This window comes from Macrotis lagotis, chromosome 1, assembly GCF_037893015.1.
Source record: "Macrotis lagotis isolate mMagLag1 chromosome 1, bilby.v1.9.chrom.fasta, whole genome shotgun sequence".
NCBI lineage: Eukaryota > Metazoa > Chordata > Mammalia > Peramelemorphia > Peramelidae > Macrotis > Macrotis lagotis.
This window is the reverse complement of record NC_133658.1, coordinates 132,510,681-132,635,042: the sequence shown is the minus strand read 5'-3', so window position 1 is coordinate 132,635,042 and position 124,362 is coordinate 132,510,681. Positions and strand designations below refer to the sequence as shown.

The following is a 124,362-nucleotide window of genomic DNA, read 5'->3' as shown; positions in this document are numbered from 1 at the left end:
CAATTCTTTGCCACCACAAACAGGGCTGCTATAAATATTTTTGTACAAGCAATGTTTTTACCCCTTTTCCTCATCTCTTCAGGGTATAGACCCAGTAGTGGTATTGCTGGGTCAAAGGGTATGCACATTTTTGTTGCCCTTTGGGCATAGTTCCAAATAGCTCTCCAGAAGGGTTGGATGAGTTCACAGCTCCACCAACAGTGCAATAGTGTCCCAGATTTCCCACATCCCTTCCAACAATGATCATTATCCTTCCTGGTCATACTGGCCAATCTGAGAGGTGTGAGGTGGTACCTCAGAGAAGCTTTAATTTGCATTTCTCTAATAATTAATGATTTAGAGCATTTTTTCATATGGCTATGGATTGCTTTGGTCTCTTCATCTGTAAATTGCCTTTGCATATCCTTTGACCATTTGTCAATTGGGGAATGGCTTTTTGTTTTAAAAATATGACTCAATTCTCTGTATATTTTAGAAATGAGTCCTTTGTCAGAATCATTAGTTGTAAAGATTGTTTCCCAATTTACTACTTTTCTTTTGATCTTGATTACATTGGTTTTATCTGTGCAAAAGCTTTTTAATTTAATGTAATTGAAATCATCTAATTGGTTTTTAGTGATGTTCTCCAACTCTTCCTCAGTCATAAACTGTACCCCTTTCCATAGATCTGACACGTAGACTAGTCCTTGATCTTCTAATTTGCTTATAGTATTGTTTTTTATGTCTATGTCCTGTAACCATTTGGATCTTATCTTGGTAAAGGGTGTGAGGTGTTGGTCTAATCTAAGTTTCTTTCATACTAACTTCCAATTATCCCAGCAGTTTTTATCAAAGAGGGAGTTTTTATCCCAGTGGCCGGACTCTTTGGGTTTATCAAACAGCAGATTACTATAATCCTCTCCTGCTTTTACACCTAGTCTATTCCACTGGTCCACCACTCTATTTCTTAGCCAATACCAAACAGTTTTGATGACTGATGCTTTATAATATAATTTTAGATTGGGTAGTACTAAGCCACCTTCATTCACATTTTTTTTTCATTAAGCTCCTGGCAATTCTTGACTTTTTAGGAAATGGGTTCATTATGACATGAACTGATTCAATTTATGTTTCTCAGCACTATACACACTATATACTAAACCAGCAAGTGATTAATCAATGCTTGCCAAATTGAATTTGAATGATGGAATCAAAACAAAATGTAAGTGGAAGGACAGTAAGGCATACATAGTTTTTAATTAAATATTTTATTTATTTATTTTTCCAATTACATGCAATGGTAGTTTTCAACAATTTTTTTGTAGTTTTGAGTTTTATATTTTCTCTCTCCCTTCACTCCCCCCTCCCCTTGTCAGAAAGCAATCTAATAATAGGCTCTACATGTATTATCTTGCTAAACATTATTCATGTTGTGAAAGAAGAATCAAATCCAAATGGAAGAAAATAAATTAGAGAGAAAAAACTATATAATACATGACAACTTTCAAAAACTGAAGATAATAAGCTTTGGTCAGCATTTAAACTCCACAGTTCCTTCTCTGGATATAGATGGTATTTTCCATCACAAGTCTTGTATTGTCTTTGATTACTGTGCTGCAGAATGAACACAGTTGATCATCACCCAATGTTGCTGTTAGTATGTATAATGATCTTCTGTTGCTGTTTACTTCACTCAGTATCAGTTCATGCAAGTCTTTCCAGGCTATTTTGTAGTCCTATCCCTCATGATTTCTTATAGAACAATAATAGAGTTCCATCCTATCATCATTCATTTACCATAATTTGTTCAGCCATTCCCCAGTTGATGGTCATCCCCTCAATTTTCAAATCTTTGCCTCTATAAAAAGAACTGCTATAAATATTTTGGTGCATGTGGATTTTTACCCTTTTTCATGATCTCTTTGCAATACAGGCCTTAGAAGTGGTATTGCTGGATCAAAGGGTGTGTGGCACCTACAGTTAATCAGAAGGATACTAGATTTGCAGACTCCTGCTTCTGACACTCTTGAAAGAATTTCAGCTAATCATTTTGCTTCTGAGGCTTGGTTTCTTCATCAGTAAAGTGGGAATGATGGTCCTTGCACTATCTTATTGAAATGCATATCCTTTTCACTTACAGAATAGAACACTAAGGTCACACAGTTAATGTGAGGCATTGGATTGTTGTAATCAGGTACTTTATAGAGCTCAAGACACTATTATATATGAAGGTATGGGCAGCTAGATGGCACAGTGGATAGAACACTGGATTTTGATTCAGGAGGACAGGAGTTCGAATCCTGGCCTCATATACTTACCAGATGGCTCTGGAGGAGAAAGTGAAGTTGGTGACTTAGCACAGCATCCCCCTCACTCAAATACAATTAATGTTCTTGTCATGACATCACCTTCCTGATGTCATGGTCTCCTTCAAAAATGAAGGACAAACATTATATATGTAGGTAAGAGATAGGAACTGGACCAGCAATTATATAGTTATAGGGAGATCCTAGATGAAGGATTCCTTTCTACCAGTGAGTACAGGGAAATCTGTGTAATTTATGGTCTTAGAGAGCTGCCTGGAACTTGAGGTTGTGTCTTTTTGCTGAAGGTCTTCCAGCTAAAATGGCAGAGACAGGACTTAAGCCAGCCTTCCTGGCTCTAACACCAGATTTTTGTTCACCTCACCATACTGCTTCACAGAAAAATGTAAATTATTGTGATAGTCCACATAGAAAAAAAATCATTCACAGTTAGCAGTAATATACAACTGCTAATCTCATGGTTATTTATGATCTCATTGTGAGTTGAGGGGAATGGGAGAAAGGTTTATAGCATTAATGTTTTAAAGCTCTAGCCCTACCACTGGAACTTTAGTGAGTAATTTTGCTTAGTTGGCTTCTGGTTTTTGAAAGAAGAGGAAAGGAAAAAAGAAGCAGAGTCACTTATTGCTCTCTTAACTGATTCAACCAAAGGTCTTGGAATGTCTTATGTGGACCTTTGACCTTTAATCTTGCTTTCTTGCTGATGAAAGAACTTTCAAGTTCTTTCTCTGTCTTTAGGGGGCTTAAGTAAGGTCAGTCTTTCATTTACTTGTGAGCCTGAATTCCTGTTATTTTCAGCTTTGCAGAACAATGTGTTTCTATTGGGTGCTTCAAGAGACTACAACTGAGTAAGACTGTGTGTGGTTTCTTTCTATTTGGATTTCTCCTCCTTGTGTTGCCTTCTCTTGGATTTGTAGCCAGCTTCTTTAGGTTACAGCCTTTTTCTGTTGACCCTGTATTGTCTTTATAGTGCCAACTTTATAAAAAAGGCCATGACTTTATTGAGATGGTTCTCCTGACACCAATCTAATAACAGGCAAATAGGGGGAGAGTGAGTATATAAAGTTTTAAATGCTTTTTGTAGAAAAGAATGAAATACTTACTAGTGATCACTGTGCTAATTACTGGGAATACAAATACAAAAGGGAGATAGATTTTACTCTTGTGAGTTGTATTCAAGTAGAAGAAAGTTTCATATACAAGTACAATATTGACAATTTAAAAAATCAATAATAACTAATATTAAAAAGTTTTGGTACATGAGGGGATAAGCTTCATTTAGCTGTGAAACTTTGATGTCATACTGTATTCATTCTCTGATGGTACCAGATAAATGAAACATAACCCATGTAGACCCAGATGCTAAAGGCATTTGGCTTTATCTTGATGTTCCACCATATACATTTTCCATATCAATGTTACACTGTTTTAATCATTTAATAATATAGCTAGTATTGGTTGCCTGATATAATGGTTGTATACTGGCACATCCTGAAGTTCTTGCTCTTATATTAATTTTTTTGGTTTGTATTTAAAAGTTCTGTGTCTGTCCTTTGGTTAGGACTTCATTGGAGGTCAGTGGGTTTTGCAGTTGGTGGGCTCTTGGTTATTTGAGGGGCTAGGTTGGCATGGATTCCTTGTCTTCCATGGGGTGGTTGGTCAATGTGGATCCAAGTTGCAGCATTTCATCAAGGTGAAAATTCAGAAGCAATGCTTTCAGTAGTTGGTTCACCAGATGACTGAACTATACTGGGAAAAGTGCATGGACAAACCTGGGCCCAAGTTGGACAGTTGAGCTGAAACTTGTTTTGTGAACAATGTGGAGTGGTTTATTGACACAAGACAGTTCATCCTGTACTTCAAACTTCACTGAAAGCTAGTCGGACTGATCCTTCAGTAGAACTCTCTCTACCATTTTCACCCCCCCCCCCAAAAAAACCTTTAAGTTCAAGAAAAGAAGTACTGTCATGGGTTGATTATTGAAAAAAAAGACTGGGGATATTGACATAACTTTTATCCCAACCTTTGGGATGTTTTATTATCAGAATAATCAATGAACAGTTTTGTGAGTTTGGAGTTGTATTTTGTTTTGTTTTGAAATACTAGTTTTGTGAAAATTGTAGCCAGTTCCATGACAGCCTATTGGATACACTCAAACTGTACACATGGATGTGTTCTTAACATTTCATTGACTTCTTTGTGGGCATTCAAACTGGGACCATATAGGTAGGTAGACTCTCTCATTTGTACCTGTTAAATTCAAATCATGGGGGGGTCTCACTTTCTTGATATATATATATATATATATATATATATATGTATATGTATATATATACATGTATATATATGCATATACATATATATATATATCTTAATCTTTTACTGAGACTTATTTAAATACCTATATTCAATAGGTCTCAGTGGACAATGCTGAAAGGCTAGAGGCCTTTGGACACAGAAAACTCTAGTTTAATTATCTAATGAACATAATTTTTGCCTCCCTCTTGGCAATCTCAAAATGAGAATAATTTGCCCTGAGTTTTAGGGTATTAAGTGTCTGAAAGATGTGTCTGAATTAATGGTTGAAGTTTAAACTAGCCACCACTCCAGCAAGTCACAGTTTCAGGTAGGGTGTATACTTAATAGATTGATTCATTGTTCTTTGTTGCAAATCTGAAATAAAAACTTTTGCCTCAGATTAAAAAAAAAGACTTCATTGGAGGTATAATGTCAGTCATATTTTTATGCATGCTATGTTTGTTATTCCATCATTTCAGTCATGTCCAAACCTCATTTGGGATTTTCTTGGCAAAGATATTGGAGTGGTTTGCCAATTTCTTTCTCCAGCACATTTTACAGATGAGGAAATTCAGGCAAACAGCATTAAGTGACTTGTCCAGTGTCACATACTTAGTATGTATCTGAGGTCACATTTGAACTCAGGTTTTCCTGAATCCAGGTTCCATGCACTATCCACTGAGCCACCTATATGTTCTTTTATGCATGTAGGCAGATGATAATAATAGTGCACTATTCTCTAGTTCTTTGAAGTTTATTTTATGCTTTACCCACAATCCTGTAAGTTTGACAATGCAGGAATTGCTATCTTCTTTTTTAGAGAAAGGGAAACTGAGAGTTAGGGGGTGATGAGGTTAGGTATCTGATAGGTTCAAATTCTGTATTCATCCCACATAACCTAAGTCTTGTGACTTCAAACCTAGAACTCTTTTTACTGTGCCAGTGCTGCCTCTCATTTGAGGTTGTATATCTTCTGGTTTTTTTCTTTCTCATATTAAGAGACATCTTATCATGTAAGCAGAGTAGATAGAATTCTAGAACTGGGAGTCAGGATAACTTGAACTTGAGATACTAAACTGTTTGACCCTGGGCAAGGCCCTTCAGTTGGTTCAGTTTCCATTTGCTCTTCTGTAAGTAGGATAATAGAACCTACCTCTCAGGGTTATGATAAGAATCAAATGAGATAAAATAATTAACATGCTTTATAATTATCAAAGTGCTATTTAAATAGTAGCCATTTTATTGCTATAATTATCTTAATATTATTTTTTATAATTATAACATGGCAAGCATATTGTAATAGTATTTTTCCCACTCATTAAATATTTGATAAATATTGAACTTGAAGACCTAGTCATCTTTCCATATTTGGCAGCTGATAGGATCATAGGCACTGACATGATAGCACCTTTCTTTGTATCAATAGCGTTTAGCCCCTCTAAACACATAACACATAATGTTTGCTTATTGCTATTTGAAGTGTTTTCTTGTAGAAAAGACATTCAATATGTTCTGCTTGTCTCTAGAGATTGGAAATGGCAGCCATAAATTACATTTAATCATAAGACTTGACCTTGCATCTGGAAGTAATGTGTTTGCCTTCAATAGATACTTTCTAGCAAAGGCTGGCTGACCATTTGTTAGGTGTGTTGTCTTTACCTGATTCTTCAAATGTAATCAACAGTATTTTTGGTGATTTTTTCATTTGCTTACCATACTCAGAGCTTTCTGGTTGTTTTATTGAGGTAAAACAAATCATGATGTCTAGGTGTTAAACTTTAGTATAGTCTATAAGACTTTAACTTTCCTTAGTTTGTTATTATGAATCATATTTTTCTAGACATTTTTATTCATTTCTCTCTCCTTACCCATGCACTGAAGTTTAAAAAAATCAAAATATATGTTTACTTAATTTGGAAGTTTTATCCATTTCTATATAGAATTTCTCAACTTTTTCCATCTACTGCAATAGATGTGGGCACACTTCCTGCAATTATTTTTATGGTGTCCTTTTTGCTGATGCTTATCATAATAAGCATTACAATATGAGATGAACAAATATCTTAAGAAATGATGTTTCTTGCTTCTGTGGGATGAATAATAATATCTACTCTACCCATTTTCTCTCCAATGAGGGTCTGTGAGTCCTCAATCTATTTAGTTGAAGTTTTCTTTTAGCTTCTGGTCTTGGTTATGGAAAATGTCAAAATTGATACAATTCATTTCCACCAGGAGTATTTCTGTTTGTTGGTTATCATTTCAGGATTTTACACTTTACTAACAACTAAATTAGTTTGGAATACAACCTAAAAACCATGTGATTCTTTGTAGTTTTATTCCCACTTCTAACATTTTAAAAACATTTTGTCACCTTAGCAGAAGTGGAAGGGGGCTCCATGCGAGAAAGAATAATTTTGTATTTTTCTTTGCTTATAGATTTCAGTAGCCAAAATTCAGCAAATGATCATTTTACTTACTCATTCAGTCATCAAATATTTATTAAGCACCTAATGTGCTTAACAGGTTCTGGGTAAAGGATAAAACAAACCTTTTTTCAAAATGAGATTATAATCCAATAGGTACTGAACCCCTACATACTTTGCAAAGCTAGTCCAAGAAAGAAATCAGTTTGTTTTAGGAACCTACTCTCACTTTTATGCCACAATGAGGCATTGGTATAGAACTTAGAGTTGTAATGGTATCTGAGTTAATTTGTGTATTTTTATTTGATTCAGTTTTTATGTTTACCCTTGGAATTTACTGATCACAAAAGTTAACAACTTGGCTTTTATTTTCATCTGAATCAGATCTATGATTCCTGATTTCATAAAACTTAGAGTCCTTTCTGACTCATGTAGTCGATAAAAAAGCTACTAGGGTCAGGGGCTCAGTTTTTATCTTCATATAGGTCTTCATATTGGTTCATAGTATCTAGGAAGCTCTTTGATATCATTTATTCCAACCTCATATTTTACAGAGGAGGACTTAAAGGCCTAAAGTGGTGAAACATTCTCTTAAGGTGACCCATATATTAAATATAGGTGGGATTTGATTCTAGGTCCTTTGACTTTAACTTTTTTCCTACTATTCCAAGATGCTGGTTAATTTCTGTGAACTAATACTGCTAGATTTTCACAAGATTACTGGTAGCACCTTTCACTAAGAAGTTATGTATCACAAAAGAAATGTATTTGAAGAGAATGGGATCCCCTTTCCTGAAATGGCAACTCAGATTACTTATTTACTTGATAATAGGACATTAAGATGGAAGAACCTGTATTAGTCTTAGCTAGCTATTCAATCTGTTACAGAATTCTGCACGGGGGAAGGAGATTAGTGCCAACAGGCTGGTATATGGTCACTTGCAGTGGACAAGAGGAGCCCTTGGGTCAGATATTAACTAAAGGGAGCAAAGGAAGGAAGGAAGCCAAAAGGACCAGAGATGAGAGATGTTGTGCTTTATATTTTTATGCCTCCCTGAGATGTAAGGTTGGGAGAAAACTGGCTTCCTGCTCACATGAAAGAACCTTAGTAATAAACTGAAGCTATTCTTTCCAAATAAGGACGGCAACTAGACTGCTACAGATGGCTATTTCCACAGCAATAGAAACATATAGACCACCCAGGAAGCCTGAAAGAAGCTACTTGAGAAGGTAGCCATTTAAAATACAATTATGGAGCTGAAAGAGCCTTTTAGACATAGAATACTGGAGCTGAGATACCATCAAACATAACCCTTTCATTTTATAGGCGAGGCACTTGTAACCAAGAGAGATTAAGTGATTTGTTGAAGGTCAAGCAGTTGGAGTCAGAACCAGGTCTGGACTTCCAGACCAGGATTATTTCCCACTCTGCCATGTTAAAGTTAAGGAGGATGGATAATAGACAATACAAAAGTGGTCAAATGGAACCCCCCAAACCAAACTGAAGCAAGGATTAAGTAAAATGATGTAGTACATACAGCACTGTAAGAATGATTAAAATATAGGACAATTATTAGGTATAGGTCAGGCAGATATTGTGCTATAGGAGTATTAGAGAGATTTTCTTTAATAGAGGAATGTCTCTGTTGAAGAAACAGTTATGCTGCTGTTTCACCATTTGGAATAGTCAGTCACCCAAGAGCCTCAGGGGAAATTGTATTGAAAATTTTGTTCCTTTTTAGATTTTAGGATATGACGAGAAGGGCAGAGGAAAGTGTCCTAAAATAAGAACAGTGATGATAATATATATTTAGTAATTTTAAGTGGTGATTTTTCTTATGGAGAAATCAAAATAAGTCACCTGTGCTATTTCCATTCTCCACTCTCTAAGTTACTGCCTGCCCCGTAAATTTGCTTTTAAAAGGCAGATTGACAGAATGAATATTCCTGGGCTTGAAATTAGGAAGATTTAAAAAAATTATTTAAGGCAATGGGATTAAGTGACTTGCCCAAGGTCACACAACCAGGCAATTATTAAATGTCTGAGGCCAAATTTGAACTCAGGTCCTCCTGACTCCAGGGCCAGTGCTCTATCCACTGTGCCACCTAGCTGCCCCCTGTACCATTTAGCTGCCCCCAAATTAGGAAGATTTTTTTGACCAAATCCCACTCAAGGAACTCATCTGCAAAATGAAGATAGTCCCTATAGTACCTATTTCTTGGCAGTGTTGTGAACTTAAATGAAATAATGAGTGGAAAGTATTGAGGTTTAAGGCAAAGCCGATAAATGCTGTCATCATTATAAATTTCATGAGTCAGAGATTATATCTTAGCTAAACATCTTTAGAGACCACAACAGTGCTTTGCACACAGTAAGTATAAAAGGCATGTTTATAAAAAAGAATTACATTTAATTTTTTCAAGTCATTTATAGAACTAGTATATGAAAGGACCTTAGAAGCCAACTAATTTAACTCATTCATTCTTCATGTGGAAACTGGAAGGTTGAGTTGTTCCGGATGATACAAGTAAGTAAAGATCAGAGGTAGGGTTTAAACCCAAGTCCTTCACCTCTCTGAGCCAGTCCACTCTCTGGGGATATTTTGAGCATTAGTATTGTGCTTATTATTTCTGAACACCAGGAATTCTGTTTGCTTAGAATTTATTTAAGAAGCTAGAGTGAATCCATTTTTAAACTTGGTATTTAAGACTGCATGGTTATAATTATTTGGCAGATTTTTAATCAAACTCCATGGCAGATTTATAAACAAACTGGTGGGGTTAGCAGCTTTGCCTCCTGTTTCCAATCTATTCAGTGTTCCTTTCTCCAAAAGGACAGCTTTTCCTGGTGAAAAAGCCCTTATAGGAGAAGATTGATTGTTCATTGGCCTCTTCCTAATCCCTCCCTAAATATTTACAGTGCAGAGGAGACAAGTAGTTTCCCTCCTGTGGTGGGTTTCCACTATCAACTTCTGATCTACAAAGAGAGCTCCTTAATGGTCGGCATTTCCCCTCCCCCATTGTTGTTTTATGGCTCCCATATTGGATGGTGAACTCTTTTAAGAGAATTTTACCCTGACAGCCCCACCTTCTTCAAGGACAGAAATAGGTGGTGGGTTGGCTGTTTGATGGCAGATGTGGCTTTCAGCTACAGCCCATGTAAATGATTGGTAGCGCCCTTGGCCTTGCTGTTCTGTGTCATATTCTTGAATCTTTTTAAACACTTAGGGTCAGATTCAAATTCAACCTGCTCTGGAAGAGGCTTCCTACTTATTGTCACAGATGACATAATACTATTCTTATGAAATATTCAATTTAGACAGTATTGAATAAATAGATGTTCATTCTATCATACTGCAGTGGAATAATGTAGTAGAAACCACTTAGACTTTGAGTCTGAAGACCAGGCTTTCATCTGAGACCTGATGCTTGCTGTGCAAGTCGTTTACTTTTCCAAAGATTCAGGTTCTTCATTTGTAAAATGGAACTTTTGATACTTGTACATCTTATCTCATAAGTGCTTGCTTGGTAAACTTAAAAGTGCTATTATCACAATATTAGAGCTTCTTTCTTCCTTTGGTGATTTTGTGGTAGCTGTTTTGTAAAGAATAAAGTACTATTTAAATGTTGAGCTTCTATCATTATTATTATTGAAAATAATATTAAATATATTTGTATGATAACAATAAATCATAGAGTGCTTGAAGATTTGCAAAGGGACTCACATCTTATTTGCTATGATCCTCACATCAACACTGTGAGACTGGTGCTGTTTTGATGCCTATTTTCAGATAAGAAAACTTAAGCTGAGAGAGGTGAAATAATTTGCTCAGAGTCATAATACTGGTAAGTTGTCTAAAGCTGGATTTGAACTTGTACCTTCCAGACGCTAAGTCAAGTGCTTTGGTTTTCAGCTGTAGCCTATGTAAGTGATTGGTAGCACCCTTGACCTGGCTGTTCTTGGTCATAGTCTTGAATCTTTTGCAAACTTGGGGTCAGATTCAAATTCAACCAATTCTTGAGGAGGCTTCCAAGATACCATCATCTGAATTCTTGAAATAATAGAGTATTTTGGAATAAAAAAGAATACTTGTTCTTTGCATTCCATTAAGATTTCCTATAAACAGATCAATTTGATTTTCTTTCTGATAGCTGAATATTAGTGCAGAGGAAGTAGGATCCTGAAAGTTCCACTTATCCTGGACATCATTATCCTATGAAAATGTCAATATTTTTTAATTAAGTAGTATCTTTAGTAAATTTTAAAGACATGGTATCAGGAAAATTTAAGCATTACTTAAGGGAGATGCATCCAGGCTTTCAGTAACGTTTAATAATGGTAACATTTTTATTTCTTCATCTTTCTCATGAAGAATGGAAATGTCTTTTTTGAGTGCAACTGGTTATTTTTTTTATAAACATCAACTAGACTTCTGAGACCAGTTTAAAAGTAGAGCTTATGTAGATAGCCATATTGTTCTTCTTTCTCAAGTCATAATGACCTTTACAAACTTTTCCTGCAAAGAATGTGATAAAAACAGTTTACTTTCTGTGTCCTTTATTTCCACTGTCTCTTTGACTCAAAGGACCTTCTGCCCATAAAAACTGGACAGACCACAGATGAAGCAAGTTTTTGAGGAAGGTCTTGTTTAGGCACAGTGAATTTAAACAAGGAAATTGAGTAGACCAAAAAGCCAAATGAAAAAAAATCTGGACTTGGAATGTTTTTGAGAATAGATCAAAGGCTACTGAGGCTAGCATAAAATTTAGACTACGGAATTTTGGAGCTGGTATTGAACTGAGGACATGAGTCCTAAACTGGGATCTGAGCTATTGTCTAGTCTAGGGGTTTTTTTCTATGTCATTGACTCCTTTGGCAATCTAGTGAACCTATTGCCCCCTTCTTAGAAAAAAATAAATTCATAACATAAAATTTTATCAAAATATAATTAAGAAAATATATTTTAAAATTCTAGGTTACTGATGCCAGGTTAAGAACCTCTGATCTAGATTGCTCTTCTTAGAGGGGCATGCCATCTACTTATTTCATTTTATTATATTTTTCTCTTTGTCTCTTTCAAGAGTATATATATATATATATATATATATATATATATATATATATATATATATATAGTGAAATCTTCCCTTTTTTGTTTTCTGCCAAAAAAAACCCAATTTGTTTTTTTAATTCCTGAAGTTCCATAAGGTCAATTTGGAATTTGGAGACTGTATCTGTCCAGTACAAATAGGAAATGGAAATATGGCCATGGCAGATTATTAATTTAAATAATATAGTGATTTGAATGGGATAAAGGCACCTAACTTGGATTCTTTCTTTCTTCCTCAATTCTAACTTACAAATTATTTTTGAAAATTAGAACAGCAAAAATTTCATTTTTATATGCCAAGTTTGCCTCTTTCCTACCTCCTTTACTAAAATCAAACATCTTCTTTTCTGTTTTAATCAGTAGATGTGCTTTCTTCCAATCCCTTTACCAAAATTAGTTAATGGGATTTAGAACTTAAAAGATCTTAGTTTAATTATCCCATTTTATAAATGAGTTAACTGAGGTCCTGGAAGATGAAAGGACTTGGCCTAGGTCACCTTCATTGTAAGTAGCAAATTTAGGATTCAAACATAGTTCTGTTTTCTTCTTTATTGCATTTATATTTCTTTTATTCTCTCACTTTCTGAACTTTTATTTGCTTCAATTATTCTTATTCTTTCCTTAGATCTCTTACTCTATCTGAGGGAAAAAAAACTTTCCAAAAATATTTGCATGGCCAAGCAAAACAAACTCCCATATTGACCATGCCTCATTGAATTCATCACCTCTCTCTCAGGAAGTGGCTAGCATGATATTCACAGCTGGCCATTGAATAAATCAGAATTGCTAAATCTTTCAAATTTTGTTATATTGTGGTTTATAAATTGTTCTGGTTCTGATTACTAGATTCTATATCAGTTCATAAAACTCTTTACAGGTTTCTCTGAAAATATATTTTTGTCTCTTATGATACAATAATATTTAATTTGCAATTTGGTCCTAATTTGGGTGAATAATTATTCCTGTGAATTGGTTGTATTATTTGAATTTGCCCTGCATATATGTACACACACACACACACACACACATGGTCATAATTTGCTCATCCATTCCACAACTGATGGGCACTCCATTAGTTTTCAGGTACAGACTGTGAAGATATAAATTACTATTATTATTTTTTTTAGTTTTTTTTGAAGGCAAATGGGTTTAAGTGGCTTGCCCAAGGCCACACAGGTAATTATTAAGTGTCTGAGGCCAGATTTGAACTCAGGTACTCCTGACTCCAGGGCCAGTGCTCTAGCCATTGTGCAACCTAGCCGCCCCCTATAAATTATTTTTTATACATATGGATTCTTTCTTTACTCTCTTTAAAAAAAGTCATTTTTTTCTTTAAGTCTAGACTAGTCTTCTTTCCACTATCATTGATAGCTATGGTATACCCATAACTTATAAAAGTATGTGGGTAGAATACTTTTTCTTCCTTTTTTTCAAGTGTTCTTTTGAGAAACAATGAACTTAAATCATGCAGTACAGAGTAGATGTTTGATAAATGTTTGAGTTGATTATAGATCTGAAAGCATTTTGGGAAAAAGCACCAAAAATGGATTTTCATGACTTCCAATCAATGATATGATGGGCTAAAGGGGCTTTTTAGAGATTCAATAAATTATTTCATCTATTCAAAGTACTTTGAAAGAAAAAAAAATCTTTACAGTTGGACAACCAAATTCATGGCTTTTCATGTTATTTTTTTTCTAGGTTTCTCTGGGAATTGTGTTGGCTGTGGAAAGAAAGGATTCTGTTACTTCACTGAATTTTCCAATCACATCAATCTTAAATTGACCACCCAGCCGAAGAAACAGAAACACTTAAAGTATTATCTGGTTCGGAATGCTCACGGGACTCTCATGAAAGGCCCTTTAATCTGCTGGAGGGGCTCCGGTTAGTTAGCCCAGTTGGCTTGGCAGGATTTTGCCTTTCACTAACTTTGAGGGGGGTCTGAGTTAATGGCAAAAGGGTCTACTTAAGTAAACAAAGAGCCCCGAGGTCCAGAGGATGGCCTTTATAGTGTGTTTAAATTTTGAGATACTAGAACAATTTGGTGATAATTGTTTCTTATTAGAGATGACCACTTTGCAATAGAAGAATTTAACCCAGCTTTAAAATTAGAGTAGAAGTGATGTTAGAGATCATCTCACTTAATTTTTTCAATTTATAAATGAAAATTTGCTTGAAAATCACCTGGAGAGTAGAGAACAGGATTTTAAACCACAGCCAACTGCAGATTTCTCTTTTTTACTTTGGGAGAGAAAATAAACAGTTATTAAGTGTCTACTGCATACACACCAGATACTGTGTGTAAACTATTATTTCATTGTATCCTGTCAACAATGTTTTTGCCTTTAAAAAAAAATTCCCAGTGATTAGAATAGTGCTTGGCAGGTAGTAGGCACTTACCAAATTTAAAGCCACTATAAAGGCCGTACTCTCAGATTGTTTACTCAAGTAGACCCTTTTGCCATTGATGGCTGTCTTAAGGCAGGAACTGAAGAATAATTTCCTATGATCCTCTGTCCCTTTCTTCCAAATGTCTAGTTCCCTTATCATAGTGACAGTATGGCCTTTACTTTCATTAGGGAATTTAAAAACAAACAGTGGAGTTTAAGGGCTAAGATTTTTTTTTTTTTTGCTGGTTATTGGTGAGAGCTTTGTGCAAGGGGTGGTAATGAAGTTGGTCTGTAAATAGTGGGTGGGAATCTAGTAGGTGAAGTGTTGGAGATGGAAAGTAGTCCATACATAGTAAATTAAGTGAGTAAAGACATGACTGTGATAAGGTATGCACTCTTCTGTCTCCATTTCCCACTTTTCTCCCCTTACCGTGGTACTTGCCAGTGGGACCAATATCATACTGCCATTTTCTCTAGTTAATAACATTCATTGTTTAATCTGATGTGACTGACAGACGACCAGGCAAACTTTCACCTCCCCCAAAGGATAATGTCATTTTTGCTTTCATGCTAACTTTTTTTCAGTTGAGCTCCGGAGCCGGCAGTTGTCCTCAAGCACTTGTTCCAGTTCACTGTTCCAGGCTCCAGAGAGTTCAGCCCCTCCAGCTGCCTTCACAAGTGAGCCAGTTCTAGTAGCAAATCCAAATGTTCCTATGGGAACTCAACTGACAGGTAAATGATTGTAGAGAATCATTTAGAGTTGTTAAATCATTTCTATACATGCATTATTGCTTACAGGATGAAGTTACTTGTATTTTTCTTCTCTGAAAGAATATTAATTGAAAAGCAATAATCTGATTTATATAGCATAGAATTTTGATTCTAGATACATTGCCAGTCTTCATTTCAATAACAACTAGGTAGGAAAAAAATTAGAATCTTTTGATTCTAAGAAGGGGAGAAAGGCAGTATAATCTAGGCCATAAGAATACTAATTTAAATTCAAATTCACAGTCTACTATTTAATATCTGAATGACTTCAGGTTTTCTAAGTGACTTGAGGGCATCATTTATCCTTTTTGGGACTTAGTTTCCTTATCTGTAAAATAATTGAACTAGAATTAGACTAGAAAGCTTTTGAAGTTTCTTCTAGCTTTCAAGTTTTGATCCTATATGATTTTTACTTATTTTATTTTATTTAAATTTTATAAAATTTATAAAATTTAAGTTTTTCTCCAAAAATTGTATATGTATAAATTTCCATACATATTCTAACAGGTACAAACTGAGTCGACCTACAAGTCTGAAGGTCATGTGAAACCACTTTATTAATTTTATATATTTTTATATTTATATATATTATATATATATTTATATATTTTCATGAAGTTTAGGAAGAGGATAGGACTAACTGCTGGAAAAAACCTATGGAATATAGTGGATTTGAGCTTCAGACATAGAGCTAGCATGCCAACTAGAATTGGAGCAAACCATAAATTCTGTTTGGGTTGGGGTAGGGGAAAAGGTATACACATATTTGTCCAGAATTCCTTTCTGTTTTCAGCCCTGAACCTGTAGGATAGAGATTGTTAACTATTTTCTGCAATAAATGAAGGTATTTACTTTGGGCAAGTCATTTAAATATTCCTTTGCCTCAGTTTCCTCATCTTTAAAATGGAAAATGGAAAAAAATGGGAAAATGGAAAAAAAATAATAATATGTACTATCCAGGGTTGCTGTGAGGTTTAAATGAGGTAAATTGTAAAGCACTTTGCAAACTTTAAAATGCTGTATGAATGCTAGCTATTATTACTACTACTACTTTTATTATCCTCTTTGGTAATTTGGTAAAAACTAAGGATCTCTTCTCAGTGTAATAATTTTAAAGTGTGGAAAAATACATAGGATCATAAAGGAAACAAATATAGTGAAAATAACTGTCAAAACATTAAAAAGAAACAAATTCACAGATACCAGGGTATTAATTCCTTGCTCTAGGATATTCACCTGCTATTGGGAATATAGTAAAAGGAAATATTTTTGACTTGTTTATTTTTTCCTGCCATGAGTTACTGTAAGAAAACTAACAGAAAGTTGACTGTCTCCCTTCCTTCTCAGAAGGTCTGAGCCAACTTCTCCCCCTTGTGACCAAGTTGAGGAAAGGGAAAAGATAAACACAAACACCACAAGAAATAAAAAGTTACTCACTTTCTTCATTAGAGATGTTAAGAATCATGCTGATGGTATTTGTGATTTCCAACCTGTTCGGATGGAGAATTATCATAAACAATGCAATTGGCAGGAAAGCTTACAGGCTTATATTCTTTTATGATCTTTAGACATTCCTTTCTTATCTGTTGAAAAGATTATAATGGGGGTATCCCCAGTAAATGAGCAACATCAAATGACTGTCAAATACCTAGAGGGTGGTGTGTGATATCTTTTGTAGCTGAGTGACAAACCAAATCTCCTAGGCTAATTTTGCTGAGGGTGTTTGGGGGACACTATACTCCCTACCATTCTCTCACTGGGATAGTTGCTATATTTGAAAGCATCTTGGGGCACTTTGTGAGCCATTACATTTTAGTATGAACTTCAATTGGTATCACAAGTCCTTAGAGTTGAATTAGGACTTCATTTGACTAGAGGGTGACTCAGAGTAAGTCCTTGTTCTCAAGTTAAGCACTTCTCAAGTTAAATTGTACAAACTTCAAATCTCTTGGATAGTTCAATGAATCTGAATAAACTCAAATCATCTAGGTAGTTAGTGCCTCGATCCTTTCTCTGTGTAGGGGTGTGATAAGAGTAGATCAAGATAGATGCAACTATTAGCAGTCCCTTGCAAGTCCTAAATTGGTTCTCATCTGTATTCTTAATAGACAGTAGGGAATCGACCTGGAATTGTGGAGTGCAAGTTCCCCATAGTGGTTTCGAAAGACCTTCAGACTTGTAGGTCGACTCAGTTTGTACCTGTTGGAATATGTATGGAAATTTATACATATCCTCTCAGAAGAGCTGAAATATTAGTTTCTGCACTCTAACCTCAAGGGTTTGAGCAATGAACAATTTAAACAGTAAAGTGGAAAAATAGCTATAGATCCAATATAGTGGGCTTCTCTCTCTTTTTGGTTTCAGGCACTACATCTGATCATCCTCTTCAGATGTCAACAATGAGTCCAGCTGTTTTCAATGGGAAAGATTCACCCAAGCATCAACAGTTAGTCAAAAACAATTTGTCAGTCCCAACAAGACCCTCGGTATTAGGTAGCTTCACATTTCTCTATCTACCCACATAACAGGTCATTTATTGCCTCATGTTCTTTTGGAGTAGAATCTGATCTTGAGAGCCAATATTGGTGGAACTGATAAATGTTTCTTTTTAAAAAGATTTTCTGTTTTAAATTACAGCAAATCTACAGGTATTTACTGAGGGTGATATATTATGGGGCAAAGGCAGAATGATACGGCTTTCAGAGCACTACATTGGGAGGTATTGGATCATAGATCTTGAGTTGGATAAATCCTCAGAGAAAATTGAATTCAAACACCTCATTTTACAGTTGGGGAAATAGAGCCTCAGGGAGATGAAGGCCATTCAAGTAGTAAACATCAAAGCTGGGATTTGAATTGGGTGCTTTATTCATTGTGGCCAAAATGAATTTAGTGAAGTTGCTTCCTCAATCTGTGCCTCAGTTTCCTTTGAGCAGTATAGTTAAAGGACCCTTCTCAGTCAGGAATACCTGGTCTCAAGTCTTCCTGCTAAAACATAGTAGCTGTATGACCTAGGATCAAGTCATTTAAACTTTTAATGATTAGACAACTCTGGAAGATCATAAGCTCAGCTGAGCTGAGTTTACAGTCTCCCTCTGTGGAAGAAGCTTTCTCCCATTGATGAAATTGCAGGGGTGTGTGTGTGTGTGTGTGTGTGTGTATGTGTGTGTGCATTTATGTATGTACCTGCTTCACATAGCATGTGATGGGGATTAAATGAGAAAATATACCTGTTTGATTTTATTATCATTGTGTTTGTGATATGATGCAGCCCCTGTCTAACAGGATGCTGCCTTTTAAAATATGATCTTATTGAAAGGAAAAAAATAAATACAGTTCTTCTTCCAGCTTTACTTCACCCTCTTTGCCATGGATTTTACAATTCTGTCAGTTGGATTGAGACCAAGGTTATCAAGGCACTCTTAGCTAATGTAATCTTTCTTCTACATCTTGACTGATGAAAAGTTCCATAATTTCCCCTTTCTGGAGACTGAGGAGCCAGCAATTTCTTGATAGGCTTGAATGTCAGAATATATCTAATAAAATGAAATTTTAAAGGAGTGGGTTAAAAAATACTAACCTTCATATGTGCAAGATGGAGGAGTAGCTAGATTGCTACTGAATGACTGTAAATGCAGTGTGAATTAATAGTATGATGTAGCATCCGGAAAAGTTAATGAGAACCTAGGCTACATCAGCAGAATCTTAGGGTACATAGGATTAAGGAAGAGATGATCCCATTTTACTTTGGCCTGATCAATGAGAGCTGTCCCCAAATGAGATGATCTGCCTCAGGAAATAATGAGTTCTCTATCACTAGTATTCATAAAGTAAAAGCTGGATGATTGCTTGTTTAGATATGTTTACAGAGGAGTAGGACCCTGGATGTTGTTTGAGATGACTTCCAATTTTGAGAATTTGAGTTAGAGGGCTAGATTTGGAGTTAGGAAGAACTAAGTTCAAATCCTGTCGCAGATGCTTCCTTACCTGTATGACCCTAAGCAAGCCATGAAATCTCTCAAGCTCATTTTCCTTAATTGTAAAATGAGGATAATGCTAGCAGTTGTGTCAAGGGTTATGCTACCTATTATGTATACAAAGTATATACTGGCTAACTTGCTCCTGATGCTTTGAACAATTCATTAGTTTCTCTCCTTTACAAATGTCCTACAAATCTCATTGGGACATGGAGGTGATTCTAGTTGGTGAAGGCTGTAACAGTGGAGTAAAAACTCTGGCAGATTATATGAAGTTGGTAAGATCTGGCTACTGATTATTTCTTTGAGGACCCACTTAGTTAAATATGGAGAAAATAATCATCAGTTGTATGATTGCTCTATGATGAATTCTATGGCACTGGCAACCTACTGTTTGAGGAATGAACATTGAGGAATCAGAGATTCCATCTCTTATGGATTTCCTCTTGGAAGCATTATCTGATGGGAAACACCAGTGAAGAGGTACTGCCACCCTGTGGTGAAAACTGGTTGAGTATAAATTTATGAGCTAGTTCCATCTGTCTCTAGGAAAAGTTCAAAACATCAAAGTCTCTAGACACATTTATAAAATGAATGGGATAGTTTTAAAAACATGTGGGAAGGAGATTTAAAAAATCATGGCATTTCTTGTGATATGAAAATATATCAGATCTTAAGATTCAAATTAAAGTCATTTATGTGAAGCCAAACATCTCCTGAGCCTTCCATCAGAGCAGTTTGTAATGCTAGCAGTTCCAAATGTTTGATTGCTTGTTCAAGGTCAGCTAGCAGGAAAATAATACTAAATAAGACAAAACAAACAAAAAATAAAAAAAAAGTCATGGAAATGCTGAAAAAAAATTTGATTGACTTGTTTCAGGTACTAATGTTGTTAAATCTAAATGTCTTTTAGGCACTTTAACCAACTCGGGCCCTCCCAAGAAACGTCACAAAGGGTGGTCCCCAGAATCTCCATCAATTATTGATCCTTGTTATATACAGACAAGTGCACACAGAATGAAAACTGGTAACAGCAGGGTGATTTTACAACAGTGGCTTTGGGCTGGATGAAGGGAGGGAAGGAAGAGAACTCTATGTAGTATTTTACTAGATTGGGTCAAACAGGTACATTCCCTAAATGGAATTTTCATCAGACCTCATATTTTTAATAATAGGTTTGCTCATGGGAAACGAGTCACTTAATATTAAAAAAATTTCTGTAAAATTATTTAAATAATTCATAAATTATAATTGTTATATAATAATATAATCACATATAATGTGATTGTTATATAATCGATGAATTATGGATTTATAGATTATAATTATTAGTTTATGAATAATTTATAAATTCTTAATTTATGCAAAATTTTGATCTCCCTGCAGGCAAAAAGACTACAGAATAAGTATGTTTTATATAATTACACATTGATTCATTAATTATATTAATCCCATATTAAAATACATATAAGTTAATTGGAATTAAAAGTGATTGTAAGCTACACAAATTTCTATTTTGCATTTATGGAGGGAGTTTACACATTGGGAGTTCTCCATATTCATGAAATTAGTGCAGTTGTTAATGCAGTGGATAGAACACTAACCCTGGAGTCAGGAGGACCTGAGTTCAAAATTGTTCTCAGACACTTTTAGCTCAGACCTGGGCAAATCACTTAACCCTGATTGCCTCCCCACTATCCAAACTTCATTCATGAAATCACAGGTTTTGATACCATCCTCATCACCAGATGATGATAATTTAGGTAGAATATTAGTCTGAGAGTCAGGAGATGAAGGTTTGAGTTCTGACTGTAACACTGTGGGAAAATCACTTTAACTATCTCAACTTCAGTTTTAAAAATATTTATTTATTATCCTGTGATTTAGAAAATGAGCATACTAATGCTTGTTCTTTTAACCTCCCCTGTTAAGGAAAAACCCTTTTTAAACACTGAAAGTGTTTTTGTTTTGTTTTTTAAACCCTTATGCCAAGAGACTAAACAAAAGTTGACTTTTGTGTATATATCTGTATCTAGCTTATGTTATCTATGTCTGACTCACTAAATTAATAAGAGACTGATTTCAGATGGCTAAAAGAGTCAAGGTTTGATATGTGTGTTGGTGTTCTTATCTTTTGTTTTTGAGTGTGTTTAATCCTTTCATTTTGGTGACTGCATTCCTAGACAGTGCAGCAGTGTCCTGTCTGCCCCAGGCAGGTTTGGTGGGACCAGCTACAATCTCATCTCCTGTGGTAGCTGCTGGAGAACCTGTTTCTGTTCCTGATAACTTACTGAAAATATGCAAGGCTAAGCCTGTTATATTTAAAGGTAAATACATCAGCAGACTCACTTGGGGAACTGGTTTAAAGAGAAATGAATGTGTTCTTACAGTTACAAAACAATAGAATGTCAGAACTGTAGTTCACTACAAGGTAAGTATGAATCAACAATATTGAAGAACAGTATGATATGATTCTGAAGAAAATTAATGATATCTCAGAATGTATGAAAAGCATTAGTAGAAGGATAAAGTCCAAAACAGGAAATGATAGCACCACTGTACTATTTCTAATCCAACACACAAACACAGTTGTCAAACTTTGCTTTTTCTACCCTAGGACACCTCTCATACTTAATCCCTTCTCTCTGTTAACATGCTCACTTCCATGTCTCTTAGACTGTTCCAAAAGTTGTGTTGTTGGTCTCCCTGCATCCAGTCTTGCCACTTTTCAAGTCATTCTCCATATAGTAACCACTTGGGGGAATTAGGAAAAATTTCCAAATCTTGAAAGGAAGGGGAGATGTTGGAGGTTGAGGTGAGAACTTCATGTAGTACAGGCAGGAGGCATCAAGTACAAAGACAAAAAAAATGATAGAATATTAGTATAGGGAACAGTATATACTATTCCTGGAGCATGGGTCTGAACATGTCATTCTCCTATTCAATAAATTCAATAAAAATTACTCCTTATTCCTTTTATGACCAAGTATAAACTCTTCTACTACCTTTCTACCCTACCTTTCCAGCCTCAATATTCCATACTTTTCTTCTCTAATTCTATGATACAAACTGCTTTTCTTATCACTTTAACCTATATTAAAAAGTTAAATAGGTAAAGCACATGAGAAACATTGGATGTTATGATGTTGGGAGTCCAAGGTATTATCTATAGGACATAGTAGATGATTCCCTAGGGAAGAGGAGAAAATTTGGGGAGGCAGAGGAACATTTCAGCTAATAAATTCTAAACCTAGTACTTGGAACATATTATGTATATAATAAAAGCTTACTGATCAATTAGTACTCTAAGGCAAGTTTTATCCTCAATACTATCACTTATTTCCATCCTGAAAAGATATTCCTCAGGAGTTACTTTTTTGCCAATAGGCATATAGTTCCTTTAGTGCTAAGCTCTTGGTAGCCAGAATTAACTTGGATGTTATCAGTTATTTCTCTAGAGGAGATTTCTGACTTGGGAGGGGGTCAGATGATGGAAATAGATAACTTCTGGGAGCCTGGTATTACTGATTTTGGTTTGTTACCCAAAGAATTCCTTACCAGGGAAAACAAATCTCTTTTTCCTCAATTCCAGAAGGCATTAATGGAAACTGTTTAATTTTAGCCTGTGGAGTCATCTGACCCTGTTTAGCAGTATTCTAAGATTCCTCTGAGATTATATTCATTTTAAGAAGAACATAGAAAATAATTGAAGTGAAAAATTATCCAATTCTTGCCCTAAGGGAGTCTCTCTTTTCTTTGATAATTTATCACACCTTCTTTCTTAGAAGTGAAAGACAAAGGCTTAGAATTAATTTAGCCCAGGTTGAAAAACCAGGTTGGAATTCATCAGAGTAGAAGGATGAAATAGAATTCAGGACCAAGATTGTCAACCTGAATCAGACAGTCAATCTTGGTGTTAGTAATCTTCTTTATTTGGTAGTCCCTTTGCTCCATGCCCAGACTTCAAGACATGATCCAGGAGAGAGTCAGTCCTCTTTGTGTACACAATTAGTCAGGCAGGGATGAAGAACCTGAATCTCAGGGGAGGTAATAAATTTTTTTTTGATCTGATGAAGATGAATAAGAACCAAGGAGACCCAGATCGATAAATTCCTATTCTGGAAAAGCTAGGCAATCAGTTTAGACAATAGAAGTGTTATTTAAATTTTGCATCACACCCTATGTTAAATGCAATGATGCTAAATAAAAGTTGAGCTGCAGAAATGTTCCTTTGGCGATTTTTAATCTAGCTTTCAGGATAAAACTTAATCATATATATATATATATATATATATATATATATATATATATATATGTATGAAAAATTAGATACTGAACACATTAGATGTTATAGGGTTGTATATGTTTATAATTACAAATGACTGATCTAGACAATTGCTATGTGATCTTGAACTAGTTACTTTACCTCTCTCAGTATGTTTCCTATAAAATAGGCACAGATTAGGGTGAGATTATATTATCTGTAGGGTCAAATTGTCATAGAAGCATTAAACTCTTAGGGAGTCAAAAGTCAGTTCCTGCTCTTAAGAAGCTCACTGTCTTATGGGGGGGGGACAACATGCAAATGATTATATCTGAGTAAAATACATTTAGGAGAAATTGAAGATCTTTAATGGAGGGAAAATAAATACTGACAAAATTTTGCCTACTATTTTCTAGGCAGTGTTTTGAAAGGGATCAGGAAAGGTTTTTTGCAGATGATGGATTTCAGGTGACTCTTGAAGTAAACCAAAGTCCCTTTCTACTTTGGACATCCTATGATTCCCAAGTCCTGCAGAGATTTGGAGAAGAGAAAATTAACTTCTTTTGAATTGTGACTTCAGGAAGAAAGTGGAATTTGATATCGACTTCTTTTAAATGCTTTCAACTTTCAACTCTTAGAAATCAGGGGTATTTTATATAAGGGTGTATGTGAAAAAAGATTTTGTACAATGTATGATCAATGATCATGCTTCTTTTCTAGGTCATGGAAACTTCCCTTACCTTTGTGGCAACCTTAGCGATGTCATAGTAAGCTCCCTTTTGTATACTTGCTACCAGAATTCTCAGTCCATATCTCGAGCTTATGAACAATATGGTGCCTCCACAATACAGCCCATATCAGAGGAAATGCAGCTTTTACTGACAGTTTATTATCTTGTTCAGCTTGGTGAGTATCCTTTTTTTTTTTTAGGCTTGGATGGGCTTACTCTAAGCATGATAATGATAAATAATCATGTGATATAATGGGATTGTTGCAAATTAATGATGATAGTTTGATGTGAGAAATATATATTTTAAAAGTATTTATAAAAGTTTTTAGGGGGCAGCTAGGTGGTGCAGTGGATAGAGCACCTGTCCTAGAGTTAGAATACTTGAATTCATTCAAATCCGACCTCAGACACTTAATTACCTAGCTGAGTGGCCTTGGGCAAGCCACTTAACCCCATTTGCCTTGCAAAAACCTAAAAAATAAAAGGTTTTAGGACATTATGAAGTCATTACACCTATTTTTTTGCTATAGAATATGGAAAAATATAGCAATGAGTAAAATTAAATGATATAGAATTAAGTAAAACTGATTTAACTTTGCATTTAGTTCAAGTGTTTGAATACTCCTTTTTTCCTCATTTAAAGATGATGTTGTCTGAATTTATTTTCAGTTTGATTAAAGATTATTCTAGATGTTTGTACAATGTATTTTTTTTTTTTGCAAGGGAATGGGGTTAAAGTGACTTGCCCAAAGTCACATAGCTAGGTAATTATTAAGTGTCTGAGGTCCTCCTGACTCCAGGGCCAGTGCTCTATCCACTGCGCCACCTAACTGCTCCTTGTGTGATATATTGAAAGCATCTTCTTAATAGAATTGTAATACATGGTCTTCTCCCAGGCTTTCTGTTCATGTAGCTTCAAGGTCTTGCATTCTACATTTTTTTCAAGTGACTAAGACACCCAACTAGCTAGGATTCCAAAAGACCAGTCTGAAAGTGATAGGGGAGAAAAAGAATGATGCTTTCTGAGGGAGAAAATTTGGACATCATTGTGATGAAAATCTAATCAACAATTCTCTGGATGGTTTAGGTACACTCATTAAATATCTGTCCCTAATTTCAATGATCTGTTCCTTTAACACTGGAGAAATGGAGGAGGAGATATTTTCTTTACTCATGTAGCTTGTCTTCCCGGGTTCTGGGTAGATCCCAGCTAAAACCTGAGTACTTGCTCATCTGGTGAGTTTTTTCCCCTTACTTCTATATGATATAGATATTTGCTAAGCTCAGTATTTAGATTTCTTCTGTAGTTATCACTTGCTTAGAGTAGATACCTGATACTTGTAGAGTGATAATAGCTAGTACTTGTATATTAAGTGCTTTACAGATATTAGTCACTTTATCCTCAAAACAACCCTGGGAAATTGATGCTGTTATTATCACTATTTTTATAGATAAGGAAAGGAAACTGAGACAGACAGAGATTAAAGGACTTGCTCAGAGTCACAGTTAGTAAATGTCTGAGGAAGGATTTGAACTTGGATAAGGAGATAGAAAATCACTGTTGTGTTGCAAGAACCCCCCCCCCCCCAATAGTAGGACTCCTATTGAAAAATGATTGAACTTCCTGGATTCTATACACTGTACCATCTAGCTGATCTTTGTAAGAAAACATTTATGTATAATTTAGCATGGTGTTAAGAAAAGAACACTAGATTTGAATCCAGAAAGTCTGGGTGTGACAACTGAGTCTGCTGCTAACTACCAGGGTGGTTACTAACTATATAAGTGATTAACAAGTCACTTAACCTCTCTGGGATTCAGTTTTCTCATCTGTCAAACAAGAAGATTTGGCTAAATGACTTCTTAGATCCCTTTCTCTAAGTCTTCAAGACTTAGTATTTGCTTTATAAAATTAGTCTTTGTTCTTACAAAATATCTGTGCATTTTTTAAACTTTAAAGTTTAAGTATAAACTCCTAATATGAATTTTTGTAATTTATATATCTATTCAATATATGAAAAATTATTTGGTGGACATTTTCCACCAAAATAAAACTCATTATTTAAAACAAAGTATTCACTTTTCTTTATTTTGGTACTTTTAGTCTTCAGTGGATCAATCATGTCAGGAAAGCAGATATGCATTTTTATTCTCTTCAAAATAAACACTTGTAATAAATTACAAGTCAGCCTTTTAAAAAAAAACCAAACTTTTTATTTTTTAGCTTCAGACCAGGTTCCTCTGATTGAAGATCTGGAGCAGATATTTATGCGTTCCTGGAGGGAGTCCCACTTGACAGAGATCCGCCAGTATCAACAAGCAACGCCACAGCCCTTCCCTCAAGTTCCTAGTCACATTGCCCCTGTAACATCAGCCCAACTTCCATGGTTGGCTGGCTTGGCTGCAAGTTCTTGCAATGACAGTGTGCATATCATTGAATGTAGTTATTCCTTGGCTGAGGGACTTTCAGAGATGTTCAAGTTGCTGATCGAAGGGAAACTTGTGAAAACGAATTATGTTGTTATTATATGTGCATGTAGGAATACATCTATTGACTCTTGCATTGCAGTTACAGGTGAGTCTCATTTTCCCCTTCCTTTTTTTCTCTGCAGTCTGTTTCCTAGAAGGCTTTCCCTTCTCTTTTTTGCCTGTTGAAGTTTGACCAATATTTTAAAGCTCAGTGTAAACACCTCCTCCATGAAAATCTTCTTTATTGAGTGTTTTGGTTTTATTACCTTAATAAACTATAAACATCATTAAGTCAGGGAGTGCTATAAACATTTAGAACATATAGGTTTAGCATAGTCCCTGACTTGATAGTTACAACCTATTAATGTAATAAGACTTACATTTATGGACACAGACACTTATTTGTGTCTAATAGTAGTTATCTCTTATGCAGGGGGGTAGGGAAGAAAGAAAAAAAGGGAAAAAAGAAATTTGACTTATAACTTTATTATATTTAAAAGGAATAGTAAGTTGTATGTAGATTTGAAGTTTCCTAAATCAGTATTTTTATTATATACTACATTTTGGAATTGCTTGTCTTATTAAATATTAAATTAAAAATGAAATAAAGTCAGGGACTATGTGTTATTCACATTCTGTATTTCTCTAGAGCATTATAGATTTTAAATTTATGTATAGTTTAATGTTGTTACTTTTATCTATCCATGTAAATAATGCTCTATTTTGCCTATATTTGATCTTTGATTTTCTGTCTTTGGTATAGGCACAGGAGTTGATCATGTCAAAGTAGTAGGAATGCAGAATTCTTCAAACATCTTTTTAAATGGTAAAACATAAGATGAAGAGAGATATATTAGTGAAAAGCTTCTAGAATTTTTTGGGTTGGCAGGGTCACAGAAGTAAAAATAAGTCAGAGACTTTAGAATTGAAAGGTAAATTAGAATATCATTTTATTGATGATAAAGCCATATGATAAGACTCATATGGTTTAAGTAAAATGTCTTTTCTTGTTTGCCTGTTGAGTCTCTAACCTATATTTTAATGTTTAACATCAATGCTAGCTGGTCTCCATTTTTTGTTAATCAGGAATTAAGAGATTTTCCCAAAGACACAAAGGTAATAAAGAATAGAATCAGGATGTCTTTAAACTCCAAATCTAGAACTTATCTATTACTTTACATACTACCAATTCACAGGATGACTAGTCAAGGCTGGTGGAGTTTTGATCTTAGATAAATCTTAATAGGGAGTAATCTGAGAGTAAAGTTTAGAAAAATATTCACACCCTATGACCCCTAACTTCTACTGTTAAGCTTTGATAAAACTATATATATGGACTGGACCTGTTGTTTCATTTTATTGGATACTCTTGGATGAATTCCTACTTGATTTTTTTTACCTTCTCTACAATATGTAATTTTAAAAATTTGCTTGATTAGAATTAGTTTTAGAGTAATATAGAATAGAAAATGAATGGAGTATAGTGGCTAGAGGGACAGTTTTGGGTCAAGAAGTCTAGGGTTCTCTAGGCCTCTGATATATGCTTTGCTGTGTGACCATGTCACTTAAATTTTTTTAAATTCTAAATTATAGAAGGGTTACTGGTCTATATGAGTGGAGGGAATTTCAATTCAATACAAAATGTATTTTTATAGAGGCTACTTTGTGCTAGACAGTGTGCTAGATGAGGTGATTAAAAACAAAAATGGAAACCATCCCTGCCCTTAAGGAACTTGCTTATTATCCCTTATCTTCCTTATTTCACAGAGAAATAAATAAAAAAACAATTTCAGGTGGGAGTGCTAGCAACTTGTGGAAGGATCAAAAAATTAAATTTTGATTTAATTACAATTAATTCAAGTAGAATTGAAGCTTGAATAGAGCTAAGAATTCCAAGAGGTGGAAGTGAGAGTAGCATTTCAGGCTTGGTGAAAAACCTTGTGTAAAAATGGGACATGGAAAGTTGTTTTTGGAAATGGCAAGTTGGATACTTTGTTAAAATCTAGAATGTGTGAAGAAAAAAGTAATTTGAAATCCAGAAAATAGGTTGGAGCAATAAGATTAAAATATAAAACAATGGATTTTTAACTGGTATGTCTAAAATCTTATTGAAATTTTAAGCTATACCTGAATTAAGACTTTTGGTGATTCTGAGAATTGTTCTAGAAGCAACAGGGAGCCACTGAAGCTTTTGGAATAGGAGAAGGACATAGTTAGATCTGTGTTTAGGATTATCAATTAGGGAGTTGTTTGGAGAGAAGACAGAATGGAGGAAACCTCTATGATAGTGGTCCAGGTAAGAGATGAGGATGGCCTGTGAATGAAAGGAGAGGAGAGGATAGATGGGAATGATGGTTCCAGAGGTAAGAGTTATCAAGATGAGACAACTGATTAAGTTTATAGGGTGAAGGGGGGTGAGGAGTGAAACTTTGAGAGTGGAAACATATTGGTGTCCTCAACAGAAATAGGGAAGTTAGAGAGAGAAATGTCCATATCAAGAACTCCCTTGAGCTCACAAGTATGGATTCCAATTCCCCCCATTAAAAAATTAGAATCAGTTTGCAATTCTCCCATGGGAGGGGGTAGAAGAGAAAGGGAGAGAAGAAATAGAATCTGGAACTCAAAACTTTAAAAAAAATGTTTAAAAATTGCTTTAACATATAATTGAGGAAAAATAAAATATTATAAAATTAGATGGATTGATAATATCCTTTTCATGGCACTTTCTACATATATTGGTATAGGGTAGGTATTTTCTAATAATTGCTCTAAACCATGATTGTCCAAGCAAGATAAAAAAGAAATTGTTGTTTTCTTTTGAAAAATTCTTTTTCGGTTTTTGCAAGGCAAATGGGGTTAATTGGCTTTCCCAAGGCCATACAACTAGGTAATTATTAAGTGTCTAAGGCTGAATTTGAACTCCTGACTCCAGGGCCAGTGCTCTATCCACTGCGCCACCTAGCTGCCCCATGAGCCACCTAGCCTCCCTGAAAAATTCTTGACTAGATTTTACTGGGCTAATGTAGTTAAAACCTTTTGAGGATGGAAAGGATATAAGAAAGTGAGAGTTCTATATACAGGGGTCCAAAGAACTATAAATAGAGCCCTAGATTACTGGAGTTAGAACAAACTTCTGACAGGAAAAACATCAGAACTGGAAGAAATACATTAGATAAAATTGTCAGAGCTATGACAGGGCTTTTTTATTTTTCCTGTATTGTGAACCCCTTTAGCAGTTTGGGGCAGTTTAGAGACATCTATGAACCTCTTCTCAGAATAATTTTTAAATGCATAAAATAAAATTTGTAGGACTGTGAATTATATTGAAATACAATTATTAGCATATTAAAAAAAATAAGTTCCTTCACCCTAGATTAAGGATCCTGGTTTTAGGTTACCTAGTCCAAACTTAAAAATTTTTTTTGAAACAGCTCATTAATTCAGAATTCTTCATTAGATAGTTGAAAAAAACTTTTGTCACCTTAAGCATCTTCATTTTAGGCTTATGCAAATTGTATTCCAAATAACAATAATGATAGCTAATATTTATACAAAACTTATTATGAACCGGCACTGTGGAAATATACTGAATTGCACTATTTTATAGGAAAATATCAGGCCCGGATTCTCTCTGAAAGCCTCTTGAGCCCAGCAGAATATCAGAAAGAAGTAAATTTCGAGCTTGTGACTGGAAAAGTGGAATCTTTAGGCGCCTTTTTTAGCACTCTTTGTCCAGGTAAGAAGTAATGGGATTTATTATCAACTCCACAAATCTGTGTGATAGAAGGAAACAAACAAAAAAGGAAAAACCAGAAATATATATTTGATTCTTCCTAGATGTTTTATGGAGAAAGATATAATGGAATGGAAATTTTTGACCTGTTAAAAAGCTTTTTCTTATGTCTGGGGCATTGTATTTTGACCCACGTATTTTATTTTGTGCTGACCTATGTTCTGTCCATTGTATGATAAAGTAGTTCTTGATGGCTGGCTGTTTTGACTCTGAATATAGGACTCATAGAGCTTTATTATGTCTACTCACAAAAGATTTTGAACATGCTTCTATTTCTCTTCTCTATATCTGGTAGAGGGTGACATTGATATTTTGCTGGACAAGTTTTATCAAGAAAACCAAAGCCACATTTCCTCTTCACTTAATACATCAGCAAATAAACCAGCAGTCCTGGATGCCAGTGGGACACCTTTGTGTACAAGTAAGTAACAAGAGTCAGCTTGGATGATTTTGAATTTGAAGGTAGCTTTGGATTTGTCCTCTGACTGTTAAGACTTCAATCATAAGAGCCTTTAATTATTTGCATCAACAGAAGACCCTGCCTTCTGGCTTCCTCAACAAGGAATTAACAAAGAGGTCTATTTATCTCAGTGGGCTAGATTTTTCTTACTTATCTTTGAGTTGCCTTCTGTCTTCTAACAGAAACTCATTCTATTATTTACTCTCCAGGTCTTGGGAGAGATAAGATTTTATACTTTTCATCCTCTTTTTTTCTCACTGTAACTGTGTCCGTAGTTTGCTTAAATTCTCAAATGGGATAGCACCCTTGAGTTTTCTTTGCGTGCCCAAAGAGGAAGGTGACCAGAATGAGAAGCAGCAGGAATATAATATAGGAACTTTCAATTGGACATTTCTCAGTAATAAAGAAAAGGGTTTTCTCTATATGATCTAATTGTTAAGGTCCTTTCCAGATATTTGCCTTAGGAAATCTCTTCTGTGACAATGATTTTTTTCCTTTAATTTCAGGCAATAGGATTAAGTGACTTGCCCAAGGTCACCCAGCTAGGCAATTATTAAGTATCTGAGGGTAGATTTGAACTCAGGTGCACCTGACTCCAGGGCCAGTGCTCTATCCACTGTGCTACCTAGCTGCCCCCTTATGATGATCTTTTGAAAGAAGAAGGGGTATGTAGTTTAGAGTAAAAAAAGTTTTGGGTGATAAAGTATTTTCTTTGACTTGAAAAATCTGAAAGACTATCATCTAGAAGAAAATAGTTACTCAATCAAATAATTTCTTTTTATTTATTAATTGATGTTTTATATACATTTTAACTTTTATTATTCTGAATGTGACAGATTCCAGATCATATGAGTATTTCCAACTACAAAGATCAGAAAATGAAAATTTTACATAAAACTACTAATCTCTATTATGTAGCATTGAAAAAAAGATCTCTAATACATTCATTATATTGAACCCAAAGCTGTCCTGTTTATGTGTTTTCCCCCCTTAATTTTCTTCTCTTCTATTCAGCTAGATGACGGAGTGGATAGATCTCTGGGACTGTTGTCAGAAAGAACTGAGTTCAAATTTGACTTCAGATACTTATTAGTTGTGTGATCCTGGACACTTTGTTTGCTTCAATTTCCTCAATGTTAAGGGAGGATAAAAAATAACATCTACTTCCCAGGGTTGTTATGAGGATAGTTAAAAAGTGCTTCACCCAGTGCCTAGTACACTTAAATTCCTTCCTTCTTTCTCATTCTGTATACTTTAAAAATACTGCATTGATGCTCTTAATTTTTTTTTATCACTTACAGTTACTCTTACCTCCACTGTCTCTTTTTTTAGTTTTTTTTTTGCAAGGCAAATGGGGTTAAGTGACTTGTCCAAGGCCACACAGCTAGGTAATTGGATTTGAACCCAGGTACTCCTGACTCCAAGGCCGGTGCTTTATCTACTATGCCACTTAGCCGCCCCGCCTCCACTGTCTCTTAATAATTCCACATTTCCAGTGTAGTCAGTAAGTATAGATAAACAGAACAAATCCACATATACACAGGCCATATCCAAACATGCCAGTCTCAATCCTCCCCTCCAGTCTATTGCCTCTCTGTCAAGGCAGGAGTAGGGGGACATGTTTCACAATTGGTCCTCTAGAATTAGTGACTGATTGCATTGAGCAATGCAAGAACATCTTTAAGACTTTAAAAGTTTCAATAAATCAAATTTTATTTAATTTTAATCACAGCAGGATTAATAGGTGGATGTTAGAGGAAAGCAGATTTTGACTCATAAAGAATTTCCCCCCAAATTAAAAGCTGTCCAAAAACAGAATAGGTCACTTCTTGGAGTATTAAGTTTCTTGTTACTGGAGGTATTCAAGTAGAGACTAGGTAGCCCATTTGTTGGGATTGTCATAAAGCTGATTCTTTTATTGGGTTGGGAGTTTGAATAGGGATCCCTTGCATTCCTTTCCACTTTTAAGATTCTGAGATGGTAGACTGGAGAAAACTTGCTTCACTGGCTTCACTCCCTTTCTCATGGCAGAAGATAAGCAGAATGATACTAATCCAAACTATTTAGGCATATGTGGTTTTATGAAGATTAAGAGAAAAACAGCCTAATCTGAAATATAACCTCATTGAAGTTGCTGAGAGAGTATCAACCAGAAGAATGATGGGTAATCATGGCCCAAAGATTTGCATTTCAGTATTTGCTGGAATTAAATATATATTAATTATATGTGTAGATGTACAAAATGCTTGTGTACCTGTGTATGTGCATATAGATAAATGCATGTGTGTATAGAAAAATGTATGTATATTATATATCGATTTGTATACATATATATGTATATTTATGTGTGTATATATATATACATATATATATATGTATATACATACATATGTTAAAGGACTATCTGGTACTATCCATATCAGAAGGATGAGACTTTGTAAAGGAGGGAGAAGCTCTGGGGAGGTGATGCAGAACGGGCATCATTTAAATCTAGATTCCTGAGCAAGTGGAATAGGAGTCTGTCAGTGGTCAAGCTTAAGAGTTCATTGGTGTCAGTAAATCCAAAGGACTCAGCAGGAGTCATGAAACTGAGACCAGAGCAGTGGTCAAGGAGGAGGGAGAAGGTGGATGAGTATCAGCGTTCCATTAGTTACACTCCTGGAGAAAACAGGGTGACACACTGCTTAAAGGCTCTCTCCTCTGGTGCTTCTGTTGGAGACAGACTTCTTTCATGGTGTAGGCATGCCAGCAGTGCCCGATTCTTTCTCAGTTGTACTGGTACCACTATGGGTTCAAAAATTATACCATTAAAGGAATCATACTAGGTTTTCTATTGGAACCATCCTATGGAATAATAAAGTCTCAGTCAGATTTGAAGGAATGATTGTGTCAGTCCAATTTCACCCATTTTAATGATTAGAATTATTTCTCTCAGTATTTCAAACCCTTCACATCCCATTCTTTCCTACAAGTTCATCTGTTCAAAGAGTCTATATAAAGGAAAGACCCAGGATCTGGGACCCAGACTTAGTTCTGCCATTTTCTAATAATATGCTATTAAACAAGTCACAATCTTCTTGGGTATCAGTTTCCTCATCTGTAAATGGAAATGATGATACTTATACCACCTACCTCTTAAGTTTATTGTATGGAAAATAATTTGCAAATCAACCACACAGAAGGCTAAATAAATGTAACCAATTATCATCACTTCTCAGGGATATTGTAGAATAACCACCAATGTCCCCTCCAACCTGGAGGTTTTATGATTCCTGAAAACTGAAAAGGGATTGTTCTGACTCATTGGAATGCTGTTGGTGGAATACTTTCTATTTTGTGTCATGGGATTTTGTGTCATGGATTCCTTTGTCAATCTAACGAAATCTATGGATTTCTCAGGATGAGGTTTTTAAATGTATAAATAAAATAGATAATTACAGAGGAAGGAAGCAAATTCTGTCAAAATAATAACAACATAAGTTCACACATCCCTTGATTTAGGTGCTAGAGAAAAACGTTGTTTTATTAATGTATGTATGTATATGTACATATATATGTATATATACATATGCATATATATGTATATGTGTATATATATGTATATGTGTATATATATATGTATATATACATATATATATATATATATATATTATTTTGGGACCAATCCTATTATTTCATCAGTGCAGGTAGCTGAAATTTCCTCTACCAATAAAACTTGACAGCTGCTCTGCAATTTGTACCCTTTGGAAATTGTTTTATAAATAATGCTTGATATATTCTACTGAGATTCTACTCTGATGCCCCATCAAAAGATGGATATATATTTAGTTTGCGAGTGCTCACTGGAGCACAGACTTTGGTAGGCCTCACCAAGCTGGACACAGTTTGCAGATGGACCCTGTGGAATGCAATCTGCATTCCCATAACCAAGTTGACCTTAGAGTGATGTGTTTTTTTGTACCATCTGTTCTCAAAGACTTAAAGTTCTCTGCATGGTAGCAGAGATGAAATTCTAGCTCTTTCCCGTGTGTGTGTGTTGCATATTTATTGGTAGTTTTTTGTATACATTAGCATTATGTTTTGAACCTCTTGAGCTGACAGGAGTTGGGAGGACATTGCCTTCAACTTGAGATGAGCAGAAAATTTCTGTTAAAAAGGAAATTTTATAACATTCCTGACAAATGATCATTCAGTCTTTGCTTTGAATACTGTCATTGATGGGGCAATCTCATTCTAGCGGCAGCTTTAATTCTTTCTTATATGAAACTAAAACCAGGCTTTCTATAAATTCTAATCTCTCAGTAGCTTTGTGAAGTTACAAGTTTAGAATGCAGGTTCAGTCTGGGACAGAGTAGGACTGGGCTTGGAGCCATGATATCCTGATTCCAAGCCTGTAATTCTTTCCATTACAAACCCCATTTCCTCTCAGTAGGGAATGATTCTTCTTTCAGCATCATGACTTAGAAGTCCCTTTGAAATAATATGTGGCAGTTCAGGCCCCAGGCTTGCCAGGAAACACAGGTGTTCCTTTGAAGTATCTCTCTCATCTATTCTCTAAGTATTACTCAAGTCATGCTCTTAATTCCTTGGCCTAAACTAATGGGAAAAAAAAAACCACTCTATTGCCCTTCCTGCTTCCATTCTTTTCCCTCTTTAATTTGTCTTAACACATATGCCTGAGCTCCCTCTCTGCTCTTGTTATAGATGTCCTTACTCAAAAACCACCAGTTGGCTCCCTCTTATAAACAGAATTAAGTACAAACTCTTTAGGTTGCTATCTAAGCCCTTCTGCAACCAGGCCTTGTGGAGGCCAGATTTATAGTGCTATTTCTCCTCTATGTCCTCATTCCTTTCCTTCTATGTTGTAGCCAACTAAATTATTAATGATTTTCTAATCATGCTCTGCCTCTTTCCACCACTGCATTTATGCAATCCATTCTCCAGTCTTTATTCATCATTTTCTTTTTTTAATTAAAGATTTTATTTATTTTGAGTGTTACAATTTTCCCCCATCTTACTCCCCCCCCCCCACAGAAAGCAATTTGTCAGTCTTTACATTGTTTCTATGTTGTACATTGATCCAAATTGAGTGTGTATTCATCTTTTTCAGACAAAGGGTTTTTCTTTCTTCTAGGCTCTCTTCTTCCCTGAATATCCCCTTGCTAGACATAATCCCTCCTTTCTTGATTTTTATCTTAACTCTTTGCTTGGTCTCCCCCTATTCACTTCTATTTAAACTTCTTTTAGCTATTCAAGACAGTACCTTAATTCCTCAGTTAGATTGTAAACTCCTTGAGAGCAGGGTATGGTCTATATGTACCCTTGTATTCAATGTATCATGTAGAGAAGCAAGTGTTTGATAAATGTTTGTCAGCTTGAACTGACTTGGAATGATTTAAACAGAATTGCCTTGATTCCCAGGCTATGGTCTTGAACGGCATCAGATTCGTCCCTTGCAGTTAGCCGTGGCCCAGAAGCTCCTGTCTCATGTGTGTTCCATTGCTGATTCCAGCACTCAGAATCTGGATCTAGGCTCCTTTGAAAAAGTGGATTTTCTAATCTGTGTACCACCCTCGGAAGTGACCTATCAACAGACCTTATTTCACCTCTGGCATTCAGGTATATGGTTGGCACTTGTTGGAGATGTTGAATTTTTCTATTCCATTTTATCTTTTCAGATTACATAAGAATTCAGTGTGAAGATATGAGTTTGAGTCTTGTTGATCTGACCCAGGCAGAGTTACTAAAATTCACTGGGTATTTTTATTACTCCATCTTATTTCATCCTCTCTTGGAACTGTAAATGTTTTTTTTTTTTTTTTTTAATTTCTCATTCAGTCATTAGAAACTTGTAGCTTACAGCTTCTATTGGGTAATGACAGGATAAATGAACAAATGGATTTAGAACTTAAAGAAATTTTAGAGATCTTCTTGACTAGCATTTCTTAATCTTTTTGGTTTCAGGACCCTTTTACATTCTTAAAAATCGTTGAGGACAATTCCCCCCCCCCCCCCCCCCCCCCCCGCCCAGAACTTTTGTTTGTGTGGGTTCTATCTATAAACATTTATTACCTCACTGTGAACTATAAAATAGCTTTGACTTCATGGACCCCTAAAATGGTTTTGGGGACCCATAATGGGTTTCTACAACATCATTTGAGAACTACAGATCTAATACAACTCCCACATTTTGCTGTTGACTAACCTAAAGCCTAGAAAGATGATTGGAGTTAATCAAAGTCAAACAGGTAGTATGGAATGAAACCTGATCCCTAGACTATGAATTTCCTTTTGGACTCCCTAATACAGTTTTATTTTCTTCTAGGAGTTTTACTAGAACTTGGCTTGGAAAAGGAGCATGTGACTAAGCAGAGAGTAGAGCAGTATGTAGTGAAGTTGGATGCAGAGGCTCAGACCAAATTTAAGGTTTTTCTGCAAAACTCTCTTCAAAATCCTCACACACTGTTTGTCCTAATCCATGATCATGCACATTGGGATCTTGTGAGGTAAGATGGGCTAGTTTTCTAGTGGGATTGAAGTTTTCTTTCTTGAAAATTATATGTGGGATTTCATTGAAGTAGGGGATATAGTTGCTAAAATAGATGATCATGGTTTTAATAATTATTATTTTTATTTTATTTATTTTAGGTTCTTAAAATTTTTTTTGCAAGGAAATGGGGTTAAGTGGCTTGCCCAAGGCCACACAATTATTAAGTGACTGAGGTCGGATTTGAACTCAGGTACTCCTGACTCCATGACCAGTACTCTATCTACTGTGCAACCTAGCTACCCTTAAAAAATTATTTTTAATGTATTTTATACACCACTTTGCAATTTTGCAAGAAGTTTTTCCTTCAATAATCATTTCGATTTTAATGAGGAGACAACTGAGTCTTCTAGAGGTGACTTTCCAAAGATGAGAGCTTAGATTTGAATCTAGATGCCTTTGAATAAGTCCAACATTCTTTACTATACTTTCCAAGAAAATTCATAAGTAAGAGAAGCTGTGAGATGTGGTCATTTCAATATGGGCCTAGGCCCATATTACTACTTCCTAACTGTGTGTCTTGGGCAAATAACTTAATTTCTCTTTGCTTCAGGTTTCTCATCTGCAAAATGGTAATTTTAATTTATGGCTTGCCTACCTCTTTAATGTTTTGTGAGGCTAAAATGAGGAAATAGATATGAGAACATAGTGAAAATGATAATGTACTAAACAGATGATGAGCATACTTTTTAAGGAAAAATAGAGTAACTGTTCCTATGCTATAGCTATAAATCATTTATATAACACCTTAAGGTTTGCAAAGCACTTTTTTGCATATATGTCATAATTTTCTATTTAATAAAACAAACAAAGCAAAAACTTTTTTTGTGTAGTAGGTCATTGCTTAAAGTTCAACTGAATTGTTTAAATTAAAAAAAATTAGTTGGTTTTGTCAGGTACCTGTTTTATAGTATTTTACTACTAATTAGGCATTATTATTTCTAACTCCCAACAATGCCTATCTAGGTGGTAATATAAGGATTTTATAGATGAGTGGCAGAAGCCCTGCTGGGGTTAAATGACTTGCACATGGTCCCACAGTTAGTAACTGGCAAAGCTATGGCTAGAAGATAGAAATCTTGACTTGTGGTCTACAACTCTCCACTAGAGGGTATTGTAACATCTCAAAAGATTGTGGTCACTTTTTCTTCTTTTCTTCCTTCTGTTCTTTTCCTTCCTTCCTTCCTTCCTTCCTTCCTTCCTTCCTTCCTTCCTTCCTTCCTTCCTTCCTTCCTGTCCACTACAAAAATCTGTTTTTCATTTTTTTTTGCAAGACAATGGTGTTAAGTGACTTTCCAAAAAGAACACACAGCTACGCAAGTATTAAGTATCTAAGATCAAATTTGAACTCAGGTCCTCTTGAATCCAGGGCTGGTTCTCTATACACTGTGCCACCTAGATGCCCCCTGGGTTTTCCTTGATATGAGCATTCAATCCACTCCACAGTTGTAGGATTGAAATAGTCACTGGTCCTGTGATTTCTTTGGTATAGGAAATTTCCAGGTCAAGAAACTCCCTCTATCATATTGAAAACTATCTTTGCATGTAATTGGAAAAAAATAAAATAAAATAACATAAAGAATCAAAAAGAAGAAACTCTATCAATGCAGACTGTAGCTTTCTCTGTAATTTATTGTCTTAAAGAGCGACTGAGAAGTTAATTGATTTACTTAGGCTCATTGAGAATATGTTCCAGAGGCAAGATGTTGAACAGTTCTTCCTGGATTTGTGCCCAGTTCTCTACGTACCACAATATCATGGGTCATCCATTTGTCATGTCCCCTCAAAACAAATCAAAGCATCTGTTGGGCAGTGATCTGACAATAAACCTTTCTGTATTCAGATAGCTTTTTTTTTTGATGGATGAGAGACATGTCTCTAGGCTCATATTTGGAACATTCTTGCTTTCTATGACTTGCCAAAGTTCACACTCCATCTAGTGTAGTTTTTGGAACCTAGTGCTGCTTCTGGGCTGCCTCCAGATGTCAGAAGAGTGCTTTGATAGAGCATCTGTTTTTATAATGCTAGGTCAAGTTGGAGATAACATTTTGGATTTCCCTCTGTCTGTGGTAGATTGACCTCTGATTTGATGCATGTCTAGAGTATTGGAGTATGAACACAGAAGAGAGAACTTGTGGCTATGATTGATGAATCTCTCAGAACTGACTCACCTTGGATAATTCATTTAAAGTGTATGGTATATGTGAAATTGACCCTCTTCAAAGGGTTCAATTGAAAAATCTGTGATATTCATTTGATAGTACATTATCTAATCATTTTCCTATGTTTATGAAATTTTTTAATTCAATTTGTGTGAAGGATACTCTTACTCCTTCACTAAGATTTTTTTTATCATTTTCTGTAGATATCTGTTTTGAAATATAAAAAAAAATCTGTACATCTGTGAACACCAAATGTCACTCTGATGGGGGAATTTATAGTTTATAATCTCATTGAATTCTCAGTCCAATACGGAAAATAAAGCCTATGTATTTGAACTTCTTAATTTAATGGGAGAGATAGAGACCTTGCCTTCAGAGACTGTCAGAAACTGTCCCTGATTGTTGCATTGATGAAATGAGCAAGTCCATCAAGGTTGGTCCTCACCCCCATGTTGCCGTTAGGGTGTACAATGTTCTTCTGGTTCTGCTCATCTCTCTCAGCATCAGTTTATGCAAATCCTTCCAGGTTTCTCTGAATTCTCATTCCCTCCTGGTTTCTAATAGAACAATAGTGCTCCATAACATAATACATATACCATGATTTGTTCAGCTATTCCCCAATTGATGGACATTCACTCAATTTCCAATTCTTGGCCACTACAAATAGAGCTGCTATGAAAATTTTTGTGCAAGTGATGTTTTTTTCCTTTTTCATGATCTCTTCAGGGTATAGACCCAGTAATGGTATTGCTGGATCAAAGGGTATGCACATTTTTATTGCCTTTTGGGCATAATTCCAAATCGCTCTCCAGAAAGGTTGGATGTAACTATGCCCTTTTCTTTCTTTCTTTTTTTTTTAGGTTTTTGTAAGGCAAATGGGGTTAAGTGGTTGCCCAAGGCCACAGAGATAGGTAATTATTAAGTGTCTGAGGCTAGATTTGAACTCAGGTACTCCTGACTCCAGGGCTGGTGCTCTATCCACTGTGCCACCTAGCCACCCCCCACTGCACCACTTAGCTGCCCTATGCCCTTTTGAAAAAGGGGGAACAATTTTGAGGCAGAGAGAACCTCTTAGATTGTTGACTATGGAACAAGGTTTTAATTTTGCCTCAATTTAGGTAAAATTTTGCTACTCCTGGCTTTTGGAGTACTTTTTGGAGAAGATTTTGAGAAAGTGAGTAGAATGTGAGAATAATAGGAAAAGTCTTACTATATTTTTTGAGTGAGCAAGTATCTTGCCATTTTTCTTTGGTAATATTGAAAATGTCACTTTTGGTTTTTCCTTTCTCCCTTTCCTCTTCTTCTCAATACCAGCAGTGCTGTTCATAACCTCTATCCTCAAACCGAGCCATCGTTAGGACTCGTCGATCGACTACTCAACTGCAGAGAGGTGAAGGAAGCACCCAACATTGTGACCCTCCATGTGACCTCCTTCCCATATGCTTTACAGACGCAGCACACCCTGATCAGTCCTTACAATGAGATCCACTGGCCTGCTTCCTACAGTAATGTAAGACATACATTTCTGGGGTAATTTTATGTCTCCTAAAGTATTTATAGTAGAGTCTGTAGAAATTATATAGAAGGATATCAATTAACCAGAACACTTCAGGAGTGGCATGGCAATGGTAGTGGTGATAAAATCGGTTTCACTTTTCATTTATTAATTCATTCATTCAATCCATTTTTTTTTTTGGGTGGAAGTATGGTATAGAATCCAGAACACTAGTTTTAGATTCAGAAGACCTGGGTTCAAATCTCCATTCTACTTATTTACTATTTCTGAAATATTAAAGAAATTGCTCAATATTTTGGGGCTTAATTTTCCTGTAAAGCGAGGGATCAGCTTAGGAGTTAGAGTTCTTTCTAATTGTTAACATTTTTGATAATACTTTAAGCAAAGCATGATATTAGATTCAGAGGGGTATACATAGTATCTGGTCTCAGGGAGATTCAAGTCCAATAGAACTTATCTTCCAATGTGTCTTTTTCAACTTTTTGAAAATATTACTAAAATATTTCTTTTTTTATCATAGTAAGTTGAATCTAGAAGAGTTGATTAAGTAAATATCTGATGATATAGTGTCTTGCCATGGCCTTAGGTCATCTTTTTTTTTTTTTTTTTTTGCAAGGCAAATGGGGTTAAGTGGCTTGCCCAAGACTACACAGCTAGGTAATTATTAAGTGTCTGAGAACACATTTGACCCAGGTACTCCTGACTCTAGGGCTGGTGCTTTATCTACTGCTCCACCTAGCTTCCCCTAACAGATTTGAATTATTCAACTCTGTTTTTTGCAAGGCAAATGGGGTCAAGTGGCTTGCCCCAAGGCCACACAGCTAGGTAATTGTTTAGTGTCTGAGACCGGATTTGAACCCAGGTACTCCTGACTCCAGGGCTGGTGCTTTATCTACTGCACCACCTAGCTGCCCCTCCTTAGGTCATCTTGATACTTAGTTCTCTATTTTTAGGAACATAGTTAGAAGATGTAGGAGATTGAAAAACTATAATAATAAGATTAACTCCCATTTCTATTTTATATTATAGTTTGCAAAGTATTTTATATTCATTGTCTCATCTGAGTATTACAGTAATGCTATTGTTTGATATTATTACTCTATAATTTTGTAGGTGGGGACATTAACGATCAAAAAAGTTAAGTTACTTGTTCAGCATTTATACAACTAATACATGTGTGAGTGGGAATTCAAATTCAAGCTTCTTGAATCCAAGGCCAAAATGGTTATGTAATTAATGACATGATTGTTGATCTTCTAAAAATTTTGTAGCCTTGGTATCAGCCTAGTTATTTATCATCATCTGCATTCTTTTCATTAAAAAAGAATATAGAAACATTTTTGATTACTTAGCATCTCTGATTGAATTCTGGAAAATAGGTTTTTATTGCAATACTATATATTTTGGTAAAATTATAATATGATTTATTTTTGGGATTGATATTGAATTGAGTAGAATTGCTTAGAACATGTTAGCAGCTCTATAAAGAAATTTCTTGACCAAAATTTAAATTTCTTTTTAAAATTAATTTTCTTTCTTCATTTGAGAAGTTTTTATTTTCTCTTTGTTCCTCCTTTCTAATCCACTTGGGAAAAAAAGAAAATCTTTTGTGACAAACATAAAGCAAAAAAATTCCCACATTGACAATATGTAATATATATATATATATATATATATATATATAGAATCCATCACATTTCTGCATTATTGGACTGCTGGAATTATAATGAACTTAGATTTCATGTAGTTGATTGAAATATTTCTAAAACCAATTTAAACTTATTTAAGTAAAATGAATGGTTGTGGAAAGGCCTTTCTTAAAACAAATTGTATGTTAAAAAATAAATAAATATTTTTGGAGGAGTCTGTTGATGCTGATGAATACAAAAGAACAGGAATAACATTAATTTGTCATTTAGGGTGTGCAGTCTTAGGAATATGGTATGAAAATATTGTCTCAGTACAGAACTGTTTGTTAATTCACTTCTCATCATAAAATCTTGTACTTTTCTCATGTAGTTGGTTTTCTCATATGGTTCTCATTTTTACTCTTTCCTGCTACAGCACTGCTAGAAAATCCTCTTGCATTTCCCTTATTTTTCCTGTCATACTCTGCATTTTCTGTCCTCCATGGCATCCTTATTCTCTATACTCAGGTATGGGGAACATCTGGCTCATGAACTGCACAAGGCATAAATCATTTGGTCAGGTGCTTCCATGGCAACTGTAGACAGGACCCAAAATTCAATAAATCTAGGAGGTTTTTTAGGGTGAATTAATTAAATGTTTGACTAAATATAGTAGATGAATGATGTTTTAAATATCTAAATGACCCTTGACAAAAGAGGATCCCTACCCCTGATCTATATCATAGCCATTCTATAAAAGTCTTAATATGATTGAACCTAGCACACTGGCCTTATACTCCATTTGAATTTCTCCTTGATTTCATGTTTATTGCAGAAATGAGATAATGAAGTTGTTTATTGAGAACTCAATTTGATATTCATTGGACAAATATCCAAACTTATCAATAATTTTATGACAAATGGTAGTCCGGTTAAAATCCATTGTCTCCAGGAGTGATCTGATTCAATTACTAATGATTTGGTTTGTTTCAGGGAATGGACTTATATCAGGAAAACAAAAAATACTTTGGACTCTCAGAATTTATTGAATCTACTCTTTCTGGACACAGCCTTCCTTTGCTCCGATATGATAGCTCTTTTGAAGCAATGGTCATGGCATTAGGAAAAAGGTATTTTTTTAAAAAAAAACTTGGATGGTAATTAAAAGTTGTATAAATGATATTAAGAACCATATCTAACAATTACTATTTTGTAATAAGTCAAATGGGCTCTCTCCCTCACTGGAAGAGTGCAAGCTAATGTTGGGCAAATACTTTAAAAAATATTATAAAGAATATTCATTCTTTGGGGAAGGATTTTGATTAAAAGACTTCTGAAGAATGAGGCAGCCTTCAATAATGTAAAGAACATTGACTTTTGAAGATGTGTTTTTTAAGCTAGTCTTTCTTATATCCTACCTGTTTGACTTTGGTAAAGTTACTCAATCCCTGAACCTCATTTTTTATAAATGACTCAGACATTCACAAATAGCTACTATGTATGTATGGCATTATTCTAGAAAAAAACATGCAACAAAATATGTAACAGTTGTGGCATGAAAGGAATTTATATTCTTCTATTTCACTTCAGAACTGTGACTTTATTGTTATTGGGAACTCCTCGAATGAAAATTTCCTACATTGATGTAACTTAGAAATGCATAAGGAACTAACAGTCTTAAGAAGTAACTTGGGCACTGGGATATTAAGTGATTTACCCATGTTCACACAGTTAGTTTGTGTTAGAGGCATGACTTGTAACCAGGACTTTCTGACCCCAGAGATGACTCGCTATTCACTTGGCAAAACTTCCTCTCAAGTAATTAAATACAAAGCAAAAAAAGAATAAAAAAGCAATTTCAAAGTTGTAAGAGTTTTAATAATTGGGAGATAGAAAAGATCAAGAAGATGATATGTATGAGCTGGCAACTAAACTGTGCTTTGAAGGAAGTTAAGAATTTGAGAATGTAGAGATCAAGAGGAAGTAGTACATTTCAGGTATCAAGATCTACTGATGCAGAGTCATGAAGTTGAGATATAGGATGACATGTAGGGAAAAATTAGCTGGAGAAATTGACTGGAATAGAAAGTATTTGAAGGGGAATAATGTAAAATAATTTTAGAAAGGTAAGTGGGAGGTTGACTGTGGATGGATTTAAATACCAGGCTTCTAAAAAAGCAATAAATAAATAGAAGTTTCTGAGTCAGGAGATAATTTGATCCAATTTGTGATACATATTGGGTATTAAACAAAATGTTCTTAAAAGTCTTTTCCATTTCTAAATCTTATGCTGCTATGTTGCTCCCAATTCTAAAAGTCTGTGATTTAATATAAAAAGCCAAAGAAAAAATTTGAATATGTTATTTATTAATTTCTTAGAACATTTAATTTAGTTGTTTTATTGTAGATATTACTTGTGTGGATGTTAAAGGAACTTCCTGGTTATATATTATGATGGTTGCATGACATTGAAGCCTCAAAACTTTGTTACTTGAAATATTCACTGTATTTATAACATTCACATTTTTTTATTATTTAAAAATTATGTATCTGACACATTAACATTTCCTTTAAAAAGGACTAAATGAGGATTGCATCCATCAATCTATAGACTTTAACATAAATTAATCCATGTATATATATATATATATATATATATATATATATATATACATACTTACTCATGTGATTTAACATTTTATCTGTAACATTTATCTGCTTGTCTTTATCCTTTGAATTTTTTCTGCTCCCATTTTTGGACTTTTACTTTTAATGTTTCATTGACACTTTTTCCTTTCTATCTTTCTTTTTTAGTGTTACTATCATTAGCCTCACCTCCTGCTTTTCTTTATTTTAATAACTCCTCTCTCCTCAAAAAAAGCTCATCTTTGTAACAAATAAGTATAGTCAAGCAAGATAAATTTCACACTGACTATGTCTGAAAATATGGACCTCATCCATTACCTCTTTACCAAGACATGGGAGGTATGATTCACTTTGAATCTTCTAGAATTGTGTTGGTCATTATATTTTTCATAGTTCATAAATCTTTCACAGTTATTTTCTTTTATAGTGAACAAACATTTATTAAGACCTTCTATTTGTAAAGATATCTTCTTAGGACTTATTGAGAAAAGAATATAAATCAATACACAGTCACAGACTGGGTTAGTTTTTGCTAACCTAGTACGAGATAAAGGCATGAACACCCACACATAATGAGTATACCATAGAGCATATTTAGTGGCAGCTATGTGATATAGTGATAGAGCACTGGAGTCAGAAATATTTACTTTCAAATCTTGTTTTGGACACTTCCCAGTTGTGTGACCCTGAGCAAGTCACTTAATTTCTGTGTGCCTCAGTTCCTTCAATTGTAAAATGAAGATAACAATAATACCTACTTCCTAGGGGAATAAATAAGGACATATTTGTCAACCATTTAGTAGAATGACTAGCTCATAGTAAGTACTAAATTAATTCCTGGTTCCTTCCTTCATTCTTTAGTGCATAAGAGGAGTATAAAATATTGCTATGGTTTTTATAGAATCACAAAACATTGGTACTAGAAGGAATCTTAGAGAAATTCAGAACCCATTCTTCATTTTAGAGAAGAACACTCAGAATCCTGAAGTGAAGTGATTTGCCCAAGGTCCTAAGGCTAAGTGAGTGGCAGTACCAAGAGTCTTCGATTAAGTCATTTCTTTGAGATTGAGAGAAAGATCTTTTCTGACTGGGGAAGGTCAGAGAAAATTACACACAGGAATTAGCTTTGTAGATTGATCTAAAAGGATATGAAGGATTTCAGAAGCCAGAGGTAGAGAGGTTGGGGGTAGGGTGAGGAATCATTTCAGACTTTGGGTGCAATTTAAGTAAAGATATAGGATAGTATTTTGTGAACAGTCAGTGTGTGTTTCTTTATAACCTTGTATCTAAGAACTTTTCCAGAGACCAGAATGATGTTTTATGATTGTAGGGATAAGTAAGACATGATTGTAGGGATAAGAAGGGAGTTTTAGTTCAAGAGGCAATATGATGGAAGGGAAAGACCACTGGACTTGGATCCAGGAAACTTGAGTTTGAATCATGCTTTGACCTTGTTTTATCTGGGTGATCATGGATAAGTCACTTAATCTCTCAATTTTATTTTCTTCATAAAAATAGGAATAACAGTGCTAATTACTTTACAGTAGGGGTTTTTAAATCTTTTTGGGTCATGGCCTACTTTGGCCATGTTCTGGTGAACCTTTTCTTAACAACTCTTAAAAAAATTGAAAGAAATGCTGAATTTAAGTTGGAGATTAATAAAATAAAGATGTATTGTTTCCCCTATTTAACTTCACAGATCCTCTGAGATCATCCATGGATTTCAGATTAAGAATTTTCTCCTTACAGAATTATGTAGAAAACATTATGTAAACTTGAAAGTGATATATAAATATAGGTTGTTAATAATAAGAACAAAAATAGGATTATAGGTAGTTTTGGAGCTTGTAGAGTGAGAGAGATAGAATAATCCAATATATGTTGACAAAGATATACAGGAGAACCAGTTAGTCATTCTACTTTCAGCTTTCCAGATAATGAATAGTAGGGAGAAATTCATGAATGCCCTCCTTTGGTTAATATTTATTTAGAATTTGGGGTGAATTATTTATAGAGGAGAAAGGAATAGTAATGGTTCTCTTCTTGAAAATTCAGTACCAGTTCCCACCTTACTTCTTCTGTCCTCCATTTCCAATCAGGACTGGCTGTAAAGAATGGAACCTTTGCTGTAATTTAGAGCTAGAAAGCTCTCTCATTTCAACATTGACTGAGTCAAATCCATAATCCTAAAGAAATTCTCACTTTAGCATAGTCAACCAATGACTGGCCAGTCTCTGACTGGTCTTCCAGTGAAGAAGACTTGTCACCCCCCAGGGTAGCCCATACTTCTTTTAAACAGTTCTCCTTAAGATATTTTTCTTAATATCAAGTTTAAATTTTACTATTTGCAACTTTCACCCATTACTCCTGCCAGATCCAAACAGAATAGTTCTAATTATTTTTCTATCTGTCAATGACCTTTCAAATACAGTATGAGTTCCTTCTGAATCTTCTTCTCTTTTGGGGGATTAAATATTAGTTTGCCTTTCCTTGTTCTATTTGCTGTTCAGTTATTTTAGTCAAGTTTGACTCTCTGTGATCCTATTTTAGGATCTTCTTGGCAAAGATACTGAAGTGATTTTCTGTTTTCTTCTCTAGCCCATTTTAATGAATGGAGATGAAGAATGGAGACACAATAAGGTTGAGTGACTTACCTAGGATCATACAGCAAAAAATTATCTGAGATTGGATTTAAACTCATGAAAATGAATCTTCCTGATTCTAAGCCCAGTGATCTATCCACTGTACCACCTAGCTACCTTCTTAGTCTATAGAGATGGAAATAGAAAGCTAGAGATGAAAAGTGAATTCATAAGCAACTATTTAATGGGGCAACTAAATTGCACAGTCTCTGGAATTCTGAGTCTGGAATCAGGAATACTTGAGTTCAAATCTGACCTCAGATACTTATTAATATATATATATGTGACCCTGTGAAAGTCATTTAACTCATTTGTCTCAGGTTCTTCACCTATAAAATGGGATAACAGTACCTACCTCCTAAGATTGTTGTGAAGATCAAGAAAATAATAATACTTTTTTCCTTTCTTATTTTCTTTTCTTTTTCAAATACATGCAAAGGTAGTTTTGAACATTCATACATTTGCAATTTATGAATTCCACATTTTTCTACCACCTTCCCTTCCTTTTCCTCTCCCCAAGGCAGTGAACACTCTGGTAAAAGTTGTACATGTACAGAGATAGTAGTAATTAAAAATCATTTAGTAGAATATCCAACACATAGTAAGGGCTATATAAATGTTGGTAGTTGATACTGCTGCTATTGCTGCTGCTGCTGCTGATAAACTCAGAAATTTTGACTTTCTAGACTGCTATAAGATATTACTTTGTTATCAGATCCCTGATCATAAGGTCCTAGCTATAGAGCTGGAGTGGACCTCAAAAGCCATATAGTTTACCCTCTTCATTTGACAGATAAGAAAACTGAGACCTTTAAGGAGTCTTAGTAACTTGCTATATTTATGTGAGAAGTAAATGTTAGTGATAAGATCTGAACCTGGGTCATTTGTTTTCCACTATTTGTCATTGAGAAGAGGGTAAGGCTTTATAGTTGAATTTACTAAGTGTTAATTTTCTAGAATTACTTTATTAAAATAATTTTGTTTATTAATGTTATGGTCACACAATGCTATCAATTCAACAAACATTTTTTATCTTTGCTGAGGAATGACTGAGAAATGCTGAGTAATAGCTAAGAAGAGCTCTGTGATGTCCTTGGTTATAATGAGTACATCTATTATACATGGGCTTTTCACAATTTTGATAGTTTTTGACATTTCTAAGGTTGCCATGTTAGATTATGAATCATAAAAGTCCTTTTAAAGCACCCACTCTGAGCACTCTAGAAATACTAACTGCTATATCCTTTTTAAAGATCAGGGCCTTTTAGCTTCACAGGTAAACAAGATCATCATGTCCTTAATCTTTATTAAAGCTCACAGAGTGAATGAATCTCTGAAGTCATTAAAAAAGCCTCTTCTTTCAGGGTAACCTCAATCTTATTCAGAGGATCATAGATTTTAGAACTTGAAAGGACTTTGAAGAACATTTAGTCCAACTACCTCAGTTAAAAAGTAGAATTGAGGCTCAAATGACTTGCCCATGGTTCATGGGTATTAAGATTCTGGCATTGAATGGGGGTCATTTGACTTCAAATCCACTGCTCTTTTTTACTATGCTATATTGCCTTAATATCCAATCTTAAGTTGTTAGGTTATTCATGCCTTCTCTTGCTCTGAAAGAAAACACATTTTTAAGTACCTACTATGTACACTTTACAACTATTGATCCTCAGTGCAACCTTAGGTCTGAGTAATGGTAAATGCTTTTATGAGCCCCATTTTTCATTTGATGAAATAAGTAGTTAAGTGACTTTCCCAGGGTTACACAGCTAGCAATTATCTCTAGCTAGATTTGAATTCAGGTCTTCCTGTCTCCAGTTCTAGCATTCTTGTCTGTTTAACCTAACTTTCTCATGAAGGAAATGTTCTGAGGTGTTGGTGATTTAATACTTATTCATGTGTATTTGGTTGAACAAAGATATCTGCTGTCTCTTTGTTCATGTTAAATCACAGGCATGAGTCCTGAAATGCTCAAAATTAATAGGGTTAAAGGGAAAGAAAAAAACTTACTTGGGAAGATAAGAATAAAGTTCATGTCTTCAGATCTGTTGCAGAAGCAAACCAGAGTTCAAAGCAAAAAGTAAGAAGCAGTGCAGGGATAGGGATGAATAAAGGAATTTGTAGCAGTAGTCAAAACCAAGAGAGTCTTCAGGGAATTGGGGAGAACACTGAAAGGGAGAGGTAGTCTTGGTGAAACTAGTTCTGTCTCCCATAACTTCTTCCTAAGACATCATTCTGTAATTCTTTTGGTGACTGAACCATGTCCCTTCTTTGTTCCATAGAGCTGGTCTTGCTATAGTCTAGGCTGCTCATAGATAAATGAATGAATGAATGAATGGTAACATTTGCCATTGACCTAATGCTTTATAGTTTGTAAAGCACGTTGTGATCATCTCTGATTCTCATGCCTTTAGGGTAGTCAAGGCTATCACAAACATACTGATGAACATCAGTGAGGTTATGGTTGTGTTGGCAGACTGCTTTCATTTTGCTTTGCTTCTCCCTTCAATAAACATGGATAAAGGAAAGGGAGGTTTTTTCCCCTCCTTTCCTCCCTTTGACTAAAATATGTATATTTCATAGCCATAAGGAAACTGGAAAGGAGGAATCATTTATAAAAATTGCTCAAGAAATGTTTATTAGCTCCTGTAGGAAAATACAAAGTTAAAATAAGACCCAGTCCTTTCTCTTATGGAATATAAAGTCTAACTGGTGTAGTGCCTTAGAATAGGTGAGATTACCTGGTTCAAGCCTTTCATCTTTTCATTTTATATATTCCCCTACAAAGGGGAAATGAAACATTTTGACTGAAGTCATGGCAACTTGACCAAATTATTCAATAAACATTTTAATCAACAGAAATTTGTTTTGCATCTGTTCTACATAAAGTCTATTACTGTATAACAGAGAGACTAATATATTTGATATATGTACAAATATTTGTAATATAAAGGGGGAAATTGGAAAGGTTCAGCTAAAGTGTCAGAGCTGAGAGTAGGACCTGAATTTTCCAGTCACGTGTCCTTTTAATGTCATCTTACTTTCTTCTCTGGAGTCTTTGGAAGCTCCCCTTAAATAGGAAAAGTATTTTCTGTGCTTTTTTTTTCTCTATGAGGCAATTGGGGTAAAGTGACTTGCCCAGGGTCACATAGCTAGTAAGTGTCATAGTATTTTCAAACAGAGAATGAATAAAAGTAGGACATAGTATGGTCTCTAGTAAGCTGTTGTTGCCCGCAGCCCTACTATATTGCTTGTTTTGCTGGTGTATCAGAAATAGATACCAAAGTACAACTTGAGTCCAGGATGGTTAGACTATAAATCATAGATGTAATTCTATAAGAGAAACTGAGTCCAAATTTGTAGCAGTATTTTAATTTTAGGATTGTCTGCCATTAGGTCCAATCTAGATTCTAGAAAGCATAAAACTATCACATCCAACCCCCATGTAGTGGACAGTTCCCCCTTGTAAAGAACACGATGAGGATTGATGCTGAGAAGCGGGGAAAACAACTGTTGGAAAGCAGTCAGGAGATATTATCATCATTATCATTACTATTGTCATCATCATTTACACAGTGGGTTTATGCATATTCCTATAGTCCACTTAAGCTTTTGTGTAGAGTTGTGTGTGGATGTGTCTTGCTTTCAAGAAGCCTCATGTGGGTATATCTCATGTACATTTTTCCTCTCTGTTCAACATCAGACTACTGTGACCCTAACATGCTGAATGGCTAGGCAAGGTTCAGAAGTCCTCAGAAGGAAAGAGCCATCACTGACCACCTCTTTGGTGATCAATGTGTAAGTCTCCTAGCAGTGTACAGTGTGATCCAGGGCACAAGACACACCAGTACAAAGGAGAACAAAGGCACATAGAAAAAGAAACTCAAATCAAGCTTCAAGGTTTCACCACAGTAATGATTCTCTACTTTCTCCTTTTAAAGTACATATCTCAACCATCATAGCATAATGAGCCACCAACTCTGACTCGTGCTTTTAGCTATGACTTGTAGATAGTCTCGGAATGAAACACAGACTCTTGTCAGGGCCTTGGGCAGCAGTTTTTGCCTTCTTATTCTACAGATAGAATTATCTTGTTTTCCTGATGTGTGAATATTCCTCTATCTCAGAACTGCGTTAAATGAGTTACAGATTTGTTAGTAAAATCATTGCTGAGGATGGGCATGGATTTGTGGTACCTTAAACCTCTCTGCTTCTCAAGTCACTGTTCTCTTCCTGTCTTCAGATTTCCCAGATTGCACAGTGCAGTGATAAGGACATTTGTCCTTGTGCAACATTATTCTGCGGCAATGATGGCTGTCAGTGGTCTGTCGCAGATGAAGAACTATACATCTGTGGAAACTTTGGAGATCACCCAGAACCTCATCAACTCCTCTAAGCAGTGTTCCTGTGGTCATGGGCTCATGGTTGTGCTCCGTATTCCTTGCATTCCCCTGGCTGCTGTAGCTTATGAACGGCTCTATCACGTGAGAGAGAGACTTGCCCTAGAAGATCACTTTGAGATCATCTTGGGAAATCCCAATTCTGCCATCACTATTGGGAAACACTTTGTGGAACAACTAAAGGTAAGTCAATGATAGTTTCCTTTCCTACCTTCCTTCCTTGAGGAGATATGTGTGGATGATGAAAGATCCTTGGTGTTGGTCCCTAACACACTATCTCATCCCCGTCCTTTTATCTCATGTACACATGGTTTTCTGCAATTTTGATGAGAATTCTCTTTGTCTTGAGCCATCTTTGGGATAGTCAACATGAAACTAAGGAAACAGCATGAGATTTGTTTGGAAGATCAGGGATCACACTGTGGTTCTGCTCCTTGTGTGTCCTCGGACAACAAACCCTCTTTCTCTTTTTGATCCTTAGTTATCTTCTTGGTACAATGAAATTTTTGGACTATATTATATCTAAAGTCCTTAACTATTCTAAATCTATGAACCATTTTCATGTTCCTATGATACAAAACTTCCATAAAGGGAGGGTAGATGCTCAGAGAAAGATTGTGTTCCACTTAAGAGATATAAGAGCTCTTAGGATCCATCTTGTAAAAGCAGTTCATGATAAAGAATGTATTAATGCAGTATGTATTTTTTATTTATTTCTCTTCATACATACATAAAGGAAACTGTATTGAAATGTAAACTCTCTGAAGTAGGGATGGTTTTTACTTCTGTCGCTTCAAAACCAAGCACACTTTACATTGCTGTTGCTCAGGTGGGGCCAACTTTTCATCACTCTGTGGACCATATTGCCCATGGGGTTTTTCTGACAAAAAATACTGGAGTGGTTGTCTATTTCCTTCTCTAGTGGATAAAGGCAAATAGAGGTTAAGTGACGTGCTCAGGATCACACAGATAGTAAGTGTCTGTGGCTGCATTTGAATTTGGGTCTTCCTGACCCCAGGTCCAGCACTCTATTCACTGAGCCATCGAATTACTACAATGTACATAGCAGGTACTATTAATAAACATTTATTAAAATGTTTATTTATTAAATGAATGAATTTATTCTCACCCACCTCTAGCTACTCATAGTCAAACCCTCTCATTTTCCAAATGAAACTGGGAAACAGAGAGGAGTCCATGAAAATGCTTTCTTTGGTGAATATTTGGGCGGAACTTGGGGTGTAGGTTAAGGGACAAGAACTCATATATGTTTCCAGAATAGGAAAGGGGAGCCCCCTCTGACTCTCAACACAAACCCTGGAAGAGGGAAGCAGTCTTCATGATGTTGGCATGGAATGCTCCATTTATTTTGATTAACCAAAGGCGAGAATTCTGTGTCTCTTATATGAGAATACATATTGCTCCAGAAAAGTTAAGGTTATCAGTGGACTAGAATTATTTAGATTTACCCTGAAGTATCCTCATCTGTCAGGGAGTAGCAGGGTCATAGGCAAAGCCCTAATGTTAATCTTTGAAAAATATGCCAAAAATAAGAATGTAGCAAAAATAAAATTGAAGTTAGTGGTCAAAGGAATTGGTGAAGCATTAAAGCAAACTCCTTAATTTTTTACTTACTTCAGTAATTCAAGTGTCCTTGATTTTCTACATGGGGAATCTCCCCAAATTAGTGAAAGTCATAATCTATAAGTGTTTATAGATTAATTGGTTTATTTGTGCAATTGTACCTCCTTTCATATGTTTCTCCCTACGAATTCCAGTCTCTAATAACTTCCATGTCTTATCATTTTTGTTAATAATAATAATATATTAAATATTTATAAAATACTTTAGGGTCTGGAAAGCACTTCACAGATGTTATCTCATTTGTTCTTTACTATATAGCCTTGAGGTAGATGCTATTGTTATCCCTATTTACAGATGAAAAAATTGAGGCTGGGAGAATTCAAATGAATTGCCCTGAGACACAAGCTAGATTTAGGTAGATGATTTCATGAGCTTCTATGGTTGTAAAAAGTTCATCACTTGGTGGTCAGTCTTCTGGTGATGAATTTCTTTGTATTTTGCTAGACTTGGTATGCTGTAAAGAGGCATAAGATAAGGATTTGAGTACAAGTTGATGTACCTTCCTTCTTTCCTTCCTTCCTTCCTTCCTTCCTTCCTTCCTTCCTTCCTTCCTTCCTTCCTTCCTTCCTTCCTTCCTTCCATCTATAGCTATGTATATATGCAAATGTATACCTAGATATGTATAGATATATATATTTTAGAAAATGTTGAACCCAGCCCAAGCATAAATCCCTGGAGAATTTAGTTTGATTCCTTCTACATCAGCTTGGCCTATACCTCCAATGAATCCACTAACAATATACGTATCCATGTGTATCAATATAGCAACGGATTCTGCAAGATACAGTAAATAGTAGAGCCCAGCTAGCCTTAGATTCCAGAAGGACCATGTTGAATTCCTTTCTTCCTCTCACCATATTAGCTTTGTGCTCTTAAGTAATTCATTTAACAACTCAGTATCTTAGATGATTTCTCTAATATGTTGTGTCTAAAACATTGACATATTTTGTTTCATTGGTATAAACTGTCTAAAACATTTCCAAATTGAAATTCTTTTGTCCAGTGAATTCCTGACTTTAGTATTTCCCTTTCCCTCTTCCCTCAAAAAAGAAAAAACCACATAAGACAATAAAATCACAAGACATCCAGGGTAAGATACATATATAATTGTAGGCACTCCAGGATTCCTTAAAATATTTTATTAGATTCTAGCATTTTTATTAGGTTCAATCTAAATTCATTTAACTTTGTATTTGTAGGTGACTGCCAATTTGAATGACTTTAGTTTTCATGGGTAGAATTATTTACACAGATGTTTTTTTATGAAGAAAAATGTAAAATTCAAATTTGGGGATTGAAAAATAAAAAAATGAAGTATATATTTTAAATGTGTAGCAAGAATTATCTTATTACACTAGGATTAGATACATCTGTTCTTTACAGTCATTTTTAAAGTTTAATAACTGTATTGTGCATACTTCTGAATGAACTTGAAATTTCATGTAGATTAAAACCTGCTAAGGAAGGAAATCTAAAGATATGGTAGAAAAGATTTTTGTGAAGGAAGCCAGTGTGGTAGATACTTTTAAAATAATAAGCAGATTCTAACAATTAGTAAATAACTTTCCAGTAATGAAAGTAAAGCATTTTGGGTTATGTAGTTTTCATATTATTACAATCAAAAGACAAATTCATCTGGAGACTTTTCCCCTGGAATTAGTCCCAAGCACAGCTTCATTTCATAGGCCTTTGTATAAAGGATAGAATGATAAAGTAGATAATATCATCAATCTAATATTTTGAAACTACAGATGAACCAGAAGTTTAACATAGTTTCATTTAAATCAGCAAATACTTATTGGTGGAAAGAAGATTATATTTGGGGTTAATGGTCCTGGGTTCAAATTCTGATTGTGCCATTTACTCCTTGTATAACTATCGGCAAGTCAATTAACCAGTTTGGTCTCATTTTCTTCATTTGTAAAATGGGTATATTAAGCTTTATTTTGGGTTATTTTGGGATCTGTGCTTATAACTTTAAATCACTATAGAAATATAGGTTATTATAATCAGTTCAAGGCATTAACAACTGACTTTTTCTTCTGTGACAGATATGGCAGAAAATTGAAGATGCGGAATGGAGGCCTCAGACTTACCTTGAGTTAGAGGGGCTGCCTTGCATATTAATATTTAGTGGAATGGATCCTCATGGAGAATCCTTGCCAAGGTAAGAACATGAGTACCACCTATTAAATCGTAATGTCTTACATTTATTTGGTTTTTATAATTATAAAATGCTGTTCTATATAGTATCTGCCCTAGAGATAATAGTATTGTAAAATGGTTAAGGCATTGGACTTGGGAGGTGGAAAGATCTGAGTTTAATCCTGCTTCAGACTGTCAGCTGTATAGCTTTGGTAGAGAAACTTAAATCCCTTTAAGCCTTTTTTCTCCTCTTTAAAAAGAATATTTGGACAATGACTTCTAATGTCCACTTTAGTCCTAAATCTATGCTTGGATGACTTCTTTTGATTCTAAAATCAAACAACCGTTTTATGTGGATACCACAGATATTGTCATCCCCATTTTATAGATGATGAAACTAAGACTCATGAAGGTCAAGCAACTTGCCCAAAGTCACGCTGATAGAAAGTTGATAGGGTAATAATAATCATGATGATAATAATAATAATAATAATAACTACAACAACAACAATAATGATAACAATAATAGTGATGACTTATATAATACCTACTGTGTCCCAGGTACTGTGATAAGTGATCTGTTCTCCCCATTTTACAGATAAGTAGAATGAGGCAAACAAGTTTAAGTGACTTACTTAGGATCACACAGTTAATAAGTATCTGAAGTCAGGTTTGAACTCAGTGTTTCCTGATTTCAGACCTGATACTCTATCTTGGTAAGTTTGTGGTTTTCTTTTTCTTAAAATTAAATGGGGAAGTATAATGTATTGGTAACAGGTATCACATTTAGAGTCAGAAGAGCTTGAGGTGGTTATGATGTGGTGCAGCAGATAAAACACTGGGCCCGAAGTCAAAAATATCACATTCAAATTATGCCTCAGATATTTACTAGTTGTGTGGCCCTAGATAAGTCACTTATCCTCTGCCTGCCTCAGTTTCTTCACCTGTAAAATTAGGATAATAACAGCATCTATCTTACGGGATTGTTGTGAATGAGTTGTGAGTTAATATTTGTAAAACTCTTATTAAGTTTTTAAATTTATTTGTTAGTAACTATGTATTAAGTATTAATAAGATCTAGGCTTTACCACTTCTTTATTCTCTCTTGCTTTGAAAATCAGTACAAGATCTCCATCTCTAGACCTGTGGGTACCTCTCCAGTTCTCAGTGTACTTTCAGATGTTTCGAATATTGACTTAGCAATTACACTTTTCAGTTGTTTCAGTCAATACTTGGAGACATAGGTCAGTTGGTCAAATGATTTGGTTTCCCCATATTCTCTTACTATCATTGCCTGGAGCACCTACCATCTCTGTATTCTCCATTTTTGTTCTGTCCTTCTACTTCAGTGTTCATTCGTTTTGGTAGAAAAGACAGAAACAACATAAGAAATGAGCTATTCTGCTGTTTGTCCTACCAGTTGTCATCATCATCCCTTCTACTCTAAAGTGGTCTTGCCTCCTGTTTCCTTTGATATAACTTTCCCCCTTAACTTTAAACACCAGCCTCATATCATTCCAAGCAACTTTGGTTTTCATCCTTTTCTCTCATTACGTGTGTGTGTGTGTGTGTGTTTCTGTGTTTCTATATGTATTTCTGAAGTCTAAGTTGCTGAGTTCTCTGGAGGTGTATGTTGGTTTCTTCAGACAATTCCTATTTATATTCTTCATTATATTTATTTTTTGTTAAGAAGCTCTTATATCTCTGCTTTCCTATTCTTATACTTTGAATTTTGTAAATTCATTTGGTTGAATTCTGTCCATTGTTCTAGCCTATAGATAGCTTTTGGAAACCTGACTCTGTCATACTTGTGCATTGTTCTAGCCATCCCTTTCAGCTCTGCCTCTTCTGCAGATTGATGATCGTTCCATTTGGACCTTTATCTCACTCATATTAAATAATAAGGCAACATTGAGTCAAGGATATCACTTCCTTAAGAGTAGGGGGTCATGCCTTGTTCTGTATTGTACCTCCCATAGCACCTATCATAGTTGTGGACATACAATTATTATTGCTATGTTCTTGAAGAGGACCATGACATCAGGGAGATGATGCCATGACTTGCAGTTGAATTGGATTTAAGGGAGGGAGCACTGTACAAAGTCACCAACCTCACTCCTCTCTCCTCTGGAACCATCTGGGTCCAGAGACAAGATATAGTTCAGGATGATTAGAGATGGCCCTGGATGCAGTGGGAGAACTTGTTTTTAAGTTGAACTCTTTCCCCAGTCTTAGTTTGTCAGAATCATTGCCCATTCATAGAGTAGAGGCTCAGTGAAGAAATGCTGATGGGTTGATTTTTTTTGTGACCAAAAGCATATATGATTATATATTATTCCTGTTTACCTTCTCTCTATTCCTTTTGGTGGTCTACCCAGAACCCAACATTTTGGGGAAAGTATTTCAAGTGATGGTGGGTAATAGTTGGGAACAACCAGAGCCATTTGTCTCATTCTCTTATCTGTTCTTAGGTCTTTAAGATACTGTGACCTGCGTTTAATAAACTCATCCTCCTTGGTGAGAACAACCTTAGAACAAGAGCTTGGCTTGGCAGCCTATTTTGTGAGTTCTGAAGTCCCCATGGAGAAAGTGACTGTAGGTGAGGTCTTGGAAAGTGACCCGGAGAAGCTGAGCAGTACAGATAATGAAGATGAAGAGATAGTGACTGAAGGTGTGTGGGCATGTATGTAGTGAGTGATTATGGCAGGTCTTTCAATCTGAAGTTTGACTTCTTTTCAAATGAATGTCTTAATAAAGTGGTCATCTTTGCAAGTTATTTTTGTACACATTGTAAAATGGAGTACCGAAGGTGCTTTTAATGTAGTTCATGATGTACCACTGATGGTGTGAACAGTTCAAATTCTGCTTTGTTTTGACCTAGTTCCACAACCTGTCTTTGCCCACCATTTTAGGCTTATTTTTGTATTGGTCCCTGATAGATATTCTCTATTGTATCCCAACTGCATTGCTGGCCATGCCCTAAATTTACCCTGTGTTTTTCAACTTCTTTGTCTGTATACAACTTCCCTTTGCATGGATCTTCTTCTGTTCTATTCTTCTCCTATGAACATCCAACCAGTTCCAATCAAGTGTCACTTCCTCCTTCATTACTCCAGTGGTATCTGAGTTGTTTAAACACTTCAAGCATGCTTCTTTGTTGGTAGTGTCCCCCATTAAGTGATTATATTATATTATTGAGAACAGTGCTCACACAAAGAGGTATTTGATAACTTTGTGGGGGAATTGAAATGCTAGGGAGAAAACTATCTAATATAACCCATACTTGTTTATTAGGTAAAAAATAACATCAATTCCTGTTTTGTTTTGGAGATTTAGAAGATTGGATCAATTCTGGAAAGGCTCTAAAATCCTACCTTTTATTTAAAGAATAAAGTGAAAAAATAAAAATCATTAGAGCACCAAGTAAATTGGTCATGTTTTAGCAGTGAGTCTAACAAAGAAAAGGAATTTACTGTACAGAAGGGCAAATTTCATTTGAATTTTCTGTGTGTGTTTTTTAAATAGGTTCTGTGTCTGAGAAGAGAAGCCCTGTCAAAAGGGAGAGATCCTGTTCCCATGATTCTGTATCTTCATCTCTCTCCTCAAAAACTTCAAGTAAGAATTTTTAAATAGAAAAAAGATCATAGCATTAGATTTTTTTTTAAATAACAGAGGTACAGGGGCAGCTAGGTGGAGTAGTGGATAAAGCACCAGCCCTGGAGTCAGGAGTAGCTGGGTTCAAATCCAGTCTCAGACACTTAATAATTACCTAGCTGTGTGGCCTTGGGGAAGCCATTTAACCCCCTTTGCCTTGCCAAAAGAAAAATAAAATAACAGAGGTACTCAAGAACTCATGACATAGTGCAGTGTGATGAGATCAGTGAGTTTGGAGTCACAGAATACAAGTTTAAAGTCTTCCTTTGTCATCTTCTAATCTCTAAGGCTTTATTTTCTTCAATAGTAGATAGAAAGATAGATTATTTTTAAGATTCATGAAGCTCTAAATCTACAAGTGATCCATATTTTGAATTATGATCATTTTCTTTTTTTGATTATCATTTTAAGGGGTTGGCATTACTATCACTTTAAAAGAAAAATATTTAAAATAATGATAGCTAACATTTATATAGTGCTTGATTTGTGTCAGCTACTATACTAAATGATTTATACTTATTGTTTCACTTAGATAATCACAGAAACTGTAGTTGGTAAGTGCTTCTATTATTACCATTTTACAGATGAAGAAACTGAGGACAAAAGGTTAAGAGACTTACCAGGGGCACATAGTGTCTAAAGCTGGATTTGAACTCAGATCTTCCTGATTCTAGGCCTAAGGTTTTAATCTCTATGTCATCTAGTTGCCCGCCATGAAACTATATCTGCTTTTCTCACCAACTAAATCTCTCACTACCAAGAATATTTAGGTGGGTCCTGAAATCTTGAATAATTCCTGTTTAATATGATTTTGGTAGCTCTTTTCATTGTCTCTTGTTTTGGATATTCATGAACGCTAGAATAGCTTAGTTTCTTTGACTTTCATGCTATATAACGATTTATATTGAGCCTATAGTCCATTAATCCCTGCCCACCCCAACAGTTTTCTTTAAAAATTATGTTGTGTCTCAATTAAACTTTGTAGCTACTGTATTATTGAGAACAATGTTTCAAGGTGAGAAAAATGTTTCAAGGGATTACCCTCCCCTTCTTCATCTCCTTGAATTGTCCTGAAATTTCCTTCAACACTCAGCCCAAGAACCACCTTCTAATAAAGCCTTGCCTGATCCTCCAAACTATTAGTATTTTTCTGCCAGATACCAGCTTTAAATATATCTATATCTCAACATAAATACTTATATGTGTATGTAATTATATACATACAAATACACACTTGCACACACACAAACATACAAATGCACACATATATGTAAGTTTCTTGAAGGGAAAGATTATTTCATTCTTTTATATACCTAGAGATGGTCAAATGATAAGTGCTTGTTCATTGATCTCTCTGTTTCAATTTTCCATTGAGGAAAAAGAAACTCAACATGTGATTAGTAGCTACAATGACAGAGTTTGTTAGTACAAATGCTGGCCTGAAACACAGTCTTTCTTTTCAGGTATGGCCTTTTGCAATGAATCATCTCCACCACTAATGGCAGTAGGCGAGAGGTCCAGATCCCCGCATCCTTCTCTCAACAGTGCAATGGAAGAAGGTGCAGCTACCTGTGAGAAGCAGAGACAGAAAGTAAGTCAAGGTGCTCAGACTACTACCAGCAGGCACTGCCTTGGGCCAGGAGAACAAGATTTGTGCCCGAATCCAAAACCCAACCTTAAAAGTGTTCAGGTTTCAGTCACCTCCTCATCTTCACCATATTCTTCTTCTTCCTCTTCTTCCTCTTCTGCACCGACTTCAAATGCTTTCATCTTGCAGAACTCCCAGTGCTCCATGACCAAAGGATTGAAGCAACCCCCTGTAGTTTTCCTGCCCAAGTTGGTGTATGACATGGTTACTTCCACAGACAGCAGTGGCCTTCCTAAGGCATCTTCCCTCCTGCCTTACCATTCAGTCATGTGGGCCAGTTCTTTCCGTCCTCTCTTGAGTAAGATGATGACCTGCACAGAACAGTCTCTCTATTACCGCCAGTGGACTGTCCCCAAACCCAGTCACATGGACTACAATAATAGAAATGATGGCAGAATGGACAATTTTCACCCCAGGAGACTGCTATTAAGTGGTCCCCCTCAGGTATGTCATCACAAACTTAGGACATGTTTTGTGTTTTTGATCTTGGCTCTTTCTTATTCTTATATGGCAGTAAATACTTAGGTCAATAAAATAAATTAGTTTTTAGGATTTAAAAAAAACTATTTATCCTGGTTAGATCATATGATTAATCAGTAAGCAAACATTTATTATGCATTTAATTTGGCCAGGAACTGTGATTAGTTATGAACTTGGTAATTATGGGTCATCAGTAATAAAAGGCAAAAATATGATCCCTGATCTCTAAAAGATCATATTCTGCTAGGGGAGGATAACATGGAAAAAATTGTTCATATAAGATTTATACAGTGTAATCTTTAAGGTAATCTCCAAGGGACTGCACTAAGTCACTGTGTGAAATGAAAAAATGGTGGGATCTTACAAAAAATATCTTTATGATATGTTGAATCATTTAATTGGGGTTGCTTCTAAGGAGAATTTTATGTGTACTGGGTTGGAAGCATTGCTCTTGGCATAAAGGTACTGGACTAAACCCATCTAAGAGAAGAGGCTGGTTAATGTGGTGGTGGTGGTTTGACTTGTCTGACATGTGTCACCTCCTGTCTGTCCTTGAGGAAGTCTTGCTACTTTAACTAGAATGGTTTATTTATTAGCTATGTGAACGTGAGTAAATCACTTTCCCTTTTCAAGTCTTAATTTCTTCATGTTGAAAATGAATTTTTGCAACTAAGTGCTCTCTCTAAAATCTCCCCTACTTTATGATCCTCTGATTTAGTATATATCTTGCAACGGGCAAATGGGTATCATAATCTTAGATGAAGTGACTTGATAAGTTGCACAGAGCACCTGTGTAGTGATTCATGACCTAAGTAAGTCTTTTGACTCCTAAGGCATGACTCTTTCCATGATACTCTGCTTTACAAAAGTATTAGGAGACAAAACTACGACTATTCTTCTGTTTTTCTTTTTTTAGCATTCTTTTTGCTTCAGCAAGAGTGATTATATAATTGATAAAATAGGTATATATCAGTTTACCATATTGATAAGAAAAGGATTTTCATTTATCTTTTATTACTAGACACTCTGGTCTTCCTTAATTGTCCAATGTTTTATTATTAAATATTTTCTACAAATGTAATCGATCAAAACATTTATTTTTATTCCCCCCTACAAATTTATTATTTTCCTTTTTCTAATTACATGCAAAGGTAGTTTTCAACATTCATTCTTTTGCAAACTTTTGAGTTCCACATTTGTTCAACATATTTAATATGGTCCAGGCTTATTTTTTCTTTTCTTTAATACTCAATGATGGAAATTGTATGGTATCTCCAAGGAAGTGAAGTTCATGGAAAAATGGGAAGAATTCTGTATCAGCAGACTTGAGACCTCAATGCTAATCCCAGTTCTCCCCCCTTTGAGCCTTGTTTCCCTTCCACTAGAAAATGAGGGGAATTGGATTAAATTATCTCTAAGTGCTCTTCCAGTTATAATATAGTTTGATTCTATGAAAGTCCTTTTTGTTTCAAAATGAATATGCCATTCTTCTGACTGGGACAGTAGCCACAAACTATCTGAAGTATTTTTCTTTGTCAACAGTACTAGGGGAAAGCCAGGAAAGTTATGATTTATATATATATATATATATATATATATATATATATATACATATACATATATATGTATATATATGTATATATGTATATATACATATATATAATATCTAACATTCATGACACTGATTCTCTTCATTGAACATTTGACTTAAAGAAATTAAACCTGTTTATAGCTTTGTAATCTTATTTTTTTTTTGTTAATCTACAATTCACCAAAATTTTTAAGGACCTTTTAATATGCAGGACACTCATTCAGTCACTGGGGCTAGAGAGACAAATACTGAAATAGTCTTACCCTCAAGGAGCTTCTGTTCTACTGGGGATTTACACCATGGACAAAGATCAGAAAATAATAGCTGAAGTGCTACCTAGCATTTTAAGGTTAGCAAAGTATTACACATGCACCCATATATAAATATGTGCACACATGCATATATGTATGTATGTAAATGCAGTTAAGTGTTGTAGTATCTAGAATGACAAATCTGAAGATAAAAAGACTCTTCTTCCTGAGTTCAGATTTGACTCAGACACCTACTAGCTATATGACCCTGGGCAAGTCACTTAACTCTGTTTGCCTCAGTTTCCTGGTGAAAGAAATGGCAAAACACTCCATTTGTTATACAACCCCCCAAATGGGGTCACCAAGAATTTTACATTACTAAACTTACTGAACAAATCTTTATGTGTACACACACATACACATATGTGCATACATGTGTATATATACAAACATATGTACATATAAAATTGAATCTTCACAACAATTCTGAGAGGTAGGTGCTATTCTTATTCCCATCCTATTCCCATATGAGGAAACTGAGTCTGGAAAGGCTAAAGGACTTGCCCAGAGTGACACTACTAGTAATTAATGAGATGTTCTACTTTTCCATCTAGCTGTAAAATATAAACAAAACAGTTCAAAGTTATTTCTAAATACAAGTTAATATGATATCAAAGAAGTTGATAACAAACAGAATTGGTCAGTTTTTTTTTCTGAAAGCCCATTCTTCTTGACCTCCCCTCTCTCCATTCCCCACTATTTGAAAGAATAATATTTGAAAATTCACATTCTTTTCTAACTTTATTCATTTAAGACCAAGTTACTTTGACCTTTTTTTGTTTTTTGACATATATAAATGCATACATCCTAAGAAAAGGCTAAGAAGTTTGTCTCACTTCCTAGTGATTAATGTTCTCTGCCATCTATCGTTTTCTAGGAATGTAATCTTACTCACTTTTCATTTTCTATCTCATCTATAAATACAGAAAATGCTACACAGAAAGTATATTGCTCCATTTAGACTCATTTAATAATCACTTTTATTTTGATGAGTCCTGAAGCAAAGAGACACTATTCAGTTGATTTGCAGCCACACACATATTGATGTCTCCTCACCATGCCAGCTGTCGCAAAGACTTAGTTAAAGCTGATTCCAATTTAATATAATGCCTTAAAATTCCTCTCCTAAGGCTTTTCATGTGCTCTTTGAAATATTTTCAGAAACCCATTTGTGATGGGGAAAGCTCTCTCAGATGGTCACTTATAAAGGGAATGTAATGCATACATACATACATATATATGTTTAAGATTCCTCATCCCTTTGTATACAAGCTGCTTGAGTTCATAGACTGGGATATTCCTTATAGGTGAAACAAGAGAATATCTCAGGTTCTCAGGCTCCCAGGCAGTCGATTTAGAGAAACCTTCACCTAATTCTAATCTTGGTTTTTTTCTCTCCATAATCAGCTGACCAGCATCTCACCTCTTTTGTCAATGGTGTTGCGATGATGGCATCAGGAGCAGTATGTTGGTCAGAATTTTGTGAAAGCCTTTTTCAGCGTTAATGCCAACACAGTATCTGGCACCTATGAAAAGTCTAATAAATACTTGTTAGTATTTATTAGTACATGACCTTTGTGGATTCTAAGAACATGTGAAAGAATTCACTTGTTTTGTCCCTATGGTATCAAGGAGAATTAAAGGGAAAATTTTCTCTTAAAAAGTGGAAGAAATTTTTAATTGCAAAATGAAGGAAAAATGATATTTGAATTTATTCTGTACTGTAGTTATATTCTAAATATTCTTATATGGACTTGTCACTGTGATTAAAATGTAAAACTTCTTGAATGGGCATTGTTTTTTTCTTTATATTATGTTCTCAGTACTTAACACAATCTGTCTATATATAGCATCTAGTTGCTTAATAAATATTTGATGGACTGATCTGAAAAGAGAGGGCAATCTTGACATATACTATGGGATTGGAGGGTGAAGGAATGTGATAAAGAGGAGAAGGAAAGAAGAATCATAGATCACTCATTCAGTCAGTCCTTCCACATAGGCTAGAGATAATTATAATGGATGATTCTAGTATCTCACTTTGAGTTTTGAAAAGTTCATTTCATATCTATTTCAAACATATAGATATGTACATTTATACACACAGACATCCATACAGACACACACACATACACACACATATGTATATATTTGCATTTGAATGAAGACATTTTAAGCAATTACTTTGTTTAGAACTTTGTACTAAATGGTAGAGATATAGATACAAATAAGAAAGTCAGTCCTTTATCTTGAGGGACTCACTTTCTAAAAGGTACCAGGCAGGAATGATTTAGACAGGGAAGTATGAGGAAATGGTCATTGGAATCATAGGACAGATGATTAATATGTCCTTTTCGAAATGTTAATGTTGATTTCGTGGTTATTCTGAAAGCTAGATTTGGAAAGTTTTGGGAGGTGGGAGATGAGGTAGGAGGGGTAGAAAGGAGAGAATATTTCAGATATGGTGTGTTGGAGAATCAATTGATGAGTTCTCATTAGTCAGGTCTCAAGGTCACCAGGATAGAAATCTGAAGTCTGGTTGGAGATGGAGAATGGAAATTAGGAGCATATTATGGGAAAGTTTAGAAAGGTGTCATTTCATTTGAGCCTTAGATAATCTTCTAATATAAAAACTAAAATATTTTCATATTACTCTGATGAAACAATGCTTATAATAGTCAAGGACTCAAGGTCACATGGATAGTAAATATGGACTCTTTGAACAAAGAACTTCATGACTCCAAATTTTGTGCTTTAACCACTATTCAAGACTCTCTCTCCAGCTACTTGGTATTGGAAGAAGAGACAAGTAATTTCCTGCTAAAGGGTACAGAAGTAAAAACAACAACAACAACAACAACAAATTAAAAAAAAAGGGCGGCTAGGTGGCGCAATGTATCGATAGAGCACTGGCCCTGGATTTAGGAGTACCTGGGTTCAAGTCTGGTTTTAGACACTTAATAATTACCTAGCTGTGTGGCCTTGGACAAGCCACTTAACCCCATTGCCTTGCAAAAAAAAATTAAATTAAAAAAGGAGTACAGAAGTAGCTTTTTATTTTTCCTGGCAATAACAATAGAGATGTCTTCTTGGGTTATGTAGCTGAGATGGGGTGGGAATTGAGAATTAAATTAAATAAAAACTCAGAGAGCTCACCCTGAGGCACATAGCCACTAAATGGAAGTCCGTTTTCAAATCTAGGCTCTTGCATTGCAACTTCAATTCCCACCTCCCCCCAATGATTCTTTGTCTTTATTCACATGTGTACAGATGATACTGCCAGATAGAACATCATTGCTTGATTGTGAAGCCTTGGACAAGAAACTGATGAATGAAATAATGGATTTTAATTATGGATACTTGAACATCATGACAGTATTAAGTTGGGGGTCTCTTATGAATTGCAGAATGGGTGAAATTTCATTAATGTCAAATAAATTATTATTTGCTGATTAGCATGAATAGATTTAATGAAGGCAGAATGTCTGATTGAGATAAAGAAATGACTACCTTCAACTATAGAAAAGGGAAATAGGATCAAGCTGAATGAATTAGATAATTGTTCTTCTCTGTTGTGGACTTCATCCAATTTTCCCCTCAAAGCTCTAAGTTATTTGTCAAATTCTCAAGAAAAATTCAATCCCTAATCTTTCTCTCTCAGTTTTCTTGCTTATTTGTAGTTCCTTGTTGTGAATCATTTTATTTTATATTTATATATAATATGTACATAGAGGAATGGAGATAAGAAAGGGAAAGTAGTAAAGAGGGATACTGAAAAGTACTAAAGGGAAGGAGTTGTCACCCTTTCATAAGTATGGCACCAAGTGACTGGTTCCTGTTTTTTGGCATTCTAGTATGAATGGAGGAAATAGAAAAGAGCACTATGATGTCCCTCTGCTAACAATTTTCCTTCTTTCTACAATTCCTGTCAATTCAAGATTCACTGTACTCTTTGAAAATGACTATTCTAGAGATGTTAAAGCTTTCTAGCTATTCACATCTTATTAAATCAATGTTTTAAAATAATACCAGCCTTGGTTGATTGCTGATTAGGAAACAAGGGGATAGGTTATTTTGGATTGTGAAATCTTAAAAGCTAGTCTTTGTTTCTACAGTTGGTGGTAAGATTTGTGGATATCTGGGGATAGTTTAAAATTCCTGGTGATAGGGAAGGAGACTGAAGGGAACATTAAAGAGAAATTTTGCCCACTTTGTAACTTTTCTGAGAGTGATGACCAATTTATCATTCTAATTGTTATATGAAAGAGAGAGTAGACATTTTTGAGACTTAGTTTCCCAGTCATGCCCATACTGGAAATGCAGTGGCCATATATGAGTTCAGTGCCCTTGCTGATAGGGACAAACTACCCATTATCTCTAAGACAAATACAATGCCTTCATTTGGTACTCAAAGTTCTTTACAATCTGCCTTAAACCTATATTTCTGATCTTATTCCACATTATGTTTCTTAATGAAACTTTATAGTCTAGCCAGACTGGTTTTCCTGCTATTCCTCATATGTTTTTGGTTCTCCTGTCTCTCTATATTTGTGTGGGATGCCCCCCCAATCAGGCCTAGAATTCATTCCTTCCTCACCTCTACCCACTGCAATCCTTAAGCTTCCTTCAAAGCACAACCGAAATGTCAGTTCCAACATGAAATCTTTCCTACCTTAATTGCTTCATATTTGTTTTATATGTATTTTATATACATAAAAGTACCTATTTATATATAGAGTATATTATACACACACACACACACACACACACACACACACACACACACACACACACAAACTTCCTCCTATACAATGTAAGCTTGTTGAGAACAGGAACTTTTATTTATTTCTGTCTTCATCTGTCATCTCTCTTTCTATTCTCTTTTCTCAGCTTTCCTTTTATTATACTTATATGTGTACATAATAATGGTAGCCAGTATTTTTATAGTGATTTTAGGTTTGCAAAGCTCTTTACAGTATTATTTTTATCTTCATAACCATCCTGGGAGACAGTGCTACTTTAAAGTCCATTTTAGAGATGAGGAAACTGAGATTAAATGCTTGTCCACAGTCACAGGGTCTGGAAGCATCTAAGACCAGATTTTACTCAGGTCTTCATGATTCCTTACAGTTTTATTCACTGAACCCCACCCCCAGAAAATCTGAATTACTTGAGGGAAAAGTTTATTTCATTTTTGTCTTCATATTCCCAGAGGCTAGGACAGCATCTTCCTCATAGTAGGTACTTAATACATGCTTACTAAATTGAAGGTATTAATTGGATCTATCTCAGCATTTTCTAGGTTGATCTTGTACAAATGTCCATAAAGTGCTTTTAGGTCTGATATGACAGATCTCTGCAAATATAAGAGAAGATAGAATTTTAATTTTGTTTGTCAGTACATCCAGGATTTTATGAGATTAGAGATGTAACTATAACATAGGTAATCTTTTTCCATTTTAATAACTTCTTATTATCTGAGGCTGGTATCTAAGAGACAATATTATTTTTATCTTGCTAAATCAGTTTAAAAAACCTAAATAAAATTTTAAAAAATCTTGAGGCTGTATTAGTATGACAGTTTAATGTACCTGCCCAAGATAGAATACACATGATGTTGTTGGAAAGGATATTAAAGGAGCTGACACCAGAAAATGCAGTCCTGAATCCTGTGTGTGACACTGCTATGTGACCCTGAGCTTCACTTAACCTTATTCATGAGACTCAGCTTATTCATTTTAAAATTGAGGTTAAGAATGCTTATGTACCCTGACTCATAAATTTGTAAGAGTAAAACGCTTTACAAAATTTAATGTTTTTTAAAATTACAAACTAAGATGATGGTGGTTTAATCTGTAGAAAAAAATTATAAATGATTTATGGTCCAACAAAATTGTTTTTTTTAAAGCTTTGGGGTTTGTTGCTATCTCTTGTTTCAACTGTCCACTTAGTATCTTCTTTTGCTCATTTATAGATAGGAAAGACAGGTGCCTATCTTCAGTTCCTCAGCATCTTGTCTAGGATGCTCATCCGTCTGACAGAGGTTGATGTCTATGATGAAGAAGAAATCAACATCAGTAAGTCGTTATTTGGTCATATTTGTGATCAGGAACTTCATTTATCAAATTATCAGTTGGAGTGTCATTATGTCCTTTATATCCTGAGGGATTATACATTCCTTAAGTTCAAGGAATGTGTCCTCTTTATCTCTGTATACATCTAGGGATGAATGTTAAGCAAAAGGTCTTTTCATGTTAGATGATTTTCAGCAATTACTTTTCAATAAATTGCTTGACAGGGAAAGTTTAGATAACAATATTAGTAGATTTTGTCCCATGGTACATTCTTTACCTCCCCCAAATTTTATTCTAGGCCTGGTGGGGGACATCCCATAAAAAATAGAGAGACAGGAGACCCAATAACATATGAGGAATAGCAGGAAAACCAGTTTGGCTAGACTATAAAGTTGCATTAAGAAGCATAATGTAGAATAATATCAGAAATATAGGTTTAAGGCAGATTTTAAGGCAGAACTTTGAGTGTCAAATGAAGGAATTGTATTTGTCTTAGAGATAATAGGTAGTTGAGCAGAAGAATATCATGGTCAGAGCTGTGCTTTGGACTATGATAGTCCTACACTGTTTAGAGTGCAATAGCCTGAGAGAGCCAGCAGAAGAATACACACCACTTTATGTAGTTCTTAAAGACTTAGGTGCATTTGCAGTTAAAAAAACCAACCAAACAAACAAAAGTTTGGGGGAGGTAAAGAATGTATCATGGGAGTAAATCTACCAATATTGTTATTGTATTATAGTTCTTATATTTCTTATATACTTTACATTTATCTACTTTTTATTTACTTTTATCTACAAACTCCTTGAGGGTGAAGAAGTATATTGTATCAATCAACAAATATTTATTAAACCCATGCTTGGGAGTAGGTACTATGTAAGATACTGGTAATGCAGGGGAAAAAATAAACAGTTTCAGAACTCAAGAATCAAAAATGTTAATGAGGGAGATAACATGCACATCTGTAAATATGTACAAAACTTATCCAAAAGTTATATATAACTTTTGAAAGATGGGGGAAGTGAGAGTTGGAGAGAGGAAGGCATACTAACAAATGAAGAAGATTACTCAATGGGAGATATTACTTAAGCTGAGTTTTGAAGGAAATGAATATTCCAAGTAGTAGGCTATATAGGCAGAGAGTCCATCATATATGTTCCAGGAAGGAGATGTAGTCGATGCTGTTATAGAGAGAAAGGAAATATAATGAGCCAGGTGAGGAAAGACAAGGCAGCAGAGGATTCTGTATGTGAAAGAGAAGAAGATGAATGTGATAGGAAAGGTAGGATGGGAGCCAGTTTGTGAAAGGACTTTCCATGCTTTTATTATGAAGGTTTCTTTTTTGTTATTCTGTAAAGTTATCACTACACACTAGTGCACTAGTTTTTCTCCCCAAAGTTAAAGTCTGGGTGGGAACAATTTAGTTGTGTCAAAAAGTGCAACTCACCTATTCATTCAGTTGCCATTTCATGCCATTTTTTATCTCCATAGTGCCCCTCTGACCCCTTTTCTTTGCTTACATGTATACACCCTAATTTAGGCTTCAATCTCCTCATACAATGGCTGCTACAATAGCATCTTAATTTTTCTTCCTGCTTACAATTTGTCCCTTTTGCAATCTATCCTTTGTAAAAGTATCAAAGTGATCTTCCTGAACTGTAGGTCTGACTATGTCAGTAAATTATTTATTATTTTACTCAGTAAATTCCAGTGACTTCATATTACCTCTAAGATAAAATAGAAATATCTGTTAGGCAATTACTACATTTTACTACCTTGTGATAATCTAATTTTCTTGCATTATACATTGCTCTTCTTGTTCCTGCATTACTACTCCTCTTCCTATTCTGTGGTTCATCCAAAGTAGCTTTTTTTGCCTTTCCTCATTCACAATGTCATCTTCCATATTTGTGCCTTTGACCTGGCTGTCCCCTCATGTTTGGAATCTATTCCCTACCTGACTCTGTATTTTACCAGTTTTTGTTTTTGTCATGATTCAACAAAAACCTTACTTTAGTCATTTAGCCTTTCCTGATCCCTTCTCTCTCCCAATCCAAAACTACTAATTTTTTCTCTCCTCTCCTCCCTTACCCCATTTTTCTCATTGGGAATGTTTGCATCTGAGAGTTGGTGGATAAGTATCTTCTTTTATTAGAATAGTCCTACACTGTCTAGAGTACAATAGCCTGAGAGAACCAGCAGAGGAATACATACCACTTTATGTAGTTCTTAAAGACTTAGGTGCATTTGCAGTAAAAAAAAAAAAAACAAACCCAACCAACTAAAGAAAAAAACAAAAAAACCTCAAAATAAACAAACTATGATACTCAACTTTCTTCCATATCTTGATTTCTGTCCATTTTAGACTTAAGAGAAGAATCAGGGGGGCATTATCCTCAGCATAATGATGCCTGGCCTGACTTAGAGATCTTTAAGAAAATGCCTTTTGACTACATTATTCATGATCCCAAATATGATGATGCCAGTCTGATTTGTTCACATCACCAGAATATAAAAAGTGAAGGTAAGACTTTGAAAACTCATTTTTTCTTCCAAAAAGTGGAGTTGAATTTTTATTCTCTTGTCTTTAATTGTGGAGGGGGATTTAATCAACCAGTAGTGCCTGATGTATCGAAAAAGCAAGAAAAATTCAACTGAAAGCCATCCTAGCTCTTCATTTTTTTCCTATTATCTACTGGTTAGTTCTATGTCCTCCTGTAATTATAAATAGTAGCGGGGAGGATATAAATCATCGTAGTAGTTATTTTGAAAGTGCATAGCATTAGAATTTTATAGTTAGAGGAGATCTTATAGATTGTCTTACATCATATTTCACAGAAGTGGAAACTGAGGCTCTGAGAGAAATGACTTGCTCCAAAAATCAAATCAAAAATCAAATCCCAGAGCTGGGATTTGAACCCAGATCCTCTGATTTGAGACCCAATGCTATTTCAATTGCATAATGAATTGAACAGAAGTTCAGCAATTGTTAATTATGGTGAAGTCCTTGACTATGGTTAATTTACTATTTTGGTTAATAGAAACTCCTGTTAACGGAAGAATTTGGAAAAAATATTTTTTTTATTTCATTTACTTAATAATTAGGAAAGTGAAGTATCAATTTTTGAAGAATTTAGAATTTTGCATCGTATCAAAGATATTATCATTTGTTGTTGTTTGGTTGTGTCTAACTCTTTGTTACCCCATTTGGGGTTTTCTTAACAAAGATGTTGGAGTAGTATACCATTTCCTTCATTTGCGAGATGAGGAAACTGAAGCAAACAGAGTTAAGTGACTTGCCAGGGTCACAGACATAGTAAATGTCTGAGGCTAATTTGAATTCAGGAAGATGAGTCTTACTGATTCCAAGCCTAATGTCTCTGGTCATTATTAAAAAAATACAACAAATAAACAAAGCCTCAGTTATTATGTTGCACATGTGCAGAAGTTGCCATTTGATAGAAATTTCATATTTTTATAATAATGACATTCATTGTAATGTGAACCAGTCTACCCTGATGATGCAGTGAATAGAGGATTGACTTTAGAATCAGAGGACCTGAACCCTGAGTCATTTTTCAGCTGCTTGTTACCAATGTGACCTTAGGCAGATCCCCCAGTGTTCCTGGATCTCAGAATTCACATTTGTTAAAAAAAAGGGGACTGAACTAGGTAACCTCTAAGAATTCTTCTAGCTCTATATTTATGATCCATGTTTCTCACCAACAATTTTCTCTTTATCACTGCCAGGAAGAATTTTTCTTTAAAGTTGTTGGATCCTTATTCCCTAAAGGCATGTAGACAATGAATAACTGTGATTAGGGCTCTTCTTTCTAGTCTAAAGGGGAAAACCCCCCCAACAAACCTCTTGAGTAGGAATGTCATGAATTAAAGGAGTTTTCATTAAAAAGAATAAAGCTCACTTTCCATATTGCTATAATAAATACAAAGTTATTGTCTCACAGCAACTCTGTGAGACAGACAACCTGAGTGTTGTTCCATTTTATAGATAAGAGTCCTTGAGGCTTATGGGAGGGAAGTCATTTGTGCTAGTATGAGGTCAAATCAGAATTTTCTATTTCAGTGTATCCTGTGATGGACAGAATTAGTAGGTCAGGATTATGGTAGGTCAGCATGAAGGAGGTCTCAGGAAATACTAACAAGGTGCTTTTAATGTGACCACCCTTGTCATAGCTCTGCTGAATGAAGTGTTCTTCATGTTAATCTTGTCCTTTTCTTAATGTACTGTTTCAATATCATTGTGTATCTCATTAAAAACCACCAAATCTCAAATTGAGGTATAATGTTAGTTTTCATCCAGGGTAAACATAAAGAAAATAAAAACCAAATGGCACTCAAGTTACCCAAAATTAGAGATTAAATTGGGGTTTACTTTGTATTGGCCCAAGGGTACATCAGTACAGCCTCTTCATAATGAACTATTCAGAAGACTGAATAGATTCTGAAGTGTGTGATTAGAGGACATTTCAAAGTCAGTAGGGAGGATAGATTTGATTTTGTCATATAAATAGCTTCCATTTATTGATTAATGAGACTGTATGCCACTGAAAACCATCTCTGGACTAAATGAATTTTGAATTGACTGACTTGAAAAACAATCTATTAGTACTTGGGGGGATAAGCACTTGAGGAGAGATTGGGTACATTCTATGATCTACTCCAGCCTAACAACATTAAGGGATTTTGTGCAGACAAGTCAGCAACCAGGAAGCATGAGGATTTGTATGTGAGACGTCAGACAACCCGAATGAGATTATCTAAATATGCAGCCTATAACACCTACCACCATTGTGAGCAGTGCCACCAGTACCTGGGCTTTAATCCTCGCTACCAGGTAGGTTGTCTTTGGGGTATAACTCTGGAAAACCAGAAGTTTGTTATCATCTCCTGTCATAAGTATGCTGTATTTTTATGTTGAAATATTCTTTTTTCGCCTCTGATATTTTCACTCCAAAAAAAGTAGGGAAATCATAGGTTTCAGGCTCAAAAACGACCTTAGAAGTGTCTAATCAAACCCTTCATCTTACAGTAGAAGAGTCAATAGCAAGGAGAAGTGATTTGTCCAAGGTGACAAAGGAGTGATAGATCACAGAACCTGAGATTTGAATTCGCATCCTCTGAATCCAAATGTCACTTTGGACCATTTTGCCACTTTTTAAATAACTTTTGTTTTATTTGTTTATTTGTTTATTAAGATTATATATGTATCTGACTCCTGGATCTATCTGTCACCTTTGTCAACCTTCAGCAAATTTTTGGTTCTGATTTTTGTTGCTGTTATTCAGTCATTTCAATCGAGTCCAACTCTTCATGACTCTATTTGGGTTTTTTTTTGGCAAAAATACTGAAGTGATTTGCCATTTCCTTCTTCAACTCATTTGATAGATGAGGAAACTGAGGCAGGCAGGGTTAAGTAACTTGCCCAGGGTCACACAGCTAGGAAGTATTTGAGGCTGAATTTGAATGCTAATCTTCTGGTTCCAGGGCTAGCACTCTTTCCATTATACCACCTTGCTTATGAAACAATATTTAATAAAGAAAAGTAACTCAAAATTATGACTTCTAAACTTTATAATTTTTAATTCATCCTTCAAGTGGTCATTGTTGCTTACAGTGGAAGGATTTTTTTTAAGCTTTGTGAGATGGAAAAGTAAAGGATTTGTGGCAGTTTCTAGGTTTTTAAGATTTAGAACTATAAGGGATCTTCAAGTTCAATTAGTCTAATTCCTTCTTTCTCCTGCAAATTTTTAGAGAAAAGGAAACTGAAGCCCAAGATCATGCAGGTAGTAGATGTGGATTCATATCTTTTAATTCCAAATACAAATTGGTAGACAATTGAAATCTGTTTTTTTTAACGTTTAGGATTTCCTTTCCTTTTCATTAAACCCCAACTCAAAGATAAGGAAGGGGAAGATGGAGATGGATGGAGAAGGTCAGAAAGGCATTTGGTTAGGGATAGATCTTCCTTGCTTTCATTTTAATCAATATCAAACAGCAGACTGCACTTTTAATTTAATTCCTGTCATGGAAACAGTATATCTAGATGCCCCTGCTGATGATGGGATTTTCTCTTTTGAGACAGAAAGGAAAAATATACTATATCCATGAAAAGTGTTTTTTCTCTATTTCCTACTCAAAGATTATGTATTATTCAGTGGTAGTATGATATATAGTAATGCAGTTTTATTTAGTACTTTATTGGTATTCAAGTAAGGGTAGTAATTATGTACTTAGTATAGCAATCTTTCCCCTTCTCACCAAAAGACATCATCTAGCCTATCACAGGACAAATAGGTAGCATCATGTATAGAGAGCTGGGCCTGGAGTCAGAAAGATCCATCTTACTGAGTTCAAATCTGGTCTTAGAGCCTTACTAGCTGTGTAACCCTGAGCAAACCACTTTATGCTGTTTGCCTCAGTTTCGTCATCTGTCAAATGACCTGGTGAAGGAAATAGCAAAACCTTTCCAGTATCTTTGCCAAGAAAACCCCAAATGGGTTCATGAAGATTTGGATATGACTAATCAGACAAGATAACAACTTTAGCATATCCTAACAAAGGGTACACTTTGGTGTTTTTGCTCAACCTGGCATGGTCATAGTCAGTTGATAGGATGTGGAAGTTGCTGTCATTAATAACAGAGATTCAATATGATGTTCCCAGGGTTTATGCTGCTTTTTACAGTTTCTCTCAGGAAACCCCACCATTTTTAGGGGAGAATTAAATATTATGAGAAGGTAGGAACTAGGGATTCTTAGAATTAGCTTTGTATATTTCCCTGTCTAATTTTGCTTTTTGTTTGTTTTTGCAAGGCAATGGGATTAAGTGACATGTCTAAGGTCACACAAGCTAGGTAATTATTAAGTGTCTGAGGCTAGATTTGAATTTAGGTCCTCCTGACTCCAGGGCTCTATCTACTGTGCTACCTAGCTGCTCCACCCTGACTAATCTTGGAAAAACTATTCTTGTGGCTTGTCCCTTGCAAGATCTTATCTTTTAACTGGGGAAAGACCTACAGATTTGAGTAGAGAATCATTTAATATGATTTAAATGATACATTTAAAAGATAAATACTTTGTTGATAAAGAAAAGAGTTGATTTTTAAAGTTATCATTATATATTTGTAAGTGGCAGCCTGGAATAATCAATAGAGTCCTAGATTTGGACTTAGGAATTAAGGGTTTATAGGTTTATGGATTCAATGCCAGACTGGAAAATAGGTATGGAGAAGCTGGAACTTAGTGAAGGTCTCATAGGTAATACATACTCAAGTAACCTGAGTTCACATTCAGCCTCTCATAATTACTTATTAGCTGCTTGCTGAATCAATTATCCTTGTCCACCCCATTCTACTCCTGTCTACTAAGTCATAGAAGGGTTGTTGGTGGAGGGAGGAGTTTCCAAGGTTGTTTACTTAATAATTGTTTATTAAGTTCCTACTTTATATAGAGCACTGTACTAGATGCTGGGGAGATGTACTATGTAGGTAAGATCTAGTTCTTGCCTTTAGGGAACTTATTCTGTGGTAGTGACATAATCTTAAAAAACATAAATAATTATCCTTTAGCTCATATTTCTTTTTTAAAGAATGGAATTTGATACTAAATGCCCTCAATTTCATCCAGAAGTTTTTTCAGTCAATATATGTATTTTTAGTCTGAACTGGATAGTAGAATGTATAATAATTTATGAAGCAAAGAAAGTCACTCACTATGATATTCTTTTGAAAAACATAATTGAACACTTCAAAAATTACATTGGTTTGAATCATTCTTCTGAAAGATCACAACTATTTGTAAATCTTAAACTGGTGGTTACATGAGTTTCATTGGTCAATAATTTCATTTTTGCAGATGACAGAAAACTATATAGTTAATAGCAACTTCCACATATTGACTGACTATTACTATGACCAGTGTTCTGCTGGTTCTGCTGGTATAACTTTACAAAGTTGGGTGAGGCACTGAAGAAGGTAACTGGTGCAATGTTAAAAAAAAAACAGGCTAAATTTCAGCAAAAGAATACATAAATCAAAGATTTGGCACTGGGCAGAACTTTGGAGGGTGCTGAATTCAATCATCTTCAATCATTCCCTTTTTACAATACATATACAACCTGACTCTCTAAGTAACTCTCTAAGAAAGAGAAGATGCATTTGCATTTGTAGAAGGAATTTCTTCATCCAGAACGCTTAGTCCCAGTGAAATCATAGGTTAATGCAAAAAAGAAAAATGAGCTTATATAATCATTGATATTTAGAGGTGAAAGACTCATTAGAGGTTCTTTAGTTTAAGCCCTTGTGAATCCATGAATCTACTCTACAGTATCTGAAGCAAATTTTCTTTTTATCTCTGCAGAACACTTCTAGTGATGACAAACATACTACCTGAGAAAGTCATTTTTGTATAGCTCTAATTATTCATAAGTTATTTTTTCTGGTGAGCTTAATCTATATTCCTGGCACTGCCACCCTTTAATATTGGTTCTGTTATCTTATGCCAAATTATTCCTTTTTTAATGTGGTAGTGTTTTCAATATTTGAAGTTAACTCTCCCCTGCCAAGTCTTTTATTTCTTGTACCTTCCAAATTTCAGTGGGATCTTTCATGACATGATTCCAAGTACCTTCACCATCTTTATGATCTTCCTATACTTGAACACCTAAAATGCAGTGCCTAGAAATGAACAGAATATTCAATGTATGGTTAGACCAGGGCTGAGTAGAGTGAGAGCATTATCTCCTTTGCTCTGGATATTGGTTATGTTCAATTGCACATAAATAAATGTTTCTTTCCCATAAAGGTAATTATTTTCTTCTAAGATCCTTTTTTGGATGACTCTTTATGACATGGAAGTGATGCTAGTTTCTTGAAAGCTAATCTAATGGAGCATAAGTTCTGGCAGGTTCTATTGAACTAGAAAAGATAAAAGTAGAATCTAGGTAACAGATTGTGTGATTGTCATTTGAGGAGCCAACCTAGTTAAGGCCTATGATAATCCTCACTTAGTTATGTGCAAGGTGAGTGTACTAAGTTGCAAAGATGTTGTGATTTGTGTAAGTAAAGGGAATATGCTCATTTATGAAACATAAATTCTTGAAGTATTAAAGAAAGGGTAGTTAAATATTAGAATAAACTATCACAGACTAGATTGTCCATTTGCATTATTGAATAAATACATCTGATAACATTTGGTCTGGTATGGAGATTCATGGAGGCATGGAACTCTATAAAATCCTTGAAATTAATGCCTGTGACTTAAAGAGCTTTTGGATCCCTCACTTTAGCATTATGCTCATGGCAGAGGCTTAATAAATATTTTCTGATTGCAGTCCCTTCATGCTTTCACATATTATTCAGTAAATAATATCATTTTGGTTTATGATGAATCCCTTTTCATCAAAATGTGTCTTTCAATATGAAGTTTTAAAAATAAATACTATAAGCTAAAACAGTAAACATAGGTGGAAGATAGTGATGATCAGTGTCTAGAAGGGATGGGAGATTTCTTTATGCCAGTAGAGGAAATGGAAATATTTTATTAAAATTGAGAGGTTGTCTTTTTGCTAGATATATGTGATTTGGTAAGTTGATGTTGATGTGGTGACTAGAAAATGGAGTGTCTATATGTTATACCTCTCATCTGGTAGTTTTGTTCTGCTGTCCATAGGTTGTGTATGAATATCATGATAATCACAGGACAGAGATGACCACATATGGATCTATGTTCTGTCGTGTTCTAATTATAAGACCTGTCCTTTCCCCCCCTTAAACCCCAGCTATATGAGTCCACCCTGCACGCCTTTGCCTTCTCTTACTCCATGCTAGGAGAGGAAATCCAGCTTCACTTTATCATTCCCAAATCGAAGGAGCACCATTTTGTCTTCAGTCAACCAGGAGGCCAGTTGGAAAGCATGAGGTTACCACTTGTCACTGATAAGGTAAGTGGATGTTCTGATAGTTACATAAAGCAGAGACCAGTTCTACTCTGGACTTATGACAGAATGGATTTTATTGTCTAATAAGAAAAGACTTTCTTAGGTCAAGGGCACATGGTCCTAACTATGCTTTGAAGCAGGGAGGTTTATAGTGGAAAAAATGAGATGAAAATAATTAGTACTTCACTATTATTCTATTAGAAACCAGGAGGGATGGGAATTCAGGGAAGCCTTGAGGGATTTGCATGAACTGATGCTGAGTGAGATGAGCAGAACCAGAAAAACACTGCACACCCTAACAGCAACATGGGGGCAATGATCAACCTTGATGGACTCACTCATTCCATCAGTGCAACAATCAGGGACAATTTGGGGCTCTCTGCAATGGAGAATACCATCTGTATCCAGAGAAACAACTGTGGAGTTTGAACAAAGACCAAAGATTATTACCTTAAATTTAGGGGGGAAAAACCTGATATTGTCTGATCTTGCTATCTCTTATACTTTATGTTTCTTCTTACGGATATGATTTCTCTCTCATCACACTCAATTTGGATCAATGTATACCATTGAAACAATGTAAAGACTGACAAATTGCCTTCTTTGTGGGTAGGGGGAGGGAAGTAAGATTAGGGGAAAAATTGTAAAACTCAAAATAAATAAAATTTTTAATAAAAAAGAAAATAATTAGTTCTTAAGGGAGGAGTACTGCATACCTCAATTTAATTGAATCATCATTGAGCATTTATTATATACATGAAAGTGTGAGTGATACAAAGATTAGTTAAGGTATAGTGCTGTCATCAAACCTAGTAGAAGTAAAAGAGCAACAAAGCTACTTGAGAACATTTCTTAAGGAATACCTATGGACCAAACACTGAAAAGGAAAAGAGTCCCTCATTTTAAGGTACTTTAATTCTACTTGAAAAGATAATGTATATAGAGGGAGTGAGTAGGATATACATTCTCACTCTCAAGAAGAGAATACAAATGAAGAGTGAAATGAGCAGAACCAAGGAAATGTATACATTAACAGAAATATTGTTATAAGAATGACTTTGAGTAAATAAATAATTTTGACTGTTATAAATATTCAAATTACAAAGGTCTTTGAATTCAGTTCAAGATGAACTGAATTTATAACATTCTACTTAATAGTGTTACAGGGTTGCTGCTAATCTCTTTTTTAAAAATCTTTTAAAATTTATTTTATTTTTAATTTATGAGATAAAACAATCATTTCTATAACATACTATAATAAAAAGATTGCATACAAAACCGCAACTCTATTATGTACAACTTGCTATTCCATCTAAATATATAATAGTTATCGTTTAAATTTATTTTTTCTTTTTCCCCTTTTTCTTCCCTCCCTCCCATCCTAGAGATGTATTTATATGTATATATAGATATATTTTTTCCTTTTTTGAAGGAAGATGCTATCTGCATCCGGCAAAAAAAACTGATAAATAGAAATATTTATGAATGAATGATTATATATATACATATATGTGTATACATATAATATAAATGTATATAATACATAGTTGTGTCTAGTGATAGCCATCTCTAGGATGGGAGGGAGGGAAGAAAAAAGGAAAAAGAAAAATCAAATTTAAATGATAACTTTATTATATATTTAGATGGAATAGCAAGTTGTATTTAATAGATTTGCAGTTTAACATGCAATCTTTTATTATAGTATGTTATAGAAATGATTGTTTTATCTCATAAATTAAAAATAAAATAAATTTTAAAAAGTTTTTAAAAGAAGAAAATATTAGCAGCAATACTATAACACTATTAAGTAGAATTTGGTATAAATTCAGCTCATTTTAGTCTAAATCTTATTACCTATGTGATCTTTGGCAAGTCATTTTGACTCTGAAGCTCAGTTTCTTCATCTCTAAAATAAGAGTATTGAGATAAATTACCTCTATAGTTCCTTCTAGATCTCAGTATTTGAGTCTCTGGTCCAATTTGCCATGTGCCTTCTTAGCTATTCACCTCACATCTAATCCCAATTTGGCCTTTCCATCTTTGAAACTTCTTGGTCTTATTATTCATATTATATATTTGGTACAGACATATACTACCTTATTATCATTATTTGTTTTCTTGAATTGTTATTTAACTTGTGTCATTTTTGACATGACAAGAAAGACAACATGAAATAGTATAAACTAATGGACATTAGAATCAAGGCAACTTGAATTCAGTCCCACTTTTGATAGATAATGTGTGACCCTTTGTAAGATCATTTAACTTCTCAGCTGCCCAAGCTACTGTTGTCTACTGTATACTGTCTACTTCATCTATCTTATGTTTTCTTTATCCTCCTTTATTGGATACACCTTGAGGTTAAGGGCCATGGCTTATCCTTCTTCACCCTCAATTCCAGTTTCAGCTACTTTATATAGTAGGTGCTCAAGAAACATTTCTGTATTGGTTTGCTGAAGTACCGAAGAGGACTTCATTGTAAGTCATTATGATGTATTGAAAAAAAAACACTGAATTGAAAGTTAAATGTGCATTGCACATTGTAAATGATTACTCACTTATTGACTTTAAAGTCAAACCCTGGACTTGAATCTCAAGTCTGACACTTATTACTGGTATGACATTAGGAAAATTACTTAACTTCTCTAGGCCTCAGTTTTCTCATCTGTAAAATGAGATAGTTGGCTATAAGATTTCTTCCAACTCTATTTCCTGTGATCCCCTATTGTCCAATTCTGATGGCTTACTTTTTAGTTTTTAGTCCAAGCTTTGGACTATTAAGACTATGATTTCCTGAAAATATTACAGCTCAAAGTTTCTATAACCTATACCTCACTCACCACTACCTTTATCCTCTGATTCTTTATACAGAGAGTGTGGACCTGAGTATATTGATTACTTATTGATCCTTCCACCTGGAATAGACCATAGACTTTGAGTCTACTCTGAGGTGGAATTTTTAGGTGAGCAGGCATACTTCAGTTGGGTGCTTGCCTTCTGGATGTTTTGGTTAATTATTAGCCAAGTAAAGTGATTTACTGAAATAGACAAAGAATGCACTTGCTTATAAATGAAACTTGTAGTATAGAATTCAGTATGCATTTTTGGAATTCATAGTTGTTTGTGGAAATGAGCATTAATTCTTTTAAAATGCATTTATTGATAACCTATACACAGCACTACAGCATGTACTATGTAGAATATGAAAGACATAGCAGGCACATTCCTACCCTTAAGGACCCTTCCAGGCTAGCTGAACTACAAGACATAAATGGAAGTAGAAAGTACATTCTTAAGTACATACATAAAGGAAATAATGCTTTATAATGGGAAGTAAATTTAGCAGTTATCTTATCTAATCTCATTTTATAACCGCAGAAACTGAGGTTTAGAGACTTTATGTGACTTATTCAAGGTCTCACAACTAGATGTGCAGATGGAACTTGGATCCATAACTCTCAACTTCTAGGTCATATACCTTGGACAAATAATGAGTGAATATGTTTATATATGTTTAATATGAATTTAAGAGAGTGTCTATATATATGAGAATATATATGAGAATTTATATCTGTTTAATATTAATTCATGTTTTATATATATATATATATAAAACATATATATATATGTGTGTTTATATATGTTTAATAGGAATTTAAGAGAGTGTTATTAGTGCCAAGAACATATTCAGCTTCTATTTTCGATTTTTCGATTTGAATAGTCAGGTAAAAATTATTCCTGTACTTTTCAGAGTCATGAAATTATAAAAAGTCCTACTTTCACTCCAACCACGGGTCGTCACGAACATGGACTCTTTAATTTATATCATGCAATGGATGGCGCTAGTCATTTGCATGTGTTAGTTGTCAAAGAATATGAAATGGCAATATATAAGAAGTATTGGCCCAACCATATTATGCTGGTTCTCCCAAGTATCTTCAACAGTGCTGGAGTTGGTAAGTAGAAACAGAATGATGTTTTTATATGCAGTAAAATTCCATAGAAAGAGGTGGGACACTTGCAAAAATAGGGTCAGGAGGAATAGTGGAATTTTATACTAAGCTATTTCCTCTTGGATTTTGGAGCATGACATGAATTGTAAATCTTGTGGATTTTGATTTCAGGTGCAGCCCATTTCCTAATAAAAGAGCTATCCTATCATAACCTTGAACTGGAAAGGAACAGGCAAGAAGAGTTGGGCATAAAACCTCAAGATATTTGGCCTTTCATTGTCATTTCAGATGACTCATGCGTTATGTGGAATATGGTGGACGTTGATAGTGGGGGAGAAAGGCGGAGGTAAAAATAGTTAACACTAATTGTATTATATTATATCATATTATAGTTTTTGCTTTTAAAATAGTGATATAATTAATTTTTTAGTTATTTTCTGGAAAATTCTTATCTATAATTTGAAGAAGATAGATGTTTTTATGTTTTTATTTTTGAAAATTTTCCTTTTATAATCTAAAAGTATTAGTGTCTTAAAACAGGATCTATGTATTTATTTCAGGTAATATCTATGTCTCTATGTCTCTATGTATATAACCAGTCCTTGTTAGATAAGAGATATTAGTCTCCTTATATAGTCTTAATTTATAGAGTTAAAACTCCTTTGACAGTGGATGCTATTAAAAGGAATGGTTCTAACTAACACAGTTTTTTTACACGTTTCTATTAATTGATCTCTCCCCAAATACTGCTTTTCAAACTTGGTTTCAATTAATTTAGACACTGTCAATCTTCCAAAAATTATTCAAATTCCACCAACTTTAAGATTTACAAAGTATTTTTTTTATTTTATGTTTTTGGTGATCCAATTCTCTTTAATATTTGGTCATACTTGTGTGACCAAGTGATGGGAAACAGGGTGAAAATGAATCGACATTGATTGAGAAGGCACCAGAAATGATGTCAACGTGGCACATTCCAGTCAAAAACCAAAATGAAAATCAAGGTGGTTTTCCCCATCCCTGGGAAGAAACACCAGTGGCCACATGATCACCTCATAGGGAGTTCTGACAGTTCAATCTATTCCTTTGGCAAAAGGCAGGGAAACATCCAGCAAGTTAGAATCAGATCCCACCTCTGAGGCCCAATACCTATGTAACTTGGGCAAGTGACCTGCCCTCCCTGGTCCTCAGTTTCTTCATCTGTCATATGAAGGTGTGTGGGCTGGATAATCACCTGGCAGCTTTTCTGTCTAGATCCAAGATCCCTTGCACTAGTGTGCAGGAATGATGAAAAGAGCTTGTTCATCCATGCAGGACCTTCCTGGTATACAAAGTCCCTTTGCAGATGAGGACCACGGAAGTACTTGAGGCCCCAGGAGAGGAAAGGACTTGTCCAGGGTTACACAGCTAGTAAAAGTCAGAGGTAGGATTCAAACTCAGGACTTCTCCATCTCCAAAGCAAGATCTCTACCCAATGCACCATCTTGCTTCATCCGTAGAACATAAAAGGGGACAGGGCAATGGAAAGACTCACTCCCACAGCCCCATGGCTTCCATTCTTTTCTCAGTTTCTAGTACCTTGTCAACATACATTAATATCTTGGGGGAAAACACTGATAATAAGAAACCTGAATAAAAACAAAATTTTTTCTTGTTCTTAAAACCACCTAAGCAAGGAGGCTTTGGCGTGGTGAGCTGTGTATCTCAAAGATGTGAATTTATGTGATGACAGTGGGTGAGGAGCGGCCGGTTCTTTCCTGGAGCTGGGAGACCTTCAGGGCAATGGAAATGAGGGGGGCCAACATGACCTGGGGATCCTGGTAGATCTTGGGCGCATCCTTCTCATAACTGTCAATGTACAGTTGAACTGTGGCTCCAGCACTGCCTGTCCCACTTAGTCGAAAGATGATTCGAGAACCATCAGTAAAAATGATCCGTAAGCCCTGGTTTCTTGAAATGCTTCCATCCACCGGGTCGCTATACTCAAAGTTGTCTGCCTTTTCCACAGTGTAAGTCTTTCCCCCCTCTGTAAACTTCCTGCCTATAAAGGAGCAATCAGACATGAGGGTCTCCAAGTCCTTCATCATCTTGCTGGCACCCTCGGAGTCCACCTCTTCATAATCATACCTGGTAAAAAAGTTCCGCCCAAACTTCTGCCAGTGATCCTTCAGGATGTCCTCCACACTCTGTTTGCAATTGGCAATAATGGAGAGCCAAGCCAGGATGGCCCACAGGCCATCCTTCTCATGGATGTGGTCAGAGCCTGTCCCGAAGCTTTCCTCCCCACAGAGGGACAGTTTGTTTGCATCCATCAGATTCCCAAAAAACTTCCAGCCCGTTGGAGTTTCATACAAAGTGATCTTTGTAGCATTGGCCACCCGATCCAGGGCCCCACTGGTGGGCATACTGCGGGCAAAACCCCGAACCCCCGTCTGCTGAAAGTAGTGAATACTGAAGATGTTGGCAGCGATGACGGCCACGGAGTCTGAGGGGTTAACGAAGAATCCATGTTTGCCGAGAATCCTATTTCGATCCCCATCTCCATCAAAGGCAGCCCCAAAGTCATGCTCCCCACTCTTCATGGTCTCCACCAGATCAGATGCATAGGTCAGGTTCGGGTCAGGGTGGTGGCCCCCAAAGTCTTCCAGAGGGACACATTTGACAGCTGAGTTTGCAGGGGCACCCAGTTCTTCACACAGGATCTTTTTAATATATGGCCCCACAACTCCATGCATGGCATCAATGCGGATCTTGAGCCGATTGGGGCCTGAGAGCAGTTCCTTGAGGGCACTGAAGTCGAAGATGTTTCTCAGCATGGTGGCATAGGCATCCACTGAATCCACAGTTTCCACTATGAATGGTTTGAACTTGTTCTCCAAATCAAACTGCTGCTTCCCAAGGACACTGAGGTCAACTTTCAAGTCCGGACAAATTGCATATTCTTCCATGGTCTTACTGATCTGGAAGATTTTGTCCGTGATGGCTGCAGGAGCTGGTCCTCCATTGGATATGTTGAACTTGATTCCAAAGTCTCCATTAGGACCTCCAGGGTTGTGGCTGGCTGTCAGAATGATGCCACCAATGGCTTTGATTTTCCGAATGATGCAGGATACAGCTAGGGTGGAGAGAATGCCATTCTGTCCAATCACTAATCTCCCAATCCCGTTGGCTGCGACCATGCGCACGATGAGCTGGATGGCCTCGCACATGTAGAAGCGGCTGTCGCCCCCCCACCACCAGCGTGGCCTCGGGCCGCCGCGCCGGCTCCACCGTGGCCACGATGCTCTGGATGAAGTTCTCGGCGTAGTGGGCGCTCTCCTGGAACACCCGCACCCGCTTGCGCAGCCCTCTGGTGCCCGGCTTCTGGTCGGGGTACGCCTTGGTCTGCACCTGGACGATCTGCACCATGGTGGGGCCGCGGACGCTGCTGCTGACGCTGCTGCTGCCCCTGCTGCTGCTGCCCCTGCTGCTGCTGCCCCTGCTGCCGCTGCCCCTGCTGCCGCTGCCGCTGCCCCCGCTGCTGCCCTGCTGCTCTGGCCCTGGGTGGCTGGCTCAGCCGCACTCACACACCCCAGCGTCTCTCCTTAAAGAGCTACAAAGTATTTTAAAAATGGGACATAAACAGTGCTACTACTACTACTACTACTACTATTATTATTATTATCATTCCCATTTTATGAATAAGGAAAAACTCATAGTCGAAAAGCTTAAATAGTTGACCAAGATCACATAGCTAGTAAACATCAGAGCAAGAATTCAGATCCACAATTTTTGGTTCCAAGTTCAACATTCTTTCCATTACAACTTGACTTAATGATGGTTACTGTTTATGTTAATGAGAAAACAGCTAAGCTTTTGTCCAACCACCAGGCATCAATTAAATGATAGAATTTCACATCTCAGCAGCCAACATGGTATAATCAATTGAAAGCTGGAATGGGGAATACCTGAGTTCAAATCAAATTTGACACATGAAGACTACAGGATTCTGAGCAGGTCACAACCTCTCTGTCCTAGCTAGCTCCCTAAGAATGGCAGAGAATATGCCAGCTTCCATTGGTAGAAAGAGTTTCTCATTTGGGAATTTCCTAAACCTATGAAATCATAGCCTGTAGTCCCTAATCCTATTGCAGATCCAGAAGGGAATGTAAAGATAAGAGTCCAAACTTCCCAGCTGATTAATGAGATAGAGTCCCAGAGACTGGACATAATTCACTCAAGGTCTCAGGGAAGGCGAATCAAGTCTAGCAGAGACTAGACTAGAAGCTGTCTCCAACTTTCTGTCCATATGCTTTACCTATTATGGACTCAGTTTCATATAGAGTCATGAACACTGAAATTAGAATCAGAAGACTTAAGCTTGAAATTCAGCCCTCTTGGTATGAGCTTTATAACTCACTCCCTTTAACTCTCTCATTCTTAGTTTTTTCCCTTGGGCAAAACAGGATTAATAACACTTAAACTGTTCATTTTGCAAAGGTGCTGATGAAAGGAACGTCTTAAAGGATCATAAGCAATTATTATTAGACCAAGATACCTCTACATGAATTTTCTTTGACATCTCTTATCTCACCAGTCAAATCTTATCTCAGCAGTCAAATTGAAGTACTTTTTGCTCCCTATATGCCTCCTGAGCTTTATAACCGCCCCCCCTTTTTGTTTTTTACAAGACAATGGGGTTGACTTGCCCATGGTCACACAGTTAGATAATGTCTGTCTGAGGTCAGATTTGAACTCATGTCCTCCTGACTCCAGGGCCATTCTATCCACTGTGCCACCTAGCTGCCCTATGCCCCTTTTCTATGGCTCAGTGGATAGAGTAGTCATGTCGGGAAGACGTGTTCAAATTCGGCCTCGGATTCTTACTAGCTGTGCTGTGTGACCCTGTATAAATTCCTTAACCAATTTCTAATTCAGTTTCTTCATTTTTAAAAATATTGATAGTAATAAAACCTCAAAGGGGCATTGTGTAGATGAAATGAGATCCTATTTGTAAAGCACAGTATAGTGCCTTGTCTATGGTAGACACTTTATCAATGTTAACTATTAGTATTTTATCCTTTGAAGCCTGTCTCAAAGGTCACCTTTTCCCTAAAATCCTGTCTAATCCCACTTTCCTCATAGATGTCATGGAACTCTTGGTCCTCTACCTTTCCAGGACACTTACCAAGTAGTATTGAATCATTATGTTTAATCTTAACACCCTACTAGACTGTAAATTCTATATTAGATTGCACGTTTCTTGAGAGTGGGGGACTATTTCATCACTTTAATTTGTAAATCCTACACCTAATCCATTGCCTGGAAAATAGTAGGAGCTTAATAAAAGACTGTTGATTAAAAGCAGTGATCACTATAATTAAAAAGCTTTATAATCTCCTTCAGTAGCCAGCAAAATTGTATGCAGCAGATACTTAATGAAGTTAGTTTGATTTGGTTTTCAAGTCCAACAATGAATTCATTTTAGTAAAGTTTCATGGCTATACAAAATGAAAATCATAAGGACTATGTCATCAAGAAATTTGATCTGTTTGTTTCAAGTGGAAGATCTTTGGGCTATTTTGATCAGTAGAGAGCAGAATAGAAAGGATTATTATTTTATTTGTATGTTGGAGTAGTAAAAATCTTTCCTTCTCTTCCTTTCTTGTAGTGATTATACCTGGTCTGAAAGGAATGTTTCTTTGAAACACATTCTGCAGCACATTGAGGCAGCTCCGAACATCACTCATTATGCTTTAATTGGGATGCGGAAATGGTCCAGTAAAACTCAGAGTGGGGAGGTCCAGGAACCTTTCTCCCGCTGTCATATCCATGACTTTATTATCCTCAATGTGGATTTGACACAGAATGTACAGTATAACCAGAATCGGTGAGTTACAGACCCAAGAAAAACCAGGTATCAGCTTCCATCTGTCCTTGGTAGTCATACTGACTGCTTTTCTCTGATTGGTGTCTATCTATTGATTAACTGATAATGGTACCAATGACATGAGGTGTATTTGTGTGTACTTGGCCTCAGGGATGGAGGAAATTATAAGATTCGAAGCAGGTCATTGTGGGGCAAGGGTGCTGCCATTTTCAGTGGTACCTTTGTACTTATCTGTCATTAAAATATGAACCTTTTGAAAACAATGCCTGTCTTTTCAAATGTTATTTCTATAGTAGTTTTATATCTTTATAAATATTTTCCCATCAATCTTAATTGATCTTTTTTCTATAATCTAAGTCCTATTTTATTTAGTGGTCTTATTTTTATTTTTTGATCAGAATATATGATATTAATAGTTTGGGGAAGTCAGGGTGGAAATTCCTTCCTGCTAAGAGACTTGCCTGGAGCACTGAGATATTAATTCACTTGCCCATGATCCCACAATAATTACATGAATGAGAGAGGACTAAAATCAAGATCCACCATGATGATGCCTCTCACTGTAGTCTCATATTGTCATTTGACTGTTTCATTTATACTAGTCTTCTCTCTTCAGCTTGTTAGAAGAGGGATTGATTCCAGCCTCCAAGGAACTTTTAATGTCAGTTCAGCATATAATATCTGTATAACAAGGCTGCTTAACCTTTCATCACTGACTTTATCATCTGTCAAATAGTGTTGATAATATTTACACAATCTTCCTCATAGAACTGTAGTGAAAAGCACTCCATAGATCTTAAGATAGTATAAAAATATGAGTTATATCTTATCTCTCTCTCTGTGCTTAGTATAGTAGATTAGTATAGTATATAGTACTATCTTAGATTCCCCATGATTAATAACTGTGTACAAATATATACATGCTTACACGGTGCATATATAACATGCATATAACATGTTTTAATGCTGTTATTAGATTAGAGTAATATAATTAGATTAATTTCTGATTAGATTCACCTGTGATGATGTTGACTTCAACCTGCGAGTTCACAGTGCTGGCCTGCTTTTGTGCCGATTTAATCGCTTCAGTGTCATGAAAAAACAAATTGCTGTTGGTGGCCACAGGTCCTTCCACATTAAATCCAAGGTGAGTAGGAAAATGGCTGCTATGTGGTAACTTCTACCTCTCTTAGGGTGCTTTGGGTGTGAAGTCTAGATTGGCAACTTCTGTGTCATTTAAATTCTTGGAGCCTCATTGTCCTTATCGGTAATATGATAAAATAATGCACCCTGCCTTTTTCACAGGTTCACGAAAGCTTCTATGGCATTGGAACAATACTAACTTATTATAGAAATGTAAATTGTTTATATAGAAATGTAACAATGTGTTATATTATTAAAAATAAACACTAAATATTTCACTAGTCTCAGGTGCCTTTTTAGGTGCCTCACAATTGGGATGCAAGTGGTCTTGGATTGTGGAACACTATCCTGGAAGGGAAGAAACTTTGACATATCTTGCCACGTTGGAGAGGCTTGGAATATTTCATAGGTGGTGAACTTAAAAACATTTAGTTTTTTTGTCTGTTGGCAGCCTAGCTAAGTTCATATTACTATCATTACTAGAAGCCTGGCCACTAAGGGATGGATTGTTTTAGCCATAGCATTTGACTAAGACCATCTATTAAGGTATAAAGTGTTTTTGGTCTGCACTACCAGAAGGAATCCTTTACAATGAATTAATAGATCTCTCAAAATAATAATAATAATAATAATAATAATAATAATAATGATGATGATGATGATGATGATGATGAAACACCTGAATCTTTCATACCTCCCAATAAATGATTACATTGGTCTTTACCTCCTTATCAAATAGACATCATCATTTAAATGTAAGAATAGTTTAATTTTGGTATCAGAAAAGCACAGTGTTCTGATATACATGATTATTCTAAGACTTGTAAGTTTAGAGTTTACATTGACTTCTGGAGAAAGGTGCTTGGTCTATGGGTTTTCAAATATAACTTTGTGCATTTAGAGATTTCGGTCTGTAGAAAGACTACAATTGAGAGTGTGCAAAGAGATGTCAATTCAATTCAACCAGCATTTATTAATCAAAAGACTGTGCATGGATACTGAGGATACAGAGACGAAAAACAGTAGTCATTGCTTCAACAAGTTTATTTGGTAATAGTGGGAATATGATTAGTATGACTGCAATGTAGGCAAAGGAAAGACCAAAAAAGTTAAAAAAACATAATGATTCAGGGAATAGGTTTCCTTCATAGATAGGAGAAATGAATAAAACATTCAATTAATAAGCATTTATGAAGCAACCATTATATATAACAGGCACTGTACTAGGTTCTGCAATTCCAAAGACAAAAACTATGTTGTATTCCTCCCCTTTTCAAAATTCTATTTGCACTGTGGGATTAAACCTCATATAATGAAGATTATATGCTAGGAATATAAATGGAGCTTTATTTTGTATTTTTTTATAGTGAGTTCTTATTTCATCATATTATTCACAATGATGAAGAACATAGAATATAGAGAGGGTCAGTGCAATTAATTCACAAAATTTTCACAGCTGCAATTAATTCACAAAATATTCATAAGCATGATCTTTCCATGGTTTCATTATTTACTTTATAGTGACAGAAATTAAGTGGGTTTTGTCTGAAAAGTGAAATTCAGAGAGAAGCACTAGAATCTAGGCAATCCAGATAACAAGATGACCAGTATTGGTTCCACTCTGGATAACCAAAGGCATTAGGCTAAGTATTATTTTGAAAGCCATCATTCTTTTATAGGAAAGGGAGAGCAGAAAGACAAACTGATAATGTAACCTATGATTGTAAATGTAGGCCATAACTCTTAGGGTTAAAACTGACTGGTGTAAGACTTTAGTGTGGTTCACATTTCCTGCCTTTCAAATCCAGTGTGTGGTAGTGAGATTTACCATGGGAGAGTTGGGATAAAGAGAACAATAACAAAAGATCGGGGATAGAAAGCAGTAATAGTACAAGTGAATAAAACAAAAAACTTCATAGTAAATATTTTATATGGTAATTTTGGATAATAATTTTTCAGGGTATAAATATACTATTTATTTAATGTATTAAAATATTTTTATATTGATAAATAATAAATTAATATAATATTTAGACATTTATATTGATTTAATTATGTACTATATATATCATTTATGTCATAGTAAGCTTGTAATGTAAAAATATTTCTATAAATGAATAATTTATGCAATAAAATAAATAATATATAAAGAAACCTAGAAACCATTTTAGCCAGCCAATATTTTATCTCCTTGGCAAGCAAAGAGATGTGACAGTTAAACTCAATATTCTAGAACACAGATATATTTATAAAATACTAGAGAACAAGGCATATACCCACTTTGTCATCTTAGTAAAATTTTTGAGTATGATACCTGTATCAAGGATATACTTGATGGAAATGAGAGAAATATGGCTTGATGAGGGTTTGTGGCCAAGATGACTGCCTTGATTTCAGCAGACATATTATACATTAGACATTTCCATGACCTAGCAATGTAATCTACAGTTTTTCTTTAGTCTAATCTAGTCTTTCCCCTAATGTATTTTGTCAGAAATGGAAATGAGGTTCATTTGACATAATTTCCTTTTTTTGATGACTTCTTATGCTGGTTCATTGAAATCACTTTCTAAGGGCTCTCAAATTATTTCATAACATTTTCTAAAATTTTTGCTTGATGTTACACTCTTAAGTCTTATGCTTCACTGGGAAAATATAGGCCATTAAACCTGGCCTAACTCTCTTCCTTTACTCTGCATTTCAAAAGTCTTTGACAACTTTAGTGCTATATCAACAAAGGCCAACTGGGTAGCTTGAAATATTGACTATCCCATAGGCAACTCAAATTCAAAAGGGCCCAAGCTGAACTCATCTTGTCTCCCAAATCTGAATTTTTCTGAATTTTCCATAATTCTGTCAAGGGCACCACCATCCTTTTAATCACTCACTTTTGTATACTTGGTGTCATCACGCACTCTACATTCATTCTCCTTTGCCCATTAAATTCTCACTTAGCGGCTAAATCTTCTTTCAAAAGTGTCTCCCACGTCTCTTTCATTCTTTCCATTCACATATGCCAAACTTTGATACAGTTCCTTATTATCTCTTGTTCCTTTTCTAAAGTTTACTCCATTGCCTGAAACAACCTTTAACATGTCTGTCTCTTAGAATCATTAGCTTCCTTCAGAGCTCAGCTTCCAAGTCACCTTCTATGTGAAGCCTTTTCCTAGTCTCCAAATCAATCCCTTATAATTATATTTGTTTTGGATGTATTTTATTTATGTTTATGTAACAATAGTAACTAACATTTAAATATTTTAACAACAATCCTTTAAGTTAGGTGCCATTATTATCATCCCTATTTTACATTTAAGAAAACTAAGGTCAAGGAAATTAAGTGACTTACCCAGAATCACACATCTAGTACATGTTTGAAGCTAAATTAAAAATCAGGGTTTTTAATTCCAAGTCTAACATTTTATCTACCACTCCACCTGTATGTCTATGTTATATGTGTATAAATTGTCTGCTCACTAAATGTAAGATCCTTCAGAGCTGGAAATGTTTCATTATTTTCTTTTTCTCTCCAACATTCAGTATAAGGGTTGGCATACAAGTGTTTGTTGATTATTTATTTGCTTCTGGCTTCCTTTATGAGAAGAAGGTAAAAATGTATGTGATTCATTTTATAGGTTTACTGGACATCAGTAATTAAGTGAAAGTTTGTAGATTATCTTAAAAAATGTTTTTTCCAGTCATCTTTCTGCACTAAGATGCCGAAAGGGAATCATAAAGGCCTGAGGGCTATTTTGCATTTTTGTCTTTGTTTCATGGACAACCCATGAAACAAAGAAAGCCCTTGATTGTAAAAGTTTGTCCTCACACAGCAAGACAAGTACTTACCAGTAAAACTTCTACAATGTACATTTCCTGAACAGTTAAACCAAGCAGCATAGAATGATTGATAATACATGCATCTTTGCAACCTATCCACAAAGTTTTCTGTTTGATAAAATAAAAATACACATACCTTTAATTTTAATGTTATTAGTTATATTTTCCAGAGTTTTCTTTTTTTTTAGGTTTTTGCTAGGCAATGGGGTTAAGTGGATTGCCCAAGGCCACACAGCTAGGTAATCTTTAAGTGTCTGAGACTGGATTTGAACCCAGGTACTCCTGATTCCAGGGCCAGAACTTTATCCACTGCACCACCTAGCCACCCCTATTAGTTATATTTTCTATTGTATTTCACTTGTTTTGTTGCTATTTGATGTTGTTTTCATTTAAATAAGAGCTAATATCTCATTCTTTTGCCTCTGCTTTCTTCATCACTTCATACAAACTTCTGCATATTTCTTTAATGCCTCCATGTTTTCATATACTTCCTTATGGTCCAATAATATTCCACTATATTCATATACCACAATTTGTTTACCTGTTCTTTTTTCATTTGGCACATAGTTTGTTTTTAACTTTTGTTATTTTAAATGATGCTGCTGTGAATATTTTTGTACAGATGGATCTTTTCTTGCTGCCAATAAACTCCTTGGGGTTATAAATCCAGTAGTGGGATTGCTGGACCAAATGGTATGAGAAATTTTTGACTTTTATTCCATCTTCCTAAATTTATTTCCATAACAGACCAATTCATATCATCACAAGTAATAAATAGGAGTCTCTGTTTTCATACCACTCCTCTAACTTCAAATATTTTTCTTTTTGCCATAAATTTTTCTTTTTTAAGTTGACATATTCTCTTGTACTGTCAATTTGTGTGAATTCCTCTTCTTACCCTCCCATGGCAGGAGTCTAAGTTTAAAATCAAGGACTGTGTCTTATTAATCTCTTTATCTATGGCATCTAGTATGTTTTCTGTATAAACATAATAATGCCTTTGAGTCTGGGTTTCTCTTGTCTCATGAGGGGATTGAATTAGATAATATCTAAATTCTATGTTCCATATCTCAATAGAAACAAAAACCAAATTTTTGACTTGACTTGTTTATTTTGTTTTTATATAGGTCTCTGATAACCCAGTGTCCATTGCACCTTCTCAGTACATCTGTGCCCCAGATAGCAAGCACACTTTCCTTGCAGCTCCTGCCCAGCTTTTACTTGAAAAATTCCTACAGTATCACAGCCATCGTTTCTTTCCTCTATCACTGAAGAATTATGGCCATCCTGTGCTATCTGTTGATTGTTACCTTAATCTAGGGCCCCAGGTAATTTATGAATGTATTAAGTATTCACCTCATAGGAGTTTCCATACTAGGGGAATTAATTTCTTTGAATGATTTTGTAGGATGTTGGTTTGGAAGGGGCATTTCAATTTTCCACTCAAGGGAGGATAGATCAATAAATAGAGCATTTAATAAGATTTTAGTATGTATTATAAACTGTGCTAAATACCTCTAAGGAGCTTACAGTATAATGGGGAAGACAACCTCTAAAGAGGAGCTGGAAGAGGTCTTGGGTAGCAACATGGCTTAGAAATGGTCTGGAAGTATAGTAGAGTTCTAGCTCCCCAACGTGATAAAGTCAGAGATGGTTTATCAGAGCCCAGGGTGACTGTTGAGATTGAATCTAAGGTAGAGATAAGGTAGGGCTGAAGACTTGAGTGGAACTGGCTTGATGTAGAAAGGGTCAGGAATTGTGATGGCCTTGTTGTGAAAAAATTAAGGTCAAAGCTGGTCTGTGAGCATCCAGAGTGATTCAAGGGATACAGTCTAAGATTTCAGTGAAACTAGATAGTATGGTTTTAGTTTACCTCATATCCTGAAAAATTAATATGGTTTCAAAAAAGCATCATGATATAGTTAAAGAGTATTGGACTGTTGTAATCTTCAGCATTTCTTTTAATTTCTCAGAGATTCAGTTTCCTCATCTGTAAAATGGGGATAAATATACTTTGAGCTATCTTCTTCATAGGTTGTTAGAGAATATACTTTTAAAACCTTTAAAACCCTTAAAATGGTATACAGATGTGAGATATTGTTGTTTTGATCACACTGTGTATGTGTGTGTGTGTATGTATTATATATTTCTGTTCATTAGTTACAACATTTCTAAATATTCTAAGAGAAGCATCTTTTTTCTCCAACCTCTGCTTTTCCTTTTCAGGTTTCTGTTTGTTATGTGAGCTCCAGACCTCATTCTTTAAACATCAGCTGCTCAGATCTGCTATTTAGTGGGCTCCTGTTATACCTCTGTGACTCCTTTGTAGTTGCTAGTTTTTTGAAAAAGTTTCATTTTCTGAAAGGTAAGTGACCTGAAGAATCATAGAGGTGAAAAAAGGGACTTTAGTGATTAATTTGTTCCATTTGTTATTAAATGTTTGCTTTGCTAAGAACTGGTGAAGTTAAAGATACAAATCAACCATGGTCTCTTTTTACAAGGCTATGTCTGTCCACAAGTGGGTCTCTATGCATGTAGAAATAATAAATTCTAATTACAGGTAGCAGAGGTGATTGGTGGAGTCTCAGATCAATTTAAATCTCCTAATGCTCTTTAGAGATTATGCAACATGAATCTTTGTTGGAAAGGCATGCCTCCCAATACAGTGGACATGTGCCTTAGACCCTGACAGAAACTCCTTTGATCATTCCCCAGTGACTGGGACAGCATCCAAGATCATTGATGATTGAGCATCAGCCTTCAATTATGTTATGCATGGTTGTTCCACTGCTGCATCTGTAGTAACTGTAATGCAGAATAGAGAAAGATAAGGCACAATGCACATCCATAGTGTTTGGAAAGGTTTCCTGGAGATTTTAATTGAGTAGGACTTTGAAAAGATAAAGCATAATTTGAGAAGAGGAGAAGAATTTAGAAAGGGAAACAGCAGCCAAGGGAAGAAGAAAGGACCACTAATAGTGACAAATGCCCTAGAGAAGGTAATTCAAGTCAGCAAATCAACAAGTATTTAATAAATATCTAAGTGTCAGGTACTATGCTAAATATTGGGGATAAAAAGATAAGCAAAAAAAATACATTTCCTGCCCTTAAGTAGCTCACATTCTCCTGGTAGAAGATAATACATAAATGGAGCTAAATATTAAGCTAGGTGTGTTTGTGTGTGTGTGTGTGTGTGTGTGTGTGTGTGTGTGTGTGTTTGTGGTGGAATCTGGAGAATGAAGGATGACTGGTCTGTACCACTTCTTTTAATGGTGGTTCCAGGAAGAACTTGGCAATAAGGATGTCAATGGCAGTTTTTGAGAGCACAGTTTCTGGAGAGTGGTGAAATAGGGACAAGGTTATAAAGAAATAAGTAGTTTGTAAAGAAGTGGAGCTATTATATACAGAGTTTTTATAAGATCTGTGGAAAAAGAACTTAGGATGGTAGCTGGATCAAGGAAAGGTTCTCCCCCCGCCCCTTAAGCCCAAGTTCTGGGCCTATTAGTTCAATGATAAAGAGAGCTCCTGGAAGAATTATTTGATCTACTGGGAGATTAAGTGAGTTGCCTATGGTTATACTGTTATTTTATGTTAGAGGCAAAACTTGAACCCATATCTTTCTAGCTTTGAGGCCAGATGTCAATCCACTATGTTGCCTCTTCTTTTTTTTTAAAGGTTGTTGCAAGGCAAATGGGGTTAAGTGGCTTGCCCAAGGCCACACAACTAGGTAATTAAGTGTCTGAGACCGGATTTGAACCCAGGTATTCCTGACTCCAAGGCCGGTGCTTTATCCACTACGCCACCTAGCCACCCCTCTTTTTTATTTTTAAAGTTTGAGGTAACCCTTGAAAAGAGGACCTTAGGATTTAGAAGTGGAAGGAACCTTAGAATTCATTATGGGAATTGTTAAAAGTGTGCAGAGGCACTTGGGAGCAGAAATAGGCAATGAAGCAGGAACCTGGAACAGATGAGATTCAGGGTTCATGTGGAGAAGTTAACTTGGCCCATCTTCAGATAGGAAGAAAGAAAAAGAAGGTGGGTTGAGACAATGAGTCATAAGACTTTTTGCTGGTCATTGAATTGGACACAAAAATGAATAAGGTAGTCACTATTTCAAGAACTTCATAGTCTACTTGGGGAGATAGAACATGTCTATAACAAGATTGTTAACTAAATATTAAGAGTTTTATGTAATATCTTATTTACAAGTTTATGATAACACTTCTAAAGGAGTTACTTAATGACATAATGCAGCATTGCTAAAAGATGAGTACAGATAGTAAATGTATGACAGCAGGAGGAAGAGCTCACCATTGACTGGAGTAATTAGAAAGGGTCATAAGGAAGAGGCTGATCGGAGACTGAGCCTTGAACAATGGGTACAGTAGAAGGGTACATACATGATACATGTGCATAGGTATATGTATGCATGTGTAGGTGTATAAATGTACACAAATGTTTGTATACACACACACACACACACACACACACATTTTACCTTGCTATCTCTGTGTAAATGGGGGAGAGAGAGGGAGAGAGATAGGCAGGATAGTATAGAGACCCAGGAAGAACTGGGTTCAAGTCCTGTCTTTGAAACACACTTGTGAGCAAGTTACTTAATCTCTTAGAATGTTAGGTAATATTTCAGAGATGCTTCCAACTTGCCTTGGTAGATTAGGGTGTCCTTTCAAATGAGTTTTTAAAACTAATGAACTTCTAGGTTCGGTCCCTATCCCTCTATTTGTTTTATGGCTATATAAAGTCTGGTGAGCTGGCAGATTGTGTAGACTTATCTGTGTTTTTCAATCTTTCTTTCTCTTCCTAGTTCCCTTTCTACCTATTTATTTTCTGCCTCCATGCTATCTCCTGTATTCGATCATTAGCACTTTTTGTACTATCAGATATTTTCAGAGGCTTTAAAAATGTTATAATAGGACTTCGACTTTGGACCCTATCCATCCATCTTGACTAAATGAATCTTTATCGGGGGTTGAAAACATACAGGTCATGTCACAATGTCATACATAATGTTTTTCTCAGAGTATAAGGAAAAAAATAGTGATCTTGGAATCAGGAGACCTGGATTTTTTAAATCCTGGCTCTGAGCCTTACTAATCCTGTTACCTTGAACATGTAACATAAACTCTCTGAAATTGTTTTCTCAATTGTAAAATTATGTCAGTAGTAATTGTACTATATACCTGCATGGTATATAGGAAACATTTTTAGGAAACATTTTCTTTAAAAAATAAATCATATGTATCCTCTATTTTAAATCTGACCTCCAGAGAGAAAGAGAGATGGGGGGAGAGGGAAATCATTCTCTATGTTTTTTCTCAGTTCCTTCTCTGGATGCAGACAGTATCTTCCTTCACATGTCCTTTGTAGTTAATTTGGTTTTATAAATAATCAAAATAACTTAGTTCAAAATTGTTCTTAAAAACAATATTGTTGTTACTGTAGACAATGTTCTCTTAGTTCTGCTCTTTTTGTACTTCCTTATTTCATACATATCTATCCATGTTTTTCTAAAATCACCAAATTCATCATTTCTTACAACTCAGTAGTATTCTATCATGATCATGTACCACAGCTTGTTCAATCATTCCACAATTGATAGGCATCCCCACAATTTCTAGTTCTTTGTCACTACAGAGTGAATTATTGTAAATATTTAATAATTGACCAATAATGAAATGATATGAACTGGTAGTTTTATGAAGAAGAAATTAAAACTTTTTTCTCATCCTATGAAAAATGCTCTAAATCATTATTGCTTAGAGAAATGAAAATAAAGCAACTTTGAAATATTATTCCCACACAAATCAGATTGGTTAAAGTGAATGAAGGGGACATGGAAAAATTGGAATATTAATTCACTGTTAGTGGATCTTTGAACTGATCCAATCATTTTGGAAATAATCTGGAATTATACCCAAAGAGTTATTAAATTGCATATACCCTTGATCCAGCAATACCACTACTAGGCTTATTTCCAAAGATGGTTAGGGAAAAGGTAAAAGAACCTATATGTTCAAAAATATTTGTGGTGAAAGATATGTCTTTTTGCACAAGTTTCTCAGGACATGACCTAGTCTCTCAACCTATGTCTTTTATTGATTTGAAGAGAGTAGAAGCCTTGTCCATACCTAATTCTAATTGATTTAATCATAAAATATTCTTACTGAACAAAGCTTATAACAAGGTTGTGTGAAGACCATGCAAAAAGGGAGATGAAAAGAGGAGGGATGGATATAATGGAATTCAATCTACAGAAGTATAGCTCAATAGGAAATATAAAAATGTTCACCTGGGGAGACTTCTATAAATGTATGCTTTGGGGAGAGTTATTTGTTCCTCTCTCTAGCCTACCCAATGAGAGGAGGCAGAGTGGACCAATTAGCTATGAATACTAAGGCTGAAACAGTCTTGCAGAATGAGTTTTTTTGATAATGTGTTTACTGCAAGTCAAAACAGGGACAGTATACAACTGTAAAGTTGCTTTGATTTTTGTTGTTGTTGCTCTTTTTCTTATTTGTATAGGTGCCACTTTGTGTGTCATCTGTCAGGATCGTAACTCCCTCCGTCAGACAGTTGTACGCTTGGAATTGGAGGATGAGTGGCAGTTCAGGCTTCGGGATGAGTTCCAGACAGCCAATGCCAAAGAAGACAGGCCACTTTTCTTCCTGACTGGGCGGCACATTTGAAAGAAACAACAGCTCTGTTTTCTCAAAGAGCAGATTCAGGGAGCCTTCCTGCCAAGGTGACTGAAAGGAAGAAGCCATAGCACATCAGAACCGAAAAAGGACCTTAGAGCTCCCTCATCAAGTCTACCCCATTCATTTTATAGGTGGTAGGACTAGCAACCCAAAGGAGTTAAGTGATTTGTCCTTGGTCACAGAGTGAGTTAGTGACTAAGCCTGGAAATCCAGGTCTTCAGAATGCCTATTTCAGAGGGAAGTATTCTGCAAACCATCAACAATGTCTACCCATTGACTTGCATAGAGAGCTCCAGAGCTGGAAGGGATCTTTGAGATCCAATCCATACTCCTCATTTTTACAGAGAGGTAAGTTGAGGCCCAGAAAGAAGACATTTAGGAAGAGCCAGGGAAGTATGAGCCTGATCTCTGGTCACTTATTCCCTGGTGCACTTCCCACCACAATATACTGCTGGGACTTTTTGGACATTTTGGAACCATTTCTTTAAGAACAAAGTTTTGACATTTCACCATGTTTTCAATTTGCTTCCATGACAGAAACTTGTAGTCACATTTGGGTGACAATATACATCCTTGGATACTTCTTCTTGAGGTGGAAACATCTTTACATTTATGGGAAGACCAGTTATGAAATATTCTTTTTTTGCCCATGTTACCATATAGGAAATATTTAGAAACAGTATTGAAAAATCACAAATCCTATGGATAAAGGCTGCATCTAAAAATGAGATCATTGAAATAAAATTTACCGAATCCTCAAATCTTGGAAGTAGAACTATCTTATTTAGAACAATCAATTGATTGATAAATGAGCATTTATTAAAAGAATTTTATGTTCCAGGCACTGTGCTAAGCACTGAAGATACAAAGAAAGATGAAAACAAGTTCTCTGCTTTTAAGGAACTCAAATTCTAAAGAGAAAGACAACATGCAAATAGCTATGTATATATTACATTTATATAGTGTAAATGGGAAATAATCTCAGCAAAGGCACTGACAATGAGGAAGAGGGGAAAAGGATTATATTATATTGTCTTAAGTTTTTTGTACTTTAGAAACCAGAACAAAGTAGTAAGTTAACCAGTTACTTATTGTGTGCATTCAAGCATATGATTTAATTTCTTTTTAAAATGTTTTATAAATGACTTTTCCTTTTTTATGGCATTATTTCCCAATATCCTTCCCCTCACCCCCACCATGTTGAAGTCTTCCTTTTAATAAAGAAAAACAATTCTCCAAGACTAATGGACAAAATCAAATAGTAATTGCTCCATTTTGCCTCTGTGGTCCCCCACTTCTAGGCTCCAGTGGAAAGAAATGTTTTATTATCTGTCATATATTTTAATTTCCTAACAAAATTTTATACTCTGGTTGGCATGTTTTCTATATGAGAACAATTTAGAGGACTATCTCTTGCCAAGAGTGAAAACAAAAGGACATGACCTTAAATGTTGTTAAATAAAGCGTGTTCTAGGGAGAAAATTATATAGTGGTTCTCTAGGGTCCTTCAAAAACAAGAATTAATTTACAGCAAAATAAGAATGGAATTAATTGTTCAATCCACTCAAAAAATACCAACCCAGAAATAATGGATGGGCAGTTGCTTACTAAAAGCTTATTTTCAAATTCTTCATTAAGACTTGGCTTTGCAGGTATCTAAAGTGTATCACTCGAAGTATTTGTATAAATTAAGGACATCCAGGAATCTAAGTACAGTTTGGATGGTAACAAAAGGATACAAGAAGCAATTGAATTCCAGAAGGAACTAACACTTGAGGAAAAATCTGAACCAAAGAGCATTTTCTCAAACATCTCCTTTTAGATGGCATTGAAACATGTTAATGGGCAGCCATCACTTTCTCCTGACCTGGACTTGAAGACATTATATGATAATAAATGGAACCATGAAAAAATAGCTTTGAAAAATTGGTGCCAAAGATTGTTGATTTTTTCTTTTTTTCCCTTAAGGAGAAAAAAAAACAACCCCAAACTTGTGAGTATGGCAGATTTGGGTTGATGTTTACAAAATTATTTTATTAGTAAGTGGTAACCTTATATATTTCATTATTCCTATTTTGGAATGAAACTTCATTTTCTATAGTTTTGTCTTTTGTAAATAGTATTTCTTGTGCAGTTTTCTTTTCCTTACATTGTATTAGTTAATTTAAACTTTAAAAAAAATCTTAATACTCAAGTTGGTTCCAACCTTTATAAATAAAACTTGCAGTGTACTTACTGATTTCTGATTATTTGCATAGTTAAGAAATTCTAGGCATCCTGAATTACTATTTTTTTCTGTTTAAGCCAGAACACACATGTTTATTGATTAAGTTTGTGTATTATTTGGGTGTAGTTCATGGTGTCCCCAAGCAGTTACAATAGTTTCATTAAAGATCACTGATCATAGATCACAATGACATATATAAAAATAATGAAAAAGTCTGAAATATTGTGAGACTTACCAAAATGTGACACTGAGAGTACAGGCTGTTGGAAAACTGGCTCTGATACATTTGTTTGACTCAGGGAAGCCACAAAACTTCAATTTGTAAAAAAATGGAATAACTTTGAAGGTCTATGAAACAAAATATGCATCTCTTTCAACCTCAGTTCAGACAATATGAAGCATAATAATTAAATGATTTGAAACTCAGCATGTCCCAATTAAATATATTATTTCCCTCTTAACTTGTTTTTTCTCTTCATTATTTCTGTCAATACTGAATTACTATTGATGTAAAAGCATTCATTACAGACTTCAAAAAAGTTGACCTTTTTTTGCAAATGGGAAAGTTTTTCTCAGCAGAATTTTGATTATTTGTGATAACCAACTTAAAAAAAAGGACTTGGGAGCATTTTTACCTAGTGAACCAGCTATAACCAAAGGGTTTCTTGGTTTAGGCTTCAGAATCCATCTTCTGGTGTTCTAGGCCCTTTGTTAGGCCCATTTTTTTCTTATTTTCATTTATTTTCTTATGTTTTTTCTTTAGTCTATGTGAGACTAGACAAGGCAGCTGTGAAATGATGAAAGAGAAATTATTTTGAGTAGAAACATATCTATATCTTTATCAAGGTGATTATATCTGACAAGATCTATACAACATTTTTCTACCATGGTTATTTGTGGACAAGTTGGTGGTGCCTTGGAATCAGGAGTTCAAATCCTACCTCAGACACTGTGGCTTTGGGCAAGTCACTTAGCCCTGATTGCTTCATATCCAGGGCCATTTCCAGTCAGACTGATTCATATCTGGTCACCAGACCTATATGACTCTAGAGGAGAAAGTTAGGCTGATGACTTAGCATTGTATGTTCCTCACTCAAATCCAAATCAGAATGAAAGACAAACATCATCTCATCACTGGCACTCATGGTCATTTATCTTTTTTTGGAGAGAGGAGTAAGTTTCTGTGCTGTAAGCAAATACAATTGTTCATTAGTTACTGGGAATTTGACTTTTTTTGTATTGACCTTTTCATTCATGATACTGTAGTAATTTTATGCATTGTACTCTTGGTCCTGCTTACTCTCCTCCACATATAGGGTTCTTTATGCTTTCATGTCAGAGTTTTATTCCCTGGGAAGTCTCTAAAATCTTAGGTTTACCTTTGCTTGGGTACCCCAAATGTGAGTTCCCAACTCCTGCATTGTCATATAGAGGTTGCTAGGTGGCACCACTGACACCTGAGTTTATATACAGGAGGACCTGAGAGCAAATCCAGCCTTAGGCACTTAACTAGCTGTGGGACCTAGGGTAAGTTACTCAACCTCTCTGGGCTTCACTTACCTTATTTGTAAAACAAAGGTGTTGGGAAGATAACTTAAGGTTGCTTCTAGCTTTAAATCTATGATAATAGAAAATATAGATATTGAATAGAAGACGATTTTATCTACCCTGAAACTGTGTAAGAGGTAAAGAAATGTTCAGTGTGCTATTATATAATATGCAGGGTTCTTTGGATTATATTTTTATTTATTTTGTAAACTAATGTAAAAACAAAAATGAAATCTAGCTCTTTGACAAAAACTAGCAAAACTGCAAAATGTAGATAACTTGATTTAAAAGAGGTGGAAAATTGAATTATAGAATTCAAAAACATTATTGGAAATCATAAAAGAATTATCAGAAACTACTCTAATATTCATTATATGCCACTAAAATAGAATTTAAAGGAAACTGAAAATTTTTAATAAATAATATAAAATTTCAAACAGATATAGTGTTGTTAGATCAAAGGGTATGGATAATTTATAGTTCTTTGGACATAACTTCAAATTTGGGCTAATATTCCTAAATTATCCTCTGTATTCTTGATGAGAGGAAGAATAAAAGTCTAATGTAATTTCATGGCAGACCTTTGGAGAAGTCTGAAATTCCAAAGTGAATTTCCCTATTCCTTACTAAGACTGGAACAGTTTTTTTTGTTTTTTATGTGACAAATTGGGTTTAAGTTGTTTTTTTTTTTTTAAGGTTTTTGCAAGGCAAATGGGGTTAAGTGGCTTGCCCAAGGCCACACAGCTAGGTAATTATTAAATGTCTGAGGTCACATTTGAACTCAGGTACTCTTGACTTCAGGGCCTGTGCTCCATCTACTTGCGCCACCTAGCAGCCCTGGGTTTAAGTTTCTTAAGTGAAACTGTAGTCCTAGGAGCAGTTTTAGAACTGAAAGAAACCTAGAGACCATTAAGTTCAATATTTTCCTTTGTGTTGTTCCAGAAATTTCCCTCTGTTAAATGGCACCTCATCTTAGAATACAAATTCTCAGCTATCTTGCCCCAGTACATCTCAATTTTTGGAATTTGTCTGATGCTGATTTGCTCAGGTCTGTGTAAAAATCATCTCCAACAGTCTACTCTAAATACTAGTCAGAATCAGCAAAAAAGTGAAAGGATACTTTAAAACAATCTTTCTCCACTTTATGCCAAAGGTGAAACTGAACTATTTGAGATATACTAGTTTAACAGGCTCTCAGAGCTGAAATAGCTAATTCACTTTGGGAACTAAAAGTGCCTACTCAGAAAAACCATTGAAAATAATATCTACCATCTTGGTGATGCCAATATTTCTCTCATGTAGAGGTCACAGACTTAACCAATGAAAATTTTATTGCAAAGGTGAAGGAAACAAAATAGAACCTCAGTTTCTTGGAGACTGAGTTCTTGGAAATTAGTATTCTTCATCAGAAAACTCCTTTCCAAGAATCTATAGAAAGTTTTAGTAATTTATAACCACTTAATGTCCAGCAGGCATTGCCTCATGTAATTCCTGGGATCAGCTCAGCAAATTCTGCCGTGGGGCTTCCTACAAATTTGTATTGTTTCCAGCATCTAGTGTCTGGCATAGCACTCTACTGAGACTTCTCTAACAAAATTTCAGGCAGGAAACCCTAGAATGTCTTTCACATGGTGGGTGTCACAGATTTTCTTGCATTAAAATACTGGGGATGGTAATATAGTTCTTTCTATAAGACTATATACTAACTTATATCAGATTGCTTTCTACCTTGGGGGGGGGAACTACAAAAATGAATGTTGAAAATCGTCTTTACATATAATTGGGAAAAAAAGTAAATGAATGAAAAAAAATACTATACTTCCCTGAATTATTATTGCCCAGCCTGGTCAGGAAAAAGGAATTCTTATGATGTTTCATCTCCAAGGGAGTCCTAGTTACTAAATCCAGGTTCAGATGACGTTGTTCCTTCTATATATTATCATGCTGACTGCCTGTAGGCAAGAGAAAATTTATTAGGATTTGATGATTATAAATACCAGTATTTTTTCTTTTATATTCTTATATCAGAGAAGTTTCTTGAATAAGTGAATACTCCTTATTAGGCCAGGAACTGACAAAGCATGCTAGTTTCTCCTAGGTCATTCCCCAATTCCAAAAATTCTTTTTGAAGCAATTGCATTGTTTTTGCAGTTGTGTCTGAATCATTGTAACCCCATTTATTGTTTTCTTGGCAAAATACTGGAGTGGTTTGCTGTCTCTTTGTCAAGCTCATTTTACAGTTGAAGAAACTGAGGTAAATAGAATTACAGGATCATACAGTTTGTGTTTGAGGCTGGACTTGAACTCATGGAGATGAGTTCTTCAGGGTTTGGAAACAAGGCTGTTTTCAGAATAATCTGAAGGAAAGGAGGTGAGAAGGTGATGAACAGTTCCTGGAGAACAGATAGACTGTATATAACAAACTCTCATACTTCATGGATCTGGATCTGCTAGAAAGCAGGATCTTGGTGCTAGGAAGCACCTGGAGTAAAAGAGCCTTGTGTTCAAATTCTAGGCCTGCTCCTTTCTTCCTGTAAGACCCTGGGGGAAATTATTTAATTTTCCTTAGTATCACTTTCTCATCTGTAAAACAGTTCCTTCTAACTCAAAAATACTATGATCCCATGATTCTTTGTTACAAGGAGCAGGGCAATCTAAATAACTAATAGCTACCATCTGCTCCCAGTCTAGACTGTTGTGTTAATTTTCCTGGTTCTAAGGTGAAAGAGACATTTGGGTATTTAGTCACTTGGAGGGACAGCATAGTATACTGAGTTTCAAGTCTGAATAGGATCTGAATTAAAAACCTATCTCTGCTGCTTTCTGCTTTAGACAAGTCATTTAACCTCTTTGAAGCTTATTTCCCTCCTCTATAAAATGAAGGGATTGTATTAGATAGCTTTTAAAATCCCTTCCAGGTTGAACTCCATTATCTGATGATCTAACTTTTGAAAGGGATGCAGTTCTGTGTAGACCTTACATGGCTAAAAAGAAATTGGGCTACACACCTAATGTTTGTGTATAGGAAATAATGGATACAGAACAGACTAAGCCTAAGTACTACCTACTTCTGTTGATACTATCAGAAGAAACTAGGAAAGACTAGCTGGGAAGGGAGAAAACTGAAGGGCTAGGTGATATGGTGGTGATATCATTTCTTTCAGTTGAATGTTTGGACTTCTGAAGACAAGGAAAAATTGAGAAATAAATAGCTGGTTAAGGTGATTGTATCAAAGAGTGATAATTACCTTGCTAGCCTGATCATGGGATCTTTAAAGAGAAAATAGAAAGTGTGTTGTGTGTGTGTGTGTGTGTGTGTGTGTGTGTGTGTATGTGTGTGTGCATGTGATTGCGAGTGTATATATATATATATGTCTATGTGTGTATGTGGTGATGTAGAGAATGTAATTAGGTATAATAATTATTAAGCTAGACACAATTTAATAAGTTCATAAATCTTTAAAAGCACTTACTGTGGTCAGGCACTATTTTAAACATGGGCGTTATAAATATAAGCAAACCTTCAAGGATTTCTAATAAAATTTTAATAAAGGAAAACAACACAGAAAAAGAAGTTCAATTGCAGGATATATAGAAAGGCCTGAATGTAATACAGGTACAGTGGAGGAGTGCATGAACAGACCCAGGTTAAAGTATTTGGGTAATCCTTATGTTGCAGTATTAGGTCAGAGACAGGGCTGGGAGACTGAAGGGTAGGGAGGTAGGGAAGATGTAAGGCCTGGTGGTCCCCAATACCATTGGAAATTATAGAATTGTTGACCCCTCACATCATTCAAACATTGTGACCAAGGAAGAAAGGCAAAAGGAAAGGACATCCCTAGTAGTTGCCAGTATCCTCACCTCCCAGCCATCCTGGTTGGGTTTGGAGATATCTAGGAAAAGGAGAGAGGAGCAGTGGAAGTGACCCATATTCTAAAGGAGAAAATAACTGGGAAGAGAAAGGAAATTGATTTATATGACTTCTTTATCTATGGAAAAAATGCACTTGTACTGTAGGTTATTACTTGCTCAGGGTCATGTAGGTAGTAAGTAGCAGATTTTTTATGAGCTCCAATGCCTGACTCCTCAAAGATTAAAGGTCTCCTTCCATTTAGTATTTGTAGAAAAGTATGCTTTCCAGCTGGGAATAGCCAGAGGAATAGATAGAGCAGAGATCTGGCCTTCTAGTTAGGTGCTCTGGGGAAGAGAGAGAAAGATAGTTCTTATTGGAGTATACTTTTTATTCTTCCAAGTCATGGTCAGCTAAATAAATAATTGAAGAATTCAACAATTGCATTCCCTTTGCTAGCTTCTTTACAGAAGTTCAGTGATCATTATAGCTGGAAGTGATTTAAAGGATCATTTAGTTCCAAAAATCTCATTGTATACATTGCTCCTTAGTTCTCCCTGGTATTTGGAGGCAAAATGGAACTTTTCCTCATTCAGAGCATTATTTTTAAAAGTATGGATCTGCTATTTTTTTTAGGTTTTTGCTAGGCAAATGGAGTTAAGTGGCTTGCCCAAGGCCACACAGCTAGATAATTATTAAATGTCTGAGACTGGATTTGAACTCAGGTACTCCTGGTTCCAGGGCCGGTGCTCTATCTACTGTACCACGTAGCCACCCTCCAAAATATGGATTTGCATTTTAATAGGTATAAAGAACTCCTGGTGAGTTATTTCTCCAAAGTAGATCGGCATCTTGTCAGTTAATTTATAGTCTTAAAGAGTTCTCAGGCGAATTAAGAGGTTGGGACTTGTTCAGGATCACCCAAGTGGTAATGAAAGACATTCCCCAAAGTCTTAGGGCATTTGTAAATAATTAAAGCTTCTCCACTGACTTTAGGGACACCTTGTTTATCAGAGATAGAATTTGATCCCTTTCTGTAGCCATTTTTTTATCCACTCCTTCCATGCTGTATAGTGTCTATTAGACAATGGTAACCAGTCTCATTTGGTTGGAGATGGGGCAGGGTGGTAATTCTCTCTAAGAGTAAGATCAGTTTGGAATCAAGGGGCTCAATCTGTTAATTTTTTTTAGATTTTTCAAGCCAATGGGGTTAATTGGCTTGCCCAAGGCCACACAGCTAGGTAATTATTAAGTGTCTGACACAGGATTTGAACCCAGGTACTCCTGACTTCAAGGCTGGTGCTCTATTCACTGCGCCACCTAGCTGCCCTCAATCTGTTATTAAAAGAAAACAGGCTCTCCTTGCCCACCTTCTCTAGAACTTATTGTTCTGACACAAGTTAGAGATGTGGTGTGTGTTTGTGTATGTGTGTATGTGTGCATGCATTGTGAGAAATGATTCATTTGGACCCCTACTCTAAATTAATATTAATATTTGCTCTGGTTCTATAGGGGTAGTGATTATAAATTCTGTATATTAGACCCCAGAGCTGTGAACTACTGATTGTAAGTTCATTTGCTTAATCATAGGAAGCTAACTGGAGGCCTCCTATCCTTGTTTTTCCTTGTCATGGTGACCAAGTCTAGCATGGTTGAGGTGACAATTATATATGGAAGTTCCCCAATTTAGTTTGGACCTCTGAACCACCCTGTCTTGTCCAGCATGAGCAGATGACCATCTTCTTATGATCACTTGTTCATCTGAGATGACTCTTGCCTTGCCCTTCTTAATTTTTAGCCCTTGAATCAAGGTCTACCCACTAATGAGATTCTATATTTTGTGTAGCCCCCCCTAGAGTGTTCAGGTATCAAGCCTAATATCAAATCTTATAAAAATAAGGCTCTGGAGGAAAGGGCATTTCAGATTGTGAGGGAGACCCTTCAATTAGGTGCCATTAACTCAAAATTCTGCCTCAGTGATTTTTCTTATAGATTGGGCAATTATAATCTCCATAGCATGCATGCATATATGGATACTGTGGTTGCATTTCAGATGGGAGGAGGATACATTATTAATATAACTATTTCATATAGCTATAATGTGACAGTGTTGATAAATAATGATAATACCAAGAGTCTATTAACACATTTGAGAAGTTAAATGATTTGGAACTTTTTATTGAGAAAATGGGAAAATCAATAAGAAATAAACCCTAATGTTTCCAGAAGTCCTTTTCAGTGAAAGATGAATTCCATTATAAAACACAGGAAATAGATGGAACTTGTATCTAACTAATCCAAAATCTTGCTAAATTTTAAAATATTTTGCTTGATCTCCCAGACAAGACACTGCCTGTCTTCTAATTGAACATCTCTAATGATGGGAAGTTTTCAACCTCAACTCAAAAGAGGTTTTGGACAGCTTTGGTAGTTATAAATTTCTTCTATACATCTGAATCAGTATTTGACTCCCTGTAGTTCTATTCATTAATCTTAGTTCTGCTCTCTGAGACCAAGTAGAACACATTTAGTCCCCTTTCCTCATGATAACGATAGCTAGCATAATAGCTAATATTTGCACAGTACTTTAAGGTAAAGCTCTTATAAATAAATAGTCTATCATTTAATCCTCACAATCACTCTAGGGTGTAGGTGCTGTTATTATTCCCATTTTACAGGTGAGGAAACTGAAGTAGAGGTTAAATGACTTGCCCAGAGTTAAACAGGTAGTAAATCTTAGCATTTGATGTTGTCTTTCAGCTTCCGAATTCTTCCTCTAGTCACCACATCACTAAGCTGCATACACACACACACACATACACACACACACACACACACACATGCTCATATTACCATGTTACCCCTAAATCTTGTTTAGACAAAACATTCATAGTCCTTCAGTTGATTTCTGTAAGGCATATTCATTGCCAAGTTGTCAAGTTTTATAGATGTTACCTATAAGATACTCTCATATCTTCCATTTATGCAACTATTACTCTAGTTCAAGTTTTCATTATATTTTTATCTGGACTATTGTATTAGTTTTCCAATTAATCTCTCTTTCAATCCCATCTCTCACCATACCTTTCATGTAACTACCAAACTGGTATTCCCAAAGCACAGATCTAACTGTTCCACTTATGTACTAGAAAAGTTCTATTGGTTTCTTACCTTTAGGATCAGATGCAAACTCCTCAGTTTCTCAGTTCTTTTCTCTTTCCCCTCTATACTATTATTTTTTTTAGTGATTGCTTTAGCTCCAGTAGATTTAATAATCTTCAATTTATGATACTTCTCTTGTCCAGTTCTAAATATTCTACTGATTCCCAGTCTCCCATCTCTAATTTCCTACTGTATATCTCAGGTTGAATGTCTCATATTTATCTTAAACTCAACATATTCAAAATTTAGTTCATTATCTTTCTCCCCAAACTCCACCTCTTCCTAAATCTCTATCATCCTTGAAGGCACCATCACCCTCCCTATTACCCAGGTTTGTGACCTAGGTTCATCCTTGGCTCCTCATTATCCCTCCCTCTCATTGCTCCACCCTCCTTGCTATTTCACAAACAAAACAATCCATCTCTCAACTTTGGAGTTTTTCTCTGACTGTCCCTATTCCAGAAATGCTCTTCCTTCTCATCTCTGCTTTAGACTTCTTTGGCTTTCTTCAAATGCCAAATAAGATTCCACTTTTTATAAAAAGCCTTTTCTCTTTTCCCTTAAGTTTAGTGTTTCTGAAATTACTTTTGCATATGGTTGTTTGAATATTGTCTCCCCCCCCAATAAAAAGAATATTGTCTCCCCTTTTAGACTTGAGCTCCTTTTAGGGCAGGGACTATTTTTGCCTTTATTTATATCCCTAACATTTATCACAGTGTATAACACATAAGTCTTCATCAATTGACCGTTTTACAGCCCTTTACAATTTTGTTCCTGTCCACCTTTCCTGGTCTTTTGTAGATCCCTTCTTTCCTGTATTCTTTTTTCCTACCAGACTAGCCTACTTATTGTTCCCTATACACACCATTTCATCTTCTACCTCTATGCTTTTGCAAAAGCTATTCTCTCTTGACTGGAATTCATTCCCTCCTCACCACTGCCTTGGAGAATCATTGACTTCCTAAGTGGTTGGTTGTTGTCCTTCATTTTCAAAGAAGGCCAAAATGATATCACTATGTGAGAGTTTTACAGTGTATCCAATTGTGACTGATCAGACCAATATGAGCTTGGAATAGTCCATATACACACCTGGGATAGATTCTCTAAACTTGTAGGTCTCACATTTCCTTTGAACTGCTTCAATTGTGCTTTGCTCAAAGAGCACAGCCCCTTCTCTGAAGAGGGCATGCCAGAGTCTAACATGTTGCACTATCAATTCCAAAGTTCTTGAGAGACCTTGAGACTGTCCTTGTATCACTTTTTCTGACCCTGCTCTGAGTGCTTGCCTTGTGTGAGTTCTCTATAAAATAGTCTTTTTGGCAAGTGTATGTTTGGCATTTGAACAATGTAGTCAGTGCATTGAAGTTATGCTCTGAAGTACAATTTGGATGATGGGTATTCATTCAAGAAATGACCTCAGTGTATGGTATCTTATCCTGTCAAGTGATCTTCAAGACAATTCACAACTCTAGGGCCACCTAGAAATGGGAAGCCTAACTAAGCTTCCCAGTTATTAGTATTACTTTCTTTTTGATATCCCCAGTAAACTCGTCTAAGACAGGGATCCTTTTATTAAATTTGTATTCCTCGTGCCTAAGGTAGTTCCTGGCTAATAGTAGATATTGTTAGTTGAACACTTTTCAGTCTCCTTATTATGCTGATTATTTTCCTTTGGTTGTGTTCACTAAATGAGAACTGTCTAAATATGACCTTACCAGTATAGAAAACAGGGATTATCACCTCTCTTATTCTGGACATCTTTTCTTTTCTTAATTTGACCCAAGATGAAATGAGTTGGTTATTATTGAATTTCTACTCTAGCAATGTCTAAATTTAATATTGACCTATTATATCCCACCTAATCTTGTTTCTACATTAAAAAAATTAAATAGATTTCTTAGTACAGGAATCTCAATTTTAAGGGTTCTTTATTCATGGTAGGTACTACAGGAAAGACCAAGAGCCTCAGTAAATGAATTGTAATCTTCCACTGGATGCAACATATTCTTTTTTGGTGGGGCAAGGCAATGGGGTTAAATGACTTGCCCAAGGTCATACAGCTAGGTAATTAGTATGTGTCTGAGGCTGAATTTGAACTCAGGACCTCCTGACTCCAGGGCCAGTGGTCTATATACTGCACTACCTAGCCGCCCCTATGGATCCAACATATTAGGTGTTGACTGTTGATAATAGTATTGCATATATAACATTGTTCTGATAATTTGCTCATTTTAAGCTTGAGGATAATATAATGGAAACTTAACCTCATATATAACAACTTTATTACTTTTTGTGAAAATAGGTTTTTTTCAATTCAGGAGGAAAAGACTATGCTAGAAAAAGGGAAAATTAGAATTAGTTAATAATATGGTTAGTATATTGGTTGTTTTATTGAAATGTGACAAAGTTTTGCCTTAAAGATTTAAAAAATCTGGATATTTGTTATTAAAAAGGGATTATTGATACCTTATTTTATAATCATTTTTCTGATATATCATCTTCCTTTGTGTCAAAGAACAATAGTTAAACAAAAACAATGACTGACAGGATATGTATCTTTCTGCCTTTGAAGTTACCTGCCTCTTTGTAGAGAAGAAGAGGTATATATGTTTTCTAGTCCCAGGATTGATCATCATAGTTATTCAGAGTTCAATTTCCATGTAGCGTTCTTTTTGTTTATATCACTAAATATATTGTATATATTGTCCTCCTTGATTTCACACTAGTTCTCCCATGTTTCTCAAAATTCTTCATATTTTTCATTTATTATTTACAGTGATATTCCAATACATTCTATACTAATTATTAAAAAAAATTTAAAAACCATTCCCATTTATCAATGAATCTTAAAAATACTGGCTTCTTGAAACAATTTAGCCATTTTCCTATCTCTTGAAGTAATATGCAAAATCCTCAGTGCCCACAAGATGGTGGTAAACCCATATTGTTTTCTATCCAGAGTCTTCCCCCTCCCCATCAATCATAGAATTTGGGAGCTGGAAGAAGTCATCAAAGTCTACACTTTGTCCATTTTACAAATGAGAACTTTCAGGTCCAGTGAAATTGTGACTTACCCTAGTAGATTCCAAATGCAGCTTCTGCTCCAATGTACTATATATAGCCTTTAGATTATGAAGAGAGAGAAAAATGAATGTCTCTGAACTGGCTTGTCTCTACTAGAGGAAAACAAAGGGAAGAGGTATATTGTAATGGAAGAACTGGATGGAGTCTGGACTGTGTTTGGAACCTACCTCTGACACTAGCTATATGACTTCTAAAAAGTCACCTTAACTTTTTAGTCTCAGTTTCTTTCTCTGTAAAATGAAAATAATAATATTTGGACTACCTGGAAGAAATTTCTATGTATAACATAAAGTGCTACATAAGTGTGAATTGTCATCTCTGTTTCTGCACTGTAAATAAAAATGTAAATGTGATGGCAGAATGAAAATATAGAGGCTGAGTTGCAGATCAATATAATCCTAAAGAAATAATTTGTCCTATGTGGGAAAAGGGTCTTGGACAAACTGCAATAGACAACTACTCAATTTGGAGTTTGAAGGTATAGGTTTGAACCTTGACTGTGCTATTTACAAATTGAACCTCAGACAGGTCACTTAAGGTTTCTGAATGTTAGTTTTCTAAAATAATGTAGGAGATTGAACTAGACTTTTTTTTTAGGTTTTTGCAAGGCATATGGGGTTATGTGGCTTGCCCAAGGCCACACAGCTAGGTAATCATTAAGTGTCTGAGACCAGTTTTGAACCCAGGTACTTCTGACTCCAGGGCCGGTGCTTTATGCACTGCGCCACCTAGCTACCCCTGTACTAGACTTTCAAAGGAAACTGTCAGTTCCAAATTATATGAATCTACAATTAATTGATGATATTTAATATTCCTAATAAATGAGAAGACTGTTCTTCATCTGTAAAATGGAGGCCAATTCCATTAAGTAGAACCTCATTCATTTAGACTAATTGAAGGAGAGAGAGAGAAGGAAGAGTTGTTTGAACCAATGAAAGACCTGTGATTAAATAGTTTTAAAGAAATGCAATTTTATTCTTCATTTTAAGCAGTCACTGAGACTAATACTATGTTTATCTGCAGTAGAAAAATGTTAACAGAGAAGTCTAAAATCCCCGAAACAATGTTTTCTCTTTTAAGTTAAGCTGCATTGTAACAAATGAAAGGATATAAAAGCATTTTAAGTACTTTCTATATACCAAGCATTGAATAATTTTATATATGCCATTCACCTTTTTTAAGAAACTCCCTCTTTGGGGACGGCTAGGTGATGCAGTGGATAAAGCACCGGCCCTGGAGTCAGGAGTACCTGGCTTCAAATCCGGTCTCAGACATTTAATGATTACCTATCTGTGTGGCCTTGGGCAACCACTTAACCCCATTGCCTTGCAAAAAACCTAAAAAAAACCCCAAAAAAGAAACTCCCTCTTCCATAGACAATAATCTTCTGTTGAATGAATGACAATTACCAAATGGGTGATGTTTGAATTAATACTTTTTTCCTTTCCTCTCAGTACTACTTTTTTGACTTTTCAGTTAGAAGGCATGTGTTATATTGGAAAGAAGGGTGGCATAAGGATTTCAGTACTTATTCAAACACTTGGAAATTCCTTAACTTTCTTATGCTTCAATTCTTTCATTTACAAAATGGATAAAATAATACTTATGCTACATACCTCCTAAACTAGCTTGAGGAAAGTAAAATTTTTGACTCTGTAAAAAATATGAGTCATTATTTCTGGTCAAACTCCCCAGTGATACAGATATTATTAACTGGCAGTACAAAATTCAGTTTACCAATCATCTTGATCATAGTGATTTCAATCAGCCATCTTTCCAAATACAATTCATAACAGAAAGCCTAGCCAAGTTATTCTTATGCCAATTATAGGTTTTGCAATAATGATTGACTTTGAAATGTGCAGACAACAACAAGAAGAAATACATTTTATAAAAACCCCCTATTGTTTAACAAGAGAAATTTTATTATACTTTATTGTATAAAGGAACAAGAAGGGATTGACTGATGATTAGGGGCCAGGATGGTATTTATAGCCAGAATACCTGAGTTGGAATCTCAGCTCTGTTACTTGCTACCTTAGGCAAGATTGGATTTTTTTTGGGGGGGTGGCTTGGTTCCCTCAGAGCTATGAGATCACCTCCAAATTAATTTCCAAAGATAGACTTTTAGAGCAAGGAAAGGCATTAAAAGGGCAAAACTATCATTTTATAGATAAGACAACTGACTAGGGTGCAATATGGTATCATGGAAAGAGTGTTGAACTTGCAATCAGAGAATGTAAGTTTGAATCTTTTTTCTATTCCATATTATTTGTGTGATCTAATTCAACTTACTTATCTTACTGAACTTTAGTCTCATTTGTTAAATCTGTACTAAATTAGGCTGTTAAGGTCCATTTTAGCCCCAGGTCTAATATCCTCTGATCTATGTGATAATTTTGGGGTTATTCAGTATTTTTAAGAGAGAGAGTTCATTAAGCTTCCAATTTTTTAATTTCAGAAAGTTTTCAGAATAATAACATAGGTTTAATTAGTAACAAATTTAATGTCAGATCGATCATCTTTTTAGTTTGCTGATGACCAGCATTTTAGCTGCCATTGTTGAAAACTGTCAGTCAATTCAGCTCTCTGGGAAGCAGAGTATCTTTTACCTTATTTTCTAGCCAAAGACAAGTCTTTACTTACTATAGAATCCCTGATGATAACCCAGGGCTGGGGATGAGTCTCCAACAAACCCATCTGGATTTGACTCTGATTCGCTCCTGTGAAGATCTGTCAGCTCTTTTTGACAACAGGATTCTTATGGTGACAGTGGCTGCTCAAAATTCTACTTGAGTAATTTTACCTCTTATGAAGAGTTTGGGAAAAGATGAAATTAGATCTGGAAGCTTTAAAATAAGAGCAGATCATCATTAGCAAATGTGACCTTTCAATGTACCACTGAAAGAGGAGAAATACTAGCATCTGAGTAAGGCATTGTAAACCATTTCCAGGTCTTATGGCAGTGTGATATAGTAGAGAGAGAGAGAGAGAGAGAGGAGAACCATTGATTTGAGAGTTAGAAGATCTGAAATTAAGATGTAATAAAATTTTAGATATGTGACCTTGGAGAAAACATTTACCTCTTTAAACCCCATTTTTCTTTTTTTGTAAAATAATAGTACTTAATTAAGAGGTGTGTTGTGAGGCCAATCTTTTGTAGACCTGAAAGTACAATATAAATGTGATTGTACATAATAACAGCTAATATTTATATATATATTTTAAAGTTTATAAAGCGCTTTACAAATATATTGTATTTGTTTCTCATAGCAACCTTGGGATGTAGAGTTTATTACTATTCTCATTTTACAGATGAGGATACTGAGATGTAGAGAGGTTAAGTAATTTTGCCCAGGGTCACATAGCTAAGAAGGGTCTGAGGGAAGATTTGAACCCAGGTCTTTCTGACTTGAGTCTAGCTCTATTCACTATGATACTAATAGATTATTATTAGTATTAGCAGTGGGTCATTTTCTAGGGGGAGAGATATTTAGACTTGAAGAATGAGAAGAATTTAAGCATTCAGTGAGAGATTATAATGTTCCAGGGTGAAAACACCCAGTGTGATTACTTGGAAACAAAAGTTGACCTGCTAAATTATAGCAAAGGTGGACTTGAACAAATGAAAAGGAAGTAATGTGAAAGAAGACTATAACAAGGGGTGGAGGCAGTATAGAAAGGATCTTAAATTCTTTTTAAAAAATTTTTTTTATTATCATTTTGTACAAATGTTTTTTTTACATTAATAAAATATTCTTGTTTAAGAGTAAACAAAACACCCCTCCCCCCCACATGAATATAGACTTGCTTGGGCGAAAAAGTAAAGGGGAGAGAAAAAAAATTAAAATTAAAAAAATAATAGTAATAATTGTAGATATGGCCAGGTGGCATAATGGACGAAGCACCAGCCCTAGAGCCACGAGCACTCGAGCCCACATCCAGCCTCATAAACCCAACAATCACCCAGCCGTGTGACATGCAAGCCACCTGATCCCCACTGCCCTGCAAAAACAAAAAAAGGGGAAAAAAAGACCCAAAATAAAATAAAATAGTAATAATAGTAGGGGTGGCTGGGTGGCAGACAGAGCATTGGTCCTTGAGCCAGGAGCACCCAGGTCCAAATCCAGCCTCAGACACCCACATATCACCCTGCTATGTAGCCCCAGGCAGGCCACCCAGCCCCATTTGCTCTGCACCCTCCCCCAAATAATAATAACAAAAAATGTGCTTCAGTCTTTGTTCCAACACCAACAACTCTGTCATGGGTGGATCTCATTCTTTATGGTAAGTCCATTGCAAAAGTTACTTCCATATTTTTCCAACGTTGCCATTGCTGATCGTAACTCCCTCCTTTCTTATTTCTCCACTACCATGTACTGTATTTTCTCTCTCCTTTCACTCTGACTCTGCTGTAGGGTAGCTGAATGGCGCAGCAGAAAGATCCATGGTCCTGGGGCCAAGAGGCCCTGAGCCCCCCTACCACCCCTTAGGCCCAGAATCTACCTGGCCCTAAGGTCCTGGGCAGGCCTTCCAATCCAAGCCCCTTGCAAGAAGTTAAAAAGAAAATGTGTTATATCTGACCACTGTCCCCCATGTTCCATCCTCTCCTCCTTTATTCACATCCCCACCCCTTCCCCCTGCTCCCTGCTCCTTCTTACTCCATCTGCCTATACCCCATTGAGTATATATGCTGTTTCCTCTCCTAGCCATCTCTGATGAGAGCAAAGGTTCCCTCATTCCCCTTGCCTCCCCCTTTCATATCATTGCAATAGCTCATTGTAATAAAAAAATCTTATTATATGAAATATCTTGGCTTATTCCCCCTCTCTCTTTTTTCTTTCTCCCATTCCATTTCCCCTTTTTTCTATTGACTCCATTTTTACCATATTTTATCTTCGAATTCAGCTTTCTCCTGTGCTTCAACTATAAAAGCTCCCTCTACCTGCTCTATTAATTGAGAAGGTTCATATGAGTATTATCAGTGTCATTTTTCTATGCAGGAATATATGCAGTTTGTCATCATTAAGTCCCTCATATTTTCCCCCTCTCCTCCAATCTCCATGCTTCACCTGAGTCCTGTGTCTGAAAAGCAAACCTTCTGTTCAGCTCTGGCCATTCCAACAGGAACATTTGAAATTCCCATGGTTCATTGAAAGTCCATCTTTTTCCCTGTAAGGGGACATTCAGCCTTGCTGGGTAGTTCATTCTTGGCTGCATTCTAAGCTCTTTTGCCTTCCGGTGTATTATATTCCAAGCCCTACGAACTTCCAATGTAGTTGCTGCTAAGTCCTGTGTGATCCTGACTGCAGCTCCATGATATTTGAACTGTGTCCTTCTGGCTGCTTGTAATATTTTCTCTTTGACTTGGGAGTTCTGGAACTTGGCTATAATATTCCTAGGGGTTGTTTTTTTGGGATCTCTTTCTCAGGGGGATCAGTGGATCCTCTCCATTTCTATTTTGCCCTCTGCTTCTAGAATATCAGGGCAATTTTCTTGTAGTAATTCTTTAAAAATGATGTAAAGGCTCTTTTCCTGATCATGACTTTCAGGTATTCCAATAATTTTAAAATTATCTTTCCTAAGTCTGTTTTCCATATCAGTTGTTTTTTCAATGAGATATTTCACATTTTCTTCTAATTTTTCATTTTTTTGGTTTTGAAGTAATGAATCTTGGTTTCTTGTAAATTCATCAATCTCCCTGAATTCTATTCTTTGTCTGAAGGATTTGTTCTCCTCAGAGAGTTTTCTTATCTCTTTTTCCATCTGGCCAGTTTTGCTTTTTAAAGCATTCTTCTCTTCCATAACTTTTTGAACTGTTTTATCCATTTGACCTAAGCTGGTTTTTAGCATGCTATTTTCTTCAGCATTTTTTTGGATTTCCTTGACTAGGCTGCTGACTTCATTTTCATGTTTTTCCTGCATCTCTCTCCTTTCTTTTCCCAGTTTTTCTTCCAACTCCCTCATTTGATTTTCAGTCTTTTTTTGAGCTCTGTCATAGCCTGAGCCCAATTTCTGTTTTTCTTTGAGTCTTTAGATGCAGGAGCTTGTGCTTCCTCATCTTCAGACTGAGTATTTTGATCCTTCTTGGGCTCATATGCAAAATATTTCTCAGTGGTCATCCTCTTGTTTCTTTGGTTGTTCATTTTCCCAGCCTGGGCCTGGTTTTGGGGTGCTTCTTGAGCTTTTGGGACACTCCCACAAGGGTCTCAGTGTGTGAGGCTCTGTCCTCCCTCCTGGTCTGTGAATGACCATAAGCGCCCCTCTCTGCTACTGGGCCGAGGTGGTGGGGGCCCCTGCTGTTCTATGGAGGGGCCTAGACTGCAATCAGGATCTGAATGTGGTCAGAACCCCAGGGTCCTGTTCCAGAGGCAGAGGACAGAGCTCTGCCATTTCTCTTCACTCCCCTCCTTCAGCTCAATGGGCTCATGCCCTGGAGGCTCCTGCTTACTGGCTCTGCCTGCTTCTATTTCCAGATCTGGGCTGCTGAAAGACCAAGCTGCTTGCTGTGTGCCCTGAGGGCTGGGCTCCACATGCTCGCTCTGGCAGAGGTCCCCTGCTGTCCCCCCACTTTGTGTCCAGTGCTCCTTGGGGTGCAGCTCGGGAGACTCCCCCCGCTGCTGTGAACCACGGCCCCCAGTGCCCTGGGGCTGCCTCCAGGAGGCCACCCCTCTGTCGGGCCGCCCCCACTTTCCACTCTTTTCCAGGTTACCTTAGGTTGGAGAACTGCCTCACTGGGTCCCTCTGTAGGTTCTGTTTCTCAAAAGTTTGGTTAGAGTCCTTAGCTTATAAGTTTTATCAGAGAGCGCCTAAGACTGGATCCCTTCTTGTCATCATCTTGGCTCCACCCCACAAAGATCTTAAATTCTAGACAAAAAGAGTTTTTCTCCTGATAAGGGGAAGTTGTTGAAGATCTTTGAGCAGGAGAATGAATTAACTGGTCCTGTGTATTAGGAGAGATTCAGAGATAATGTATGGGTAGATTTGATGTGTAAAGAGAGTCAACAGGGGTTCCTTAACAAGAGAGAAATGAAGCTTTGGGCATACCAGATGCCTGAATGGGTTTCACCATATTGGTACTCAATTTAGTAAAGACACTATCAGCATAGTCCACTGGATTATGCCTGTGTCACCATTACTGGCAAGCATAGTTGATTGAAAGACTTCTCATTTAGAAAAGCATAGTTAAAACATATGGGGATAAACATATTTCTCTCTTGTATTGCTGATTTATAGAGAAGCTTCTCTGAAACCATAAGGTAAGGGAGAAGAAAGATACAAAGCTCTCTTCACACACAAGCATGTGTGAACTAGCTGTATGAAAACAAGCATGGTTTGTAAATTCCTCTAGTCAGATCACTTCTTGAATTCTTGTGTTCAATTTTTGGATGCCTTATTTCAGAATGCATATCGACAATCTGAAAGGCCTCCAAGATAATTAGAACACTGAGGATTTATTGAAGAAACTGAGAATGATTAGCCAGAGAAGTACAAGTCTACTTGACTCCATTGTCATTGTGTTGGTTTATTAGCTTGGCTATGTAAGAAAGGGGACAAAACTGGTGTAATAATTTGACTAATGGAAAAATGGTTAAAGATATTGAAACCCCTCATCATTGGAATGGAAAAGCCTTAGGTTTTGCAAATTACAACTGATGTCCCCAAATTTAGCACCAACATGTTGGGTGTGTGTGTGTGTGTGTGTGTGTGTGTGTGTGTGTGTGTGTGTGTGTGTGTGTGTGTATGCATGTAAAGGAATAACCCACATTAGAGTGGTAGGAGTTAAAAGCAATTATGGAATAGTCTCTTGACTACATTCTAGTTTCTTTCCATCTCTTCCTTTTATTTTTCTTTCTCTCTGGGTCTTTCATTTCTTCTTATTGAATTTTGCCAAATCTCACTAGCTTCTGCTCATAAGACATTTTGGCAGCTTTCTTTTTGAAACCTTGATTGATGCTAAGACAGTCCACAGTCAAGGAAATAACATGGCATAATGGATGGGAAATTGAGAAGACTTGAGTTCATATTACACTTACTAGCTGTGTGACCCTGGGCAAATCACTTCATCTCTCTGTAATTCAGTTCCTTTTGCTATAAAATGAGAGGATTGAATTGCATTGTCTCTCAGTTCCCTTTCAGTTTTATATCTAGTAATTCATGAACATTTTGAAATAGCAAGCCCAAAAGTTTTTCTCCAAATGAGTCTTGATGCTAGAACATTGTGGTAATATGGAGATCCTCTGGAAAGGCCCCTTAGATAACAATGAACAACAAATTCAACAAATGCTTTTTAAGTACCTGCCTACTTTATGTTAGAATACTGTAAGAAAAGCAAGCATGTCTACAAGAAGAGGTGGACCATTCATTTAGTGAGGGCAAAGGATAACAGATGAAGAATCTGAGAGTCACACTGATATCAGTCAAATATTCAAAGAGCCAAAGGAAGATCTTTGGCAGATTGACTAGATCTCCTATGGATTATGCATAGAAAAACCTGGACAAAAACTTAGCAGGTTGAGAGGGTGCTGCAATCAATACTGATGGAGAAATTACCCTCATTGATACTAACCAAGTCATGGATCCATTGAAATATTCAGAAAGACAGTACTCTAAAAATAAAGAATATCCATAGTGAGATACAAAGTCTTTATCTTTATGAATAATTTAGTAGTGATATGAGATCTGTCACCAAGGAACAAGACTTTTGCTACCATGAAGAAACCCTAAAGATGACTAGTATAAGATTTCACAAAATGCTATCCTGGGAAATATCAGACCAGTACTCAACAAACTGTTCTGCGGGTTTCAAGACAAAAAAAAAAATCTAACCAACAATGAATAGGATTAGACGTATTGTGGTCTTTGCTTCTGTGAAAGGAAAGAGTTCAACTTTGAGAGGAAGGTAGGGGAAATAAAATAATAAATTTGTGATAAATTTGCA

The 124,362-nt window shown here is 35.6% G+C and overlaps 2 protein-coding genes across 4 annotated transcripts; one reads left to right on the top strand and one right to left on the bottom strand.

Moving 5' to 3' along the window:
- Positions 1–12,599: 12,599 nt before the first annotated feature.
- GREB1 (growth regulating estrogen receptor binding 1) lies at positions 12,600–108,089 on the top strand. Of its 3 annotated transcripts, XM_074208511.1 has the most exons (30): positions 12,600–14,019; positions 15,111–15,257; positions 17,661–17,789; positions 20,187–20,300; positions 21,457–21,600; positions 24,258–24,443; positions 26,492–26,842; positions 30,344–30,472; positions 30,825–30,950; positions 36,411–36,608; positions 37,315–37,495; positions 41,013–41,208; positions 43,836–43,972; positions 52,374–52,713; positions 56,226–56,341; positions 58,791–58,990; positions 59,845–59,934; positions 61,437–61,564; positions 61,751–62,065; positions 69,978–70,080; positions 72,441–72,599; positions 74,788–74,930; positions 79,874–80,035; positions 83,784–83,988; positions 84,157–84,331; positions 89,636–89,854; positions 90,866–91,001; positions 95,959–96,159; positions 97,058–97,196; positions 101,375–108,089. In XM_074208511.1, exons 1-30 carry the CDS (start codon positions 13,809–13,811, stop codon positions 101,536–101,538), a joined length of 5,244 nt encoding a protein of 1,747 aa, XP_074064612.1. In that variant the 5' UTR covers positions 12,600–13,808; the 3' UTR covers positions 101,539–108,089. The 3 variants fall into 3 exon arrangements, with proteins under 3 accessions (XP_074064612.1, XP_074064605.1, XP_074064600.1); XM_074208504.1 differs by having other exon boundaries at positions 41,016–41,208; positions 61,437–62,065; XM_074208499.1 differs by having other exon boundaries at positions 61,437–62,065.
- On the bottom strand, positions 84,844–87,393 carry LOC141503278 (phosphoglucomutase-1-like). The gene is given in 2 exon segments (XM_074208485.1): positions 84,844–87,215; positions 87,217–87,393. Coding segments are annotated over 2 exon segments (1,689 nt in total). The 3' UTR covers positions 84,844–85,703.
- Positions 108,090–124,362: the final 16,273 nt, after the last annotated feature.

Bases quoted from the DNA above. Each gene is read 5' to 3' on its own strand.
- GREB1 (XM_074208499.1), top strand. From the start codon at position 13,809: ATGGCTTTTCATGTTATTTTTTTTCTAGGTTTCTCTGGGAATTGTGTT. The intron at 20,301-21,456 runs GTAACAGCAGGG...CTGCATTCCTAG, and splicing joins TGCACACAGAATGAAAACTG to ACAGTGCAGCAGTGTCCTGT. The intron at 74,931-79,873 runs GTAGGTTGTCTT...CTTAAACCCCAG, and splicing joins GCTTTAATCCTCGCTACCAG to CTATATGAGTCCACCCTGCA.